General features: G+C 40.7%; 1 protein-coding gene across 1 annotated transcript; it reads right to left on the reverse strand.

Moving 5' to 3' along the window:
* Window positions 1-26,332: 26,332 nt before the first annotated feature.
* On the reverse strand, window positions 26,333-92,605 carry TRPC7 (transient receptor potential cation channel subfamily C member 7). Its single transcript, XM_005147245.4, has 11 exons — window positions 91,835-92,605; window positions 70,542-70,724; window positions 54,138-54,302; window positions 49,893-50,109; window positions 43,978-44,211; window positions 41,978-42,242; window positions 36,248-36,443; window positions 34,229-34,450; window positions 31,377-31,457; window positions 27,164-27,239; window positions 26,333-26,475 (listed from the first exon to the last, which is right to left on the reverse strand). Exons 1-11 carry the CDS (start codon window positions 92,585-92,587, stop codon window positions 26,333-26,335), a joined length of 2,535 nt encoding a protein of 844 aa, XP_005147302.1. The 5' UTR covers window positions 92,588-92,605.
* Between the last annotated feature and the right edge of the window lie 51,574 nt (window positions 92,606-144,179).

A 144,179-nucleotide genomic window follows, 5' to 3' on the forward strand; every position in this document is an offset into this window, starting at 1 on the left:
TGGAAAACCACACTCATTGAATGTTATTCGAGTGGACACAAGGTATAGCCTATGGAGAACTTTTGCCTGTCTTGCCCTACATTCCCTTCAGACCTGCAGTGATGAGATCCTAGGGTGAGCTGGGGCTCTGAGTTACTACTACCCTGCAAATAATCAATGTAGTGAGAAGACATAGTCAGAAGATAGACATAGAGCAGAGCTATTTTGGTTCTTTCTAATGATGCATGTGGAACATTTGGGTACCAATTAATTAATTATGCTCTTTATTTGGTCTAATGGAAACCATGGTATAAACAAAGAAGATGTGGCTGGGACTGAGCAGCCCTTGCTGGGAACCAAATACAGAACAGCAGATGCCAGAGGTTTTGTTGAGAGATTGGATTCTATTAACTATTCTGCATCAAGAGTGATATATATTTGGGAGCTGGGAGGACCAGATCGAGGAACAGAGGTGGCAGACGGGATGAGGGGGAAGATGATTAATAGAAATATAAACAAACAGCTTTGTATTAGCTCCTGCTGCATGATTTGAAGTGTGTGAAGTGAAGATGGAAGCAGCAGGAGGTGGTGTAGATGGGAAGGGGACTGAGAGTGGTGCTAGCTAAAACCTGAGATGACAACTAGGGATGTGAAAGCCCTCAGCTCCTTTGCTGTTGGGTTGGGTGCTAATGAGAGTTGAGCTGGTAATGAGGATAAACAGGAACATGATCCCCAACTCCCTGGAGCAAGCTGAGAAAGAGGGACAGAAAAAGAGGAGCTGTAGCAGAAAAGCATTAAGTAGACACCCAGACAGGCATAATGATAGACACAAGCTTTCAGATCAGCAAGAAACAGTGGGGAGAAGCCAGTTCAATAAAAAGCTGATGATAGGGCACCACAGGGACAGCATGCTCTAAATGACATCATTTACCACTCTGCTTCTTATCACTCATTATACTACATTATGCTGTTGAGCCTATTATATGCTGCTTAATGCAAATCTGGCCCCTGTTGTGTGAGGCTCAACACACCAAAAAAATCGTTCCTTGCCTCAAGGAGTTCTTGATGGAGAGGTAAGAGTGTTTCTATGAGGAGATGCATCCTCTGTGTTGGAGGCTATGGAAGGCAGTGCCAGGTGGACAGTGCATTTCTCAGAGTTCATGGTTTTATAACAAAAGCAAATTGTATATATAAAATAGAACTTACTGTTGGCTGAGTAGGTTACAAAGAGAACCTTGGGAAGTATGGCAGGTTCAGGCTGTTGAGGGGAAATGGTTTGTTCTGGTGGTATAGAGATGCTGGAGGTTTCATTTGATCGGAGATTTCAGTAGGCTACAAATCTTCACCCATTCCAGCTCAGAGACAAACACTGTGTGCTTTGGTGTTGGCTTTCACTTGAAAATCAACAAGCCTTGGCAGCTGCTTTTGCTTTGACATGGTGGCTTCTTCCAATGGAGAACCCCCAAATTCAGCAGGTGATAAATGCTGGGAAAGAGAAGGATTCAGGCAAAGTCTTGCGATCCAAAATGATCTCTTTGTAAACAGCTCCAGGAACTCTGAGACTAAAGGAGGAGTAGAAGTCAGCAGGAAGCAATGGCCCGGAGGAATGTGGGATCAGCCCAGCCCCAGGGTGTTCACTGTTGGCTTCTGTGGATTCTTCCAAAGAGGGAACTGAGAAGGACCCATTTAATGTGCCAGGATTAATGGCCTGGTCTAAGCAAAGAATAGAGAATGTGCAAGGAACCAGCTACAGATTGTAACTGAATTTAGGATAAATAAGAGACTTCTGTTTGCAGCCCTTGGTAGGAGGGAGCTTGAAGACATGTGGCTGTTTTTAAGCAAAAATTGGGTTTGCTGGCAGGGAGCATCGTTTGTTAGCTTTTAATAGGGATGTATTTGATGATAGCAGGAAAGTGAATTCTCTGCATGGCTTGTAGCTACAGCAGGATGCATCCCAAGCCTGAGGTGCCCTTAACTACCCCAAATAACTCTGTGAAGCATAAAATTAGACCCAAGAGAGAGGAAGTTTCTTCTAAATTCATTTCCTACGGTAATTGGGGTGTGGGTACTCTTTGCAAGAATGGCAGGGGAAGATATGAAGCTCAGTGAATTTCAGGGTATAAATTAAACTGCACAAAGCCTTGTCACACTTCTCCATACATCAATGTATGTTTAATTCATACATTTAATTGAGCAAATTCAGGAATGTGTAATAGTGCAGAACTATGCTGCCCTGGCTCCTGCAGGAACTCCCTGCTACAACCTCCTAGAGGAAAACCCAAGCCTTAGGCTCTGCCATTTGTATGCTGAAATATATGTTGAAGTCAGCCACTGAATGGGTGTGAAAACAGTGAAAGTCTTTCAGAGTAAAGGACTTTGACGGGAAATCCATGCCAGCCCCATAGGGCCTGGTCCAAAGAAAATACCCACTAAGGAGATAAAGACTGAGGCCAGAGTAAAACCCAGCACTTACTTTGGTCACAAGGAGATTGCTCTGACTCAGTTTCCTCAACTTAGTTGGGGTTAACTGGTTTTATTTTGAAGAATGGGCTTTGTTCTATAGAACTTGCCATATTCCATGTATTTCCATAAAGCCCCCATCAGCTGGAGACATTTCCTCTGTTTCATTGCGTTTCACAATGGCAGAGAGTTTTCCCCTCTCAACTGTCAGATTAACCATTATAGTTAGTGATAAATACTGTCCAGCAGGGTTAAAGTCATTCCACTTGGATGGCTTTGACTTTGCTTTGCCTGTTATTAATTTTCATGAATTTCAGAGTATGTTTTATGCTGACAAAGCTGCTTAAAACGTTTCCTCTAAAGCTGTATTAGAGAAAGTGGTGCCTACATAAGCCTTTTGGAACAGCTAATGTGCCATGGCTTTTGCTATAAATATTTGCCAGTCCATTACTTTCACTGAACCTCACAAGTGGGTTGGTATTGATTGTTTTACCAAGTCTTGGATACTTGTGTACATTCCGAATAAGCTCGCAAAGCAATCTGCTGCTGTCAGTCTGGGCAAGTGGGTGATCAGCTTCCTAGATTCCCTACCTTCTGCTTCCTCTTGAGTTTCCATATTTTAATGCTTTTATGTTTGGAAATCAGTTTGTTGCTCATAGAAGACACTTTACTATAAGGACTGACCAAGAAAACTCTCCCCTCCCCAAGTCCAGAAAAGATTTTCATACCAGAGAAGAACTTAACAATTGTGAGGTTTGGGATAGACCAGATTTAATGACTTCATCTGCATGATGGAGCATCTTCTCACACAATTTAGAATCATAGAAAGGTTTTGTTGGAAAAGACCTTATGATCATTCAGTTCTAACCCCCCTGCCATGGGTAAGGACACGACACATTAGATCACGTCACCCCAAGACTCCATCCAACCTGGCCTTGAACACTGCCAGGGATGGAACATTCACGACTTCTCTGGGCACCCTGTGCCAGTGCCTCACCACCCTCACAGTAAAGATCTTCCCCTTATATCTAACCTAAATTCCCCCTGTTTAAGTTTGAACCCATAATTTGCCCAAATGATCCTTGTTTATCATCAACTTCTCACTTAAAACGCCTGCAGCCTCTGGGTGACAAAAAGCTGGTCAAGCATCTTCATGAGCTGAGACTTGCTTGGGGGTGTTTGTCCACACAGTTACATACAGCTTAAATATTCTGACTGCTGATTGATTCCCTGCTACTGTCTCTAACAAGCCCAATAAAGCAACCGAAGAGCTGTCAGTGTTGTGGTTTGGGCACCTTGGAGCAAATGTAGCACACTCAGCTGCTAGTGAAAGCGCTGTCAGCTGAAGGACACGGCACACGCTGCACTGGTGACATGCCGTCACCTCTGGGGCACCTTAGTTTGCTGCTTTGCTTTTCCCTGTCATTTTCCACACAGACATTACTTCCAAGGTCTCATGTTCAGTTAGGAAAGTGCATAAAAATCATCTTTCTCTGACAGAAAAAGACTCAACACCACGCATGGGCTCCTCCGTGGTTCAGGAGGCTCACAGCCAGCCTGGATTAATCCTCACTCTTCAGAGTGGAATATTTCCCTTATTTCTGAGGAATCAGGAAGGAATTTGCTAATTAGGGAAAAAAAAAAACAAAACAGCCAACCAAGGTCTGTCACCCTGGGGAATGCTTTAAGAAATCAGAAAAGTGTCATTTTTCAATGACAAATGACACTTAGTAATGACAAAGCAATGTTTCCTAGCAGCAGAGGTTATTTGCTGCTGGTGTTGCAGATGCCTGGAACTCAGGAGGACAACAAAAGCTTTGTGTTTGCAGATCTGTGTAGAAAAAAAACTGTATCTGCAGCTTCCTAAGGGAAAAAGGAAAAAGTAAAACATGTGATTCATTACTTAAAATAAGACAGTGGGTAGGAAGTGAGGGAAGATGACTCTCCTCCCTTCAAATGGAATCATGTCCAAAGACCCATCTGGAGTGTCTGGAAGAGCAGGCAGAACTGATACTGCCGAGTTGCAGCTTTTTACACTACTTTCCACCCCACCTTCACTGCTCTATGAAATTAACTTTGAGCTCATTTTGGGAGCTGGTTTAGGCTAAACTGGGAGAAATTAGTTTGAGGGGAGGAGCAGGAGGACTTAATGCGAGTGCTTCTGATGCTGATAATTCACATCCTGGATGTCTTGCTCTGATTCCTCAGTGCAGACGAGCCCTGGGGATCTGACTTTGATTATCTGAACCCAGCAGTTCCAGATTACCTTAATGCTGTGCTGACTCTATCTGTGCTGCTCGTGCAGGAGGGGTGCATTAACCATGCAGCCGAGCGTAGCCAAAGGCAGCAGAGATCGCATCAGCTCCAGTTGCTTGGTGAAACCCTGGGAAATTGCTTAGTCTGGTATGAAACTGCACCAGGGGAGGCTGAAACAGCAACGTTTGCTTGTGATGGATGAGCCCTAATTTATTTCCACTGTTAGAGATTTTGGAGACAAGGTTACCCTATAAATAATGTTTTGACTGTAATTTTGTTAAATACCCTTCTCCTGAAGGAAAAAGAAATTGCTGCCTTCGTTCATTATTTCAGGTCCTCAGTAATGCATCCTCAGGCCCAAAGCTATTATTTATTTTATACAATATATCTGTATTTTTGTATAATGTATGTGTATATATGCACATATATGTGTTTATGGAATACATGTATGCTCTATGTTTACCAGGAGAAAGATAATTGATGGAGTGATGCTTGATCCAGCTAACAGGTCCACTAGAGACATGGACAGCCATCACAGCTGTACCCACTGCAGGGTGACATACGCACCATCCCTGTGGGACAGAGTGTAGCATCTTCAGGAACATGTTGTCAAGACTTTGTTTCTAAGAGGATTTCCTCTGGCTCATCAGAAGCGAAGAGATGCTTTTTTCCTGACAAGGGATGGACAAAGGTGACTGAAATCAGACGTTACAGACACCAGCATGGAGAGGGAAGGGAACAGCTCTGGGTGCATATCCCTGTGTCAGCATGGTCGATGCCAGGCTGAGAGCTCAAGTGTTCGATGTGGCACATAGAATCATAGAATAGTTAGGGTTGGAAAGGACCTTAAGATCATCCACTTCCAACCCCCCTGCCATGGGCAGGGACACCTCACACTAAAGCATGCTAAGCAAGGCTTCATCCAACATGAGAGGTGATTTTGTGCCTGAACCTTTTCCTATAAAGCCTCAGGTATGGTTGTGGTCCAATATGGAACAGAAGAAACATGGACAGGTGACTTCCCATCCTGACTCCCTGATTCATTCTGATTCTTTTCACTGGGGGAATGGGGCAAACTCAAAGCAGGGGCCGTTGCTGGCAGATAGTGTGGCATGTGCAGCGCAGGGACTGCTGTTTCCCAGAACTGCCTGTCATTTGTATTCTCTTTGTGCTGGTGATGTATATGTCTTCATTACGAAGTGCCTGACCTTTACTGAGCAGCTTGTCAGAAGCTGAGGTTTCAGCTTGACAGTTGCTGGCTCCGAAATGTTACTGGGCGATGCGCTGGGAGAAGGGTGAGCTGCAAACACAGCTGTTGGAGTCCTCCTCCTTGTTCTGGGGGCAGCTAGCAGAGGGGTCACAGACTTTTCTCTTTCAATGCTTGACAGTGGCAAATGCTGGCTGTTTCTTTTCCATGTGCCATCACTGATGCCCTAGCTGGTGTCAGGTTTCCCCTGCAAATGGATGGAGCAGTATTTGGGTTTGGCTTAAAGGTTTAACGTTTGATAGGAATTTGGTGTTGATGTTATCGTATTGATTTTGAGAACAGCTCATTGTGACAAACCTGCATGTATTTTGAAAGAGTTGTCCTCCCAAAGACCCTTTCTTGTAGCCTTATTCCTCAGGTGTAATTTCTGAACAACAGCCTAAACATTTCTGCTATTGTATGGCAGGAGGACTTTAGGAAGTGAGTCTGAGTCCATAGGGATGTGTCAGCCAGCAAATGGGTGACTGATGTCTCAGATTTGGGTTTCTTCTCTTAAGGAGAGATATTAACCTAAAATCAGGAATCTGCAATTCAAAAGAAACAAAGGAAAACCAGGTATTTGTTTAAGTCTATTTTCAATGAGTTAGTAGACTTGTTAGAGACTTCTCTACCTTTGAGCAGATTTGCTGGAGCATGGTGCAAGTCTTCCCAAAAGCAGCATCATCTGCTTTATGAATGGGCATATTGCAAACACTGTCTGGAAAAACTGTTCTGATGGGATCATTTGGAGGTGTTTTGGCCAGGAGGACTGCCCAGGGTAACGTGGTGCATGCTTAGTGATGAATCACAAAGCAATCCAACTTGTTTGCTGGGCTCATCCCAGAGGTAGCTGGAAGGAATAGATGAGCTCCCTGGGCTTCCCAGGGCAGGTTGGTCCTGTTACCAGCACTCACCCCAGCACCCCCAGGTCTGGGCTATGCCAAGCTTGAAGGTAAGTCCTCGGGGGTCATCTTCCCTGTGGGATTTTGGCATCTGCAGCACATGGAACCTTGCAGCAAAGCAAGTCTATCTGCTTTCCCAAGCTCAGGCCCGTCTCTTCCCTTGCATCAGGTTCAGTCAATGAATGCTGCTTCTCCCACCCCTCTGAGAGAGAGATATTGGAGAGCTAGATGGATATCTCCTTATGAACACCAGGAACTTGCATCAGTAATCGCTCAGCATGTCTCCTGGAAGCCTAGCCACTGCTTGGAGGACACAGAGATGCAGGTACCGTGACATGACAAAGGTCACTGATGGCTATAATACATGATGATGGTAAAACCAAAACACCCCAACTACTGGGAGATGATACTAGTGTGTTTGTCCAGGCAGTGGTGAAGTGCAGTGTGATGATATTTGCAGGTTTTAACTGGATTACTTCCATCTTTAGACCCCCAAAATCCCCCTCTAAACAATCTGAAAACCTTCATAGAGAAACCAAGGAATTACCCGTACTAAGAGAAGGTGTTTGGAAAGGTTAAAGCAGTGAGTTGTCCTGCTCTTAAGAGTCAGAGAAACTTCAGGTTGGGTCGTAGCTGCTTCTTGTCCATTGAGGAAGTCTGAGATGGACCGTGCCATAGTCATGACACCCGGAGTTCAAGGAAAGACATCCCTCAGTCACAGCAATGTATCTGCACACAGGGCTGGGGGTCAAGCTCCCTGATTCAGTGCAGTTATGTAATGGGAAAACTAACACAAGGGGTGGGAAGTTACCTTAGCTACCAATTCATCTGGCTAAAAAATGCATTCCTGCCTCTCTGGAGCACTGCTGCAGATGGGAGACACTCACTGAGGGGCAAAGTGCAGAGGTTTTGGTTCAGCAGTCCCATTATTGCCAGGTCAGAAGCCTGGAAAATCATAGGCTGCAGAAGCAGACTGGCTTAACCTCAACTACAGATGTGCTGCCGTGATGATGGGTGCTGTTTATGTGCAGAGCCAAGTCTGTTGTGGGACTCTCCTTTTCTTGTCTGGAATTAATGAAAGAACCCAGCAGCGCTGGTGACTGAGCAGGTCAGCAGTCAGTTAAGTGCATCCTGTCAGCAGAAGGTGATTTTAGTACTAGGCCGGTGGACTCTCACTAATTAAAATAAACATTTATTATTTGGTTTCGGGATTCTTTCCAGGAAGGAAAACACAGTTTGGAAAGGCTTTCAGAGCCAATTGTCTTCCACAGCCTGATCTGTGCATCTGAGGGGCATCTGAGAGGGGGAAAGGAATGGAAGGATGAGGAGGAACAAAAGGTGTTGAAAAGCTCAGATGAGTCTCAAAGTTGGAGGAGAAACAAATCAATGTCAGGATTAGAGAAAGAACAGGCAGGGAGAGAACAGAAAAGGGAACAGAATGAAAGTGAAGATGACAGACGAAGCATGATTGATTGGGAGGGAGGTGGCAAAAGACAGCTGAGTGACTGGTGGGGGTAATGGTGCAGATCTGAACCCCAGGAAGTGGGCCTGGACATACTGGCACTGGGGGTGCTAAGGGTAGGCTGGAAGCATTTGCCAGGATTGGTGTTGTGTGGTTGTTGCTCTTTCAGGTGGAGATGGGGGAGATGACTCATGGAGGTTTCCTCTAGCTCTGGTTGTGCTCAGGCATCCCATGGCCCCCATCATCTGCCTGCATCCCCCAGCAGCCTTTATCCCAGAGGGACCCCAGGTAGAGACTTTACAGTCTCTACTGCAAGACCTTATATATAAGACCTTATACTGGGTCTCTTGCCAGTACATACTGAGCACTTGTATCTTGCCAGCAAACTGGCCTGGGTCACGTACAGAGCCCAGGGCCAGCACCAGCTCATGCTGCTCTTGTTCCACTGTGGTTGCTTGGCAGCAGAGATCAGGTAAATACATCTTCCCTCTGGAAACTGGGAGGAACTCCATGGTACCTCCATGGTCAAGGAAGTGCTCTGACCCCAAACCCACATTCTTTAGGGGCTTCCCTTGCTCAGCAGATGAGGTTTCATGGTGGCTGCTTGCTCTGCAGGGACCTGTGTCTTCCCCCATGGCTGCAGAAGAGGCAAGCCAGAATTTGCCCATAGTTTCTGCTCTCTGTTTAGTTCCCAGCAGAATAAGGAGTGGCTGCTCTTTTGTGGGAGGTGTCAGGCAGATCTGAGGGCAGAGTGAGGAAAATGTAATAGCTCTTCACACCATTGCTGTAGAGAGAGAGAAAAAGCAACTCAGTGAAATCACAGTTTTTCTTATTGCTTGACATTATGGCTATAGAAATCAGGGGAGAATCCACCATTCAAACCAGATTAAATGCTGTTATAATCGTTCAGATTTTATACTGGCCAATAACCTGTCAAATGTCATCAAGACTAGATCGTATTCAAGCAGTGCAAAGTCTGTGATTAGAGGTGTGACATTGCTTGTGCTCTGCAAACCAGTGACTGTTCTATTAGAGCATCTGCTCAAATGTCCTGCTGATGAGGGAACGTTTCCTCCCTCCTGTAATTATTTCACATTATAGGGAAATCAGAATCTGCTTCTGAAACAACAGCTAGAGGCACTGCCTGTTTTTAATAGGGTGTTTATGGAAAGATGCCTCAGCACCTCCTACATGGTTCTCTGCTCCCACTGAGCAGCCAGCACCGTGCAGGATGAGGCCCTGTTGTTGTGTTGGCATCAGTTACTGAGGAAACTGCCTCTTTAGAAATGGAGCATCTGTTTCTATTAGCAACAGCAGCTTCTGCTTTTAAGTGTGTGTTAGTGCATTAAAGCTCCTCGTTGTTGAATCATGTTTGTGGGCTTTTGCAATCTGGGGCCTACATGGTGAGAAAGGGGTTGCCACAGGAGAGCAGGTTTCTATCAGTGGGACAGATGGTGGTGGAGGCAGGAGACGGGAGAGCACCATTTCCATGTTCACCTGTGTAAGAGCTGGGCATCCTCTCCAAACCCACACTCACCCCTCCTATAAAACACAGTGGTTTGAAAGCCGGAGATGAGCCTGGTGATCTGCAAGGAGCAGGGTGCTGAGCACTGTGTCCCACTGCTGCCACAAGAGTCCAGGGCCCTTCTGTGTGTTCAGAAAGCTTCTCCCAGCCAGCAAGGGCAGCCAGATGCTTTGGATAGCAAAGGAGTGAGGTAACATGGGAAAGCTCTTGTGGGGCAGTTCACTTTCAGTAACAACAGGATGCTGCCAGTATGTTCCTGTAGCTATTCCCGGTAGGTACACAGAGAAGGAAATGATTTCTGCCATGATGACTAAAGCAGCACATGAAGAGCCTGTGTCTTTACCTGCCACTGTCAGAGCTGCGCTCACAGCCTGCAGGAGAGTTGGAATGGGATTGAAGCCAAGCCGTTCATTCGCTCCGGTGTGTTGGGAATGGAGCACAGCGTCTGCTCTGCCTTCCCGAGTATCCACACGGCAGGGGAATCCTACAGGGAAGCTGGATGCGGGAAGGTGAAATGCTGCAGGGCAAGAGCGGTTCCAGTGAGAAGCTGCTCTGTGCTTTTGTTCACAATGCAAACAGACCAGAGAAAGGAAAGGCGCAGCTTTCACTGGGGAGCAGCCACATAGCAGTTGTGAAAGTTTTTTCCTGTTTAGCTGGAGGAATTCTATTGCCTGTCTCAAGGAGACTTTTCCTTTGGAAAACAGGCTGCAATCACCTGGAGTAATGGTGTGCGAAAAAGAATAGGGTGGAAATCGCCACTGAGATGAACGTCCAAAACGAGCCACAGACTACACGAGCTTGTGCGGTTAATTCTGCTGCCATAAAGCTTGTATCTATAAAGTACCAGTGTTTTCTCCTCAAAGAAAGCTAATCCAGGTGGCAAAAATGGTGCTTGATGTGAAAATTTATTGTGGTTCATCTCAGGGTCTGACTTCTCCTTGCATATGAGCATTACTCCTACAAAGAGCAACCATCATTTTCCTCAATAGAAGAACTAAGTTCTTCTGACTCAAAAAGTTGTGCTGGAATGACTAAATCTAATCAGGTAGCTTATAGCAAGTCTTAAAAGCTGAGCCAAGCTTGTAGCAATTAAACAAAGTCGATTAATATGTATGAATCTTTGAAGCTGTCAATCCTTTGCAGAGAATTTATTAGGCCCTTTTGGACACCACTGGTGAGTCCTTCCCAGCTAAGGTTGGTCCATCACCACCAGGCTCACCAGCCGTGCAAACTTCTCACCTGGTGGATCTGTATTCCAGTTCATTTCCCTGAGAAGGGGGAAAGGAACCACATTTGTGTATTGCCATGGTTGCAAAATATGGCATTCTGAAAGCGCATCAGCTCCCTTTGGGTCAGCTGTGATGAAATGAGGGGCAAAGAATGTGTCTGAGCCCGTCAGGTTTTGAATGTTCAATGAGAGAAACATGTAAATGGCACAGCCAGGAGGGTGCAGAAACCCTCTCCATGATGCTTGTAACTCCTCCACTGATGATAACTGCTGTCATAGCCAAGATACATTTAGTGACTGCTACCCCATGCGCTGAGCTAGCACATGATACTTGTTGGCTGTGCCTACATCTCCAGGTGACAGCAAAGAGCCCTAGGGCTGGTGTGGAAGGAGGGGATGCAAATAGCATCTTAAATCCCTCCAGGAAATTCTTCTGTGGGAAATTCTGACAAAACGTGGGTGTTTGAGCCATCCTTTAGAAGAGGTACAGCACTGCAGTGCCTGAAGAGAGTTTGTTTGGGGAGCAGACAGCAGCCGACTCCTGAGGATTCCTGATGCTGGTGTGTCTCTCAGGACTGCTCAGCAGGCAGCTTAGGGAATAGTTTCTGGTAGGATTGCTGGAAAATCTTATTTCTACATGATGTTACAAAGCAGTTGGGAAAAATAGCAAATGCCGCTGAGACTGCTCATTGCACGTCTTATATACTCTCATCTTGCTGTTCAAAACTGTGGTTTTGCTGGTTTTCTCTTCCAATACTCTTGTATTCTTCTAATCTATTCCAATATTATGCCCTAGTGCTGCCAGGTACATGATTTTTATCAACAGCCCCTCCAGTGGATGCCATTGGTGCTCTGCCCAGCACAGCAGATGGTAGCTTGGAAAACATAATCCTATGGGGCCCTGCTCCAGAAAAACACATCATAGAGCTGTACAAGTACCCCAGGGTCTGTAGTGGAGGGGCTGCCTTCTGTGCTGCAAAGGAGTTAGGCTGGGAGTACAGCTGGGCTCCATCTCTAATCACCATCACCTTTTGCGGGGAGAAAGAAGCTGTGTTGAAACCTACCTGCCTGGAAATGAGCTTTTCCTGAGCAGCCTAATGCTCTGCATCCTGGATGAATGATTATAAATGTGCTTATAATTATTTACCTAATTGCAATATAATTTTGCTAGCACTTCACGGGATTAAGCTAACAGCTATGGGAATGAAACTATAATGCAACACGATAGCGGGATTTGGTTGAGAGGGGAGGTGGAAGGTGCAGAGGTGACGTGAAGCAGGCAATGAGGCTTGGCTTCTGGCTGAGAGAACTCCTGTTTATAAATGCAGCATCCACTTCCCAGGAAAATATTTTTGATGTTGACTTCAGACATCCTCTCGCTGAGAATGGCCCAGCCTCCTGCTTGCCCAGGAGACAATAGGAGGAAAACAAGCACAATAGGTGCATGTGCTAAACACTTTAATGAGCACTTCCACACCATTCTCCTGTATTTCCCCACATCCCCATGAGTCAATAAGCACCTCATGCAGCTTTCTAGATAGTGCGTAATAAACTGATACAGCTGTGGACTAGCCCAAACATTAGCTCTCATTCACTGAGAAAGTGGTAGAAATGTGAACTTGTTCTGTTCTGTGTTCTCTCAGTGTAATATTCCTAGTGATTTCTTTGCCTGTGTGAGTTTTCTCCAATGAGATTATACTTGAAATAGTTTAGATACATTTATACAAGCATGTGCTGAAGGTACTGTGACAGATTCTGCATGTGAACAAATCCACAGTTGATGTATCAGCACCTGCAAACAGAAAAGTGTGCGTCTGTGGTCTCTGGTTCATTTTGAATAGCAAGTTGATGTCTGTAAGCAAATTGCCAATGATAATGCTTCAGATTCTGTTGTCAACATCATGTCCTTCTCCAGCTGTACTCTGTGTTGTTGCTCTGTGATGCATGGAGCATTCTTTATCAAATGCTGGAAGTTCTGTATCAGAAATGCAGCATTTATAGGAGTTACTTGGGACAATTTTTTTCTCCTGCTTTGAAATCATGACTAATACATTAGTGTCTTTCATCTCCAGCTCTCCCTTAGATACACGGTCCAGACAGACTTACACTATTCCAGAACCACCCAGTCTTCCAATTCCTGCAAGAGAAATTGTTATGATTTATGTAAATGGAAAATTATCAGGCTTCAGAAATGTTTATATTTTAATATTGTTTACACACAACCAGTAAGAAGATCTGGAGCGAGGGATGTGGATCACAAAGGCTTGCAAAGAGAACAGGGATGTGAATAAGGAGAGCTTAAGTTCCATTCTTTCAGACATTAATACGTAAGAAATGTGCTGTTTTGGGGTGAAATTCTGCCTCAATGTCTATTCATGCAAATCTGCTGAGGCCAGATATTTCAATAGAGCTTGTCGAGCTCTGAGCTCTGGTTGCACCAGCTCAGAAACTGTTTTGATCATTCCTGCCACTCCATTAATTCAGATCTCCCTTAGCTTTTTCCATCATGTTCAGGGATATACTAAATGCTCATTATTTTTGTATGCTTTAGAAGTGTGTTACTTACTTCAGGTATCATTTAGTGCAAGAACACAGAAATCAGGATTATTGGGAATTTTTCAGTGGAACAGTTTTATAAAAGAAGAACTTTCTCAGATTGGGAGTGCATCCCTAAAAGCATCATTTCTGCTGGGAAAGGTGACTGCTCAGAGTGTGGGAGACCAGGGTACATTTTTCATGCTGCATTTTCCTTCCTCCAGTGAACACCCTTAAAGCTGCTTCTGCTAATCTGGAGTTAGTTTCTCACTTGGCTGAACCTGTTGGAATAATTTCTTATTGAAACGGGGATTTGAGCCTGAATCTCTTGCTCTATATCCACATTAATAAAACCAGCAATGCTTCCCAGCTCGGAGCATCCCTACCTCAGCAATGTCCTTTCTCCTCCACTCTGTGGATTGGTTTTCTTGCAAATGCAAAGCAAGATGCTGAGGCAAGAGCTGTGACAGTGTTATTCTGATCTCAGTGAGTGCTCTGATTTACCTGGTGCACTTCCAAGCCATGTCCCACAGCCTGTTGGCCTGGCCCAGCTGCTCGTGACACAAAGACCTTCCTTTCATTTCTCTTTGGGATAATGGAAAAACACTTTTAGGAAGTTCTTCACTTCATCCCTCTGCCAAATCAGTGCTTTTGATGGCCAGAAGACTTAGAGTTCATCATACAAACAATGAGGAAAACTATGATTAGAGTTATAAAGGGCAATGAGGAACAGTCTCATTCTGCCAAACTGGCTTGCTTGGCCACTCACTATCGGTTTACATCAGTGCTGGTTTCTCCTATGTCATTAATATTGTATTTATGTTGTATAACATTTTATCAGTCTCCATGCCAACAGTTCATGCAGGAGCAATGTCTCATAGAATGCTCTAAATCCTCAGAGATATGAACACTTTCTTTTGGATAGTGTCATTAAGTCAGATTTGTTTTGTCCTTTGTTGTGCAGTGTCAGAGGCAAGGCTGGACATGTCCCTCTTCTGTCCCATTCCACGCAGCAAGAGCTGAAGCCAGCGTCAAGTGTCATCCGTGACTGACACCAAATCCATAGGGAAAGGCAGAGCCATTTTTTGCTAGACCAGACAATAATTCTAGGAAAACACAAGATTTTGAGTAGAAAGTCCTTTCTTCAGGACACATAAACTCTTGCTTGTGGAGTTGCACCATCCTGACTACACCACTGTTACTGCTCTCATTCCTGTGTAAATGCAATCCATATAATGATTTTATTGTTTCCCTGTTCATGTTGTTTATCTGAACTCTAGGGTCCTATCTGCTTCTGCTACTGTCAAGCAAGTCCTCTGATGCTGGACTGGAGAAGAAGCCACTGAAAGGGAAGACAGAGATAGGCTTAGCTCCTTTTTAACCACATACAGGGTGGTTAGAGTTCTGATTTATGCTGCAGAATTGCTGGGATGCATGCAAAGTGCCTTCTAGGAGATTCATCCAATGTCTGCTGCTAAATGTCCATTTGTTCTTGGAATTTGTTTTCCTTCCCTTTTATCCTTCAGTGGGAACACTTCTCAGCACATAAAATCCTGCAGAGTACAGGTAGCAAAATGTATTCTATGAAGGATATTCTAAACCTGTGCTTGTTGAAGCCCTGTGTTTTCCAGATGAAGGTGTGATGACTTGCTGCTGAGGAGCCCACAGCTGGGACAGAATGAGCTGATTGCTTCATCTCCCTTGGCTGAGAAGCATTCGTACTTGCTACTTCCTCTCTCAACATCTACCAGCCTTAGTGCTTCAGCTGCTTTTTTGAATTTGTGTGTTATCTATCAGCATAAATAAGGGTCCCATTTGTTATTTCAGCCTTTAGTATATGCCCAGTAAAGACCAAGAAACAGTAGTTGATCCCACAGGGCCTGCAAGAATGGAATGACCCCTCCTGGAACTGCACAACTTCCATCCTGTCCTCTCTGAGATGCTCACACCAGCAGCAGAGAAATGCAAAGAGCAGTAAAAAAACAAGTGAAAAGGTGAGTAGAAATAAGAAAGTAAGCTATTCAGGTGTAAGGAAGAGAATAATAAGCAGGAGGGCAAAGAGTAATGCAGTGTCAAGGGAAAGAGCAGCAAAAAAGCATGAATATGTTTCTCTGTGTTCAACAAAGAATGGAAACAAGGATTGTTATTTGAAATGCAAAATCTGGGTAAAATAATGTATCAGTGAGGGCAGTTTGATGCCAAATAGGAAAGACACAACCCTCAAAATACTTTAGACCCCTGGGGGCTAACAAATTCAAGCTTTCTCCTACCATATTCTTAAAACACTAAGTCTGCAAGACTCAGGGAATGGTATTAATCACAGGTGTAGCCAAAGGCAGAGATCCAGGAATCACAACTGCCTTCATAAGCCTCTGCACCAGAAAGGGATTAAAGAAAATGAGTATACAGGAGGAACTGTGGTGTTAGCAAATACCACCCCAAGAAGCAATTTGTCTGTACACAGCACCTCTGTGCAAGAGAAGGGGAAGGAAAAGGCAGACCTGGGCAAGAACCTCAGCTTATATGCACGGCTGCATTGATCTTCTGTGCCAGTTAATGCCAGCTAAGAATACATCCCCAGAGACCACACAGCAAGAGCTATAGGCAAAGTTGCCTCGCTTGAGGCTACCTTCTCAGCCTCATGATATCGACCTTCCTTGTTTGCTTCTGTTTCTTTCATTAAAGAGCCACAGTAGGAAAAACTCCAGTTCCTGACGCTTGCAATGTCATTGAAGGAATACCTATCTGTCTCAGCAAGCCACATCAATGCCCTCTTCTGCTATCTTTCTGTTTGGTTTTGTTCTTTGTGAAATAGAATGGGTGGCCTTACTTATTTTTGCCACTTGGCAATTCCTTTCTGGATCAGATCACAAGCAACCCAGTAACTTTCTGACATGGCAGGATTAGGAAAGACCTGCAGTAGCCATGCAGTCTCTGCTGTGAAACCTGACAATTGAAGAGGTTCCATCCTTTTCCTGACAGTGATGATTTTGTGATACCCTTTTAAACTGCACTTTTTTTCCTGGGCAGGTATTGGGGAAATAAATGAGATCTGCATTCTTTTGTGCTGATGGGAGGGCATTTGATGATTCACCGGCTTTGAGGGTGCTAACAGCCGTCCTTTACAGGTCTTGTGTTGGTTTAATGGGTAGTTTGCAGCTGTGGGATCATTGCTATATTTTGTAGTTTTGTTCTATTATTAGCCATTGATGGAATATGAGACTACCAGATAGCATCGTATTAAACTACCAGTTCCTGTATTTATGGGCACCACCTGCGGGTTAAAACAGATGCTGTCACTCTGCAGAGTTCCCTTCAAAGCAGGGGAGATATAATGAATATGTGATCAAGGCACCCTCAGTCCCATTGTGCAGTAATTACAGATGGAAGCATTTCTAAACAGGCAGCATTGGCTCAGGGAAAAGGAGCAGTGCAGAGGGTTTGCCCCACGTGGCAGGATGCGATGATTGGAAGCAAAACCAGTCCCAAAGCCTTCAGTAGTTCCAAGATGGGAAACCCTCAGCCGTCATTATGGCCTCTTGCAAGGAGAAAGCCACAGCAGGAAGGTTCAGCAGTACCCTCCAGGGCAAGTAAATACCCTGTGATTACCCTCTGGGCATGTAAATACGCTGTGGGCAGCAAAGCAGCTGCTTCTTACAGTGACCAGAACCATGTGTATAATAAAAGCTTTTTCAGTGACCTTTTGTGATCGTTTCAGCTCATTCTGCCATTTCTGCTGGGTATGTTCCTGCTCCTCCAGAGGCTGATTGGGACCTTTGCACCCAAGGAGCCCTCTGTATGTGAAGGAAAATATATTTACCTTGAAAACAGCAAGGTAATCTGTCCTCTTGGAGGAAAATTGGAAGCATTGGAGCTAGGATAATGTAGAAATCTGTGTCAGAGCCAGCAGTTTATATTCCTTTGCTTGTGTGGGCAAAAGGGGCAGAATAAATGATGCATCCAATACAGAGAAAATAATTTAGGTATCATGAAGCTTGGCTGAAATACATAAGAACCCTTCCTAAATTTCCACTGCTTTCCCCCTTTTGCCTTGCAGGAGATGGCAGCATCCTGAGCTGGGTACAGGCTCAGCCGCAGCAGTTGCTACACTGAAAGGCAACAGAAAAGGTCTGAGTGAGTCATTTGAGCATTAATTGTCATTGATGTTAACAGTAGTTCTGTTATCTGGCTGCAGCCCAGCGCAGGTTGACATGTGCTGGTGGTGTGTGAGTAGTGGGTTTATGATGAGTCAGCTCTGGGCTGGGTGGCCTTTATGTTGCTGCTGCTTAAAGTTTGATGATAAGAGTGTGCTGTGGTTGATGATAAATATTATCTTCCTCCTTCAAATGTTGTGGAATTGCTAAAGTAAACATGAAGCTGGAGACTAGTGAGAGAAAGGCAAGACAGGTCCAGAAGCTGCATCCCTGCATCCTCATATTCTTATAGAGCCCTCATAATAATCATGAATAAAGCACTGTTCTTCCAAATCCCTTTCTAAAATAAACCATCCAGATGGCTGTAAGCGAATACCTAGTCATCAAGCTGAGTAATGCTTATTTTGAGTACATCAACCAAGAAATGTGTACAATTGTGCTGAATTATGCACAGTGCAATCCAAACAGATGCACACGCAGAAGCAGGAATATCACAAGTGTCAGACAGCAGTGTTCACACTGTCATTCTGGTCTTGGTCTACAAGACTGACCTGATAGCTATTTAAGGGTGTGTAACATGTAACGGATAGAGAGGAAGAATGTCTTTTTTTTTTTCTACAGCTTTATAGGTACTGGAATTGCTCAGAAATAGGTACTCAGTGCTAAGCAAAGTTAAATGTTCTCTCTTTTCTTTTGGAGAGGATGTGGAGAGGACAGAAGGGTTTTCTTGCAGGCTGTGAGCACAAAGTTATTTGGCTTTTCAGGCAATACCAGGATTCTCTCCCCTCCTTTCCCCTGGAATGTCCAATTCAAACCTGGGAAAATGAAATCCGAAAGGAAATGAAAAGCAATGGAAAAGAAAGCACAGCCCAGGTGCTCTGCAAGGGCTGCCCATGCCCATAGTGTAAATAGAGTAAAACATACATTCACAGAGATGTTTTCCAGCCAGCTCTGCCCAAACTAATAAGCTTGTTTAGTACTTGATCTGAAATGCCTGGTAAGCAAAGAGATGTGTTTGGTTGCTTTTAATGGGCACACTCAGTGGGATGACTTTCAGCAGCATGAGTGGTGAAGCATCCTTACAAGATCTGTCCAGCTGAGGAACAGGAAAGGCCCATGTTGGCTGGCACCACTGCTACATGTTTCCTGACTTTACTCCTCAAAGCTCAAGTAAAACACTTTTTGAAGGGAACCCCCACTGTAGCATTATGGAGGCTGCTTCAATGTGCCCTCCTGGTGCCAGGACAGATGGTGGGCTTCAGAAGCTTAAGCTGAGAAACATAGCACCTGAAATTCAGTTTGTCCACTACACACCCCTTTACATACCTAAACTTTGTGCTAAAATGATAGCAATTGCTTTTTTTAATTATTTTTCTTTATTCTAGTATTCTTTTATTAATATTTATTTAATTATTATTTATTTTATTTATTGTTTTATTTATTCTTTTTCCTGAATGCAGTCTTTATTACTTGCGAAATCAAGCCTCTTCCTTAGCTGAAAATATGTGAGCAACTTACTTGTATAGGAGGATTTTAGTGGTATAGCAGAAAAACCAGCCTATTATGTAGCTCTTGGGGCATAAATTCAAATCGTCAATAATCTCTGTGGGCTGCATCCCAAATCTGAAGTTTTACAGGATGTGGGTGGTATTTCCAAAGTGAGTTGCTGGAATTGGTTGGCTTAGGGGGTTGACTTAGATGATAATAGTATGTTTCTGAGCCACAGCCCTCTGCTTGAGCAAGATACAGGCTGTGATTTATGCTGTGAACGTCCCTGATATGGGGTTGTGCCCATGACATGTGGCTGGCTTCAGGTCCCTGCAGTTCTAGCACTGGAGGGCAGAAAGTCTGTGGAAGCATGTGAAGGAGTGGGACCAACACACAGAGCTGTTGGTAGACTCATTATGAGTTTTCTGGTGTTCAGCTTTGTCACACTTTTTGTGTCTTGGCTTTATTCTCCTTTTCAAAAAACAGTTGAACTTCCTTAGCTGGGGCAACTCCGGGTTTTTACTGTGAAATCCCAGTTAAAACTGAGGAGTGTGGTTGATGTGCCATCCCAATATCTCTGTATCATTCCTGTCTTCCACGCAGCCCTCAGAGGAGTTCCTTACTACTGACAGTGCATCCTGCATCTTGGTATCACTGAAAATCTAAATGTCAAGTATAAGGTAATGCTGGCTTTGGCACAGGAGAGGTGCACTTCAGTGTCAGCTTTTCCCTGCCTCTTAATTGCATCTGGGAGCATCAGGTTCATTGGTTTAAGCTGTCATAACACAAAGATTCCTGACTCACTGCTGCAAGAAGTATAGCAAGAAAAAAACTTAGGGAATTTTAGGTTATGACTGAAGTGTTATCTTCAATCAAAGGCAGACTGTGTCTAGAAAGAGTAAAGTCTAAAGGTTAAATTCCACCTCCAAGAAGGATGCATGCCGGAGGGATTCCCTATTAGGATATGAAAACAGCTGTATCACAGGTGTCCTGGTACCTCACATCTAGGAATGTTCCACATTTTGTTAGAAATACTACTAAACTTGAAGGATGGATGAAGAAATCTCTGCTTATTATGAGAGATGATAACAGCAACATGAGTTAAAGTTTGAAGTAATTTTGTTTTGGCTTAGATGAGTACGGATTGGAGGAGAACCTAATCTTCACCTCTTTAAAACAAGTGTAAAGAACTGAATCTGCACTTTGAGAAGCAGCAGGTGGAGATTCGGCCACAGCAGGTCCTAAACCCAAAGTTCAGCTGAAGCTGATGGAGCTTTTTGCCTTTGCTTTGTGCAGGTGTGAATGAGTGTGAGAGCCTGAAAGATGTGATCCCCTACGGGCAAGGGAGACCTTTGCCAAAGTAAAAAGGAAGACAGTGAAAAGACTGAAACCCACCTGAGTGCATCAGTCAGCTGGAGAAATATCGCCTTTCCATCTAACAGGGAAGTTGCAGTTCAGCATTTCTTTGGCTTAATAATACGGTTTAATATGAGCCAGGTTCTTGTGGCTTGAAGCATTATTAAAGCCTGTAGGCAGGTTGCTATAACGAGCTGAAGAAAAACCCTGCAGAAAAGAGGTTTCTTCTCTCCCTTAGCTTTGGTGTTACTTTAGAGCATCAGAGGCAGAGCTGTGGATTACTGGTTCATGAGCACAGCCTGCCGGCTCCAGCCGCAACGTGCAGCGGCGGGCATCCCTTCATCCGCGAGTTTGTTGTGGAGTTCGGGAATGCCTTGGTTTATGTTTCCACTGGGAATAGACGTGCTCATTGAAATATCTATGAGACACTTACAGCCTTTGTTCGGAAGCATGGAGAATATATAGGAAAACACCTTGCGGGTCTCTGCAGAGACAAGAGGTTTGAACTTTTACAGTTAAAAGACAGAAAAAAAGCTCCTGAAACAATGGTAAATGAATAGTTTCAGTCCTCTCAGACTGCCAGGCTGCTTGGGGTACTTAGGGATTGTCGGGTTATTGCAGGCTGTGGCATCAGTTAACATTACCAGGCACAATGATTCCTATTACCTTATGATGCTCTCTTTGGGCTATACCCAGCATTTAGGTTTGGGGCTGGCTTTCAGCAGACTCTATAGGTACATCTGTGCCACCTTTAACCCCTTGTGTTAGGTCCAAGCTAGCCAGTGTTTCTGCACAGCTTGGGGGAAAGATTTGCATTATAGGCTTCAGGTTTGATTGCCCTGAGAGTGTGACATGGATTTTGGGGGGGAAAAAGAACAAAACAGAAGTGACTAAGCTGGGAGCTCACTTGACTGGCTGCAAATGCAGGACTGGGAAGATGAGTGCAGTCTGCTGAATAGCCTGTTGAAGCAGTCTGTCCAGGCTGGCTGCAGGCATGACTGATATCAATCAGTGCTGTTCCTAAGTTCATTTGCCCAACGACCTTCTTCACAGGATGAATTCACTTTTGATATTTGTGTTTGGGAATCATCGTGTGGATTTGGCCCTTTTGCACAGAATCAGCTTTTTAATTTGATGGAAACTTTCATCTTCAAATGAAAACCTCGGAGTAAGTTATCACAATCGGTCTCATGCTGCCTCGACACACAGGGATGCTGACACCTAAAGCTATGCCGACCACTGGGGTGGCTGCTGGAGGAGAGCCCAGAGATGGGGCCAGTGACTGCCTTATGGGAATTCAGCTCAGCACCAGACCCCCACTCTCCTGCTGTGTAAGCCCCAATTAAACCCTTGCAGCAGAATAATTAATCATTAGTAGGGGAATTAAATATTAGTCTCTATTATAGTAAACATTAGTTATATATTAACAAGCTTGCTAGCTATTCATTAACCTTTTAAGCCCTTTCAAATCCTCTTTATCACACTGTAGATTTGAGTTAAATACCTGTCTCAAATGACCTTAAGTGCGTGCCCTTTTATTTGCTATTAAAGGCGTTAAAATTCCAGAGCCAGTTTGGTTATTTTGCCCTTTTTGGTTGTTATCATCCGTTCTATTTGACTTTATTTAAATTCAGCTATAGCGAAGGCTTATCTCATTATTGATATGGAGCTATTATAACTTCCCAGAGACTGAGAGAATGACTTCCTAAAATGATGAATGATAACTGAAGCAATGATTCTTTTTTACCCCTTGCTCTTGTGCTACTTTGCATGGGGCATTGGCAGATCTTATGCCTCACACTAGAGTACGTGCTCTACATAGATGCAGAACAGAGACTAAGGGAGAGTGAAGTTAATGGGTATATATAAGCCCCAGATAAGATTCAGAGCCACAGTCCCATTTTTGACCTCTGACTTCCAGCTTGTTAAGGTAAATCCCTGGATTTCTCTTGCACCTCTATTCTCTCATTGGAAGCTAGGGTTATTACACCTCTGCTCTCTATTCCTTTTTACTAAAAATGTAAGTAAGTTGCTTAAGGCCATAGTTTGTGCAGCCTGGTGTCCAGTATCAGATCTCCCACCTCCAGGGTTTATAGCCCTGCCACTGGCAAGGTAACATAATGGACATGAACCAAGTGATTGAAGAAGGGAGCTGTGGGATGTGCTGACCATAGCATCTAACTCTGCAGTGGTGAGAGATTTGTAGCCAATGCAAGGGCAGAGCTGCTTTTAGGGGTCATGCTGGGTCTCAAGGAAAGTATTTATGATGTCTAGATAGAGGAAACATCCGTTCTTCCCATCTGAAAGCCATGTTGCAAGACAGTCTTGGCAGCTTTGGCTATGAAGTCATGCTTTCATTTCCTTACGTGTTTGTTAGTGAGGAAAGCAAATGCAAGCCAAAGGAGGATTGAAAAGTCCTGTTTGCCAGGTTCCTGCTTGGGGTGGGAAAGGCACCAGAGGTGTTGCCCTTGATGATGCTGCCTCCTCCCTCTGCATCTGCAACCCAGGGCTGCAACACAGACGCAGCCCTGGTGCAGGCTGAGACCTGCTGTCAGCTGGAGATATGCTTGAAATCCTGCCCACACTGCTCTGCTCTGCATTTGAGGTGATGCAGTGTGTCCTTGCTGAGCGATCCTTAATCTCTTGCATCTTTAATCAAGGTATTTTCCTTTGGACTGCTGGAAACACTTTTCTCATGTAGATTAATTAGAAATAACACCTAGAATTATTATTTGTTAATACTGTTATTTATTAGAAATAACAACTAAATCTGCTGTGAGCTCCAGTCAGGGTACAGGCAGTCCTCTAAATCATTCTCCAGTGATGGGAGATGGGACAAGGGATCTACACATCTCTGATCTAATCCAGTCTGGGACTCACCTACTTTGATTTTGATTCTTCAAGCCCTCTCTCAAGGATCTTTTAGTAAGGCTTATTCATTTTAACATCTTATAAACAGAGCCTTGACAACAAACCATGTATTTAACATCATTGCTGCTGATAGCACACTACTACATAGTGTGCAGCTTCCTTGAGTGTGTTCCTGGGAAGTGCGCTGATGGAATGGGATTTTGCTTGTCATGAATATTTATATCAGAAGTCCCTGTGCTTTGATAGTTCATGGAATGTAAATGCTAAAGGGGAGGAAGCAGATTTATTTTGTACAGCATTTTTTATACATCTTTTAGTCTCCTTTTGAAGTCCTAGAAAATATTATGCTCTTTCATTGTAAATTCCTGTGGCAGGGCTGCTCTGCTTCACTTACACAGATGCTACAAGGGCAGGAGGCAGTAGCTGATGGATCAGGGCTATACATCCTCCTGGGCCCATATAATTCACCAAAGCTATTCACAGTACAGTGTTATTTCTGCTGACCAGAACATGCAATATTCAGCAGGAGAACATTCTTGTTGGCATTGCTGGACTTTCAGCAATGACGGGAAGACAGGTCTTTCACTGAGCTGCATTTAAATGTACAAGTAGATTCATTGCATGTTTCCACTTAACTTTCTCCCACTAACTGGCATACAATATCATAAGAATGGAAATAGTGGTGGTTATTGTATGCTCTACTTGGAATATTTCTGCTTAAATTACTAGGTGATGCTAAAAAACTGAATGGGAAGGCTAAAGCAATGTTTTGCTCAGGGGCCAAGTGTAGAGCTATAATGAAATAGATGTTTAAGAGAGTTCTGTGGCACCGAGGTTGGTTTTCCAAATTGAGAAAGCATTTACACAGTGCCTGGAAAAGGGAAGGAAGAGGGGGAAAGAAGTATTGCTGTGAAAGATATTCCTTCTTGTGGGGAAAACAGAATACCTTAAATAAGCAGCATTTTCTGGCTTAAAGTAGGTTTCTGAACCTTCTGTTCTTAGAAAGCAATTTTACAAACACATTGATAAGGACAGAATAATTTCAATGTAAGCACCACAACTAAGGAGTCCTGTTTGCAGAATGTAGCTGGTCACAACCTTTAATTTCATAGTTTGACTCCTTTGAAATGTATTCTAGTTTAAGTCTTGTTCCTTTTGCTTCTTTGCTTCAGACCTCCTATGGCAAAATTGCTTCATACAACGATTTCATCATTCACACGTTGCAGAAAAGAAGCCCATGTGTTGGATTGTCAAAAGATCAGGCAAATATTTCACTCGGTGTGCAACAAAATATTATGAGGTAAATTTATTTTTTTCCCCATTTTTAGGTAAAAATATTACAGTATACAAGATAATCTTATTAAAGGTAAAAATACAGTATTTTGCTTTTCTCTAAACAGATCTACGTACAGTACACTTTTTATTTTGGGTTTTTTTTTGTGTGGTTTTTGTACAAATATAACTATTATTCTATTAGGTTATCTGTATTCTCATCTGGCACTTAAAAACTGATCACGGGGCACCTTCTGGCTCTGCTTGTTTTCCTTAGCTGATGCCTAAATGTAATGTTCATCTTCTAGGTGTCTCTTGTAAACAAACAGTACAGTCCAGTGGTTCCCAAGTAGTAAGGTGTGGTTTAAGTAGTTGAAATCATGTAGCTAAATGTAAAAACCCAAGCAAGCAGAGTTTTCAGTTGTGTTGCACAGGCTCATTGCTTTCCAGTTGTAACAGTGCCATCCAGTATTACTCCAGCCTTTAAAACAGCTTTAACCCCTTCCTTGGCCTCTGTAAAAGCCAAACACATAATAATTTCCACAATGATTTTTCCTTTATTTCTTCTTTTTTCTTCTTTTGGTCAGAATGTTCTCAGTGGAATTGAAGCCTTTTTGTGTTGATTTAAAGGTTTGAAACTACTGGGCAATGTTTGTGATGATGTATCTCACCCTATGGCTTGCTGTTTGACCTCTGGAACATGCAAGCTGAGCACAGTTGCATCACTGTCACTGAATAACTGCTGTTCCTTGAACTGAATACATTAGCACAATAAATGTGATTGCCGGGTATTCCTGGGAAGTGAGTTGCACATCATTATGAATATTTCAGTACACTGTTGGGGAAGCTGGGGTCATCTAAGGATAAAAGAGAAGCAAGGTGTGTACAGAGGGACCATATTCATTTGTGGACTAGCTAATATAGCTGGAAAAGGGGAACAGGAGTTTTGGTCTGGGAATCGCTGTATCAAGTTCTAGCAGGATGAAAGGATGCTTTACCCAACAAGCTCCATTCATTTTTTCCAATGCCATTATCCATCCACATCAAAAGTAGATGACCTCTACCTGCCATGTGTTGCCTTGGTCAATTCAGCAGTTGATTTCTCAGTTGCTTTTCATTAACCACAGTTCAAAGATATCTTCAGGAATGCCCATGTAAACATAAAAGGGGAGTACACACCCAAGGACAGGAATTTTCAAGGAGTATGCTTAGCACATTTTGTCAACTTCAGGCTTCACCCAATTCTGATCAGTACAGTCCCAGTTGGTATAAATGAGCACAGTTACGTTGTCTTCACTACAATCAGACAGGTGAAGATCTGTGTTTTTTGCCTTTAACTAGAGGTGCTTCCCCATGGTGCATCTATTTCTGATGTCAAAGGGAATACATTTTTACCAGTAAGTCACTTTTGTATCATAAAAGATTCAACTGGTAATAAACTCACCAAGCACAGCAGCAATGCAAAGTGCTCCTACCAACACTTGCTAGTTAAAGTTGAGTGTGCAGTACCCATCTTTTGTATGGTTTTTGCTCTTCTAAGATGCTGGTTGAGATTGAAAAGTGTTTAGAAAACCAGTTGCCTTTCTCTGTTTTCGCCATCAGATGTCCTTATTTAAGGTCTTCCCAAATTTGTCGCTCAGCTGCTGTATTAGTCGTGCCAGCTCATCTGTAGCTTGTGACTTTTCCTCCAAGAGCTCATAGCGGAGACTAGAAATATCTTGCTTAATCTCTTTAAGTTCTCCTGAAAGGAGGAAAATGTCTTTGTTAGCAACATTGACCCAAATAAGTAATCCCTATGGTTTTAAGAGCTGAGGGAGAATTAATTTTGGTGTGTTTGCTCATGAATGAGTATGGAGCTCCGGATTACATCCCTGCATTTAATATTTGTGCCTATAAGAAATAACCTGTATTTGCAGTAGTGGTACTGATAGCATTAGCAAATATGTATGATATGTGGAAAGTTAACTTTTTATTCTGAAGGCTATTATCTCTCCACATATTTATCTCTTGTCTATAGGGGGACTTACAAGAGAGTAACAGTTAAGAGGTGATAGGAGTTTCTCATCCATCTGCATACAAATCCTGTATGACATAATGACAACAAATCTTTGTGGCAGGTAGGGGCAGTACAGGCAGCAATTGCTTTGCTTTGACACCAAGATAAGGTTGGGTGTTTGCAATAACCTGGGTGCTGCAAAGCAAGGAGAGGTAGAGGGCAGAGCAGAACTCTGTAAAGATCCTGTGACATATGTATTCTGGCAAGGGAAATTAAGAACCCAGAATTTATGAGCATAAAGGGGACTCAGAGTCAGCACTGATGACACATGCATGAGCAGAGGATGTTATCTAAGCTGATGCCTCTTAGTGTTTGTATCAGTAGCAATAGCATTACGTGCTCTAATAGGTGTCAATTATAACAATCTACTTGCCTTCGTTAACTTCGTCATTCTCTCGGTCAACCTGAGCCTTCAGGACATACCGCTTAATCAGACGCTTCATTATTTTCTAAGAAGAGAACAGAAACACTTATCTTCATGTGAGCTTAGCCCTGCTGCCTTAATTCTAGACATTCTGAGCAAGTCAAACACCTCATTGCACTGTGCATAAAACCTGGCTTCAGAGAGTGCAAAGAGAGTTTATTTATTGACTTCCCATTTATTTGATACTTATGAACTTTGTACTACAACAGTTGATTGACAGCCGTTCCATAACGAGCCCACATACAAGGCACTTTCAGGTATTTCATGGAATGCTTATGAATGTAGAGCATGTCCCACAGACAGAAAGAAAACACAGATGATCCAATATCAAGTTAGGAAATGGGATCCAGAGCCTTTCCTTAGCATGTTGCTGTTTAATATAGCAATAAGAAATGCTTTACCAGAAGAAATAAGTGGTCAGTTAATGATGTTAGCAAACTCATGATGAGGGACTAAATATCTGACCCAAAGTTAACAGAAGGACTCTGTCTTGCAATTGGGGTTTTAAGAGAGAAAATAGATTTAGTGAAGGACAGAGAGAAAAGAGTTTGAACAGAAGGAGAGAATTTGGTTTAAGTGGGAAGAGTTTCTTAGGAAAACGGCAGATTTTAAGGGACATGCGCAGGATAAAAAACGGAGACACGTAGACTTATAAAATGGGGGATGATTGTTAATAAGGAACAGCAACTATGGAAATAGTAGAAGATGGCTATGGATAGGAGCTTGCAATGTGATATTGTTCCAAAAATGCGTGTTACATCTACCTAGAAGGGCAGTAACATTGGCAGTCTTGGGCTATGCACAGGGCTGCAGCTTAAGGCTGCATCAGTGCCAGTTCTTCACTATGGAAAAGACACTCATCAATGGAGAAAAAAAATCTCAGCTATAATAAACATAAAAAGGATTGCTCTATCAGAGACAGTGATTTGGGTGCATCCTCTGTAAGCAGAGGAGCTCAGTGAGCACCCAAGAATGCATACACAAATGCATTTCATTGACCAGGTGGTCACTGTTAGGGGAAAAGCCTTTTCCAGCATGGGCTCAGTTACTCACAGAACAATCACATGTCTCTGCTTTGAGCATCACTCAAAAACACTGCAAAGAGTGTGAAATACCAACTAAGAAATCAGAACACCTGCTCTTTTTTCTTAGTATCCAAATACGGATTATAACAGTGCAAAAGGCATGTGAACATCAAAGAAGGATCCAGTCATTTGTATAGGTCATGCAGTCATGGAATATGGGATGTCTAAAACTGTCCTTGTATCAAGGAGGCATCTGGCTAACCAGGTGAGTCATTAAGGCAACAGAGATGAGGCACAGCGCACGTACGGTGTGTTGAAGATGGCCAAGGTAGTAGAATCCAGAGGGAGGTAGGGTGGTCACCTGAGAAAACATAAATGAAGGAATGTTTGGGGAAAGCAGGGAAATCCTGGATCCAAAAGAAAATTATTTTCTTTTCAGAACAGACTACAGAGGAATCTTAGACTAAAACAAGGAATCAGCACACAGTGAATGCTCTTATTACCTGGAAAAATAGGATAACATCACATCTACCTACTCCAGTTCCCATACTACTTCTATTTCTGACGGATGCTACTCAAATGTACTATCATATATTAACCACTATGTGTGACTGAAGTCACAAGCTTAAGGCTGCTTAGTTTATCCAATATATGTTCTAGTCAGATTTATCTACAGAAACTAAAAAATGTGAGCACTTTGTACCAAGGATCTACTTAGTCATTTAGTAGATATTTCTGCCCAATACCTTTAGGAAAGTAATTAATTTTTGCCTTGATATTGACCTGGGGCTTTTATGCCTCGCTTCTCCCCAGTACTGCTTCTTTCAGTTAGAATATGTGAAATAGCCTCCAAGAATCCTGGTCACTCAGGGCAATGCTGACCCAAAGTTATAGACAACCTCTTGGGAATTAATGCCAGACTAGAAACAATTAAAATATGTCTGATTTCTATAAGGTTGCCCATTCTTCAGAAGTTAATGGAAATTCCTCAGATCTCAGAGAGCTTTTATGCTATGCAACATTCAACTATCCACTGTTGGGCTTAAAATAGTCTTCATAGGCTCTAGGAACAGGTCAGGCATTTTCAGATTATAACTGCACTGAATTAAATGTGGTTTTATGTATTAATTGGCACAACCTTCACCTTCAAGCTCTGCCTTTGCCATCAGGTATCTGGATACTTTAGCGCAGAGGGAAATAAGAAGAAAAGGACAGAGGAACCGCGGTTGGACTCATGAGATTTGGGGGCCAACTTCTGGTTCAGCCACAGGCTTTTTGGGTCTGATAAGTCTTGCTGAACCTCATTTCTTTGTCTTTAGTGTGAAGGCCATGATATCTTCCCACTTCATGTCCCTGGTCATAATCAGGTGCAAGTCAGCAGTGATCAGAGGGGACAACTACTCACTGGGGAATGAGCTCTTAAACCTGGTGAACTATTTTGTCTCTCCAAACGGCAAAGAAATCTACTTCTGACCCTTCAAAAGTACAAACTATTCCTTCTATTTTGTTTTCCAGACAAATCTTTTCCTTAGTTTCATAGGTGAAGGCATTGTTTACAATTTGGCAGACTGCAATGCTACAAATGGGAAAAACTCATTAGTTGAGCAGAGTATTTTAGCATTGCTTCATTTTACAGGCTCAGCTGAAGAGGGTTTGATAAAGGTATCATTTTGCCTGGACTAGCTCATTCCTAGACCATGGCTGCAGTGTGTGTTTTTGTTATCCTTCAGGAGCACTGCCTCTATGTAGTAAAAGTACACAGACTGCAGATACATCACTTGATAAATTCCACCAAAGACAACAGCTCAGCAAGAAGGTACTGCTTCAAAGGTTTTCCCAGTTGTAGAAGAAAGTTTGCTGGCCACATTACCAAACTGTTCTTCTTTATATTTAGCTAATCAAGACTATTACACTCTCCTTATATTATTTGGGCAATTTCTTCCTGCAGCAACTGAAACTAAGATCATTTGAAGACAAACCTAGTAGGAGCATTTTTAAAGCAAAATAATAGGTAGCTAATCCTTTTCTATCTAATTTTCACAGCGGCTTTTGGCTTGTTCAACCTTGGAAATAAGGGTCTAATTTACCACAAACATTAGGTGGTCCCACTTAGAAATAATAGCTACAGGAAGAGAATGAGCCCAGCAGAGGCTGACACATCTTCCCCTTACCTGTGGGTTTGAATAGAGGGGAAAACATCAGAAATGCTGAAATGCCATTTTGAGTGGGATGTAATCATCTCTTCCCTTTGCCTTTGATAATATTAAGCCAGCTAACTGTAGGTACCAAAGTGAATGTACCCCATTTCAAACTTAGATTCTTAGATACTCCTTTTATCCTAGCACAAACAACTTTTAAAACCAGTAGAAATCTGTTAGTGGTGTGCTGTACAGCCTTGGATCCCATTGTGCTGGCTGCTCTACCAACGCAAGACAAACCTCTCCTAGAACAGCCACTGCATGTTTTGTCCAATTTAGCTTTTACTTTCCTCAACTCTCCTTAATGTAATATAACTCTCTCCAGGCATATCACTTGATGTCTGGTTCCTTTTCACTTTATGTTCAAAAAATAAGGAACAAAAAATCCTGTGGAGCACATTTTGCTTCTTGTGTTACCCTATTATGTGTTTGCTCAAGCAATAATACATTTGCTGGCATGAACACTCCAGTTGAGACAGCCAGTTATGTTAGTCCCTGCGATGGTAGGGGTACCCTGTGCCACTGCTGCAGCCACAGGTATTTTTGAAGCATACCACATTGCAGGTTTAGCTTGGTAGGACAAGTCACTGCCAGAAGAAGCACATGCAAATGTTAGTGCAAAGGCTAGAGAGATGACTTTATGTCATGGCAAATGAAATGCTGTCAATGCAAGACTGAAGCTTAGATGATATTTCTTGTATTAAACACCATTGAGAGGAAATAATTAGCATGACAAATGCTAACACCATGTGTATTTCCATGGGTGACAGGCTGTATTTGTCTCTGAAGTGCCCCAACCCCAGCCCATGTCTGTGCTAAGGCACAACCTGGCACATCACAAGGTGGCATCAACGGGAAGAAGATGAACATGACCCTTGCAAGGAAGAGCTGTTCACTGACAGATTTATTCCCTTTCTCTTGCTTTCATGCTGTGATTACCTGATATCTTGTGGGCTTGTTATAAGCATTCTTTCCAGAAAAATAGTCTGTATTTTGAGAGCTGGAGTGAAAACGAACTTTCTGAAATTATAAAACATCATGATAGAATTAAATCAATGAGAGCTTCTCATACCCAGACAGTCCCAAACTAAACAGAGCTTTACAAGAACAGTAGGAAATGGTTCAATTAACAAGTAGAATAAAAGCTGGCACATTCAGGCCTAAAAAGGAAACTTCTGAAAGGCAGAAAATGGTCAAAACACAAAGTACTAGAAGGAAAAAAAGGATTCTGAATTATCTAGACAAAAATGGTATTCTCACATGAGTTTTAGACAAGAAGGTGTTGAGAGGCACAAAATACATTAACCTTAAATAGATTGATGCCATCAACTGGAATACTTATGTTTAGAGAGAACAAGCCAATGTGGTCCAGATACAAATCCTGAAGCAGAACTGATTTTCACTGGTCTTTTTAAAACCACAACACTATTTGCTACCTTTTTAGCTCAACAGGAAACAGACGCTTTCTTTTAAATAGACCAGGAGTGTTTTTACCAGAGGAGCTGGTAGTTTTGTGCTCTAGAAGCTTCTGGAGCTGCACACGACATTTGTCAGACAATTTAGTGACTGTTATCCACCTCAAAGCTTTTTTGGTCCAAATGATGACAAAACCTCTCACTTATTTAAAGGAATTAATTCCTATCATAGACCCAGAGGCACCAAGAAATATCATAGACTTCTGCACCTATATGCAAGTGTATGTACAAGGAAAGCCCTCATTAAGGGTTTTTCTTCCCTGACTGAACCAGAAATCCTGAGAAACAGGTGATTTTATAAAGATTATTATTTTTTGGACTAAAACTCTGCAGCAATTATGTATTTTATTATTATCACTTATTTCTTCCTCATCAGGTATGCTTGATCTTACAGAGACTGTTTTGAAGATGCTCTGTGAAGAAAATCAACAGGCAAGAAAGAAATTACTGATACTCTTCATTGTTTATGCTAAAGCCATGGAAACTATGAATTTTGCATTAATTCCATGCAAAAGGGCGAGCCAGACACTTCGGCTCATACGGCTGGGGGAAGGAGGGGCTTAGAGAAAAATGAATGACTTTGGTTAAAAAAATATTATCTATTAAAATCCTTATTTGAGATAATTAAAAGGCAAACATTGCTTTTATTTCAACCCACTGTTCCTAATGGGTCTTTCAGTAATAAATAGTAGTGTTATGAATTTATAGATTAAATTTCCCCCAAGTGCTTGCCTATCTGGCAGTGCTCGTCGTGTTGTGCAGCTCAATTGTTTGAGAACATGGAGCAGACCCCATGGACTTCTCCCTTCAGTTTAGGCTCTGGCAGAGACTGAATGAACATCAGACCTGAACAGTTCTTTTAAATTCATGGAGCATGATCTCCTCCAAGGCCATGGGCTTTGTCTGGAACTGGATGACTCACCATGAGCTCTGTTACTCCTTCAAAGAGCCAAGGGACCCAGACAAATCCCAAAAGCAGGCTGCACCTTGCAAAGGCAAACTCTGCAGAGCCTCCTCCAACCTTTCTTTCCTTCTCCTTGGTCTCTCTTATGGCAAGGTTAACACTAAGGGTAGGCTGCCAGATGGGTCCCAATGTGATCCATTTTTCCCTCCCCTGTGCAGGGCCACACAGCTGGGCTATTAAAGCCTGGAAAGATGGTCTGACAGCAGGGTGAGGGAATAGCGACATGTCCTAGAGCCTACCAAGGAGCCACATTGATCTCTCATGTACACTAAATATAAGAAATAAGAAGCAACACATTTTAAAGGGCTTTTCCCCCAGGAATGGGTTGCCAGCATTGTTCTCTTGTTTCAAACTCAGCTTGAGCTAACAAAATTAAATAAAGGCCAGAACATTTTTATGCAAAGCTGCGTCCTCACACCTTTGAATCCACTGAATTTAATGAGAGCAGCCCAGCAGCTGTGGCTGAGTTCCTGGGAATGCTTTGGGTATTTACATCCCCAGTGTAAAGCAAGTGGACTTGCCCTGTGCGTAGGATAATGTTTGTTGTAAATGTATGTGCTAGGAACACTTCATCCCAATGATGCTCTGCACAGTGTTGCAGATACTAATTTCCATGAGCAATATCATCTTCTCTAGTTTCTCTGGCATTTCCCCAAGGAAAAAGGGTCTGGATGCTAAGCATACTCCTGCGTATCTATCTTGCTTTGTCATGCTGGCCCTCACTTGGGCTGAGGAAAGCTTGCTGCCATGTAGCCAGGATTCCCAAAGAAAACTTCTATTTTAACGACCAAAAGGGAGGTGGCTGAGGCAGAATCTACCCATTAGTGGCTACACATCACTAGGCAGATGGAAGTAGAGAGGCTGTTAATTATAGCTTTAGACATTTAGAAGGTGTTATTAAGCCCTGCTTAGAAAAGCATTCCCAAACCTGGAATGGAGTAAATGTAATGACAGCAAAATTAATTTGGAACTCACTTTAAAGGAAGGTGGCACAAAGGCCTGCTGGGTAGATGGGGAGTCAGACAAGTTGCGAGCCTCTTTGTGCCTCTGCTTCTACCCTTCAGTTTTGACCTTGCTTATTTGGCTTTGGGAAACTTCCTTATAAAAGTGCCTGCTTTTATAGAAGTTGCTTTTTCCCTGGTGTTCAGGCAGTGCCCAGTATAACGAGGCCATAAATCTGGGAGAACTCTCCAGCTGCAGTATGATATATATACCATATATAAAACACAGTGATGAGGATGAGTAAGAGGCTGTGCTGTTCCTGATCACTGCTACTCCATGCAACCCGTTCCAGAAGGTCCCTGGTACGAATCCTTTATACACAGAAGCTGAAAAGTGAAGGTGTAACATACCCGTTGTTTGGAATTCAGCATTCCCATCTCCAGGTCATTTTCACAGTTTTTGGCCTTAGATTTGCAGAGTTTTATGAGGCACATTTTTATTCTCAGTATGAGATAATAAAATGATTTAGGGCTTGGCACTAGATTAAAAGGAGCAGGTAAAGTCCTTCCTTCATCAAAGTAGGATAGCCAGAGCTTGGCACGTGCAAACTTCCACTCCACATCTGCATCCTCCTTGGGAAGGGAAAAGGGAAGAAAATCCCAAACACCCAAATGCATAATTAGTAAACAGGGAGAGATTTAGGTATGACAACAACAAACATACAGGTAGGATTTAACTACAATCAGATTCTGTTTGACAGACCAAGACCCATGCACAAAATGTGTTTCTGCGGGCTTCTCTGTGGTAATCTCAAAACAAGGAAAATTTGAAAAAAGCAATGGCTAAACAAAAGCATAAATCCTCCCAATTAAATAGGCTGTTTCCTGTTACCTTGGGTAAGAAAAAATGGACTCAAGTTGCACCAGGAAAACCCCTTCACTAAAAGGTTTGGCAAGCATTGGAACAGGCTGTCCAGGGAAGCGGTAGATCCACCATGCCTGGAGGTATTTAAATGACATGTAGCTGGGGCACTTTGGGACACGGGTTAGTGGTGGGCTTGATAGTGCTGGGTTAATAATTGAACTTGATGATTTTAAAGGTCTTTTACAACCTGTGATTCTTTGACTCTATCTTTGATCTCCCTGCTGCTGAGGACTGGAATGAATTAGTATGAGATTTACCAGTTTTCCCCAGTCCTCAGGTAGGAAGACCTGGGCCAAATAGCTCACCCTTTAAGAAAGTTTAGAAAGTTTCCACACAATCAATAAGAATGATAAAGCATTTTTCCAGGAAAATGGTCATCCAGAGTTTAGACTGGCAAGATAATATAGGCCATCTATTCAGTATCTTTAGAGATTTTTCTTCAGAAACATACTACAATAAACTAGGAAAATGCAGTAAGAGGCTATGACCCCTTCAGATGTGAATCTTGTTTCGGTAGAAGAGGGCTCAGGAAGATGCTGTATCTTAAATGATTAGAAACCTTTGGGGAGATTACTTTGCTTTCTGCATGCAGGAAATGCTTCTGGGGCAGAGAACACATCTAAGGTCTCTCTGACATTTAGTCTTAGTTACAGCACACAGAAGATAGATAGAATTAATTTACACTACAGTACATGGGTGAATCAGTCAAAATATTTCCAGCTCTGGGCTTTTGTAGTGTCAAGTTCTAAGGGAGATTAGAACAAATCATTAAGACAAACCCTGCTGCAGAAGTGTGGCATTTAACAAAGCAGAAGAGGTGACTCAGCATTAACATTATTCAAATAATGTATTTTTTATGCCTTTCTTCACATTAGCAGAGAGTTGTTTAAGACCAAAGCATTTAGCAAATCCAGTCTGCTAATAGTTATACTACTGAGCAAGGCTGGGTAAACCCTGCAAACACCTTTCTGCAGAAACCTATTCCTGTTCCTTGAGGGCTGTGTTCATACCCTTTAAAAACTGCTTTTTTTGCGAATGTCCATGCAGTTATGCTGCATGCTTGATATTTGGAAAATTGGGACTTTTAAATATGCACATATGAGCTTTAGACCTATAAGGGCCTGAGTGTTTAAGCAGTGAACAGGGTGGAAAGACAGAAGTATCACTCTATCAGAAGCGAACAATGCAGCTAAGGTAACACGTGGATAAATTAGCATAACCAGCACAGGGAGTGAAAAATATCACAAAGCACTTTCATTAAATACATGTAACGGAAATTGGATTTACTCACAGAAGGTCATTAAAAAAAGGAAGTTGAAATTGTTCTAAAAATGATTTATTGTTACTTATTAATCCAGTTTTAATATGGGGACAGACACAGACTTAAATTTGCACACTGTAAGCACTCTAACCTTGGAATACGCTACAGCTTCCTTGCTTTTTAACAGTTCCATTATCAGTGGTAATTAAGTACATTGAGTCTGTAATCTGATTTCTTATCTTACCTCAATTTCCTGATAGGAGTTGTTGATCATGGCTATTAGCATGTTAAGCAGCACCACCACCATAGTCACGTTATATACTCCATAGAGTACATATCCAATATTCTCAATGAATTTGTGATCATACTTCAGCACCACAGATATCACTTCAGATAAGCCAAATATTGACCAGAATAAGGTTTTAAAACTTTCTTCTACCCTAAAAGTAAAGGAAATAATCACTTTAGAGAGTTGGCCCCAGGTAAGCCTGGCAAAATGCTAATAATAAAAGTAGCAATCAGCAATATAAATATGATGCCTTGGCACAGGCATGTAAGCCATTATCCATCACCCAGGGATATTCCAAATATTCCCTGATTTGATAAGGAAATAGGATTTCCGATTAATACTAGAAAACTACAGTGTCCCCATTTTGCTCCATCTGTTCTCTCAGGGGCATGATTTGCCACTTGGATTTTGTGACCTCATTAAGGATGATTTCTCCATGGGCAACTTAGAGTTAGAAACTTTTAGTGAAGCTTTTTACTTCCACTCACTCACCTTTTTCTCATTCAGAGAACACAGGCAGAGATTATCAGGGAAAGGAAAGCAGGAACCTAGTTTGATCTTCCACCTTATATGTGGTTTCCAGGGCAGAAGGGAAGCGTTACATTTTACACAGAAGAAATGAATTAAATGTTCTGATCTAATATGAAGAACACAGGGTGTAAATATGGCCAGACCATAGTCAATTTTCTTTCCACCCTGCTTTGAGACTTGTTTACTCAGATGCCCAAGCATCTGTAGCAAAACTCTGCAATTAAGGAGTGGTAGGAGATGTTGCAGAGAAGCATTTTGACTTCATTATTACGCTGGCTTGAAATTAGAAAGGAACAAGAGGAAAATAAGGTTGAAAGACAGGGAGGTAAAAAAGGGGAATAAGCCAAGGCCAAGGAGAATCGGGGCTGGAAAGGATGCAGCTGGACTGACAGGTCAAAAGAGCCTGATTCAGAGGAGCCAAAGCTGCAACAGGCAGAGAGGAGCAACCACAGCTGAAAAGGAAGAAAGGAGAAGTGATGCTGATACCTTTTTAATTTACAAGCCATTTTGCTTTCCCTGAACAATGCTGAGCATGTTAAGAGTTAATTCCCTGCCAGGTCTTAAACGCCCCTTAGAAAACAATGCCATTGACAAATTGTTCTGATGAACCATTTTGCATCAGAGTGGCAGCCTAATCCTGTTAAATCTGTTTATAAAAACAGATTATAGACACAAACTGTGGCATATCCTAAGGGAACAATAAGCTTTACATCATCTGCAGTATCAATTACACCATGTATAAAAGCAAGAGAAATTAATTTCAACCCTTTGAAAGGCTGATACACAGCACTGGGCAGTTCCTTTCTGCCCAGGCAAACTGGTGTCTCCTGCCATATGGTATTCTGTATTCTATTTATAAGTAGTAGTATGGCTGCAATAAAAATTAAGGTATCATTCTCAGGTAGTAGAACTGCATTAACTTGTGGGGAGTAACCTTGGGGGGTGTTTCAAATAGATGCTGCACAACTTCATTTAAAACGTGGCTTTGTCTTTAGGCAAAGATAACATCCTCTCCCCGCCATGCTGTTTTGCACCAGGCTGGGACACCATGCAAAGATAACACTTGTGGGATGAGCTATGGCTGTGCTGCAAACAAGTGCCATCACTTTTCCACTTTCTGGACATTTACTCTTCTGTAACACTCTGCTCATGTCTCCTGCCCTCATCTGCAGCAAAAAGTAGCTGGCATTAACGTGCCAGATACCCTTGTTTTATGGTAGCAGTCTGGCCAGTGCTTATTCTGTGCATTCCATTTAAGGAACACATATAACACCAGAAATTGGTGACTTATGAAAACCACCACCTAAGTCACTTACCAAAGCAATAAAAGCCATAACCGCCAGCCTTGATCCGAGCTGCACCCTGCTATTAACCTTCCCTTTTTAATTTGGAAAGGTTCCCTTTGCTTTCTTCCCTGCAGGCAGATTTTAATACAACTTGTCAACTCTGCTCCTTTTTGGCAGCTTAAGCATTAACCTTTGTACTGGAGTGATGCCAGGTTCTCCTTGAAAAGTTAATTAAGGACTGTGAGTGGCCCTGTCTGCCCTGAGCACTGCAGAAGAAGCAGGCAAGGGCCAGGGTGCCAGGTTCCATGCACATGTCCATAATCCCTGTTTCAGTGTCAGTAAGGGTAAAGGGCTGGTGCTGATGGGGATGGGACTGGGAAGGTGGTGTGAAAGACGGACCTGATCTGTAGCACCCTAAAAGGGTGCTTAGCAATGCCCCTGTGCAGATGCAGTCCTCCTCTTACAGAAGAAACATTTCTAAGGAGAACTACTAATACATCTCTACCTTCCAAAAAGGCTGGATGGTTCTTTCCTTCTCCCTTTTAGATTACTTGCATGAGATTTGGCACAGGTCACAGGGAACATCAGTTGGGGTTATTTTTTGAGAACATGTCACTAAAACACGAGACAAGGATGTCTGAAGCCAAGTTCCCAAAGACTCCCAAGATGCTGATGTGCCTCATCATTGCCAGCTAAGCAATATACCCCTTCCCTGCAAGGTCATTGGGTGTTTTAGCCTTCTCAAAGGCAGACAAATGAAGTGGCAAGGCTCCTTATAGAGATGGGTACACTGCAATCTCTGTGTGCTGTGCTAGAGCTAACTGTTGCAGTGGGAAGAGAGAAGAAAGTCTTTTTTGTTTCAATACACACAGTCCTGTAAAAGTTAAACAAGGATATTGCATCAAGGCAGAAACCAGACCATAAGCAACCGTCTTGTTGCAGATTTGCCTTGCTTTTCTAAACAGCAGCATGCTGTTCATCAAAACAGATCACAGCAAGGCTATGATTTCATGTCAATCTTGTGTCCCTGCTAAGAAAGCTTCAGGCATCCTTTCAGACTTACTTCCTTAAACTGATTGGTTGAGATTTAACACTGCCAGGAAAGCAATGCAGTCATTATAATCTACAAAAATATTGCATTTTGATAAAGGGAAATGAGAAGAAAAAAGCCTTCAAGCCTTGAAGTAACACTGGCACTGAGCAATGAGTCACATTTCCCTTTGGGGAAAGGGAGACAGAGAACCTCCTGTTGTAGCCTTCAGCCTGATTTGTGATGCAGAAAGCAAGACGAACACAATCAGCCTTGCCTTCATTCTGATTTTGTTTGCATAGCATGTTCTTAATTACAGGCTGTTTCAAGAGCTGTGTTCTGTACACAGCGTGCAATAAACAGATAAACATAGCTGGGGTTGGGTGCAACTGTCGTGGAAACTGGTTGGCTTTTCAGCATTGCTGAACTTCCAAACAGTTTGAAAGTATACCCTGGTTAGTAAAATAATCTCTGTATTTAACTGGGTGATGTTAAGTCCACTGCATCTTTAGTTCTTTTGCAGCCAGAACATTAAAATAGAAGAAATGACAAAACCTTTGCATAATAGCTGGGTTCAGAGGCCACTGGGGTGACACATGCTTGCTCTGTAGATGGCAACACAAGCAAAACAGAGCACATGATCTCAAAAGTGTAATAGCAAGGAAAGATGAAAGCTAAGTTCACCGAACTTTCACTCTCACTATTAGATCTCAGCAGGAAACTCCCTCTGAGTGTTATCTGGACAAAAATACAGTCTTTTCTGCCTGCATCCTGTCCTGGGAAGCTGTGGTTCTCTTAAATGTGTAATTTAAAGTTATTTCAGTGAGTAGCTGTTTGCCTAAGGTTTCTCCTTGAGGCTGCTCAGTGAGCTGTCAATTCAATGTCCTTTGAAATTGGCCACAGTCAATCAGCACATAGATTCAGTGTGTCTTTTTCGCTCATGACTAGCCAAGTGACCTAAGAGAACTGGGCCCAATAGGTGAACAGCCACATTTCTGAATATAAAACCTGCTTTTTGTCAGCTTTCACCTATCTTCATTAGAATTCACAAACATGCCACCAGGAAAGGCATTCAGCGACACCTCTGAAGTCACAGCAGGGTTATGAGGATACCAAAGTAAGCATGATCCTTTTGTCCCACTGAATTTTCAATGAACGAACATTTGAGTTCCCTATTCAGCTCTCATACTGAAATCTTTTCTTTCCATAAACAAGTTAATGACAGAAGGAGCCCAGCACCTTCAGCAAGGCCCATAGGCAGCTCATGAAAAATAGAGAAGGAAACATCGCTAGAGCTGGTAGCTGCCCATCTGCCACTATAACCTTGTAATTAGCTTATTAAAAGTGTTTGAGACTGTACCTCAGGGTTTCTAGGTTGTTGAATGAAGCATCTGAGAAGGATTTTTGGGATGAATGTTAATCTATTCTCTTTGTTTCGCATGATGAAAGGGTTCATTTTCACTGATCATCGTTTGACGCTCTCATATGTTTAAATAATCAGAAGAAAGTAAGTCTATCTGAAGCCTCTTCCAAATTCTTAAAAGGGAAATTTATGCTCATAACAACTTGAACTCCCTCCAGAATAAGAAGTCACCAGGTTGAAGTGAGGGAGAAAAAGCACTGCCTTTGACAAGACTCTCCCCGATCTAAATGTCGCTTGGCCATTTAAGCAATTTTTACTCCAGTGAACAATCATGCTTTTAGTCAATGTTTGCTCATTATTTCCATCAAAAATAGGACCTATTGGAAGATCCATTTAGGTAATGAGTGCTGATGAGAGAGCTATTGCACTGCATTGCATCAGAGACTGGAACTAGTCAGTGACTGTTCTCTAGTAATGTGCCTGGGGATACCATAACCGAGGGTTACTGTGCCACCAGGCAGTCAATGATGGTATCAGCTCAACTTATTAAGTCTTGTGCTTCAAGGGCATCTCCCTCTCCTCAAATAAGAAGCAAGTTACATCCCCCACATCCAATTTTCTTCTACATTACTACCGAGCACAGATAAATGTAATTGCATCTGGCCTCATAAATCCTTCCATTAAAATGTATCTTGAGGTTACAGGAGAGGTCTAGAGGGCATATTTGGCTCAATTGGAGAAAGTAGACACCATGTTACAGGATACATGCTGCACAGGAGGGTGGTGTGATAAAACTGGCTGCAGTGCATTTGGAAGGAAACAGCCACTTGCAGGGTAGAAACAATGCTGAAAAGGTCAATTCTCCTAGAGGGGCTATGAACTAAACCCCAGCTCACTGTATGGCATATTAGAGAAGGTGAAGGGAAAACATTATGCTGAAATTTCCTCTTCCCTCACAGATGGGTGTGTGGGAAGGCAAGTCCCCACTATGTCCCCAAGGCTTTCACATGGCTTTGGATGAAAAGTTCCTACTCAGGATTTAAAAAACACGTCCTAGACACCTTGATTCTGTTTGCTTTTTAGAGCATCATAACTAGCAGCTGGCTCTGCAGATGTGTACATAATAACTGCAGCTAATAACCTGCAGCTGCCCTCAGGTGGTATCCTAAAACCAACCTCAGACATGCAAATTTCTCCCTTATTTTACATAAACTTAAGTCTAACCTCTTCCTCATTTCTCTTGACTCATTAGATTGAACATCTCACACAACATTTTCCTAATCTGCTATTTTGATTTCTAGAAATAACCATTTCTGAACTACATATCTCCCTGTGGCATAAGGTTCCCAGGTGAAATCTGGATGTGATTTCCCCACGCAGCTGTATTAGCAACTGTCTGAGCAGACCCTGCAGCAGCAATGGACCAGAGTAGATCGAACCCTGCAAAACCCAGCTGCTTTTCCACACGTACTCACGTTGTAAATGCCGGGTTGTATTTTGCACCAAGGTAGTAGGAGTAGAGATTGAACATTCCAATCATAAAAGCCAGGAACACCATGATGAAGATGACCATGAACTTGAAGATATCCTTCACAGTCCTTCCCAAAGAGATCTGCAGGGGGCCGAAGCTTTCGTTGGCTGGAAGAATGTAAGCAATGCGGGAGAAGCTGAGTACCACAGCTATTGCATACAGTCCTTCTGAAATGATCTGAGGATCCGAGGGAAGCCACTTGTTCCTGGCTAAAACAATACATGTACACTACGTATTAGTAACACAAAGTGTTAGGTGGAAGCTGCTGTGATAAATGAGCCCTCTGTGAAGACTGAACCTTGCGTTTGGCCAGGAGTTAAAGGAAAAATAAAGAGTTTTGAAACAAGTCACTAAACTCAACAAATCATTGGTCACTAAAGTCCTCAACATGCTGTACAAATATAGGTGAGAAGAATTAGTTGTGGTTTTTACATGCAAAAATCAGAAATGAGCAAGTCACCGGGATTTACCAAAGTCACACAACAAATAAACAGCTTGGCTTAAACAGAGTTGATATTTCCTGTTTTCTGCTTGTACATCAGTGCCTTTTCCATCTGATGCTCTTGGGATGGAGAACCAAAACCACCACAGTGGAATTTAGCTATAGATTTGGATATATGGCACTGTGTCAATATTTGGAAAGGAAGCATTAGGGAGACTGAGATCTCTATCCCTACCACTAGAAAAGAAAGTTCATATTCTTTCAGATAGAGCAGGTATAACTATCAAGTGTATCATTTTCACGTTATATTTCAGTTAAAACCAATCTTTGCAGTCTAGTCACTCTAATATTTCTACATCAAAAAGCTTCTTGTTGATAGCAGATATGCATCATTTATTTTATCCACTGAAAATTGGAACATTTATATTAATATAGCTTGTAAGTTTCCTTGCATTAACTGAGCTTCTTGATGAAAAGATTGTAACTCAGAGCTAAAACATGCGACACAGCAGTAAATTTAGGCATTATTTGCGGTAATGTGAACCAAAGGAAAAGCAGCTCATGGAGGCATTCACAGGATCTGGTAGTGGCATTCTGTTCTGGACCCTTTGCACCTTCGTGTCATGAACTTACTTTAAATGGGTCAGCAGCAAACCACAGAGAGGAAAACCCCATCATCATCTCAGTGGCCTCCTGCTTGGCTTGGCTTGGCAGGGAGAGGGAAGCTTACCTTCAGAAGGGACACATCAGGCAGGAAGCTGAGCCCGTGGCTGTGCACACTGGTGGGAATCCCCATGGATTTTGCTCAGGATTACATCTGATGCTTGCAGAGCCATGCAATGAATCCAGTCCCCACACTGAGGTGCAAAGCTCTATCCATTTATGAATATCAAAGAGAGCCCATTTCAGCCATCAAGAATAATATTTAAAGGCTATGTTGCTGCTTGCATTTCCAAATGCTAGCAGATGATATAGAGTCTCCAAAAATAAAGTTTTTCTCTTGGAGGAGCAGCACTTTAGGGGTGTAATTGGAATTAGTATTCCCATTATACAGGTGTTGGATGTGACAGAGGTGCAGAGTGCGCCAACAGTTAGAAATGCAGCTCCAGATCCTACCTATATTCACACATCTCCCTCCTCTCACATTTGAAAATCCAGGCAGGTTCATTAATCTGTAATATAAATTATATTCAACTCACTCTCAGTTCCTGATTATTTGTTGCTCAAGCTATTATATCAGGATGTGATTGAACTGAATGTAGCCTTAACATAAGATCAGAGACTGAACGAGGCTCAGGTCTCAGTTCCTTTCTGAGTCTTTAGGAAGATGGCTGGAATGGGTAGATCTAAGCAGAAAAATTTGGTTTAATCAGAAAAAAAAGCCACATAAATATCACAAAAAAGAAAGCTGCTTTCAGCACTGCCACACATTAGCCTTAGAGAACACTTCCACACATTAGCCTTAGAGAACTGGAAGCATTAGATAGCGAAAAGCATCTTACCATAAGTAAAATAAGCAACTTCAGGGGGAAGGGTGACATTATTGAGGTCATCATCTTGAACGTACTGATCTACGTACTGTTGTGCTTCAGTTGCTTTGAGAAAAGCCATGAACCTGGCAGTGAATGATGCCACAAAGATGGAGAGCATCCCAAAGTCCAGCAGGTTCCAGAGATGCACCACGTATTCACGTGGACCCTCTTCCCAGATCTCCTTGCACTCTGACCATATCATACCTGCAGAAAGGACAGACCACATTTAATGGGCACACAGAAGGTGCTTTTTTGTATTCAGGCAGACCTGCCTAACAGTAGCTTCTAAGACAGAGCAAATGACTCTTCAATTGAACCAAATTTCTTGAGAATGGTCTGCAAAGACTTTTAAAAATCATCAAAACTTTAAGCTTATATTTCCTTTTGTGCATTATGAGGTAGAAACATCAAGATTTCACTATATGAGTCAATAGTAAAGTAGATTTCTGGCGATGTCAGAAAAAGCACAGCTCAGAAATCGTGAGGACAACAGAAAATCCTACTGCTAATCTACCCAGAAAAAACAGTAATGAATTTCCATACGTTCAAGACTGAACTACAACTTTGAAAACACTGGAATTAGGATCTTTCTGAGAAGAGGCCCACAGATAAACCTAAGCACCAAACCCAGATAATTCAAGCATTTGACATCCATATTCTACTGGGAGTGCTGGAGAGGACAAGTGAATTCAGCAGGCAAACTGGAGCCAAGAGCTCAGGTCAAATTCACCAACTTGCCCACCTTTCAGTCACAGCAGGGCTTCAGAGCCAGAATCTTGCTTCTGAATAGCTAAAATAGCAGAATATTTAACCCACTGATAAATATTTCCTGCACTCTATTAAATCCTGTTTCCATAGCAGCAGTAAAATTCACATTTAACCAAGCAGGAGCAGTGCCTGCCAATTTCCGTGTAGCCTCCTGCAACCCTGTCCTTTCTGTGAACTCTTCTTCATCCTCTTTGCTGGAAGCTCTCGTGGTGTGGCATGTAATTGCATTTGCTTGGCTACTTCAGAGACTCCTGGAAGCACATGATGTCCCAAGAGATGCAGTTGAAGACTGAGTTATAGGCAAGGAAACAAGTCAGAGTGAATATAGCCGGAGGATGGAGGAATGAAGAGCTCCTGCTGTCAGTCCTTGCATGGGGAAGGATTTGAGAGAAAAAGAAAGCTAAACTAACTACTATTAAAGCTAAGCTAACTACCATTAAAGCTAAGCTAACTACCATTGTCCAAGGAACAGCAGGTGCCCTCCATGGACTTGGAATCTCCAAGCAGGTCCCTGGACATGTACCTTGCTATAGGTTCTGCTCCATATAGATCTGTTTTGGGAGAGAGCCAGAGGTCTCCTGGGTGTTGAGCAGAGCCAGAGGGAGGGCAGGAGAGGAGCCTTCCAGCCTTCTCCTTGAGTCCTCAAGTGCCTGACAGACTGAAAGCAGGAACTTCATCCCAAGCTGTCATTCACCATGAGTAAGATTTAATAATAAATAGCTTAAGGGACAAGGTGGAAGAATTGGTTTCTCAGGAAGTGTCCTGGAGCCAGGATAAAATATTAAAGAAACATTTCTAGCTTAAAATATTAAAGAAACATTTATAGCTTAAAAAAGTATTCCAGAAGTGATACGTAGGAGCCATTCGTCCTATGCATTATGCAAGCGTGTTGTACAAAGGTACTAAAGCCCACATGGGTAGTAACATTGCCCACCAAAGCACTTGTTCACTGGTGCCCAAAATGTCTTTTCTGGTTTAAATATTAACTCTCCCTTCCAAATTTATTTCTAATCTTAGTCACTTAATATACCTGAGTCACAGATTAATGAAGAAATGTCTAAAACTGAGTAGACTGACTAAAATTAGAGTCACTCTGTGGAAGTATCATACTATTGGACTGTAATTTACATCACTCTTTTTGCCAACAGTGTGGCAATCATTTTTTATCCATACATATGGAAAAATGTCTACTCAAGGCAAGAAGAAAAGTTACAGTAATTACTTGGTCAGAACTCCTGGGTAATTGTATATACAATGTGAGAGAGTAACTCAAAGCTCCTCCTTACTTAAAGAGAAAAAGCAGCTGAAATTCAGGGAATGGGACTTAAGACGAGATGTAAGAAATAAGGGAAGGCAATGAGGCAAAGCAGATTTGCCAGGATGCAATTAGATTCCAGTATGGTGTTTCTGAGGTCTCAATGCTTCTGGGTGAGGTCGTTTTCCAGAGTTTGACACACAGAGAGCTGGGATATAAGCAGCTTAATGGTCTGAAGGGAGAGGACCTTTGAGCTGTCTTGGACCACAGGTGGCTGTGAACAGGTATCTCCAAGTGGGACACAGGGGGACTCTTTACTTGGGCCATTACTTCTGCTCACTGATACTCAACCTTTTGCCCATTGAGGAATGCTGACAAAACTGATGTATTTTCACTGCAACCAAGGGAAGTTTTTAACAGGACCCTTTATACATATATATAAATATTTATATGCATATCTATGTGTGTGCATGTGTATATATATGTGTATATACATATCTATATATCTATCTAGCTCACTGTCTTGGTTTAGGTATTTAATTGCAAATGTGTGTACATTAGCCTTCATAATCAAGTGTTTCATTCAAGTGTTAGAAATCTCGTGATTCACCTTAAAACTGCAAACTGCTGCTAAATGATGCTTGTAACCCTTTAAATGAATACTGTTGACCAAGTCTGACACTAAGACTAGATCCGGCTGCACTTACGCTCTGTCAGGAGTTTAGAAAGCAAAAGGGTCTGTTCCGAACCTCGAGATTTAACAGAAGGATCTCCCTTACTCCTTTACATCACACTGGTCCAATTCTGTATAGAACACTTAAGCCTGATTCTGTGTAAATCATTATCGGTTCTGACACCATTTCCTTTTGTATGTAGTAGAATGAACCTTGCATCAAATTCTGTTGAATCACACCTCTATAAATTTGTATTAAAATCACTTTGCTGCCATCTCTGATGGTGATTTTTTGAGTGGTCCCAAATACTCTTTTCACAATAGAGTCAAGCTACAGGCACAGCCCGTCTGGAAGAAAAATGGAAGTGTACAGGAAGTACTGTTCACCACCTGTGCACAGAAAGGAACAGTTTGGTTTTCATATGCACTGGCCTGGTACATAAATCATGAGTAGATGATGTTGCAGAGCTGATTTTGAGCCTTCCTGGATCCACCAAAGGCTGCTGGATTAAGAGAGAGACTTGTGCTCAGACTGTGTCTACCCAGAGCTTAACTGCTACTTTGGCTGCTTCTACAGTGGGATTTTGCCTTTCTAAATAAACCTCCCTGCTTCCAGTGCTCACTTTTGTCCCTGTTGTGCACAAGGAAAATCACAGCCTTCCTTACTTGAAGGAGAGAGAAAAGAAGAGGTAGCCAAGGCATACAATGAGCCACAGATGCTTTAGCTGGAATTGCTGTGCCCCATGTACAAAGGGGCAAGTTCTCCTCTCAGAGCATCACAGAATGCTTTTTCTCTGCACTAACAGATTTACAATCTGTAGCTCTTGGATGCTTTTTCATAACAAAGAGGAGTGAGACCAAAAAGGCATTTTCCCACCTAAAATGCTATCTGGCATCCATGGGGATGTTAAATGGGCTACCAGCATTACCTAGCTGATCCAACAATGCTCTATAGCCATTTCGGAGGTGCAGGCTAATGGAAAGTAAACCCTCCTATATGGATTTCTGGAGCAGGATGAAGTGCTTGCCTGGCTGAAAGTCACTGCCCCTGCTTGGTTTACTCCATTACCCACCTCCACTACAAGTAGCTGGGAGCAGGAAATGATAATGATATAATTTTGCATAATCCCAGTCTGAAATTCTCCTACTGGTAGTTTTCTATTAAGATACATACACATGGATCAATTTTCAATATCTCCAGCAAGACTAATTGCAGGGACTGCTATTGCAGGTTGTGCTTGCTTGTGGCCACACTATGCTATGCTAATGTAACACATTCTCCTCGAATAAGGCTGTTCTGAGCACGCATCCTAATTTCATGGTTGACAGCCAGATAATGCAGACAGCTGATTTTCTCCCCAAAAAAGAAGCAAGATCAGGGACCTGTGAGCTAATTTCTCAAAAACGGCCTGCTATTGTTGGAACCGGTAATGTGTCATCAGCATTCATCACTGCTGCCACAGTGGGAAGGGGGAAAGGGAAAGAAGAAAAACAGAAGGAAGGGATTTTATACTTTTTGATCGTACTATGAAACAAACTGTAGGTAGCACACACTGTTGAGTCTGGAGACAGCAACCACGGGTTTTGTCAGGTAGGCTTAAATACAACTATGTGTATTTAGTACACAAGAGTTAGATTTATTATATTCTAACATAAACTTTCTATTTCCATTTGTGTCTTTGGACAATAATTTCTTGGCAGCTTTACCTGTGATATTTCTTTATAAACTTTAATTATATTTCTACTTCTATATCCATATTTATAATACCTGTAAGATTTTTGCACCAAAAATGCTGGGCAGTCTTCCCCCTTTAGTGCTTTTACACTGCTTTTAAGATCAGGGTCACATATGGAGTTCAACAAATGGCAAAGCCCCTGTGACAGCTATCTGCAAGCCATGTGCATCAAACTTTCACCATAGCATTGCTGAATCATTATTTGAAGGCTTTATGTAGATAGACAGGTAAAATGGCCAGAGAATATTGCCAGTAGTGATGTAGGCAGTCATTAGAAAATCTCATTATATTCAGCAATCTGTACAACGAATCGCTTTTCCTCTCCCAGAAAAGTGAAAACCTTAGCTTTAAATTAAATGTTTTCTTTTTCATCTCTCAGGAACTTACCAGGCAGACAGATATCCAGTGCCTATAAGAAAAGAATACCTGGTCTGAAATCTAATCATCTTGGTCCAACTGTTTTAGTGTCATTTTTAAAATGCATCTTACAGACTTACTCTATCCAGTCTGGCATCTATTCAGTATTTTCTAACCTAATATCCTGTATGGGGTTCTGATTATTGTGGGGACAAGGAACAAAGAAATGGTGGCTAGGAAGCCATCAGATAGAGCAGCTGTATCCTATTTTTCAAGGGAGTTTAATGGCATCAGTATATATGGAACAATGGAATTTGCTCCAAGAGAATCAAGATCATGGTGGTGAGTAAAAATAGATACAGAAGAGGCAGACAAAGATTCTGCATAGTTGGCAGGCTCAATTTCCCAGTAAATCCTTCTGAGCTTGTTTAGATGAGTGGTTCAAGACAGCTGACCTGCCAGGAATAAATTATGTGCATGTGACATACTTTTGCACTTGAAGGTTTCATCCATATGAAACCCTACTTTGTAATTACTGGATAACTGAATTTCTTCTAAAAGATGTGAATGCTGTGCTTGTGAATTCTGTGCTGTTCCCTCATCAGTAACAATACATACAATTTAATACAACCCAACTCTTATAAACCTAACAGTTTTCATCACTAGGTCTCAGAGTTTATTACAAGGACATAAATAGCTTACAAGAAAATAAATACCCATTTTGCAGATGAAGAACTGGAGGTTATTCAGTTCAGTGAGGATCATTGAGGTTCATTCATCCTTCATATAAATGGTTGTCATGGCAGGGTAATAAAAGAGTTTGGTGGCCACCCACATCCCAGTGGAAGCATTTCTTTCTGCTCACTTCCGATAGAGCAACGTCTTACAGCAAAACTATGAGTTTCTATGACTATATTACCTTTTTTAAGATGCAATGATTAAACCAAGAGGCAAATAGACAACACCTATAGCATTCAACATGGAAAATCAGGAAAGTGAGAATTTGTTAAGCATCATTCAGTATTTTCAAAAGCAGTGACCAAGATCGAAGTCTTCTTCGATCTTGGAGGACTCATAGACACTTGGTTTTGCTTACCCAATACCCACTTCATGATCAGCAATTCTGTCCATGAAAACTGAGTTGTTTTGACTCTAAATATTTGTTTTGGATGATCCGTGATGGTCTCATTGGGGAGATTTTTCACTCCTTCAAACCGATCTGATGCATTCACTACTAACAGTCCAAGGAAGATTGTGAAAGAAACTGCATGTGCCACAAACTTCATGAAAGGACTTCGGAGGGTCCGACCCAGCTGCAATGAAACATACAAGATATAAGATCTATTTTCCCTTATTTACCTCCTGAAATGACATTCCCATGGAAGTTGGAACCATTTGACCATGGTGAAAAGGATTCAGAAATGATTTCCAGATTATGAACTAAATGGGGCTTTGATTTGTTCATGTTGTTCTTTACTTTTGGTAGACGTTATGCATTGGCAGTTTAAATTATGTCCCTTGGGTGATTTTCTATGCATGGCAGTATTTTACGTTACTCCTTTATAAACAAATATAATATCTAATTGTCCTGGCCATGTGGCAAGTGGAAAATGAACAGACAGGACATTTATATAGGAGACACGCTTGTGTGTATACAAGTTATATGAATGTACTCATGTGTGGCAATATAAATCCTAATGATGGGCCTTCTTCTCATCCTTACTTCATTGTTATATATTAGAACATTTTATTAATGTTGAATTCTTGGTTCATTAACAACGTGCAGAAAATAGTCTTCAGTTTAAATATTCTTTAATGTTTGTAATATGCTTTGATATGACAGTCTCTTCTTGTTATTACTACTTGTTATTACTACTCCCCAGAACACAAGGATTTATTTCAAGACATTAAGCTGAGAATCAGAGCAGCAGATCCCTTCACTATAGCTAATATTGATCCCATTCTTCTTGAAAAGCTTTCTTTCTTAATTAATTTAAATAACACTTTTTCATTTTACATTTTCTGTGACCTAAATAAACGTTACTCCAGAAAACTGTCAGAGTAGAAGCATTTTTAGGAGCACAAGGACTGACGCCTGCAGTGTTACGACACAATAGATTGGAAGTGGTGTCCTGTATGTGCCCTTTCCAAAACCACCTCAAAGCAAATGGGACTTTTTTGCACTATATTATTCATTGATTCATTTCCATTGATGACATAGCATCCTTCAAATTGTCTTAATATCCACTGACTTGATAATAAACCCCCTTATTAACATGCTGTCTTTTTTCTGAGGCCAGTAAGGAGGTTTTTAAGTACGTATATCTCACACTCAATCAAACCCCAAGTTTCTTTAATTTTCTCTAGGTATATTATGGCAGATGTAGAAATAAATGAAGTGTGTTAAGCCAGTCCCAACACTTGTGATGCTGGTTCCCTCCTCTGCCATAAAGCTTGGTGCAATGTGAGTCCTCAGCAGCTTCTTACAGCTGGTGTTGGGTAGATTTACTCTTTGTAGCAGAACTTACATTTCTAATACAGAGCAGATGGGGTGATGGGATGTGTTTGAACAATATCCTAATTGTTATGTCATAATCTCAAAGGTTTTTGTGTCTGAGAGAGTTCAAATTGCAAGAGTAAAGAGGAATAACTATAAGTATATGGGGCTTTACCAACAAAGGTTTAAGAAAGTGCATTAGCAATCTGTACAGGACTCATTTCTACCCTGAATTCACTAAAACAGAAGCAGCAGCACTGTCTATTGAACTATGAATTATCTCCAAATACTTATTTTTTTGCTGTCTACAGAAACTTTAAAAAGAGACCTGAGATTAAAGTAGTGTAGCTTTGGTTACCAGAGAAATAATCACATACATTACAGAACCAAATGAATTCTGTGGGTAATTTCACTCTGTTCTCTACTGATTTAGCAAAAGTCTGCCTTTAGTCAGTGTCACATCAGCATTTTATTCCCCGTATTACAGTGGAAAGCTTACAATTTTTTCTTGAGCTGATGCTTTTCAATATCTTCTCAGAAATTTGATTTTTAGCTAAGAGCTAGAGGATACGAATGTGTTGACTAGAATATTCTGTAACAAATTAATGGAGCATCAATTCCTCCTGTCAGCCTAATGCTTTATGACAACAAGATGCATTTTTCAAGCAACATGGTACAGTTAAATTCAAGGTAACTACTTGGATGTATCAATTTCTCTATTACATTTAAAAATCAAACCATCATCTTCCATCAAATTGGGATTGCAGGAAAGCGCCTGCCTGTCACTGTTAAGACAGGAACACACTGTGAATACACAGGTTCATTCCTAAAACTGCCCATTTCATGACTTAGCATCCTATCTATATTATAGGAATATAGTGCAATGTGCAGACATGTCAAGATGAAAATATATAAACTGTGATATTCAAACAAAGTTTTCCAAATGCAAATGAATCTCTATTCCAAGAGACAAGAACAAATAAGGACAGAAACATCATAAAGAAAAAAGACATTAATATTATCAGTATTGTGCTCACAGCAAAGCATAAAGAATATTTCAGTAATTTCGTGTAGCTTAACTGGGCAGAAAAATACTCAGAGTAGAAAGACAGAGATACAGCTTTAGGTGCAGTGAACTACTCAAGTTTGGTGCTTAAACAACGATGAATCTGTCACAGCAAGAGCTACAGTCCAGAAATCCCCAGCATGGCTACATGAACAACCCAGGCAATGAGAGCTGTGTGTTAGAACACCACTGCCGGTGTTCTAACATTTGAATGGGCCCTTCAACTGGCCAGAGAGACAAGAAACTCTGTAAGTTCTGCACAGTCCAGTCTCACTTGCTCTGCTATTATATTTTTGGGCAGCAGACGGTGCAATTTTTCCATTCTATCTCTTGTCTGTTTTGAAACACATTTTGGACACCAAAATCAAGCAACAGTTAATTTCATTGACGTGGTCTCCATGAGATGGGTGAGTCAGCAGAGATATTTCAGGATAGGATAGGCTGACACTCTGCAGCTCTTGTCAACAGTTTGTGTATCCAGAGGTGAATGAACCCCTGACACTAAAATTGGTTTTAATAAAGACAGCTCCGTGCAGAACAAGACTTACAAGCTCACTTGCAAACTCAATTTCTCTAATAGAATGTACTTTTCTTGAAGATATTCTGAGGGATACCAAGCATTAAACATGTTTTATCGTCTCAGATGTTCTGCAAGACTGTTTGCAGAAGGCTTTTCTGATTGCACTAACATAAATCTTTTTAAATTACAGCCTTTCCTTAATACCCATCTGTGGATCTATAATTTCTTGGACTTGACAAATTTAGAAAGGATTTCCCACTGGCTTTTAAAGGAAATGGAAGAAGATGTTTTGAAGCCTGAATACATTACCAGTGCCAGGGTCCATTTTGATCAAATATAAGTACCTCTGATAAGCCTCCGGCTGAAGACCTCTGCCTTGTAAGGGATGATGTTGCTGGTTATTGCTGAATGCAAAATGATCTACCCTGCCTCCCCATCCTTTCATAGCAAGAGCAATATCACTCAGATGCACATGTATTTATACTGAAGAACAGATTCTTTCAGGATGGAAACCTCACTATGGATTTCATACCACAGACCACTCAAGCTTTTAACTAAGCTAATAGTTGGCTCTGGCTCTTTGACCTCTAGGTCTTGGCAAAAGCCTTCTGCTCTGTCTGATGCTGTGAGCTGTAGTACAGCCCTATTTAGGTGCATGGCAGTATTCCAAGTCTCATCATCTTTTCCCTCAAAATCCTAAAGATTGTATGATTAGGTCTAGTATTCTCTGCAGAACTAAGCAGTCTCCTAGGGCTTGCCAGAGTTTCAGGCATATGTGCCATAATAATGCTCCACTAACTAAAAATACAAGATCAGAAAGAAGAAGGAAAAGGAAGAAAGAAGCTTTGAATAAGGCAGGAACCTTAAAAAAAAAGTACATAAAAAAGAATGAGAGCTTAAACATCAGAGTTAACTAAAAGGGCAACAAAAATCTTCTTTAGTTATCTCCCATTTTGGTGATTCTTCTATTCTTTTTTTCATCCCACTGCCATGTTGTTGTCTCCTATTTCTTGCTCCTATTCTTTCCTTGTCACCCATCATCTTACCCTCTTCTCCCCTCATGCCACCTATTTTACATGTAAATATGAACCTCAGACTGTGTCTAATAGCTCCATTTGTGTATATCAAGCACTCCTGCAAGCTTTCCTTCCTCTGGGGCAATCTTAGAGGATAGCATGAATCACTTCCCAACCATGTTACAGAAAAACATGTGATTTCATTCCCACCAGAAAAGCCATGCACCCTAATGAGTTTGTACCTTGCTGCAGGGAGCGATCCAGTAGGCTATGGCAAGGAAGGGCAAGCCAATGGAGACCCCAAAGACGGCCAAGAACTTCACAGCTATAGACTGCTGCCGTAAGCCTGAGAGGTTTTCATACCACATGGTGAGCAATTGCTGCTGGCAGTTGGGATGAGCAACAAACTGCAAGAGAAACAGAAACAGAAATATCAGGAGCATTGTCTGAAGAGGATGAGATTTCAGTGAATAACCTGCTCAGATTGCCAGTGGAACAAGACAGGGCATGTATTTGTTGTCCGACATAGCTTAGGGTTTCACAAGCAGAGAACTGCAAACCAGGCACCCAAAATCCCCAGGAACTTGGCAGAAGGTTTTTGACTCCTGCTTCTTGCCTTCTCCAGGTAATGGTTTTGGCAGACAGCAGATGGCCTGGACCAAAACGCAGCATCCATCAATGGCCAGCACTGACAAAGTGCCTCTGTGGGCACATCACCTCTTGAGGGAAGGCACTCTACGTGGAGATTCAGAAGAGGAACAGAGAGGCACTTTGATGTCAAGCTGATAGAAACCTCGGATAACTTGCTAAAGAGGCCATTGAAATAGTAGCTCAACACAGCACTAGGATGATATTGCTGTTTTCACTGCATATGGACCCAAAGTGAACTATTCCACCCAGTTCCCCTTCTCCTGTAAATATTAAGAGGTCTGGCTGGTATTCTCCTACTTTGAATGCTTTATCTCAGAGCTCCTCTCAAAAATGACAGCTCATTCTTTACTGATCAGGCAAAATGATAAATTCAAAAGCAGAAAGAAAAGCTCTGGTACAGAATGTACGTGTTTTGTATCCTGCAACTGAGAGTGTTCTTCAGTTTATTGTTCAGAGGAAAAAGAAAAGGGGAACAGCAGACAACTGAAAAGGGCAATTTCTTAATAGCAAAATTACAGAATCACTGGATCCCCTGGAAGAGTTTTATAATAAAACATTAAACTTCTTCATTTCATATTGTTCTTCAGGGTGATTGAATTTAGGATGTGACTGCCCTTAATCACAAAGGAAGATAATTAAAAGGCAAAAAAAAGCTGAAAGAAAAGACAAAATATAAATAAGTTGCTGATGCAGCTGATTGCATTAGTAGAACCCAGTGTTTCATTTATGAGTTGTGTGGCTGAATAAATGTTCTTGGGAGAAAAATGTAAAACCCTCGACTCTTCCAAAAAGCATTTCTGGAGGAGAGGGGGAGGATGAAGGGGGAACAGAAAGGAAGAGAGAATGAAAAGCAGAGGTTAGTAAGGGCCTTTGTGGCTGCTGTTGCCACTGCCTGGCAAGGTGGCCACAAACCACATCTGGCAGCTGCCCCATTGCCCAGCTTCAGCCCTTTAAGGTGCAACCAGGCAGGAGAATTTCAGCTGTAACCTGTAGTTTTATTTGAACTGAGAAGTAGAGAATATTCGAACTGTGCTTTCATCTTCACTATCTATGAACCGATGATCAAATAGCGAATTTAATGCCCCTTTTTCTAGATGTTTGCATAATAACAAAACCATTACTGCGAGTTTAAATGATCGGTTCATTGCTAGTGCAGAATGAAATACAGTTGCACAGTAATTAGGATTGCCGTGGAATAGCACATTTCCTTCTGTAACAGCACATTAGCAGCTATTTAAAATGTGCTTCTTCAGATGAATTACACTTTGGGGTCTGCATTTCTCAAAATGAACAGAATAGAAAAGGCTTTACCCCTTGCACTGAATAAATCTATCAGAGTGAAGATATTTGATAGGTGCTTTTAGCCTCTTTTGTCTTCAGTCTTTTCCTAGAAATGTTAACATTTTAATACACTTTCTTATGAGCTGCTTTCACAAAAAAGAAGAAAGCTTTCTAAAAAGATATTCTATAAATCATGAGTCCTAACCCTTCTGAGCATCTAAGTTTAAGGTTGAGGTGATGGCAGCAGTCTTGCAAGGAAGCATTTCCTAATGTCCAGTGTTCATGTTTGCACTGTCGTTGCTAGGGCTTAGCATCTTTCTGACAAATGGACAGAAAGATGAAGTGGAAGGAGGCAAAGCACAGAATTGATTCCCTTTGTAAAGTTTATCTTCAGATATGATGAATTCAATATGGAAAGGAAAATTACGCTGGTAGATACGCAGACTTCTGAGTTGAAGGGTCAAAGCAACAGCCAGTTTTCTGCCTGCTCTTGTAATTGTTCATTGCACCATGAGAATTGGTTCAGACAAAAAAATTCAGTTGGCCTTGGCCATCAGACAGTCATAGACTTTTTCTGGTTGGCATTTCAGAGAATTCATCAGACTTTTTAATATGTTCAGTTTTTCCCCTCTGTCTGTGAACAGGTACAATGAAAATACAAATATAGGAAAATCAAGCAGGAATTGCCATAAAACTAAGTTCAGTGGAACAACTTATCTTGTTCAAGGCAACAGAGATTAGCAGTATGCCATAGAGCCTTTATGCTGTTCATCTTACTCTAATTTTTACAAACAAATGAGAGAAAAATAAGAACAAGGTAAGAAAGAGCATGAACGAGTTTTGATTTGTTATTTGCTTACAGCAAGCAGTACAGTTTTTCATTATGTTTACTTCATCGAATATTCACAGAATCCCAGCCTGGTTTGGGTTGGAAGGGACCTTAAAGCTCATCCAGTCCCACCCCCCTGCCATGGGCAGGGACACCTTCCACTGGAGCAGCTTGCTCCAAGCCCCTGTGTCCAACCTGGCCTTGAACACTGCCAGGGATGGGGCAGCCACAGCTTCTCTGGGCACCCTGTGCCAGCGCCTCAGCACCCTCACAGGGAAGAGCTTCTGCCTGAGAGCTCATCTCAGTCTCCCCTCTGGCAGGTTCAAGCCATTCCCCTTGGCCTGTCCCTACAGGCCCTTGTCCAAAGCCTTTCTCCTGGTTTCCTGCAGCCCCTTTAGGCACTGGAGCTGCTCTAAGGTCTCCTCTTAAGGAGCCTTCTCTTCTCCAGGCTGCACAAGCCCAGCTCTCTCAGCCTGTCTTCACAGCAGAGATGCTCAAGCCCTCACAGCATCTTTGTGGCCGCCACGTCCACTTATGCTGGGTACTCCAGAACTGGATGCAGTACTCCATGTGGGGCTAATGAGAGTGAGCCCTTGGACAACACCAGCCTTCTCTCTATTAACATTTCAGAAACTGAGCTTAGATCACATCAAAGACATTACAGAGCCATTTAGCTTTCCCTCTTCTCTGGGAATGGGCACTGACACCAAGTTAAAGATTACGCTAATACTTTCTTAGTGTCATAGACACAGAAAAGAGTTTGGCACAAAAGCTTCAAGGCAGAATTCTTCAAGTTGTAATGAAAACTGGTGATGTGTTGCATTTCAGACACCTAAATGATGCTGTGCTTTTTCAAACTTCCCATTAAATGCTATTTTCCTTTCTGTAGTACTGGAAAATCAGGCTAGGAAGCTTTTAGGGGCAAACTGCGGCTCCTCCTGTGCTTCAGCCCAGAAGAAGAGAAAGGCAGAAAGCTTTGCAACGAGACCCCTGTGGCTGGGGCTGCGCAGAAGGGAGATATCACTGATTGAAATGGAAGCACTGGCAGTCAAGGGGATTGTGTGAGTCCAAAAAGAACCATTTAAAAGCATTAAGTGCTTTATCTCCTGGACAGAGCGAGTCCTCCCAAGCTAATAAAAGTAATGTATCAGGATCTGGGCAGCTCGAGCAAAGTGTTTTCCAGCGCTGCTGCATTCACAAACCACAGTGGGTGCTTTTCTGGTCCCATGGCACAGGGCCCCCAGTAGATGGCAGTGATTTTTTCCTTATACCATGCATACATCTCTGATTTAGGAAGAAAATTGTACTTCCTTTCAGCAAATTTCAATTTTTTTTTTTAAGTTAAAAAAGGCTAAAAAAAATAAATAAATAAACCCACCCATCAATCCGAACAGCCAGCTCAAATAATGAAGCTGTCAAAGGGGCATTTTTGAGAGTCACTGAAAGACACAGGAAAGTAATGACACCTCCAAAAGCCACAGTTCTGTGTTACAGGGGATTAAATGAGTCGAATATTTGTCTCGAATATGGAACAAAAACTCTCAAAGCCTTCAGTGGGAATTGAAAGGGCCCAAAAGAACTGTTTTACACATAGAAATACAGAGAGCACTGTGGATACAGCATTGAATGATAACTCTTCCACATCACTATCTAATTTGATGTATGACAGCTCTTTCTCGTAGCTTGTCATGGATATGCATTATGGAAAAGCTTTACAGCTCATGACAGAGCGAGGATTTTTTTTCTTTGCTCAAAAATGAGTTTCACTACAGAGACAATAAAGTACCTTTATATCTCTATAGCTGTAGAGAAATAGAAAGTTACTTCTGATAGAAATCACTGCAACAAAGAGACTTTCATTTTTTATTTTCTATTATATTGGACAGAGAAAGGGTCTGTGACAAGTACCCTGGTCACTGCTGCTGTTCTGTGTTAGCCATCTGCAAGTGCCTAAGCTGTCAGCGGTGAGGCACTATGCAAACCCCTACCTGAAACACCCCACAGCACCTATCTGAAGGGCACCTCTCTTATCCTGTGGCACCTACCAGATAACCTACAAAGATGACAAAACCCCAGGGGATTCCTGAGAGTCAGACAATGCTCCCACATCACACAGGAAAAAGAACAGAAAGAGATACCTATCTTGGACAGGAAAATGCTGTTAGCAGAAATAAGTGAACTTATGGATAGACAGGTAGAAGGCAGAGGTCAGCCTCAGATGATTGGAATTAATCATGCAGAAAAAAAACCTCACTATCTCGTTTATTACTGAAATAATTCCAATTCCCTTATGAGTACAGAAATCTACCACTGAAGCAAAGGAATTCATTGCTCAGACGGGATCATCCTGCTTTGCTAATGCACCCAACACTAAATAGCCAGGGGCTGAGGCAGGAAGGAAAGACTCATCAGTGACCCACTGCAAACACTTTAAAACCCTGCACACCTCAGAACCAAGATAAACTTGTGACTTTAATGTCCTGCTCTCACAGAAATACTCCTGTCCTGTCTTCCCCAGCTCGTCCCTTCTCTGTAAGCCTTATGGCAAACACTGGCAAAGTGCAGCAAACAAAAGCTGTCATTCAGGTGAGCAGCGGTGTGTTTAATCAGAGCCAGAGAAAAGGAGCTGCATAAATAGATTTTCAGGAGAACACTGGTAATGCCAAGGGACACTAGCAGGGACAGGGACAAGCCATTTTCTTTTGCCATCGTGTAAATGTGCTTATGCCCTTTGAACAGTCTTTCTGGGCTCATGATTACACATTTGTGTTTTGATGTAGCTCATCACTTCTGCAAGCTTCCATTGATTAACATGTTTTAGGCTGCAGCACCTCCTCACAGGAACCCCTGGCTGGGCGTGGAATGCTTCAAATAGCAGAGATCCTGGTGCAAATGCCAATGACTCACTTGAGTCAATCCTTACCCCTTGTGCTTCTGAAGTACAAGGGGAAATGAGGACATCACCAAGTGGATTGCATACATGGCTTTTCCCATGTTGCTAGGGATGTCACCAGGCAATACAGGAGCAGTGCTCCTGCAGGGAACCATGCGCTGCAAAAGCCGGGTGGGATCTGAACCACACACCTTGTGTGCTCAGAAAAGATGAAAGTATTGCCTGTCTCTGCTTTTGTGTGTTCAGCATCATCCTTCTCCCAGCAAAACCTTCTTCAGAGGGTGATATGAAATCATCCTTTTTCAGTGGCTTGCAGAAGATGCTGTGGGAGTATCAGCAAACATCGGCAGGGGTGGAAGAAACTCAGGGAAAGCTCGAAGCGGGATATTACTGCTCTTCCTCAAAGGGCAGAAAATACACTGCCATTTCACCAAAGAGGATCAGATGAATTAAAGGATAAACAAATGCCCACACGCACCTGATAGAAACACCCAGTACTAAAAATATTAAAACAAAACCTAATTTCATTGCTTTTAAACCACTCTTCACTTTTAGAGATTCCTTTGATATTTTTTAAGTGTTTTTAAGACTTGAAGCCTACGTAAAGACTCTGGATTTATACTGAATAAAATACTTTTTTTTAACTGAAACATGCTATTTTTTTGGGTGAGAAAAAGAAAAACCCAACCTTGAATAAAGAATAAAGGAAACTGTGCTGGAACAGGTTTTGATCTGGCAAAAGACCTCCCTACTTGCACAGTCATTTCACACAGTGCAGGGCAGGAAACTGAGCTCAATGGAAATCACTGAAGCTTCCTAGGAAATACAGAGTACAGGAAAAGGCCAACATATGCATCTGCTTTTTCCTATTTTCTCCTTTTCCTCTGCTCTGTGAACCTCCAAGTGAACAAAGAGCCTTTTCTTTTGCAGAAGCTATTCTGAGACACCTATGCAGAAGCAGATGGGATGTAATATATTTATTCCATGATCTGGAGTGCAGAAAAAACCCTGCCTTTTGGAAGAGCTTGTGCTATTAAACTATGACAAATGAGGTTGCCAGATGGTAAATACAGTTAGAAGTTGGCTCACCATTTTCTGTTGTGCCTCATAAGAGGAGCAAGTAAAACTGTAGAAAGAAATAGAAAACTACTTACCCTATTATTTATGAATTAAAAATAACAGGTAAAATTCCAGTCCAAATACTCATGCTGTGAGGCTGTGACCTTTTCACAACAGAGAAATTATATTGCTCTAATTATAGTTAAATTCTATCTGTGGCCACAGGCCCAGTTCTTAAAACGCTGCACCAGAGTAACCTTACAAGCGAGAGTAAATCAGCAGGTCCAAATCCATCATCAATACACAACAAGGAATTTCATGGAACCCTGTTCAACTTGGATAAAAGAAAATTCAACTGATCAAGACTTGTTTCAATGGGATCTGGCTGCTGCATAGGAACAAATGTGAGGAAAGGTCCTCTGAGATACTGCGGTTGCTGCAGACACACACAAAGGACATGAAGCAAGGAAACATCTCTGCCCTGAGGATATCTGCAGCTTTCCCTGTCCTTGGGGTTCATTTGACAGTCTAATGGCATCACACAAATATTCATGCTGTTCTTGCTCATCCTGTCGATGAGCTTTATGACAGTCTTGGTGAATATTCAGACCCGATATCTCGAGTCTAACATCAGCATTTATAAACTTGGCAGCAAAGGGAAAAGGGTTATAGTTGTAGGCAGAACCCAGGTGAGCTGGAATTACCAGGAAAAAAACCCCAACAAAAGAGCAAATTGTGCAACCTCATTCTCCGAGTTACTTCTAAGGCAACCCCCCCCCCCCAGAAATATTTGTTATAGTTTTAATAAAAAATTATGCCTTTCATAAGACCTTTCACCTGCACTTTTCTGAATGAAAACATCTTTCTTATTGGAGCCATTTGGCAGTGCTTGTATCAAATACCAAGATACTCTTGTATTTCCCAGCTTTATGGAAATCCAATACCTGGATCCACTTGCTGGTTGGCTTTAATAATCTAATCCCAAACTCTGATTTTGAGCATTTAAATCCTTAGCATTCGTTTACAACCGCATCTCTTCCCTGTGACTCAGCCTGCTCTATAAAAGCAAGCGTGTTCGGGATAGATCTTTTACTCCCAGCTAAATCTGTGAGTACATTAACAGGACTGAGATCTCACTTTGCAAGGGTGACAGGAAGACAGAACCAAAGCAGTGCGGGTCACCCCAGCATCACAATGCTTGTGTAATTGCCTCAGAACACCCATGTGGTGCAGCTCTGAGAAGGACATGGTGTGGTCCTGTGGTGTGGATGGAAACAAGATTCAGCCAGGCACCAGATTGTTAAATAGGAACAAAATAAAACCCAATAAAATCAAACTAATCTAATAGAAAGCAAAAATAATGAGGTAAATAAAACTGCCAGGACTACTTCAAATGCAATTTTCCCATTGAAAGAAACGCTCTCCAGTGATGAGGGAAAACACAAGATTAATAATCCTACTAGCAGTGGAAGGAATGGAGGGGGATGTTTTCATCATTCATGTAATACAAAATACATTTGTATTACATTTATATTTGAGTTGTACAACAAAAAATGTAGAGTTTAAGCAGATTCTTTAAATGGTTCAGTTTAATCCTTGTTCTGCCTAAAATTTCTTTAGAATTTAATTCCCCTGAGGCAAAGATAGAGTCTCTGTTTCATGTGAAGCATTCTGTTGTAGGGTTGTAAATATGCTGCCTGGCTCTTCAGTTTCATATTCTAGTGGGTGCATGTTTTCGGGAGAGATTAATTGCTAATACCTGTTTTCTCCTCTTTTTACATGAATGAATAAATCTTATCACTGAATTATTTACCTGAAAACCAACCAAATGAACCCATGAATTGGAAGTCGCAGCCCTTAACATTCCGGGATTTTCATCTCTGCAGAATCAAAACCACTTGAAAATCCTTATTATTTAATTATTCATCTGAAAACACGCCACAATAAAAAGCTACCAAATAAGCAGCTCCCTTCGGTGTCTCAAAAATATACAACCACAGTGGGCACAGAAGGAGATATTTAACATGCATTAACTTCTTCCTCCCCAAGAGAGTCAGTAAACTGTTTACCCTGGGCTATGTGGTGAGGAAACTGGGCTCAAACTCAGATGCCTCCAGTGTAGATGGCTTTGCTCCCAGCAGAGCTGCTGGAGAGAAAGACTCACTCACAGGATGAAACTCCTCTCAGCATGAGGTATGGAGTCCCAAAAACATACTCAAATGTAGACATCTACAGGTGTGTGACAAGAATCTCACATAGGAGAGCCATATCCTAGGCCAGTATCCATGCGGATTTGAGCATCACTTAGGAAGATTTCCTCAGTAACTTGAAATTCTGAATCTTACTATTTTTTTGAGGGGTTATACTCATCCCCATTTGACTTCCCATCCAAAATGCACCTTAGCAGGCCTACTGCCTATGGGAAGATAGATGAAGGCAAAACTGGGGGCAACTAAGGTCAGGTTTAGAGCAGACCATAGTAACCGCTCTTTTCTAAGATAAATTTATTATTAATAAAGGTAATTTTAACTCCTTTCATCTTTGATGGACATCCATGCAATGGATCTGTTGTGTTCCTGTGCTCTCTTGACAGTGTCTTGAGGGACATCTAAGACCTTGTGGCACTTTGCAAATGAAAATAGTTAAGACTGCATATTGCAGTAAATTGGGAATAAAGCAAACAGCACTCAGAGTGGAGAAATGATTCATTTAAGCCTTGAGAGGATGGATGCATGGGCAGGAAATAACAAAATGAGATTCATCTTGGGAAAGAAAAGAAATTAAAACATCTGGGCAAAAGGAAATAATCAGAACCACAGATTTTAGTGGGAGGAAGGAACCTTGCTAATGAAATACTCAGAGGCATAGAAACACTTTCTGTGAGGAAGTAACTCCTTCCTTTTCCAATATTGTATGTCTGTAATATGCTATTAAAATATAAGAAGAAAAATTACATGGATAAGCTTAAGAGTCCAAAATGACCACACTGTTTCCACTGCTCACATAGCTATTAGATTACACTAGTACACTGTTGTCTGGTTCTCCAATGATGGAAACAAAAGACACTTTTCATACCACCACAGTCCAAGCCATCAGTGACTCCGTAAGATCTCTGTTAAATATCCCTGAAGTTAAAGAGTGGAAAAAGATTAACCAGGAATTACAGAAACAAAAGAAAAAGCCAGCTTCTTGGAAGCCTTTCTCCCTGAGTTCTCCTCCTTGAAACTTCACATGCAGATGGGAAAACATAACCATGTCCTGCTTCAAGCCGTATCTGTGCATGTTACAGTCACTGGGGTACAGAAATATCAGTGTCTATCCCATGGGAAATTCCCAATTTTCCTCCAAAACACCCACAGGAGAGATTTTCTGTGACCTACAGAGCTCTGAAAGCTGTGGAGCTGAAACACTCCATTTGGGTTACTGAAATGTAGCCTGCCATTTGTGCTAAGGCCAATGCACAGGCTGTGGGCAAGGCAGTGGGAAGTGTGCCCTCTCTGCCTTCCCCTTCAGTGATCCCTCCCTAGGGCACACCACTGCAGGAATCCTGTAGGATAACTGCAAACTGAGAGGACATGGAGCTTGCAGAGGCATAGCCACCCACACCATAGCACAGATCCACTCCTTGCTCTCCCAAAGGGAAGTGTTTCAGAACTCCTGGTCATGCCTGGGCTTCTCCTGCTCTCTGTTCCCCAGCTTATTTTCCTGTGCTTCTCTTGCAAACACCAAGCTTTTCCAGTTTGCCTTCCTAAGGATGTACTGTCTGAGCTCTGCCCCAGCCTTTAGGGGCAGTGTCCCTGCACATTTTGAAGGGCAGAGCTGTCTCTTCAGCAGGAGCAGGGCTGATTCTTTTGCCCATTCAGGCATTAACTTTCCCTAGCTCCCATAAGGGGTGGAAATGCTGCAAATGGGGGTCACATCCAGTGGTGAGAAAGTCCCTGGAAGGCAAGATATCGTGCAGGGTAAAACCATATCCTCTGAGTAAACCAATGGGGACCACAGGTTGTTGCAGCAGTTGGCAAGAACTGGGATTTATTATGCCCTGAAGAATCTGAGTCGCATGACCAGTGCAGCGAAAAACTATAAGCTAATGCAGCCGTGACTATTCTGTTTGAAGCATCCTCCATATGTTAATTATTAATAATACAGTTATGAGAAAAGTTCCTGTTCCAGCTCTCTATTAAATAGGATTTACTCAGCCATCTGGTGTTCTGTTTAATTCTTATTAATTTTTCTTTTCTTTTCCAAACCAAATTTGTGTGTCTTAATAGTAAGTAAATTAAAACTCATGAAAGAGAAAGGTGCTCCAGCTTTGTGATGCCTTTGAAGTGAGGTGCTGAGAAAACAGTGGTGGGCATACAAGGTTTGCAATTAAAAGAACACAGCCCCAATAATGCTGACATTGGGAAAGAAGGAGAATGAATGTCACCTCCTACAGAGATGCAACAGCTTTAGACCTGTTGACATATAAGCCCCCTGCCAATGTTAAAGGGTAATACGAAAAGAGCATAGCAGTACAGACAAAAAATAAGCATAGAAAATACAAAGAGCTATGTAAAGCTGATATACATGAGTAAAATGATGTTTTTTTTTCAAAGGCAGAGCTGTCCCAGCCTCTGTACCTATGCCTCTCACAGGTACAAATCACATGCTGGCTTAATTAGAAATGAGCTTACACAAAGGAAAAGCCTGTATTACCCTTGTATTTCCACTGTCTGATTGAAAACAAATCTGTTTAACTCTTTCAAGAAAAGAAAAGACATTATTCTGCAGTTTTCACCCAAGAACATGAAGTAAGCTCTCACTTAGATGTTGTAAGCCTGCATCAAGAACAGATGAGAGTATTTGTAACTTAAGAAGCTCAAGATTAGTTTTATTTTCCTGGGACCAGAACTCCAATTTAGCAGCTCAAGATATTTTTGGCTATAATACACCAGTGTGCATATACATATATGTATATATATAACATAATTCCTGTTTCACCTTAATACTGCTTTTAATTTTGCCATTTCCATTATAGCTGCTGGACTCCTCCACAACATTTGCTCTCACACTGTGACAGTTCCCCAGCCCTCTCCTACAGCACCCAAAGAAACCACCTGAGCAGGCTTGCTGCAGCATCAGCAGTGGGCTCTGTAGCTCTTCATGCACCCAACCTCTCTCCTCCCTTTGCCCAAGGCTCTGCACAAGTGGAGGAGAAAGAAATCAGCTCTCGAATGGAGAATGGAAATGTGAAGCACAGCTAAATAATATCAGGGGAGACAAAGGTTAAATTGCATCAATCCCGGTGGCATGGGCTAAAAGTCAATTTCTTGGAAAGAATCCAGGGCTCAGTAAATGCTCAAATGTTTGCAAATTATTTCTTTTGCCCTTGGCAAACTGTTCCCACTGTAATGATTATCAAGGAATTTTGAATCAAGACAGCTAATTTGAAGGAAGAAATTGCTGTGGAAATCTTGAGCAGAGGACATTTGAGCATGGTTTTCCTGGAATCCTGGGGTACAGTGATTATTAAGTTTTTTCAGAAAGAATTAGAGTAACACAGCGTTTTTTTAAAGACCACTTTGTCAACTACTGCAATTGTAGCTTTCTCCATGCTGCGAAATATGTACAAACAGAGTCTCTTAACTATTCAATATCCTCCAAGGTAAAGCCCTTCAATTATGTTACAGCCTCAAATATGATTTCTTGACAGCATCTCATATGTGCTAGTAGCATGCTTTACAGGATAAAAAAAAGGAAGCAAAGAGACAGACAAGTGAAGTCTGGAACTTTTGATGCTTTCTTGAATGACTTTCCAAGAGTCCCCTCAAATGTTGGAAATGAGGAAAAAAAGACAGTGAGTGATAAACTCATCCTTTCAACAGAGAACTGCCTTTTGTAGAGCAGCAGAGGGCTGAGGTAACAGGGAACTCCAATGGGAAGCGCAAAGGATCGTTTAGGGCCTGGACAATAACCTGGTGTAGGTACTAGTTGCAGGTTTACAGGAGATAGGAAGGCTTCAGTCCCCTTTTTATCCCTGATGCGCATACAAGGTTTTCCTGCACTAGTAGAGCATGATCAGTGAACAAGTCTATTAACATTGTGAAGAAAATTACTTTTGATTTGTGTCAGTTATTTAGGGGTAAAAAGATTAATATGTGCTTATGCAAGATTGTAATAAGTCTTATGCTAACCGGAGATAGACAATGCCTGTGCAAGCTTAGCACTGCTGCAAAGATATGGTTCACTGCTTAAAGGTCACAGGATGAGGAAGAAGATTGAAGGCAGAATAAGACCCCTAGCAACAGGATGGCACAGACTCAAACCATACCATGAAAGGACACGTATACAGGATGTGGACTGGATATAAGAGTGTATAAAAGGATGGAAACCAGGAGAACATTCAGGCGTCGTTGGTGGAGCGGAGACTCCCCTGCGCACCCAGCGCTGCTTTGCTTATTGTCTCTCAAATTATTAATCACTTGTAAATAAAATTAATTTGGATAAAGCCCTGTTTATGGGAAATTTTTATAACATCCAGCTCAAGGGCAAGTTGCCCCTGGACTTGGATTTTCAAGCAGGGATTTGACCTTCAAAACCAGAAACACAAGCAGCAGCGTTTGGGGCTAAAAGCTGCCACAAGGTTGATGGCTGCTCCCTGCAGTGCAGGTATGACGTGCACTGAACATGCAAAGGGTTTGCAGCCTCCACCTCCAAGCAAGTGTGACTTACTGGGAAACACAGTTGCTGAATCCAAGGTCAAGAACATACTGTGTTGGAACCAAAGTTAGGATTTGAAATTTAAACTGCATACATAGCATCAAAACTGCATCCCTAAAATGTTCAGATGGGCACAAGGAAGAAGGCAGCAAAAAAGTCATAGCTGATTTAAATACATAAAAGGCGTATTTCCCAGACTCTGGAAATAAGTGTGATAAAATGCAGACTGCATCAGCAGCTCTAAAAGTAAAATCATGGATATTAAATAGCAATTTTCAATAGAAATTGTTCTCTGAAAATTTTCATCAAAGAAGACCTACTGTAGGCACTTTGAGTGCTAATATAAAAACATGAATTAAGAAGCTGGTGGTAGAAATAGACTTTTTTAAACTTCAAATATTTCTTACAGTTTCAGATGTGAATGCAAATATGCAGTCTGGGTACTAACTTAATGAAAAAAAACCCCATAACAATTAACACTTCTCATTTTCTCAGACCATTCTGAAATACCTAAAATTACCTTGTCTAGGATTCTTCTTGCTGTTCATGGGAAAGAACCAATACAAAATTCATCAGGAACTCTATACTGATCTAAGTAAACACCTTTATTTCTCTGGCTCATTGGAAGCTTGCTGAGCTAGAGAATACAAAAGTGACCATCTGAATGCTGATACTAATAGTGGAGGCAGGGAGCAGGGATAGCAAGCACAACTGTAGTCCCTTCATTACTCCTACCCTGCCAACTAAACTTCCAGGACAGTAAAAGTGGCAAACACTGTAATTTCTGTGTCATTCGAATCCCAGAGTGCAGTCAGAAACTTGGAAAGGTCTGAATATCCCTGGGACTGTTCCTGGGTGAGTTACAGCCATGCACATCTCAGCTCCAGGGCTTGGCCTGGGCAGGCAGCACTGTCAGGCCAAGGGATGGGGTTTAGGGGTTCAGGTGCTGGGGGTGGGAAGTCACTTGGTGCTCCTGCCTTTCACACTTGGAGGGTCACATGGGAACCCAGGCCTCTGAGTCATTGCATTAGCTTTGAAAGTGACTTGAAATTTACTGAATCTGTCCAAGAATTGTTTAATTAAATATGTATAGCAATTCACTCCATCTTACCACTCTATTATGGGGGTGATATCTATTATTAGATATTTATATTATAATGATCTATATTATATTTATTTCATTTCTCAAAATCAAAACAGATCTCAAAGTTTGGTTATATACGTAAGCCTAAATCTCTCTCAGCTGGATAAAAACTTGTACCTGAAATGTACTGCCTCTTAAGGAAACCATTACTATATTACCATAACGCAACCTCTGTTCAGCAAGTGTGATCAGTTTATTATCATGTCACATCCAATAACCAAAGCCATTTATCTGAGTGTGTCTCTGCCTCCCACAACTGGAGCAATCTTACTTTTGAATTAGCATTTAAATGTTCATCTTACATATAGATGTATAATGTCTGCTGAAAAGAATAGTCTGAAAAATGCTAATCTGAAAGTCAGCATGATGCTGACAAATGCTTCTGTTCTGTAATTAGTTTAGTAGCTATTATAGGTGAGCAACAAGTTGCGGTGATCCAGAAAGGATGCTCAGCTTTCCTGGGTATTGGAAGATATTTACATATAATAAGATCAACTGTATATGACCTGCCACAGATGCTTTAGGTCAGTGTTCACGCAATGTTAGAAATGGAGGAAATGTTCCTCTGAAACCAGCTGAGCTAGGATGACTGTGCTCAAAGCATCACAATATCCAACAGTAATTTAGCTCCAGCTTATAGCCTTTGTATCTAAAGAATGACTCAAACATTTAGAAGAATAAACAAACAAAATAGTGCAGGAGACTTCAAACATGGACAAGGCTTGAGGTTCTGACCAACTTAATGCTAATTCTTAGACCCTAGGTCACTGGGGACTATTCCTTGATACTGGGGGCTTGATTCTTTCCAGGTGCTATCAGACACTTTTAGTTGAGCTCATTTTCTGAAAGCACCAGAGAAAGCTTTTCAACAACTAAACTTCACCCAGCTTGTTGAAAGGCATCTAAGAGTGAACTGAGCTGTTACACCCAGTTTGGGTAATAGAAAGATGCAGAGACACAACATCCCAGGAGGAAATATTTGGTTCCATACTATGTGCTCCTGCATGAAAGCAATTCATTTCATATAAGAGTTTTAAGATTCTCTTTAATTAATGGCTTTCAGAACAGGAAAAGACCTTCTTTAGCCAGCACAGCAGCACAGTCAAGAGGCAAACTGAAGCAGGTGGTGGGTTTGGGAGAGGAAAGAGAGAGCAGATGTTAGCTTGAAAATTTGGAATGCTCTTCAAGTCCCATAGCAGAAGCCCAGTTTCCATCAATGCATATTGTGGGAGCAATTAGCTGGGATCACCCAGGCCTAGGACTTGCCAGAATCAAATTTCCCATTCATACAATATACTTTTGTAAAGCTGAGTGCTTGTTTAAAACACTTCTGAAAATCATCCAGTCTTCATATTTTTCCTTAAAATATACATCTTCCTTCTGCTTTGTAGGTTTGGGGAAACTGAACTCTTAGAACATGGTTCTGAAGCTTTAGGAGGGTGGAAATTGGGAATGTATCATGTTTCATCAATATTTATCTACTTCACTTTTCCAAGTTAAACAGAAATTGATTTTTGAGGTTTTGATCTAATTCTGACTGAAAGCCACAAAACTTCTTATTTTAAAATGCTGGTTTCACCCCTTCGTGTAAATCACAGTGAAGGAAGAGCCTCAGTCTGGTAAGGTAACAACTTTGGTCCCTGTTGAAGTCTTCAGAAGGTCAGGGTCATTACCAGCACAAGGATGCACTGTGCTCTATGGGCAGTTCCTTTGGGGCCATCTGTACATTCATAGTATCATAGAATAGTTTGGGTTGGAAAGGACCTTAAGATCATCAACTTCCAACCCCCCTGCCATGGGCAGGGACATCTCCCACTAAAGCATGTCACCCAAGGCTCTGTCCAACCTGGCCATGCCCATCACTTTAAAACAAATGCCTTACCTGATGTAATACAGGTTTTGCAACTAACCCTCTCCATATTGAAGTATGTGAGAAAATGCAAATCAAGCCATAAACTGCTAAAATTCTAGGGATTGCCCTGGTCCCATTGAAATCCATCTGTTATTTTTTATTTTTCAGGAGACATCAAGGAACCACAATTTAGATGTGAAGATGTATTCACCAAGAACCCAAAGCAGCAGCTTACCTTTTTGACCTCATATTTAATAGCAAGTTTAATCCTGCTCAGACTTGGTCGGTGGTGCTCGGGGTACAAATGTATGTTCACATCTCCATTCAGAATAGCCTCTACTTCTTCAGTGTCTCTGCACAGGTCCAGCACTCCCACAACAAAGTCCTTGCATTGCATAGATAGCTTCCTATAGTCATTCTAAGGGAAAATAGAGAAAAATAAGCTATTTAATTGTCAACTCAAACAGAAAAAGCAAGAGGGAGGAACCGTGATTTTTCTGTAAAAAATCCCTAGATGGGATAAAAAGAAAGCACTTCATTCCACCCAGGATGTAGCTAGGTTTTCACATACAGAAACTGCTTCAGACTCCATTAATAATGTTCCTACTAGCAGCATAGTTTACATTAAAATAGAGGATGCTTTACAGAACAAGTAAATCATTTATGGGCAAATACTGATATTAAGCAAATGCTCGATCTCTCCCCTCTGTGTGGTGTATCCTCTAGAAATGTGAAAACATGGCCAAAAGCTCTGATAAATTTTAGAACTTATATTCTTTGCTAGTAATTCTTTCTTTAGTAACCTTCTAGCAGTTTCAGACTTGTATAAGAAGCTGTATAAGATACAGATGTGTTCAAATGATTTATCTAACTGCAATAGAAATTTCAGTTTCAAATTTATTACCTAATAATTTGGTTAAAGAGTACTAAAAGAGCATCCAGAGGATCATTTCTGTCATAACACTTCTCCAGTAAATGGGGCTTCAGAAACTCAACATGATTTCGTACGAAATCATTTCACCTCACAAACCCAAATTACACTTATGGGAAAAGAAACAGTATGTGGCTGGCTTGATAGGGAGGTAGAAGAGCAATTTCAGTGTCTTAAATTAAATTGTGATTGATCTTCACATGGTGACACTTAAGAAATGAGGAAAATGCAACTGTCTGGGTAAAGGCAGCAAATTAGAAAACAATTAAGGCTATCATTAATATCCTAACAAAATGGTGATATTAAAGACTTGAGGTAACAAATAGAAATAATAAGCATAAGACAGGCTCTTACTGACTTGAGAGATCTTTTTAAATTAGGTTTGATAAGTTAATTAAATTCAGCAGCTTATCTAATTAAGGCAGCAGCCAAAAAAAAGAAAGTAGTTAAACCTGGCTTGGATGGAATGATGAAAGTAACCCAGTTTTTACACCTAGATGTTCTAAATTATTAATTCCAACAGTTACACCTAGCAATATATTAGTCTTCCTTGTTAGGCAAAGATCTCAAAGCAGTGTGCAAACATTTGATAGTTAGGTAGAACAACAGTGTCTAAGATACGATGTTATTACAGGTAAAGTCTTCGGACAGTTTTTCTCCTTCAGAACTGAGATGCTCTTGCTAATGAATATTTAAATAAGTTGGCTTAATGACTTTGTCATAGGTTTGAGGTGCCTTCTAATGTGTGTGTGTGTGTGTCCTTGCTTTGCTTGCTGTGCTATCCTATATGCTGAAGGCTACAAATAGCTGTTTCCTAATCACAGGGAACCAGAAACACCTTCAGGGCTCGGATTAAATCATTCTCCCAGGAACTGGAAGAGCTAGGGAATAGCCTGCATTTTAGTAGTGAGACTTTCTACATGGTGGAACTTGTGTGTTTACATCCTCTTGTCTATCAAAAAGATTGAAATCTGGGTTTCCCTTTTCCTCCTTGAGTGCTGTAATCAGACCACAGGTTTATACATGGGGATCAGCAAGAGCTTCACCTCTTTCTTAAAAGCAGACATCAGAATGAGCAGATGTTAACCTCTGGTAGAGGAGGCGTATGCCCCATTGCAGAAAGTGGGGCACCAAGCCTTCTATAAATGTGCCAATTTAATACACTAAGATTTAAGGTGTCCTCAAGGTTCACATAGATAATGACCGCACATTTGCATCGAAACCTAGATGGAGATAGGGTTTGCAGAGTGAATGTTATAAAATACAGGGTTAAGTCAGGTCTGAAATGTAAATGAAAGACAAATAGCACATTATGGATTCAAAGCACTCCTCTCTTACCGATTCCATGCTTTAATCTTCACCATACCAAGATGAATTTCAATAAATAGAAAGCTTATTCATTCACTGAGAGAATAGATGCCCAAACAAAAATATCAGCCTGGAAGTAACTACAGGCATTGTAAAGGACAGCAAATACAGATAAAACTGAAAATAGACGCAGGCTGGGAATGAAATGCCTACCTGCCACAGGTGATGGAGACACTTAATAAACCCAGCTAGTTTATAAATACAAGGGTGAGAACTCTGCTAAGTTTTAACACCATTCTCCATGCACTGTTCACAATGTTCACAAGCTTCTCTTTTAGCCAGCACGTTTTAAGTCATTTCCATCACCATTTTGACATCATCTGAGCAACTTGTATGCATTAGCTCAGATTATTTTTCCTCTTTCAATCCTTAAGGAAAATTTAGCTAGCAACTAGGAGAGCGCTTCTAAGGCAACTGTAAATGGCAGGCTCCCAGCTGGCAAACTCCATCAAGACCCAACTTTTTGCACATCTCCAAGCCTCATGTTTTCACAGGTTTTGTATATTTGCAGAGACTATGAATGATGCTTTTGTTCTAAATTGTTTCTTCAATGTTTAAACAGACAACAGCAGTAAGAAACTTGACCCAATATACAGACTCTCTAAACTGAACTAAACTAAAGCCTTCCAACCAATCTGCAGCTAGGCAGGACAGCAGCTTACTGCTCTCAGACGACTGCTCACATGTTAAGACAAGCCTCGATGATCAAGGAGCCTGCTGTGCCTTCTAACGATTCCTCTTACAAAGGCATTTGTCATCTTTGTTCTGGCTTCCTTAATGCTCGTAGTCAGCACAGAAAACCCTGTTCAGTCTGAGGGTGAGAACACAGCTGCTCTATGAGTCTCTTGATGTCGGTGTCTGTCCCTTTGCAAGCACCGGTTATTGGCTGTGCCTTTAAGAAGCAGGAGACTGACAGCCGAGCTGCTCCTGACCCCGGTGTGCATAGCGCAGCTTTGATGACCCGAGCAGAAATGACCCAACACTGAGTTGCAATTCGTGATACACTGTAAAAAACTCAAGGAAGCCAAGAGGATTTCCAAGCATGCAAAATGTATCAGTGTATGTGCCAGTGCTGCGTAAACTGCCCCTGTTTCACACATCTGGAAGCACCTGAGATGTTGCACTCCCTGCACAAAGGAGCGCTCTGAGAGTGGAGAGGCTCGCTTTTGTGGCTGCAGCCCCATGGCAAGGGGGAGGCATCAGGAGGAAGAGGTGAAGGAGAACCAGGACACGTTTCCCTACAGCAAGGTTCTGAAGATCAGAGTCCCGAGGACTCCTGGTGGCTGTCGAGAGACAGAGGGACAGGCACCCGCTGGGTCTTGGGGTGCAAAGGGACAGCCCCCACTTCACAGGGGTTCAACCCCTGAACCAGGCACTTCATGGCCTTCCTGGTCTAAATGTTTCTGAGGGGAGCCATCTTGGTTGGAAGCCTGAGCTTCCTCTCTCCCATCACTGCAAGAAACTCAAACTGGAGACCCAAACCCCAGCTCAGTCTTCTCTGCAGCATCACAAACCCAGACATAGGCAATGACAACAACCCAAACCTTCCCAAGTACTCTAATTAGCTACTGCATTGTAGAAGTCTCAGGCTTATGTTTCCTAGAACAGATGGATCTTTACAGTAATGAAAGCCACAAATCATGCATGAGGGATGCTGGGGCCTCATCCTGACAAGCTGAATGCTGCCAAGCCTGAGGGAGGAAGATGAAGGACACAACTAAGTACACAAGAGAGCCAGTCTGTTTCAAATGGAACACATGGAAGAGTATTTTACCTCCTATAGAGACAGTGAGCATACAAGGATCAGGATAATGCTCGAGAATGTTACAATATCGGTTTTTAAAAACTAGAACATAATAAAAGGATTCCAAATAAGCCATTTCCTGCTTCTTCTAGCACTGTTGTGCATGTGGAGTTAAAAATGTCTAATTTTGCTGTTTTGAAAAGGCTGATGGTACTTGTCATTCACTGCAATTTCTCTGAGTACCCTATTATTATCTGTTGATTATGTTCTAAATGAACTCTGTCATGTCTCCACATCTGTTCAGAACCACCCAGATTTCTTCAGAAAAGAGCTGTTTCAGGTCAGAGGGATGCAGTCGGAGTAAAAATGTTAAGTGAAATGAGAAAAAGTAAGAGCAGCAGCCTGTCTTGGCTAGTTCATTTAAAAAGCAATCACGGTCAAGGATTGAAAAGGAACTTCATCCATGGGAACCTACATCTCAAATGCCAGCATTGCAGGTGGCAGGTGGGTTTCGGATGGCACAAATCTGGCCTCGATGCTGCAACATACAGTAAGCAGGTCTGAGCTTTGCTGACCCCCTCAGTGCAGATGAGCTTTCACCAAAAACTGGAGTGAGGCCAATGGTTCAGACACTAAAAGGATCAAACAACCTTCTATGCAATTAAAAGCTATCTTCCTAGTCCCAAATACAGGAACACACTTGGGTTTGTGTTTAAGTCCTTCTGTTGCTTGCGAGCATTTTTCAGTGCACTGAAGCAATCTTTCAGGCTCCAGGAATCTCAAAGTGGGATGAGCTTGTCAATCAACCTGCAGGTTTTCTGGTTATAATCACTGTAGACCAATCACTGCACAGCTGCTACTGGAAATGGGGCCACAGACCAACAGGATAGCACATGACACACAAATACAGCATGACAAATACAAGTGCGCTGCTCGTGAAAATCACGCCATATGTCACCATTTAGGACATTTTGTCAAATTCACTCTAATAATTGCTTCCCAATAACATGTAAAGAGCAGGGAGGGAACCACAACCCATCAACAGATATTCCAGCTAGAGACAAAGCCAAGATTCACAGGTTTTACTGCTATCCTCTATGCAACTAGTTGTTCTATGTTCTAACATTACTGCTATCCTCTGTACTAGTTGTTCTATGTTCTAATATTACTGCTATCCTCTATACAACTGATAGTTCTATGTTCTAGTGTTACTGCTATCCTCTATACGACTAATTGTTCTATGTTCTAATATTATTGCTATCCTCTATGCAACTAACACATTATATCTGTAGCTTATACTAAAGCTTCAGGGTCAGACTTCTGACCAGTGAAAACAGTGTCATCAATAAGTTTCTCTTTGGATAAATAACCATGTACCCGGCTCAGGATGATTTAATCTGCAAACCCTTTGCTAGGGATAAAAACCCCAAAGCAATCCAAAAAACCTCATGCTGCTTAACAGCACACAGGAGGGTTTTTGTCAAATAAAAGGAGGAAAAGAGGAGTAGATACAAGATGATGGCTATACATTAAAGCTACTGTTTCTCAAGGGCTCTGCCCATGGTATATTGTCTCATAAATCTGCTTCACTGGAATTTGAAGGTTTAAACACACAAATCCAGGACATCTGGAACTAAGGCATGTGAATGTCCAGTATCTGTAACTGGGACTATCATGGCACCAGAAAGCCTCTGTGTCCTCTCAGTGCATTCACAGATTAACTGCATGGCACAGATCTGCTGGATCCAGCCTCCTGTCTATGAGTGATGCAGGAGCTGTGTTCTTGGCAGTAAAACTCGCATTTCTGGACTGCATTCAATTTGCTGTGCAAATGAAAGCCGTGGGCACTTTGCACAGAGCCTCCCTTCATGTTTTCTTGAAGTTGTTTGTTCTTTGTATTTAATCTACATCACACATGCACATCTATCATAGAGAGAAATACTGCATTGTGGGGTTAGCATTTTGGGAAGCAGCAGCAGGAAAAAAGAAAAGGAGAATGTCTTAAACATGAACAAAAAGCTCCCCCACATAAAAATGCTCCTAGGAAGAAGACAAAGGTGAGAGGAAGGAGGGGGCACAAAGCCGGTAATGTTACATGCTAAATTTGAAACTACATTTTTAAATAAACCATCAGACCAAATATTCCAAATGCTTATAAACATTTACTAATTGGATCGCTCATGAAATATGCACAAGACAGTTTAGAAGCTGTTGGGCAAATTTCCTCCTGGGTATTTACACTGTCTGTGACTGGCCATATGTTTAGGAATGAAAAAAAGCACAAGGCCTGTGGGAAGGAAAGCGCTGAGAGGAGATGCTAAAGAAGGGCCCTGCACTGATCCTGCTGATGTAACCACATTATCTTCAGAAGAGCACAGAGAAACCCTTCCAAAGAGCTCTGTTAACTGTGCACGTAACTGCTGACACATCTGAATGCAGCTGAGCTCGTTTCTATTGTTTCCAGACTCAATGCCTACATGCACTAACGATGCCAAGGGCTGTACAGTTAATTTTTCAGGAAGCACAACATCACGTTGGTTTGTGTTCTTTTGCTTCTTAAGTGGCAGCACATCAGTGATTTTTTGGAGCTTTGGGTGTACTGTGTCATACTCAATGGGCATGTGTCTGAAAAACTGAGGCCAAGTGCTCATTTAAAGCATTTCACTGCTCATATGCAGGTTGCTAAGTGTGTCTGGAGGTAGCGACAGATTCCACTGGTTCATTTCTCCAGTGATCCAGACCTTGACTTCTTCACCTCAATATAATAAGCAATCTGTTCAAATACAGGAGACTGACATTTGAAATGCACATTTTGTTGTTTTCCAAGCTATTTGGACCTTTCTAAATGGAGCCAAGATAAACGTGGCAACTGTTTGCTCCCTGAAGCCTGTCAGGCTGCAGCATAGTGGAGCAGAGGGGCAGTGCCTCCAGGCAAAGAGTGATTTTAAACCCTGTGACAGAGCATCAGGGGACACCAAGAGATGTGTCCAATAGAAGAACCCAAGGACAAAACAGACAGTGCCGTCTGTGTCGACGTTATTTTTGGCTGAAGAAGTCCAGGAAACAACAGTATGTTCTGCTGTGTGGACTGAGGAGTGAAAACTTTGTGGTTTCCAATGAGCCATGGAAATAACATCCCTTGCATCATTACAAGGATTTCAATGGCAATTGCACTGACTGATCTACCATAAGAGATGGTTTTGATGCCTCTTTCTTCTCCCCAGTAGGTTAGGCTTTTTAGCTGCAACTCATCTTTTCCTATGCACTGCAGTAACTGATTTCTGGGAGCATATCCCTTCGACAAGGGGATAGAGCAATAAGAAGTCAATTAAACCACTGACTTCAGATTCCACTTTATATCTATTGACTGGTAGATACATCAAATCCTTAAAGAAGTCAAAATGGTGTTAATAATTCCTGACGTGGTTAGCAAATCCCTTGAAATTCATTACTGTGCTTTTACATCATCCCTCACAGGTCCAGGCATACATGTAACCTTTAACCATAACATTCCAAGGAATGGCAATGGGCAAAAGCAGCAGAAAAGATATGTTTGTACCTCAATATTTTGTTGCTACTCTTTTGTGCTCTACCTGTTATGTATCTATCAACTCTACCAAACATCGCTTCTGGGAAATAGTCTGATTTTGTGATAAATACAGCTTTTGTGAGATCCAAACCAACTTACACATTTTGCAAGCATTTCCATCCATTAAAGCATTGGAAATTGCAAACTATTTGACTTTGATACCCCCTTGAAACAATTCTTTAAAATATCAATCTTTTGGGTTTTTTTTTCTTTTTTAATCTAAACTTAGTGAATGGATTATTTGGGGCAGTAAAGCCAGAAATCCACACACACAGTCCTAGCAGAGAGTCAAGGACTGAGACTGAACATAATTCTTCACTCTTCAAAATTTTAGGTTCCTTTGCATAAGAAGTTTCAGATTCAGCCACTCTCAACCTTTTTTATTACTGTTTCTATGAACTCTTCCTACACTGAAATTCTTTGATCATTTGACTTAGTCAAAGTTCTCACCCTGAATAAAGTACAATCCTTTTTAATAACTAACAAGTTGCCACAAGAACACTTCCATCTCCCCTGCCCCTTTCCCACAACATTACCTTCTTCCTGACAAGTACCATTACCAAGCATCTCGATAACACATGTGTGTGCTACTGAGGTGCAGAAACACCAGTGTAGAACTAACGCCCTGTTCCATGTCTCTGAAGATATGTAAATCTGGTCAGAAAAGAAAGTGTGTTGGTTGACAAGAATTTTTTCAGATCTCTGGTATTTAAAATCCCCAGGTTTCATAGTAGCTTTTCAGCATAAGATGGCATTTGATGCTGGATGTGTTTCTCTTTCAGATCATCTCAGCTGGCTTTCAAACCCATGTCACAAATAAGCCACATGCTTTTAATTCCTTAACTAATTAAAATGTAGGGGGTTTACCTTCTTGAAGATTTTCTCAAGCTCATTTAAATGTTTATACTGAAACACCTGCTTTCAGAAGATAAAATATTAGGTCCCTGGATGTCGCATAAACAGGACAGGCTGTACAAAGGTATTAGCTAAATGCTTTGGCATGTAAAATGCAGGGAATACACATGCTCAGGGAAGGAGAGGGTCTGTCTCCCTGTATCCTGTCAACAGCTTCTCTTTGTTAAATACAAACTACACGTTGTACTCTGCTAGTTCTCTTGGTGAAGAAGAGCTTAGGATCTGTTACTGTCAGCAGTGAAATTAAGCTCGCGATGATGCAGTGCAAGATTCCAGATCCCTCTCCATGATGTTCAAACCTTTGCTTGTTCCTTGTGTGGAAACATGACACTGAGAAACGGCTTTTCTTATTAGTAAGGATACAAATGCCCCTAGCATTAGAGGAATCTTTACCTCAACCTTACTTTTATTGTCAGGCAGAAAGAATTCCTCTTTTCCCCCTACAGCATTTCACAAGGACAGGAGTCCAATGCAGGTTTGGAGTTAACATCTTTCTCTTGCCTTTTATTCTGTTTTCAGCAGAGCAGTGACCCGCAGGATAATGGGCAGCAAATCTGCAGCTCTGATGTGATAGATGTATTAAAGCACAAAAGTTATAGCTTCTCATTTCACATACCATCCACACTTTTTCTCTCTGGCATTTTCCCATGTTTATTACATTCCTGTTCTGTCTGTTAAAAGCTTCACTGGGGAAGATCCACATTTCCTATACAATTTGAGACTGAACAGACAGTTTCCTTGAACTGGATGCATTAGCTGCTCTCCTTCAATTGAGTGGCTCTTGTCAGCTCAGCCACTTGAAACCCCTGTTTTCTGAAAACCAGATGGGAATATCAGGGAGAAAATAGTGGTTTTAAACTTAAAAAAATTATTTTCTTAACACAGCTATGATTATCCTCTAAGTTGAGCTGAATTTGGCACTTTCAGCTTTCTTAAGAAACATACTTAGGTACATACTTAGGTATGTACCTTAGGAAACATACTTAGGTATGTTTCTTAAGGTTCAAAGGTGCTGAGTCCCATCTCTCATGACAGTTTCGGCTACAAATTGCACCTGTGTATCAGGAGAAAAACTCCTACATCCAGCCTGCAAGTGAATGCTGCCTTAACTGAGAGCCATGGGACAACTCACCTCAATAACTAAAATAACCATATGTTTTCCAGATCTCAAACAGGCAACTACCACAGTTGTCAACATCCAGCAAAAACAGCTCCTTGGAAAATTAGTCACAAGCATCGGAGTGGATCAATTTCTGGTCCCTAAGGCACCTAAGCAGCAACTGAACAATGCAGACAAATGTGAACCCAGCTGTAGAGTCCTGGCATAGACCACTCTTGACCATATGGACATCATCCTTTCTCTAAGAAGAGCAGGCTTAGAAGTGATATTGCGGCACTTTCTTAAGCAGAAATATGAATATAAAGAGTACATGATTACATTTCTCTGTTCTGAAATGAGGCCAGATCCTGGGGCTTGAATAGTGACAAAGAGATGACACACTTGGCAGTAAGCAATTTCCATGATGCACTAGTGTAAAGTTTCCTACAACAAATTATATTACAGGAAATTGCCATTTTTGATCATGCAAATACCCCAAAAACATAGAGACTAAGGTACCTAGCACCATTCTGTGGCAATGCGAGCTTGTTTGTATACCATCCCTGTTTATCCACAATTCAGCGGGTAGTCTGCCTAGAAACAGTGAGGATGAGTTCACTGTAATTATCTGCAATAACAACATTTAGCAATGAGGGATAAACTGAATCACTTCCCATCTGCATTCTCTTTAATGTTAGACTTGAGATCCCCAGAATGTTACTTCATTTACATTCATTAATATTATATTAATTCCCTACGGTGCCTTGGATAAATGTACCTGACTCCATTCTCCCATCTGCTGATCTAGTAACATTATTCTATTCAGAGCAATAGTCTTAATTATGCTCATTTGTAGTTCCAGTAGATATCCTTGTTCAACATGAATAATGAGCAGCAGTCTTTGGAAACCAGTCATCCTGCTCATAATAAAACCACCTTGCTCCTAACTATTCCCTAAAAAACAATACTCAATGCTTGGGCATTTGGCATTACTAATTAAACACAAAGCTTACCTATTGTATTGGACTGATAGTATAGTACTGATAGCATCATTTTCCATCTGTTTACTTCACCAGTAGTTTGACTTTGTCTTTCTGAAAAGAGTCATCATCTTTAGTGCACTAGAGTATATCCCCTCTTGGTACCATTCATTGCTGAGCAGGGGAGAGAGGGTGATTGTATTACTATGTAATTTTACATCAGTAAGTGCTCTGGGAAAACCCTAAGATGTATGGTGAGTATGCTAGTAAGGGCAAGCTCAAAGTCATACAAGCTCTGAACTCATTGCAAACAATCCAGTGACTAGGATGGTAAAAGTATGAGAGAAGCAACCCTGGAATTAAACTAATCTTCCAGAGAGAACAGTTGGCATACTAGGAAGGAAAGTGCCAACATGTCTTTCCTTTCAAAGCAGCCAGCTGCAGGTGTCAGGAGCCCTCTCTTCACTACCATCGAGTAGGTGCACCAGCTTGAACACCAGGACTCATTCTGTCATGTGCTCTCAGTGAACGAGGAAGGAGAACACTGTCACTGGCACTGTTAACTAAACACAGGCAACAGGCCAAATCATTCCCCCTATTTATCACACTGCTACAAGCAGCTGGCAGCAAAGCTGGCAGAGAAACGTGAGTTGCTCCTCTCTGGTGGGCTGTGACTGAGCACAGTCCCAGTGGCTCGGCTCTCCTGAAGCATCCTCCATCTGCCTACATGAACAGAAAGCCCTGCAGCACCTAGGCTGGGCAGTCGGCAGAGCAGTGAGAGGTGGCACAGCAGAGTTTGTCTCCCCTTTCTTCCTTAGAGATTGGAGAAACAAAGGCAAACTTCTGTGGGATAACCGAGAAAGGTTGCGATAGAGCATAAATCCTACCCACTGATACAACTGCTGATTGGTTAGGTGGCTGTGAGGGAGCTCTTAATCCAATATGCAATCCATTATGTTTAGTGTGAGGTGTCCCTGCCCTTGGCAGGGGGTATGGAATTAGATGATCCTAAGGTCCTTTCCAACCCTAACTATTCTATGATTCTGTTCTATGATTCTGATTCCCCATTTCTATAGAGAAGAATCCATGCGCAGTGGTCAGCCTTGGAGCAGACCCACTGGTTAGTCCACCAGCTTCACTGACTATGTACCTATCAAAGGGTAAGGATGAAATCATGGCTTCAACAAATCCAAAGATGATATCATGGTCAAATAAGCAGTGATTTTGCCACCTATTGGGGTTTTCTCCCATGTTGAAGCTGTTACAAAATGTGAAAGGAATAACATTGTGGTAGGATGATGATTTTATGTTGAATTAAATTTTGAAAGTAGTTCAAAGCTGTTTGTTGCCTGAGGTGGGTTTGTGACAGTCATTGTATCTGTTAGATTCATCCTTCTGAGCATCTGTACTCAAAAAGCTGTGGTAGAGTTGTGCTTGCACACAAAAGACTAACACAAGGCAAGCAAATCATTTTCATTCCTAAAACTAGGCATTTCTAAACCCAAACAATTTTCTTAACTCCTTCTCTCTGATGAGCTGAAAGAGGGTAACATTTCACTTTCCCTAAAATTGCTCCCAAAAGCCAGTTAAATGCCACTTAAATCTTCACACCAGTTACCTGCTGCTTTTTACTCAGCTCTATGTGGTGTATATGACTTCACAACGCACATGGGCACCATATTAATTTAATTTAACCTTTTTTTAGTTGCTTTTGCATGACAGCAACTCTAAGTCAAAATAACCCTGAATTTAACCCACAAATCTCCTCCACACACAACAGATTATCTCAAAATGACAGTTATATTTTTCCTTGTACTTAGTCAAGACTTTTTACATTTCTGATTAACACATCACAAGCTTTATTATGCTTTACCCTGTCCACAAAATACCCACAGACTACCTGTATCTGTGGTAAATTACTCCCCTTGTATTCAATATCAAAGGTTCAGGTTGAAAAGGAATGAAAAGATCTCTCAGCTCTAAACCTCTACCTTCTAAATATATTCAATATGCTCCAAGGGGCTGTATGTAAGATATCACACACAAATATATTTCCTGAAAATAATGGCTCACTAAACGTAGCTGCCAGGAGGCCTTGGGAATTCAGAATGCTTTATAAAATTCACCTTTATATAACAGAGAGATAATGTATAAATTCCTCATCCTACCCAGGGTTTAATAACTACATGGAAAATCTGGGCTTAATATAATCACTAAACCAGGCTACAAAAGGAAGCAAGATAAAATTCACCAGCCATTTATGCAGGGAGAAAGCACTAAAAGGCACAGTGCAGCCCATTTACTGCAGCATTGAACCTTCTGATTCCAAAATTTAGTGCCAGTTGTTTCTGGCAAGGGAGAAACAGACACATTAATATTGCTGGATTTCCCCTCTTTTGCTACAGATTCCTCCCAGGATTATTTATGTGTAAGGGAGTTCACTCTGCTCTTACCAATTCCTGCCCTTCAGGTCCCTTAAATATATGTCCATTAATAGGGATTTTTCAACTTGACAGAAACACAAACTTGATGGAGGATAGGCTGCTTATTTCTAAGGAAACATTGAAATCCCAGGAGCAAAATGACCTTAAAGCAACTGAAATACATTCATTTCCAACTGGTTCCAGATTTTGCGCTTATCTTTCTAACAGCCTAAAATGTCTCATTGTTTGTCTTAAAACTTATTTACCTGAAAATGCTTCTGAAATGCTTGACAGGGGTGAGGCAGCTGCTGTGTTGCTTCTGTATGTGAACCATTCCCATTGCTCTCTCCCTCCCATTCAACTTGTGAATCCCCCTGTTGTCTTCCTCTAATTATTATAAGGGGATTCCATGTTAATTTACGTTTTCATTGTCGTGTCTGTTGCTCACTTAAACTAGAACCCTTCTGGAGTATTAGGGATGCCAAGTGCAATTCAACTGGAAAGAATAAGCTATAAGGGCTGCAGTTGCAATGCTGTTCATCCTCAACTAAGGACTAGAAATTACTCCCCAAGGTAATAAACGTCGCACTCCTAGCATGCAAACTGGCATTGCTAGAAGTCTCACTGGCTGTAGCATCATGGGGTTAAAAAAGGAAAGTATGCCAGCAGTTCTCTCTGAAAGATTCAAGTGTTTCCAGGTTTGCTTCTGTTTTACATCTTCAAACGCCAAAAGTTTCCTCTAAACAATTTTTTGAGGGGAGAAAACCCTTAAGGCATTGATTAAAATATTACATTTTCTTACACTGATGCATTATCTCTGATTTGATCAAAGGCAATGCGTTGTGTCAGAGAGTGTTGGAAGAATCTTTTTTCCCCTCCACTCCAAAACAGAAGATACAGGTTGGTTCCTATGGGAAAGCAAAGAGAACACTTTCCTGCAGAGAGTATTTTGTCAGCTTTTAAAGAGGTTTTCCTTGTCTGTTTTGACCAAGGTTAGCTGGAAGATTTCAACAATGTCACTCAATCATCCATAAAGTAGGTTAAATGACCTTGGAGGCAATGGCCAACTTTATGTGCCTGCTCGGTGGCTAGTGCTGGTACCAGAGTTACAACTTTCCTGCATGGTAAGTCTTATTTTTGCCTGGTAGATGGCAGAGTTATACCTTCACTATGAATCACAGCATCTACTACTCTGCTTTACTGTGAACAGACACAGACAGATGCTAACATACCTTCACAGCTACTAATACATTTTTTCAAGACAGCTCCAGGCATCGCAGCTTTGGCATCGGTTCTAAACCACTCTGAAAAGCTTTGGAGATTTTCTTCTCCTGCAACATTTGAAACCCATTTTGCTTGGGCAATGTGCCAGGCAGAAAATGATTTAATCACAGAACATAGAAAGAGCACTTACAATAACAGCCCTCAAAATACAGAAGATATTTCTTAACTTATAAATATTTAAGGAGAACAATACAAGAGTCACAAATTTGGTGGGGTTTTTTTAAGGTCGGAAGGGTTCTCCACATCCATTTTCACACTCTCTTCTACACATCCATGCAAAACATAGCTGCAATTAATTAATTTAGCTCTTGAGACAAAATCAATGTAGCATCTATTAACAGTGAATTCATCTCTGAAAAAGAACAGCACAGAGAACGAGATCTTCATGCCCAGAGCGAGTCCCATTCAGTGAGCCAAACACAGATGTCACTACAAGGCTTAAATACATTCTCCTTCTCCCAGGCTACTTCCATGATAATTTTTAATTTCCTCTCTTATTTTCATACCTAATTTGTTTCAACAATAAGTTCAAATTTTAATAACGGGAAATTGTTTTCCTGCTTTAGAGGTACTTGATTCTTTCCTGTATTATGAGGTGGGTAATTGGTTGTACCAGCTTATGCATTTGCTTTGCACAAGTGAAAATTGAAAACAAGAATCATAGCTTCTAAATGCACGTGTTGGCAAAGCAGAAAATTGGATTTTAGGTGAGAGGAGGTTAAAAAAACAAAAAGGAATAAAATGTTCTTTTTTAAGGCTAAAACCCACCAAATCACATCCCTAACTCCATGTCTAAAAAAACCATTAAAGACTGACTTGGAAAAGTTCATATCCAAAAACTTGATAGACTTTAGATTACCAGCATCTCTTTTGAAATAGCAGGTTTCATCACTTCTACAGAAGTTACAGCAGTGTAAATGCATTTAGCAATGTGTACATTTTGTCCTTCTTCAGGTATCATGTATATTCAAGTAAAAGAAAAATAAACCAAATGTGAGTCACCCTTTTGACTTTGCCTATGAAGATGGCTTCAAAGGCAGCAGGGATCTATCTCCCTTAGAGAAGCCGAGGGTACTGAAGGAGCATGGAACCAACAGCAGATGCAGAGAACAAGCTAATTAGAACATCAGCTTTAATACAGAAAGGGTTTGAAAGGGATGTTCTGGCCCAGCCACATCAAAGTCCAGTGCCCTCAGGTATTAATTTGAGATAAAGCCAAATAACCCAGTGGCCTGCTCTCTCAATTCCAGATTTAGCAGTGAGAGTCAGAAGAGGTAGCAGAGGAGAAGGATGCAATTGGAAGAGATGGTTTTAATCCCTAAGGAGCTGCTTTTTGGAGTGATTGTCAGAAAACCCACACAAGGAGGAACAGCAGCTGTGCACAGGACCTGGTGTGAGAGACAATCACCTGGAAGTAGTGAACATTCATAGATTCAAAAGTATTTACAATAGTGATGCTTAATTTTCAGAACAGGAACTGTGTAAGATTGATGATACTTGTGCAGGAGAAAATAAAAACAGTAGTAAAAGGGGGTGAATGTATTCTGCCCACTGGCTGGCTTCTCTTCCTAAAACCCAGCAAGGTGAAACAGCAATAGAAAAATGGAAGATGTACAAGTAAAAAGACATCTCTTAAAAAAAACGCATGTCTCCTGTGGAAACAAAAAAGACAAAAAGAAAAAAGAAACAACCCAGAAATTTTGGAAAATTAGATGAAAACCTAAAAAAAAAAAAGCCAGATAAAAACATGAAAGATTCAAAGAGCATCTTGATGAAATAATAAATAGGAATCATAAAAGGTGTTCCCACACATATCAGAAGCAAGACTTCTGTCAGAGTATGTTGAGAGAGAGATTAGGAAGGGATGAAAACAACACTCAAGGAGGAAAGGGTCAGAGAGGAAAAATTAAGTGATAGATTTCTAAGAGTGCTCATGTGGCTAATTAGGGAGGTTCCCACAAAAATCTCTTTTCTTTAATGAGAGGTGAGTTTCAGGGGCTGTTTCCAATCAGTCAGTTCTGAGAGCAAACAAGTCTCAGAGCATGTTGGGTTTGGGTGGGAAGTAGAGCTCCTAAGTGTAACCTCACTGCGTTACAGTCTGATGGTGTTCAAGACTTTTATCTTTCTAAGTCCACTGCTAGTGTCTATGTTCACAAAATACTTCCCCTTCTATTTTGTTTCCCAATATTTCCTGCCTTTTTCTATTTTTATCACTCATTTCAAAATACAATAATCTAATAATGGCTTTTTGTAACTCCATGCAACATATATTCTTCATGGTAAAATTACTCCAAGTCAGGACCACAGAGTTCAACTTTTACAGTTAGCTCTTTACAAGGTTCCTTAAGCCTTCACATTAATGTCATATCTGATTTTCTCTAGATTTATTGCCATTACCTCTTATTTTCTTACAAATTTAAAAAGAAACTCCCCTAATTATTTTGTATTTAAAGAGTCAGTCTTTCAGTAAGTCAAATTTCACCAAGTTTAGCAATAAATACGGGGAAAGGAAGCAGTTTACAATCTCTGATGTGTTTGCCCTCAGCAATGTCCACAACATGAGGAAAGCCTGACAAAGAAAGAGGTTAGGAGGTTTTCTACAATGCTGCAAAACCACAAACCCTAAAAAGCTGCAGCTTCTTAGCAAGATGCAACCAGCTATTTCAGTGATTATTACCTTGCAACAGCAGAGCAGTGTCAACCACAAAGAAAGTGGTCCCAGTTTCTCATTTGCAGAAATAAAGCCAGAAACACTGAGAAAATCTACAAGGTTGTTTCTTTTTAGAAGTTCAGGCACATCCTGTGAAGTTCACCCTTTGCATTTAGGTAACAAAAAGGAGCTAACTTACTGGAGCAAGAGCTGTGCTGCAGGATGCCAGATCCTCCCTAACAGATACAAGTCATTGAGTCTCCAGGACTCTTTTACCACTCTAACCATCATAAGAATTTAAGGATTTGAACCTCAGCTGTTTGACATTACCCCAGTGAAACAACAACCAGTTCCTAGCAGGCACATCTCTGTAATTATCTACACGCTTGACTTGCAGCCATGCAGCCATTGCTTCCCCACTAATAGCAAAGCAGCCAGTTGTGGTCCATCAGCCAGCTGAACCTGAACATGATGCTCACCTGCACACCAGAGCAGGCTCACAGCTAGGGTCTGCTTTTGGATCCCAACATTTTTCAGAGAAAGGACAACAGTTAAAAGAAAAGTGACGGCAAGAGGCATATAATTTAGAAATGTGTTATGCTGTAGTTACCTCTGAAGGGTTTCCTACCCACCCCGTTTTTAGGCTAATTGCCAGGATATTTAATGCACTTGAGTCGTTAGCATTTTCAGTAGTACCAACCAGTTCAATACCTTTTATCTTATTAAGGTTATTTATTTCTAGACTCATGGGCTACATCTTTAAAAGTGATTCGTTTTCTCTCATTAATAACCTTTTTGCATCATTTTGACACTAGAAAATTTAAAAGGAAAAATGAAATTACTTCTATGTGAATGTAACATTATTCCATTTTCCCCCCCCCCTCTTCAATAAGCATTGCAAAAGCTGACATTTGCTTGAAATAATGACACAGCAACATTGATCCAAACTATCAATTTGTTCTAAATACTGGGATAGATCTATGTCTTCTATGACCTCCTCTAAGCTTCAGTGAAAGAGCACTGATTTACCCCAATAAAGTATCTGCCTCAGTAAAACCATTGGCATTGATCAGCTCTGACAGCTTCCCTCTTCCAGCTGCAAGAATCCACTGTTATCCTTTTCAGCATGTGAGAAGCCACTGACTGTGCAGTCAGCAGCAGCTGACTGTCTTGACCTTGTTTTTGAGCCAAAATCAACAGATTAGAAAAAGAGTTCAATAGGGCATTATATCCACTCTGGACTGAGAGCCAGAACATCTACTCTTGCTCTTAAAGACCTATTGATCAGTCAAGGAAAGTCTGCTGAGGGCCAGTGTGATCTGTGTATGTGCATATTTCTATTTTCACCTTAGTAACACTTCCATACTACTTTGGGGTGTACAGTGCTTATGCAAAGACATTGCTAAGAACTGCAATGTAAGACTTAGCAATTTGGGACAAGAAAAATCTATTCAGCTTTTGTCACTTTAAAAAAGAAAAGATAAAATGATTTCCACCTAGTAACCTTCACTGGAGTCTCTCTTAAACTATGACCCACCACAGCTAATGCAACTTTTCTCCTTTAAACTCATTCACATGGCTGTTTTGTTCATCTTTCAAGTCTACAAAGAGGCAACTCACCTAAAAAATGTCATGCTCTCTAAAAACATGGTGCATGTATTAGCTCCCCACACTGTGGTGCTGAATGGTGCTATTGCATAAGAGATTTAGGACAGCAAGCAGCAGGTGAGAGGCACTGCATTTATATTTTAATTAGCTCATGCTAGGATTTTCTTTAGAGGTTACTTAATTACTATTTGTCCACCTACAGTATTAAAATCTTACTCATGTCCTTCGTTTCAAGGACTTTTTGTACCTCCTGAAAACTGTATTGCCTAAGACTGCATAGAAATAACCATTCTGACATAATTCCAAGTGGTAATTTTATGAATCTGTTGAGCGCCAATTGGAATGACAGAACTTTGGTGCTAAAGATTAAAAATTCTAGGAAATTATTATTTTAGGCACAAAAAGAGTCCTCTGGAGCTTGTCTGCTTCCATAAATCTTCATAATGTGTGGGCTTCTTAAATACATTTTCAGCATTTTCTGGAAACGAATTCTCAGATTTTCATGTTGCAAAAACCCTTCTCTTTTATTAATACCCTATTTCACATCACATTTATGTTAATAAGAATAAATATTTTTGCATAAATACATGATATTTTTTCCTACAGTGAGAATACATTATAACCTTGAGAAGCTTCTTATTTCTGGAAGCATTAATATACTAAAGGAATGTGACAACTTTGAAGTAAACAATTGGTATGGGTACTTCTGAGGTGTTTCACTTCCATACATAGAAGTGTGTTGCTCAGAACCTTCCAAAGGCGCAATGAAACTGGAAAACCTTCCTGGAAATACAGTAATTTAGCAAAGTATTTCTAATTTGTTTTCCAGTATTGGTTTACTCACGCCCACTTCCCAATGCTGGGGAGATACAACCACCATGGGACTATTTAACATCTGATTGCTTGTTTGCTCCTCGAGGATTCATGTACCTGCCAGTGCCAGTCTAGACCATTTTGGCAGGTCTATGAAAAAAAGGCAGGACTCTGATAGAAATTAATTTACTTTTGTGCAGCAAGACACTTATCAGAACTGACAAGCGTGCAGTACAAGACTGCTCATGTTCCACACTATATATATTTTCCTACTAAAAAGTGGCTGGAACATTAATGAGATATTAAAGTTGTTAACTAAGGGTGTGAGCCCACAGTGCTTGCTTTCACACAGGAGTAGCCCTCACTCCAGCAGCCAGATTTGATTAACCAAGTAAGGTTGCTTCACTAGGACTGAATGCCTTGCAAGTAAAAACTCCCTTTAAATTATTGTGTCCTTCAGATTGTGATTCACATGGGTAAAAGGAGTTTGTAAGATTTTGCCTTAATTTTTTTGCCAAAAAATGCTCAGTGGTTGAGATATTTTTGCTGTTAGAGACTTACTACAGAGTTTCAAAGGGAACAGCCTAAGGATGTGCTTTCTTCTCACTTTAAAATTGGAGAGCAGAGGATCATAGAAAAGACCTTTAAGATCAAGTCCAACTGTGAACCCAGCACTGCCAAGTCCACCATGTTCCTAAGTGCCACATCTGCATGTCTTTTAAATATCACCAAGGATGGTGACTCCACTACTTCCCTGGCCAGCCTGTTCCAACGCCTGACCACCCTCCTGTTGAAGACATTTTTCCCAGTAACCAATCTAAATATTCCAACTTGAGGCAATTTGATCTTGTCCTATAGCTTGTTACTTGGGAGAACCAACTGACATCCACCTTGCCACAATCTCCTTTTAGGTAGAGAGCGATAAGGTTCCCCCTGAGCCTTCTCTTTTCCAGGTATACACTTTCAGCTCTGCATCACACTTGTATTCCAGGCCCTTCACCAGCTCCACTGCCCTTTTCTGGACCCACTCCAGCACCTCAATGTTTCTCTTGTAGTGAGGGGCCCAGAACTGAACACAGGATTCGAGGTGCAGCCTCACCAGTGCCAAGTACAGGAGGATGATCACTGCCCTAATCCTTTATAGCATGTAGCTACAAATCCTAAAATGGATGCTTTAACACTCGAATAGTTTTCTAAATTAAAAATAATGAATTCCTGCCTGGCATCCTACACTAGCTTACTCACAACATAGATTTTATTACCTCAGTGTCACTGATAGTGATTGTAGCTGCACAGTAGTCATAAGTTAGAAAACAACCTTACATTGATGACTGAGCCACTGAAAATGAGCTTTTTCATGACTAATTTATTTTAGAAAGGGACTCAATGCTATTTATGTCATGCAAATGACTTAAAGAAAGAATGAAAATGACATAGGACATTTACAAACTCATTATGGTAATGGAAATCTTAAATAACTTGGAAGACAGTTCTGCAAGTTCCACTGTTTGGCAAGGTAATAAACTTCATAACAATCTCTTAATCATTTCTCTCCTCCTTTTTCATGAAATTCCTCATACACAGATGCAGTACTAAACCATTAAGATGCAGTGCAATTTATATTATTTTACAGAGAAGCAAATTTGCTTAATTTATACCTTTTATCTCTGTAACAGAACTAGAAATGTATGCATCTTATCACTGCAAGAGAACTAGATGTACTGGATTCTTAAGCCATTAAAACAACTTTAGAGCTCTTCCTGTAAAATAGATTGGTCATCAAGAAGACTTACCTTTCTTACAAAAAAATGAGTCTCCATTTTTGTAATAATCTGATTTTTATTCCTGCCACAAACTAGAAATTCTAATCAATCACAGCCTGCAACATAGAAACTCTGAGAAATGATGTCTCTGCTAGCATATGCAATATTCAGTTCCAAACATTTGTTAGCTGGAGAATGCAGAGTGATCTGAATGTGTGTAGTTAACACATCTGGCAATTTCTATAGCTTCTGGTTCCTCCCCCATCCCCTCAATCGGCAAACCAGGACATGATCAAACATATAAAACATACAGTACCCTGAACACATTCAGCCCAAGGAAAAAGACACAGCAGTAAATTACCTTAAATTCAGTTTCAATGTTGGCTAGTCTGGCCAGTTCATTGCTTAGCTCTAAAGCAGTAAGGACAGGATCTTCACTGGAAAGAGACAAATAAGCAGCACTGGCTAATCCTTTGTAGGCATTCATTCTTGATCGAGAGTGACTAAAGGAGTCTTTCCTCTGTTTCTCAATACATTCATTGCACTTGCAAAAATAGTCATGTGGCCTTTCAATCCTTGCGCCTTTGAGAAGTAAGATATGAACTATTTCATACTCCTGGCAGTGGGCAGCAAGTATGATAGGGGTAATGTCATGAGAGAACCGAGTTCCATCTTCATCGTAAGCATAAAAATCATCATCTCTCAGTTCCTGCTCAAGAGGGCTGAGTGTGAGGCGCTGTCCTTGGGCAAAAGCTGGATGGTTCAATATTGCTTCTACAATGCGCACGTATCCTTTACTGATGGCTAGCAAAAGAGCATCTCCAACCCGAGCAAGATTCTCCTTTTTGAGAAGGAGCTCTGTCACTTCCAGATGCTCATTGCCTACAGCTAACTGAAGGGCGTTTTGTCCCATATAATCAACGCAATTGAAGTTCAAGGTTTTGGATTCCTCCAGCATTTTTCGCACAACAGGAATGTTGCCATATTCTGCAGAATCGAGAAAGCGTTCCTCTTCTGCAGTCAGGCTGGTGCCTTTCTCATTGAACATGTAGGCTGGGCCCCGGATGGCCTGCCTCCGGCCCTTCTCCCGAAGGGTTGTGTGCCTGCGATGCATGTTTTTATAATTGCTGTTTCTCAACCTGCAGAAAACCAGAAAGGAAGGCTGGTTATATTCCCGGAGAGTCATAATCTCACCTAATCTGAAATAAGGTTAGAAATGGCTCTTTATGATCAGCTCTTGCTGGCTTTTTATGATCTGGGCCAGTTGTTCAGAATCATATAGGAGTCATATATCCTATGTATCCATACATATAGGAATAAAGATTAGTTTTCTGAACAATAGACAATTTCTGACTTGTACACCCTTCCAGATTTCAATAAGGATACACAATACATTCTTAACTTCAGAAATAGCCCTCCCCAAAAGTATGAACACATTGTTTTCCATTTTTATTGTTTAGAACTTTATTATACAGTAATTAGGAATGATATCCACAACATGATATTTCTTCCATTTACTCTTCTTGAATTCCATCCTTGAGGGCATGAGCCTTAAAGAAAATTAGCAGGACTCCCTGTGTCAACAGACCTTGAATCAGGCCAATAAATGATGTTCCATAAACTTAAAAAGTGTGCTTCTAATTTTAAACACACAGCAACAAGGATAAATATATCACATATTCTGCTGAGATTCAGCTGGTGCAAGCAAACCACCTATTCATTCACCACTTTTTTCATGCTGCATAAAGCCATTTTTTGTTTCCTGATCTAGAGCAGTTTAATGAATGACTAATTTTCTCACTGAAATACAGTTGGCAGTTACTCTAAATACAGCGGCCAGCCTTGTAAAGCACAGGAATAACTCCTGATGTAGTGTCACATCATTCCCCAGTAAGCATCTTCCAGAGAGCAACTGCAGAGAGACAGGAACACAGGTTTATGGTCTCAGAGGGCAGTTTTCCCACTGATGAAGTGACTAAAATGCCTTCAGTTGGAGTTGGTGACAAACTAATCTTATTCTGCCTTCTCTGGAATCTCTAGATTAGATCCCTAGATTGGAACTATGCTATATACAACCAGGCTTGAGGAGGAGTTTATGAAATTAACCAAAATCCTAAATCTATCTGTGTTTTCAAAACATTCACACTTTGCATTCATTGCCATCTTGATGCTACTCTTTTAAAAATCTTATTGCAGTAACCTCAACAAAATCCTAGTCCTTCTTTTAGAGTCTAAGCACATGGAGTTAATCACCACCCTAAACCCACAGAACAGGCAGTCTGTGTAAAGAGGTAAAAACAACACCTTTTTCATGAAACCCATTTGCACTCAGTTCAACAGCAAGTCCTAAATCACTTGGGTAAGGTTCTCAGGAGCCTCTAAGCTGCTATGGGCAGATGTAACAAGCAGGTGTTAATGCTCAGTGGGGTGGCAAAGGTTCATCTTTCCATGCCCCATCTGTTCTCCAAGTCAGTTTTGACTTCAGTCAATGAAAAATTCATGTTGCTCTGAAAAATACTACTAGAGTTTGAAAGCACTGTTGTGAATGGTGAGAGGGAAAGGTGCCAGTGGGGTAGATACATTGCCTTCAATAGTATATAAGAAAACAGTAACGGAATCAAGCAAAACCGCAGGAAAACAAATGGTAACAGAAACACAGAATACCTAAGAAGTGCCAGGACACACAAAATCTCAAGGTAGCTGTTCTGACGGAACTTACACATATTCACGCCTCTATTATTTTAATTCATCACTTTTTTTTACAGATCTAGAGCAGAAAGCAAGTACTGAGGAGTTTCAAACAAATGTTACAGCATTTTTTAGCAGCTACATGAAAATGAAAAAAAAATCCTAAGAGGGAAATTCTGTGATCATACAAGGTTGAAAGAAAGGTTCATTATTATGAACCTCTCCCCCAAAGATTTGATGCATCATTATAACAACTTAATAAAAGCTGGAAGAAATTGAACATGTCATTCCATGCTCCACTGAGAGATACGGGTCTTAAAACCAATCCCTTCAGGTGTGGTTGGAAGTTGAGGAAATTCAGAGAATAATGAAGGAAAAATGGTTAAATCAATTAATTCCCAAGACTGCATGAAGTGTTCTATAAGATAAAACAAGAACAGCTGAAAAATCATAGCATTAATGTATCTAACACTGACCAGGAGACAGCAGGAAAGCAGCAAAATTTCAGGGATAAAGTTGGGACCTCTTAGAAGTCAATAGCACAAGTTTCGTTGATTTCAGTAGAGTCCAGATTTTGCAAGCATGTATTCACATATATGCACCTACACATCCCCTTACATGTCCCCAGCAATTAGTTTTCATCTTAGAAGCAGTCTCAGTGGAGCCAAGAGGACTAAGATGTGCTCAAAATGAAGTATTTAACCATATGAAAAAGTGCTTATCTATCATTTAAGTTTTTAACTTCTTCTGAAGTCTGAGTTCAAGTAAGGACTCTACATACAAAGAAACACTTCTAAACTGTGACATTGTTAAATGGGGACTAATAGCACCAAAAAGCACTTCACACATTTGCAGTCTTGGGATTTCCTTGATGCTAAATTAAGCCTCTTAAAATGCTCAGCAACTCCAAAGAAGGAGCTGGTGATGGCTTAAATAACTGTTGTTACAAGTGGAAACCAATTCAGCTTCTGTAGCTGCTCATGATGACCCGCAGATCTAAATACCTTAGGGCAGTTAATTACAATAGCTGTGTCAAGCTGGAGGACTTCCACTGGGCTTTGCTGATGTTCAGAAGCCATGAATAGTAAGATATTTGGCAACCTTATATTTGTTGTTATATTTAATGGTCATTACTGGAAGCACCTCAGAAAGATGGATAATTTCCAGCAGTGAGGATCCTATTAGATATTTTGCCTGATGTCCAAGTATAATCATTGATACTTTGTTATTTTAGAAAAACTTTTCTCTCTTTTACCTCTAAAAGAGGACCCAAGTAGGTGGGACAAATAACCTTATAGTCACACCCAGAGTAAACATAAACCTACATAAAATATTACCATTATCCCAGATATAAGGTTTTTGCTTGAGAAAGGAGGCTGCATTTTGCCCTAGAGCTAATTCACACCTGCTTGTTGTATATGTAATAACATGCCTAAAAATAAAGACCTTTGTTTCACTTTCTTCAGTTCAGAGAGAACACTGCTTTCACACACAGCTTCTAACAACAGAAACTGCATTGGAAAAAGAGGTAACAGTAAAGCACACCTGCCCTCACAAAGGATATTATTATACAACATTTATCTTGCAATAAATGTTCCACAGGGATGTCCCTACAGCACAGAGTTTTTCTCCACTGCCTGTAGGTAAGGACATAAGCTCCATAACTCAGAGGGTTTCACCTCAGATGAATTATGACCCCGAATCTTGCTCATGGGCAGAGAAGATCAATATCTCAGCTATCACACTTCATTATCTTTATAGAGAACAAGAAATGAATAAAAAATTATACTTTTAACTTTGAATAATTTCACAAGAAATGATCAGCTATCAGCTCCTGTGCTAAAAGAAAGTTGTAATTATGTTTGACCTGAGCACTGAATCACGGTAACAGAAGTGGTAGTGCAAAGAGTAATATACACAGCAGCTGGCTTGGAAACTGAACCCTACTGTAATGCCATGACCGTACTCAGCACCTTTTTCTATTCTGCACTTCAGTTATGTGCAGGCAGGTTTAGAATTAATCATATTTGCTGAGCATGTGTAATGTGTCCTCTTAAAATGAGGTAATTGTAACTTGACTGTATATTTCCTACCATTTTTGTTTAAAAATGCTCTGCATTGAAATGACTCTGAATTTGCATATTTCCTTGAGACAGCTACCAATCAAACTCATCAAGCACTGCAATTAAATATTGTGTTTTTCTAGGAAATGATGCCAATGTATGCAGTGTTGTTGCAGACAAAATGGTCTGGGAAAAGAAAGCCAAGAACATCAGGGCCTAAGTACTACTTTCAGCAATGTGCATCCCGCTTTACACCACTGAGGGAGCCATAAGATGTCTGGAGCATTTTGCTGTGGGGAGCGGAGAAGAATAGCAGCTTCTGAAAGGCAGTTTAGCTCTTAACAAATCTTCCTCTGGGAGCATCTCAGTTTCTAATTAAAGTGGTTAAGAGTAGGTCCTTGCAACCTGTGCTGACAGTACTAAGCGCCAAGACACTCACCATCTGAAAAGAGAACATGGCATCACATGAGATTTGTTCCTAATGTGGAAGCTGAAGCTCTCCTGTCTTGCAACCACACTCACTTAACTGTTCTGAGTGTCAGATGTGTAGGGCAAGGCTGGGCTGCTTCATATGGAAGTTACCTTAGCAAATGCTCATTCTCTTTGATCCTCCTTTCCACAGGGCTCCATATTATGCCACACAGGACCTTCTGCTGCCTCTCTAGTCCTACACAAGAACCTATGCAAGAGTAGGGTTAAGACCTAGAGCTAAGGCTTGAAGAAATTGTTCAAAGGCCTAAGTGTTTTAAGAGGCTAAATAGGAGTTTTTACTCATGGCTTTGAACCAGAACTTTAAAAGCATGTAGGACAGGCTGAATAGGATCAGCTTGAGTGTTTTAACATGTGAAGTCTGAATTAGTGTTGAAATCAATGGGTATTAGGTACTGCAGCAACCTTTACTTGTCTTAAAGGTGAAAATTTGAGCACGGCATTTACAAAGGCAGATTTGGGAACTTATGGTCTCTGACTACACTCTGGGTCTGCTTTCAGTAAGTGGAGAGAGGTTGGCAAGAGTTTCCCTGTGCCCTTTCAATGGCCCCTTTGTCCTGAAACTACAGAAGAAACTTTGGATATGTAACCGTTACTATGCCCCTCGCTGGGTGAAGCAACCATCAAAGTAGGCTTTGATGAGACATTGACTCTGGCCTGTTGAAAAGGAAACTTAAGTTTCTGAACGCCGTTTTGAAAGCACTACCCTTGGTTCCTGCAGCACCTCAGAAGCTGCCAGATTGACACTTCACTTATTATTTTTCTTTCTACTTACATCAATATTTCTAAAAAAGAATCAGGGCACAGAAAGGCTGCAGACTCCCTGAGGCCTCTTTGGAATTGACATAGCTCTTATATATCAAATGGACCATTTTCCTCTATTCACCCTGGCTACCCTATATTCAATAGGTGTTCCAAATGCTGAATAGACATGTATTACCAGAGGTCTCTGAGATGCCTTTTCTTAACTCTAACATCTTAAATAACCTAAATGTTACCTGAAATTAAGATGCTATTCTTAAAACCAAGTTTTAAGTACTCTCTTTCACATATTGCTTACTGTGTATGTATATAGATGCAGTATCTCTTGCTGATAAACAGCAGCTTTTATTTTTTAATGCATTTAAATACTTAAGTGCCATTTTATTTAATCTTGGGATGTCTAAATTCATTAATTCAGTGCTGTTAGCAGCATGGGCATTCTCCTACATGAAAACTGTATACATATCTAGGGACAGTTAATACATTTCCTTTAGTTCTGTTCAGGCAGATGCTCATACACTTGCATTGTAGTCCTACAAAGCAGTTCCAGGAAATAATATCCCCTCCCCACCATTCCCAGTGCTCACATAGGTAAAGGAAAATGATATTTCAAGGTCAGGCTTTGAAAAGAGGCTTCCCTCTTTGTGGAAGTACAGGTGCAGGCAGCAAAAGCACAACTTTCCAAAGCCCTTTAAGAAATGGCAGCACAAAGTACATTCAGGAAGACAAGCCAGGCCTCTCATGTGATTAAAGGATGCTGACAAATGACACACACTACCACTCCCATCGTCTTCTTGTCATGAAGCATAAGTTCTGAAGCCAATAACCTAGAAACACTGAGGACAGACCACCAAATCTTTACTAGTATCTACATTTTCACGGCCACCCTGATCTCTGTGAGAAAGCAGGCAGCTCTGCCTCGTGGTTTGAAAAAAAGAAAATGGAATTTGGCTTTCTACCAGCTCTTCTTTTCAGACAAACCCATCCACAGCTTCCCAGTGGTCTCGCCCTCCCCCTTCCTATAAACTAAGCATCATCATTTTATTTCCCATTTCAAAGCAATGTCATACATCAATACAAGACTTTTACAGCAGGAGAGACTGAAAAATAATCATCTTGGTTGCTGTATTCAATTTCTTCTTATAAGTAATGGGGGTTTTAATTCCTTCCTTCCTGCCTTGCTTCCCCTTGCTATACCATTGTGGAGGTGACTGATTATTACACCAGTATAATAAAACACATGTGAGACAGATATACCAAAGACTATTTTTACATTCTCTCCCATTGTCCATTCATTAACATGTCTAGCCACCAAATGAATTGCCACAACAGGAACGAGATCTACGTCTTTTGGTTTTAATCCGGTTTTGGGAACTAGGAATAATTCACCTTCACTGTTGAAGCATTCCAAACCTCAGGCTCAGATTATACCGAGAACACAACAGAGGAATACCTGTTCATTCATAAAATTTTACTACAGATGAAAGCAATGAAAAATATTTCTAATTGTGCAAGCAGGGGGCACTGTAACTCTGATTTTCAACAAACAGTTCTATTGAAAAAAGAATAAAAAGCTCTGAAAGGAACTGGTAATCTCGGTTCGGGCTAGATTTCATTTCTCTCTGCACCCTTTTCATCGCTCACTTCATAGTTATTTCAAGACAAGAAAAAACGTGGAGAGAAGGACTCCTGATGACTGTTAGACCCAGCAAGCTGCAACAGGCATGATACAATGTCCTGTATTTAAACCTCTCGTTTTAGCTCATTTCACCTTTCACCTGTGTTCAGGAACAAAAAAAAACCCTTAAACCTTTAAGCATTTACCCAGATACAAGAGAAGACAACAACGTGACTCCAAACCATGTGGCTGCTAACAAACAAACCCTTCAAGGTACACTGAGACCAAGCATGCTTGCACAAATTCCAAGGGTACAAACCCAAACCAGTTTCACACGCAGACACCCACTTCACTCCCTCCAGCCCATGCTGAAGCTTGTAGGAGACCGAGTCACACCGAGACACCTCTAACCCCAACGAAACTTCCCAGTGTATAACTAGGGAGTGGCATTAGAGCCAGGCACTTCTCGGAGGACCTGACAGAAGAGCCGGCTCTGGAAGAGGAAGAGCCCCGCGGCTGCCCGGCGGTCTTACATGTGCGCATCGGGGATCCGCTTCACTCCAAGGGCGCCGACGCTCCGCGAGCGCGGACCCCTATGGCGCTGTCGCTGTCCCCGGTGCTGAACCGGCGCTCAGCGCGGCCGAGGCGGTGTTTCATCTTTATCCCCTCGGCGCCGCTGGGGCAGAGCTCGACGGGAGCACCCAGGATTCGCTTCCTGGATTAAGAGCCTGATGCGGGGTTGACATGTGAGTTGCGTTGTCCTCCCGTCTTCCCTTCCCCTCTTCCTACTCTGCTGTCCTCCTGTAGGCGTGGAATCGATGGGGCTCTTTACGGCGCGCCCCCTTCTCGGCCGGAGGTGGGCGAGTGCCTCTGCGCCCTCCCAAGGGCTGCCCCAGAGCAGGGGCGGCCACAGAGAGCCTTCCTGGAGAGGGCAGGGCTGCCCGCAGGCTGCCCAGTGGGGAGGGGGGCTGCGTCGGGGGCTCTCCCCCTCACACGCCTCACGCTTGCCTCATCCGGCTGTGCCGCCCCTCCGCTGGGAGTGGTTATTGCCGCTTCTCCCCCTCTGCCGTGCCCAAGTTGAGATCTGCCTTCCCTAGGAGAGCTTGTCCCCTCGGGGGTGGCCGAAAAGGGATCTGTACGCGTGTGTGAGACGAGTGGAGGGAGGGGGAATGAAACCAACAGGCGAAGCGATCAGTCCTTGGCAATCAGTCCCACTCCCTTGCTCGGCAGAGGAAAGCAGCCGGAACAACTTCAAACTGCACCCGGGAGCGCAGGTGCACCCTCCTGCACCCTATCCCATGCGGTAAGAGTAGGTATTCTTCCCAGGACCTCTCCCCGGCGCCCCCGAGATGCTCCCACCGCCTCCCACACAGCTCCAGCCACACAGGGCTTCCCAAGCCCATGACCTTCCCTGTCCTTCCCTATCCGTGCTCCCGCATCCCATCCGCTTCTCTTTACCTGGAAGAGGGGATCCCGACCTCACCCCACTGCAATTACAGACCCGCCGGCCCGCCTCACCTGGCGTGTCTTCGGGAGTTTAAGCCTGGAGGAAAGCTTGCGCTTGGAGAGGTGACGGTGGGAGGCAGTGCTGAGCCCTATGAGCTGCACACGCGAGAGGATGGCAGGATGTCGATTTGCCCCCAAGTTCTCCCTCTCCCATTCCGTCACAGCACTGGGTGAAGCGAGGGCACGGTTCAAGAGGTGATTTTCATCAACTTATAGTCGCGAATCTGTAATCAGCTCAGCTGAAGATGTTACTTGAAGGAAACACCTAAGGGAAATGATAGGCACAGGCAATGATCGTTTTAGCAGGGACCATTAAGAGTTTGGTAGGGTTTCTGTAGCAGCACTACAAGAGCATCCCAGACCACACCTTTTGGAAATACCTAAAGACAGCTGGTGTAGGGCTTTTTCCCCCCACCACATCTCCAGGCAGATAAATTGTCTTCACAAGCCTGAACTGCACTCACAGTTGTGAGCTCTTGCATTAGAACTATTTATTTACATTTCCTTTCTGAGGCTTGGGAATACTTTTTAATTGGGTGGTTGCAAAGTGGAGATCCAACAAAACCAGTATTTTTTCATTTATTTCATTCATAGTATTGCCAGGTTATCTGAAAAATATTCCTTTTGGGGTTGAACATGTGATTGATTTGACTAAACATAGGCAGTCTTTCACCCTCACGTACCCTGAAAAATACTAAGATATAGAATCCATGCACTGTGTTATTACTCCATGTGTCTGTACAGCTGCAGTGACAACACCTGATCCTTCTTAGTTCCAACTCCACTGGAAAATATCCAGCACTTATATTTCCATGCACATCTTTCATTCTAAAGGAAAATACCGGAACCCCAGCAATGTTTGGCACTCAAAGCCATCAGAACCTGCTTAATAATCTTAATAATCAACAGCCTACTCGCTCCATAAATCTGCAGCTAATAAAATACTGACAGCACTCATAACTGCAATTGAGCATGTCAGATTAACACATGTGAAGAGCAAAAGGGAGGGGGAAATGGGACTGAAGAAGTCCACAGTCAGTTATTATCAAAACACATAAAAAATGTTCAACCTGCTGTTGTAGGTTTCTGGTAAGGCACATCTCAGAATTAGTGGAAACAGCTACAGAACCAAGAAGTCTTACACCTGGCTCACTTAAAAGGCATTTATCACAAGGTTCTGAACTTCCACAAGTTGCCTTTCATCTTGATTAGCTTTGCATTTTGCTATTGCAAGAGTTTCACATGAAAAGACTCTGCTGAGGAATCTATTTCTAATATTATACAACCCCCTTCTGACTGAAGTCTTATTGACTAAAAGATTACAGAAAACTTAGTGGTTTTATTTTCTGTGCATCATCAACTATCTGCATTATTGCACCTTGTACCAAAAATGTTCTTATGGAACTGGGGCAAGAACAACTCTGGTATGAAAGAATCAAGTTATTTACTTCATCTCACTTGTATATTTAAAACCAGACAAAACACATAGTAAATGTTGACCAAAACCAAGCAAGCACACATTTCTCTGCAGGAACAATTTCTCTGCATAGAAACAATTGGGCAGTTTTAGAAGTCATGGAATTGTAGAGTCATGTCATGACACTGAACGAATGAAACCATGGACACTTCAAATTCCAGTCAAGGTTCTAAGTTTTGAAAGCTTCTGAGTTCTTATGAGTTCAATATTCTTTATCCTCAAATATTATTGTATCCACAGAGATATAGCAGAAAGAGAATTGGATGAAAAGACCTTAAAATGAATGTAAAGCTCTACTTTTGTTAGCTCAGGCCTGATGTTTCAGAGAGTTATCCATATGCCACTAAAAATATCGAAGATAGATGTTAGCACATAGGCCTGTCTTGCATAATCTTTAAAAATTCAAGAAGATAATTAAAACACATACAGCACATATTTCTAATTCTTTCTGGAATGGTCCCCACCTGAACCAACTTAGACCCAGGGATCAAAGGCAAAATATTGCTTTTCATCTTTATGTTACTTTGACCATCTCATGAATTCCCCATTCTCCAGAGCTATTGGTTGCAATGGCTGGTAGCTTACAGGAGTATCTATGAATAGCAACCCCATTTACTGTACAATCTCATCTAATATCCTTCCATAGGAAAAAAAAGGTAAAATAATTACTAAACTGTCCTCCTATTAGAAAACATACCAAGCAGAATACATTTTTGATCGCTCACTCTCTGTTTCACTGTGAACCATTAACTTTAAGATGGTTTTATTCACTTGAGTGACGTTTTTTTGCTCTTTTAACTACTTCTTTTACTGACCTAACTACTTCAGGATAACTTTACTGAGATTGTCAGCAGTCTACCCCAAACAAAAATAGATTTTATCATAAATAAGTGATATCCCTCAGGTAAGAGAAGCAGCAGAGGTACAGAAGTGATGGGTTGATTTAAGGCACCATCAGCAATAGGACTGGTCTGACAAGTGCCTATTTCTTTTAACCCATTTTATTTCAAGAACAATTTATATGATAATCAGATCTGGTGCAATTTTTTCCCATTAAAAGTAAATGATCCTTACATGTCAAAAAAGAAATCTATTAATAAATTGGACAGTTAACATTTGAATCAGAAGAAACTCTGGAATACAAATAAATGTGTTTAATTTCTTACAGACCTTCATTCCCATTATAAAGCTATAAATATGGAAAAATATATTTTACAAGTTAGGGAAATCTTAACTGGAAAGGTAGAAATTCTGTTTCTTTCATTTAAAAAACATAACCTGTGCTCTACCTTATATTACAGACTCATTTCCTTCTAAAAAGCTGTAACTAGGCCATGTCAAGGTCATACCACAGTGGTGTTCCTATACATATCGTGGTAGATATGGCTGCAGAGAACACTGTACTTACATTTTTTTGATGTTCTTTTTAACAGCAGTGAGTGTCCTTTATTCTCTGTTAACCACTACCAGGTGACTGTTCTTTGCTGCTTATAGAAGTGCATGTTCATGTGTCTGAGGTATAGCTGCTGTTTCCCACCCAACAGTAGATGCTGAACCTCTGCAGACCTCAGACATCACAATACCTTTTCCTTCATTTTTTTTTCATACAACAGCAGCTGGAGAGATGGACTTGCACCTTTGGTAAAGATTTCTGAACAGAAGTCTGTGCAAGGCTACATGCTTGTCCATGCCTTAGCAACCCTTACCTTTTCTCTTCTCCTCCAGTTTTATTGCTTCTTCCCAAACTTTACCAAAGCTATCTAGAGCCTTCCCAATTTTCTTTATCCTATTTCTATTTCTTTAAGTGTTTGATATTTTTCCTTATCTTTTCTGCATGTACACCACTGCTTCCTTTCCCCTGAGCGTGCAGGTTAGGGAGGAGTTTCCATATGGCCACTCTTACACTTGGGCATATAATAATTTAGCTTTGAATGCTTCTCATTTCCCTTCTGAATGCCTTCCCTCTGCTGTCTTTTCTAATCAGATTTTATGCAACACTTCCTGCATGCTTCCCAAATACATTTGCTTACAAACCCCACGGCCATTTTTCCCCATGATACTTCCTCTCTCTGGATCCCACTCTAATTGCATTTAAAGTCAGAGCAGATATCTTAATCTCACAACACTGTTCAAGCTTAACAGTTCTACTGATGTGTCCTGAATTACTATATCTCAAATAACACTCTCTTCAGGAGCATCATATAACAGGACAAATCTGGAAGGATTTAGTCAAGTGAAGTTTTTCCTGAGGAAGGAGCAGCTATAGAGTAATATCTGTCTCCAATATAAAAAAGAGGTTTAATTTTGTGTCCAGATACAGTTAATTCCGTATTTCATTAGTTTATTTACCTCTCTGATCTTGTTATTTTTTTTTAATAGTGTTCAGTTCATTTTGTTGTTCCTCCGTTCACACTAGTGCAAACTGGCAAAATTTCAAGGAAAAAGGATTTTATTCTAATTTCTAAGATCTTTTATATCTGTTAAAGCCAAATCTTCCTTTATGCTGTGAAATGAAGTAACCACCTATGGGAAGAGAAATTCACAAGGTACAAAACCACATACAATTGTGTGATTACCGCAGAGAGAACTCACAGTAATCACATGATTTTCCCGTAGTTTAATTTCCTTGCAAGTATTCCCATGGACAAGATTATTGATAAGACTCTTCTTTAAAGCATTGTACATACAGGAAAATCAACAAAGACTTATTACTACATGATTTTCATGAGAATCAATGCACTTCATGAACAGCTGAAAGCAAAGCACTGAAAAAGGGGTTTTTTGTTGTTTGGTGTAAAAAACATCTATATTTTGAATATTTAAGAGGGAGAAAATGTCATAAAATAAAACTAGGTATTCCACGTAAGAATCAGAACATAATGGAAAGTTCTATTTTCTGAGTTTGTTTTCCTGCAAAATGAGAATAAAGAATTACAAACTGATTTTTTCATGCCATTGCTAATAGGTCAAGAGATATTTTTGCTCCAATGATAGTAAGATACTTTATACCTACTTTCACTATCTGCCTCTCGAGTGTAATCTGTAAATATGACACCATTTAAAAGTGGAAAAATGCAAAATATCAATGTTATAATGTTTTTAAAATAAATATTAAAGAAATGGCCACTCACTGGAAAATGTTATATCGACACTGTTTTCAGTTCTGATTCATATTATGTGCGCAAAAACATCCTTTGACTTTTTTTTTTTCCCCAAGAAATATGCATTGACCCTAGACCTTTCAAACACAGTGGTTTTGATGCCTCTTAGGGGATGAATACAGTCCAGTCCCTCTGAGTAGCTCTGAACTCCCACAGGGATCATCCGTGAGGCCAAAAGGCAAGAGGACACAAGTCCTCCTATGGTCAGTATGGTCCTTTGTGCTTTTCTGCAGAGACAAGATCCCAAGAGTCCAGCTGCAGCTATACTTCCCAATTTTTCTCTTTCACAGGGGAAATTAGGTAACACTTTTGGATAACTTTTAAATTTCTTCAAGTATTTCAAGAAGGCAAGAAACAGAAGAAAGATTAACTGTGTTTGTCTAAAAGAAGACATACCGCCTAAAGGTTTGTGCACGGAAACCATACACAGTGTGGGACAGATGATGATCATAGAATAGTTAGGGTTGGAAAGGACCTTAAGATCATCCAGTTCCAACCCCCCTGCCATGGGCAGGGACACCTCACACTAAACCATATCACCCAAGGCTTCATCCAACCTGGCCTTGAACACTGCCAGGGATGGAGCCTTCACAACCTCCCTGGGCAGCCCATTCCAGTGCCTCAGCACCCTAACAGTAAAGAATTTCTTCCTTATATCCAATCTAAACCTCTGCTGTTTAAGTTTCAACCCATTACCCCTTGTCCTATCACTACAATGATATGCTTCAATTCAATCTTACCATAATGCTGAAGAACAATAAATAGTATCCCAGGGTACAAAATGAAAAAGCTTTGCTCTTGAAATCAGGGTTTCCATTCAGTTTTCCCTTCAGTACTTTAAAACACAGAGGGTTCAGACTGTGCTGGCGACAGGTAAGCTGGTACACTTTAGCACTTATGTTGTGAACTTTTGTAGTTAGCAGCCTGTCTGTCCTAAAGTATCCTGCTATGTGTCCTGGGCATGAAAGACATCTGGAAATATCCCTTTAAATCTGACTTGGCTTTGCCCTTTCTTCCTCTCTGGAGAATTCTTGTAAACAGTGTTATCACTGGACCAAGCTTGTCTAAAGAACATTCTCTTATGGATGCTGATGTGATGCCAGTGCTCTTTGAGTTATCAGCTAAAGCAAGCTAGATGAAGGTGAACTTTCCACCAGTACTTAAATTTTCAATCTCACAAAACCTCCCATAAAATAAATCAGAAATAGCCATTTAAGGTATTTCAGAAACAAGAAAGTTGTTAGAAACTTAACAGTTAAAAGCAGTTTATCTTGTAAACGCCACAGTGTGATCAGTAGTATTTGAGAACAAGGGCCAAAAAAAGCCAAAAAAATAGCCTTTTTTGGCTTTGAGAGTGACAATGATGAAGAATCAGCCCATGCACACTTAAGTCTCTCTACCTGAAGGATACAAGTCCCAAAATAACTAACAATTTCATACAGGAGTCTACAGTCCCCCTCAGCAGCCTCTGGAGTGAACAGAAGGAGGTTAAAAGATTCAGGTCCTGGGTAGGCAGACTCACCACTGAAAGCAGATGACAGAAAGATTTATTAAGTGCACCAAATTTAGCCTGGAGAAATCCCATGCATTTTCCAAAGTGTTTGACATAAAATGTATCTACTCACTGATAGAACAAAAGGGAAAATGAGCAAAGATGCTAGCTCAGTTCACAAAACCACTAGTAAATTCCTTGTTCACAGTATGTTGAAGGAAGTCAACAGGCTTCAGGCACTGTGTTTATTTGATTTTTTCCTTCTCTCTTTGATCTTCCATCCCAACACTTTCATCTTTAATTTTCTTTCCTTAAAATAAAACCTACAAAAGAAGGGATATTCTGTATAACAGTGAGTCACTGGAACAGGTTGCCCAGAGAAACAGTTAATGCTCCATCCTTGCACTACTCAAGGCCAGGCTGGACAGAGCCTTAGGTGACATGGTTTAGTGTGAGGCATCCCTGCCAATGGCAAGGGGTTTGGAACTAAATGATCTAGAGGTCCTTTCCAACCCTAACTGTTCTATGATTCTATGTTCAGCGTGCAGCTTGGACCTGTGGATCTCTCATCTTAATCTCCGTTTTCAGCAAAGAAAAGATTTAGGAAGAAAATATAAAACAACACAGCCCTTCTGGTGAGACTCTGCCAATGTCCTTCCACACTGGCATTGTCAAGTTCACATGTGAATGCTGTGAGAACAGGAAGCAAGAAAAGCATCACTTTGCCCCTATTAGCATCATCAGCTTCCTCCAGAAGTTATAACAGTTTCTCATGGCATCCTTCTCAGCTTTTTCAGCTCAAAAGCAAAAAAACCCAACTTTTCATGCATGTCTTAGCTCCTTTTAACAAAATCTGTGCTAATGTCATCATTGTTGTGCTAGGAAATGTGACTGCTGTACTAGAATCTCAAAAAGCCCTGGTCTCAACAGTATTTTAAAGTGTTCCCCAATCTGATACTTGCAAAAAAGGAACATAATAATAGTAAATTTATATGCCAAAGTGAAATCTGCCGGTGCTTGAATCCCAGCAGAACCTGGGAATTTCCTGTTCCTGGGAAATACAAACAGGATATTTCTGAGAGAGCTCTGAATATCCTCACTAAAAAGAGATCAGTTCACTTCGTCCCCAGTGCTATCAACTTACCCACACATTAGTGCTTTTAGCAGGAATTAATATTCTATACAAATCCCAGGACAAATTGAGCAAATATCCTCCAAAATTTGAGAAAATTAAGATTAATCCATGTTATTATGGAGTGAACAGAAAGTGTTTCCTTCTGGAAACCTTCATCATGAGTGTGTCAAACTGGTGATGAGAGGGGGGCCGAGGATCTCACTCTTTGGTTGAAAAAATGGTTTCAAAACATCTGAAATACTTAAGTAAAATGTAACAGTGTGAGGAAAGGATGAGATATATTGAAACATAATTGGGATGACTCAAAGGCTGAGGATTTCTTTCATACAGTGATTGCCCTCTAAAGGGTAAGCATCTGTGCATCTTCTTTTGTCTATGGTCAGTAATTGTCTGCAGAAGGCAGACAAATGCTAAGCTTTCTGACATACTTTATTATACCCATGCCATGACAGCTAGAGCGTGAGCTTCAGATATACCCAACAAATTCCTTACTTTCAGTGATAAAAAAACACCCTGAGAGATACTTTACAGTGATAAATATCTTTCTGGGTGTATTCCCTTATTCAGCTAGGTCTATTTTTCTTCCAAGGATAAGTTTATTTGTCCAGCAAGACAACCTCGTATCTGTCTGAAAAAACACCCACAGTATGAAGGTATTACATAAACATTAATCTGGAGACTAATTTAAATAGTTATCAGTGTTTGATACAAGATATCTGGCTTCCAACATTAGATTCTATTATATGCTATAAATGAAATACTACAGATAATAAATTCTCATCAGATCTCTTTTTGAAGGCTAACAGTCAATTACTTGCCTTTCTCAAGCACCTATTTCTAATTTGGCTACTGCCTTTGTTTCCTCAGCCTAGGATAAGAGAAATGCAAGAAAAGAATAGAGCTCTTCTCCTTCCTTTTGTACTGTACATGATACTTAAATTACATAAGGTCTCTTTTATCACCCTCAGTGCAGTCCCTGCTAAATGAAGTGAGCTCAGAGATAGGAGTTATAAGCTCATAATGAGTAGGATATTCGGATTAAGAAGTCGCAACCTTAATCAGAGCATCTTTCCCCTACTTGTTGCAAACCCGGACTGCACCGAGCAATGTCATGCCCTGAAGTATTGATATTACCATCTCTATTTCTTTCTCATCATTCATGGTTTCATGATGGATTTAGTACAGGCAATGTGCAGAATGAACCTGAAGCATATATTCCAGTGTGCCACAGGGTACTGTCAGAGATGTGAAGTGTCAGATTCAGCACAGGGAGCTCTTTAACGTTACCATAACAGTTCAGAAACTGCTTTGCACATCTCTACTCAGGAATATTAGGTGGCAAATTTTGCAGCTCTAAAAAGTCATGAGAACCTACACACTGATATTATCACTGGGGTTCTTGCTTGGTACCCAAGCAAATCAAATCAAAACAGCCTCAGCACCTATTTAGCAAGCTGGGGACTAAGGGGTTAAATACTGTGCAAATTCCTTCAGCACCAGTTCTACAGGGGACCAATGTAATCCAAGTAATATTGCTAGGCCAGGGCATGCATTGCAGTAAATCAGTGTGTATGACAATTGACTTCAAATAAGTTTCTATTCAAATGCATTAAACTACCCATGATGTACTGTGTTTTCTTCATGTGCCTAGAGCACATATTGCTTGCTGGTTACTATTCTGGAAAATGAGCTTTTTGAATTACTCCCTCAGAGCATTTGAAATGCACTTTATTTTAAAGGCAGCAGCATTTGAGCATCCTTGAAACTGCATGCTTTGTTTCAAGAGAAAAACAAAATGTCAATACTGTCACCTTTGAGAGTCAGGGAAAATAGGTCTTTCATTCTGCCATGTCAAGTACAGATGTAATTCATTTCAAGTTATACTTGGCGTGCTCCTATTTTGCAAGGAAGGATACAAAAATTCAGGTTTATGAACAACAGAGACAGACCATTTATGCCACATTATCACAGGGAAATGGTAAAAACATTGCATACCTTTCAAAAAGTGCTGAAAATCTTGGCCTTTCACATTCTGGATTTTGCATCATATCTTTTGTGAATCTAACTGGTATGATAAACACTTCATGCTTCTAACTCTGATTTTTAATCTGTGTAATAATCAGAAGTGACATTTAATCCTGCATGAGGTAACTGAGCTGTAACTTTGTCTCCATTGGTGTTAGGTAAGAATTAAGTAAACATTTTGAGCAAAAGAGGATTGACTACAACACTAAAAGAATTTTCAAGCATCATTACTACAGTGTATTGCATGCTGATTATAAGGCAATATAAAATGTTAGACACTCATCCCCAAATGGCAATTCTTTCCAGAACACATCGGTGGTTTTTTAATCTCTCTACTATATGTAGCTTTCCTTGCACTTTAGAAAACAATGGTACCAGCTAAAGGACATAGATAAGAGAACATTTTCTTCTTTTTTAGCCAGATACTTATTTGGGGAAAAAGATGTGATCATTGAAACAGTGGTAAAAAACAAGTTCTCTGTGTCCCTACTTTTCCTTTCTTACACTGTTTGGCTTGGACTCAGAGATGAGGTAACTATTTCTTCAAATAGTGCCAGGATAAAACAAGTAAGTTAGTGGAGGGATGCAGATGTGGTAGGAACATCAAAAAATGGAAGAAGATTCCTTTGACTCAACCATAGGTCAGGCAGATGACAGCCTGGCTCTGTGCATTGGTTTTCCTGTGCAAACTTTTGGAATGGAAATACTTAAAATTTCAGTCGGTGCTTTTAGCCTATTTTGGCCCTTTTGTTTGTGCTCACAAACAAACGCACTTCTGAGCATCCTATTCCGCTTCCTTGCAAAGAACAACCACGGTAGAAATCCCCCATTCCTTTCTAGTCTGATGTCACTGCTGATGGTACCACTGCAAAGTTCACACTCATTATGTGAATAGACCACTTACCTGTTAGAGTCTGTATTATTTTACCTCCCTCCTCCACTTACTTTTCAAGACGAACAAGCCAGGCAAGCTATGAATGATGAGGTTTAATTAAGCTGCAACTCCATTAAATCAGATCCTCCAGGAATTACCCGCAACAGGTCATCCTTCTGCCTTTTCCACCTACTGAAAGGAGCTTCCATTGACCCCTCACAATTCAGCTTGAGCTTTGCCTTTCCACCATTTCTTTCTGCATGAGAAGCTGTCTGCCAGAGAGTAAATCTCTACTTTCTTGCCATTCTTCCTAGGGGTGAGATTCATCTTACCTAACTCCAGGGGTTAACAGAGCAGAGATGTAATGACAATCATAGCTGGAAATACAGTCTATCTTTGCTGTCAAAGGAAAGAAATAAGCATTCCTGGGGTGAGATATGTTTTGTTTAGATGACTCAAATCTGTTCTCAACATACCCAGTCTCCTCCTGGCAAGAAATTAATACAGACAGTTATATTTCAGGTACAGTTACAGACATCTGAGTCTGAAAGGACAAATCCCACTTTCAGAGATATAAACTACTATTCATAAGTTGTCTAAACCCCTAATAGGTGATACCCAGCCCGAAGATGTGCCACAAGATGATTGTTCTGTATGCATCCATGCAGCAAAATGTTCCTGCATTTGGAGAGTTAACAATTGCCTACTATTAAAAACAAATTTATTCACTAGATGTAGACATACCTGTAATCTTCTGTAACTCCAGAACACAATATTTAGGGGGTTTGGCACAAGGTAAATCACTCTACTCTCCTATTGTCCACTTGACCCAAATCAAGCCTGACAGCTCCTTTGTACCTTTTTTGTTCCAAAACTTTAGACAAGTTTAGAAGCTTTTCCCTGAAATATAATAATCTTACCCTAAAACTTCCTCTGTCCTGACACTGAAGTTTAAATCTCAAACTGCTTTCAATCCTTCTTGTTAAAGCCAATGGGCAATGACTCATCACTCATTCAAGCTGTGCCAGAGAAAATGCTGACTCAGACCTAGAAAAGTGAGAACCAACTAAAATTGTATGAGCAGGAAACCTTGTTATTCGACTCTTCTTTTATCCCAACCAGCAACAAATAAGTACTTTGCTTAACGAGTAACATCAATAAGGTTGGTAATGATTTACTTATTGTTACAGTTCCATGGTGGTGACTGGAATAAGGATTATTAAATGTAAATCTTCTTTCCAATGATCACTTAAACAAACAGGCAGGTCAGATTTTCCCAGTCTTTACAAGGCTTGTTTGCTCTTTGTCTGGAATCATTGCAAGTTTTGTGACAAACTCCCTGAGAATCAGTAAAGTTCCAAATGAAGCCAGGTTAATTTATATTGGTATCTTCTAATAAACAAGAGAACAATTGAACGCTTTGGGAGTGGCACAGATTAAGCTGATGTTATAACACAGCTTTCAGCATAGCACATCTTAACATGGCCGGTGTGCAACCAGGAGCCAATGCTTCTCTTGCTCTTGAAGTCATCCTCCCAGACCGGGATGGAACCATCATTTAGAAAACAATGTCAACCACGTCAGCAACATCACTGTAAAAAGGCTCATTTCATCAGTGGTGTAATTTGAATGAGGCAACTGGCACTCATCCCAGTATTTAGGAGAAGCTTCATGGTATTAAGACCAAGTCTGTGTCTGAGATTCACTCTATAGCGTTAATTAAGTCAGCTTTCTATGATTAGGGTTTTGGTTTTTTGTTTGTATATGTGCATCTTAAAGCAGTAGAAGAATATTCTGCAAAGTTTTGCTATATACATTCAGTCTGCAACCAGTTTTGAAAGCTGGACAAAAAGACCTTATCTCCCCAAAACACAAATAGACAATCCTGTCAATAAGAGATGATTCATGAAAGCCATTTGTCTCATACTGCTCTTCTGAGAAACTTGGAAGGGCAAGAAGGTGCTTCTGAAAGTGATTTATCAAGGTAATAATGAGAGAAGAGATAAATCTTTCTTTTCCATAGACCTGATGGAAATCTATCATTACTTCTTCCACCAGTTCAGGATTTCAAGCTAATTCTCATGGGATAGATAATGTGTGGGTTTGTCCATCTGTTGTAGTACATAGGAAGCCAGGGGGACTATTTAGCAGTATCTCTGGCTCAGTGGCACCAGGATATCACCAAAGGTCTAAAATAAACCTAAACCAAATAGGTAGAAAGACAACTGAGTTTACAGGGCTTCCCTTGAGGTTGATTATCCACAGCACCTAAAGACAGTGTGAATGATGCTCCTCCTGAGGCTTTCCTGTCCATCTCCTAAATAAAGATACTGAGTTGATAACTAGAGACAAATTCCTGTTTTTTGATTCATTTTTCTGCATATTCTGTAAATGTTATTTCCATGCTTATGCTTATTGGTTATGCTTATAGCCAAAGGGCCTAGTGCTTCCTTTGCTAACAGGCTGCTGTGGGAAAGCTTTAGAAGGTAGAGCTGAGGGTCAAGCTCAGGCTCCCACTGAGGAAATGCACCAGCTTTTCAAAACCATGGGGTTTTCTTCAAGAAGAAGGAGTGGATTTATCTAAACCAAATCTGAGTAATTTGTACAGACAGAGGCCACTGTGGCTACTTCAGACTTTCACATTTCTTTCAGTATTCAGGAAGTATGTGATCTGCTTCTCCAGTCTGCTGCTTTAACTATGAGAAGGGTGAAAATGGTTTATCCCCATTCACTTTGAATAATGAATTAAACAAGAAAGGTTTTGTGGTTTTCTTCAAAGTATGTCTTTTGTATCATTCTGTTTAGGCTACAGAACTAAACAACAAAAGAGAATTTTTTCCTTATAAAAATGCAGAGATTGAGATTTTTTCAGTATGCCAAAGCCAAAAATAAACAGGATTCAAACAGAAATGTTTTTGCAGCACTGGCAAAATCCTTGCTGCATCATATTTGGGTCTGTTAGGGTAAAAGTAGCTGCAAAGCCAGCTCCTGTCTTTAAACAGAAATCCTTAGTAAACATGCAGCCTCCCTAGCAGCATGTCTGCGTACTTCATCTTCTTACTCAGCACGGGGAATCCCAAACACCACTACTACAACCTCATTACCTTCCTGAGACCAAAATCAATGTACTTCAGTACCTGCTGGGTTAGGTATAGAACCAGCTCTTCAACTACAGTAAGCAGAATGGACAGTCTATGGCAACAGAGAAACCATCCCTGTGTAGGTGGATAAACATAGGGAGGCAGTTTCCAGATATGGTAACGTGGTGAATTTTTGCTTTAAATCATTCTGCTAAAATGACCAAATAGCAAATCCAGCACTGGAAGATTTTTGGGAGATTGAAGGGAAAGCTACAGCTGCAGCCCCTTGTAAGCTTAATAGGAAAACAAATTTGCTATGAAACGAGGAGTGGATAATTATGTGTTGCCTAAGAAAAAGAAAACTGTTCCCTTCTAGAGCTTATTTTGTTTAGAACTTAAGTGCTGCTGGTGAATTTATGTCAATGCAAAATGGTTGGAACAGAGGAAAGAGGGCAGGAGAAGCTATACGAGACCCTCTACAGAAGCAAGCAAATGCTTCAAAAATCCAAATAGGATTTTTCCTATTGGCACATGGATATTTTGGAGAAGATTAAGTAGTTATCTAATAGAAGGAAAAGCAGCATGCCTACTAAAAAAGGGCAGATATAAAGATACAGAGTGTTACATGTGAGCCAATGGATTTCTAAGGGAAAATAATTAAGTGTTTTAAAGGAAAAAATACAAGTGCTTTAAAGGGGGAAAAAAAAGCCTGCAGTTTCCTAATTGTGTTTCAAAAGGTAAATAAATTGATCATAGGACACAATGGTTCCTATAAAGCAACAGCAGTAGTTACACAGGCAAAACTACAGGAGGCTTCTTAATGGTGCTTCAAACGAGGAGAAAAAAAACCCAGCAAAACAAAATGTCCCTTTTAAAATATCCCCTTGAAAACATGCAGAGATTACCAAGAACATGAAATTCAGATTCCTCTCAAACTGTGATTACAGTGACAAATGACAAGAGGATTTTTTCTAGGATGTACTATCCCACAGCCTGTGCTGGAGGCAGTCAGGAGTGTCCAAGTCAGGCAGCGAGGACAGAAACAAGCTCCAGAGGTAGCTCAGGGCTAAAGACTCATATTAATAGTTCAGCAACAGCCTCGATTGAAAGCAAAGAAAAAGAGACCCAAACCCAAGGTAGACAAGTCACAGCTATGCAGTTAATGAAAGATGTTTTCATAAAGATGGCTATGTTCATTTTCAGTCATACATTTTTGGAACTCACAGAATAAAAGGTTGGTTGAGATTGGATGGGACCTCTGCAGATTAATCCTGCTGCTCAAGCAGGGACACCTAGAGCTGGTTTCCCAGGCCCATGTCCAGATTCCATGTTCAATATCTCCAAGGATGGAGACACCACAACCTCTCTGGGTCAGTGCTCAGTCACCCTCACAGTCAGTATGTATTTCCTCATGTATTTACAGCCACTTGTGGATGAAGGTTTGTCATTGGACATGTCTTTAAGTTCTAATTAACAATTTCTCCTCATTTGAATGGTGAAAGGCAACAGCCACATCACTGTGATGCAGCACTAATGGCAGTCATCAACCCTGGTGATGTCGCGGCTGTATCACACCAGACAGAACACTGGCAGTGGTTGTGTCATGGTGGGGCTGGTAACATAGGTGGTCCAGGATAGATATAGAAAGGGCTGCCAGGTCTGTTAATGTCACAAAAGCAGATGGACCACTCTGCTCCAGCAAAACGAGCTTTCTTACAAGACAGACAAATGCAACACAGTGTGAAGCTGTGTGTGAAGACTTGTGCCTTTATGGATAAGAGGATCTTATCCATAACACAGTCTGCTGACCTACATTTAGGGCTGGAAAAGTACAGCTGACCCACAGGGAGTTGCATCTACCAGCACAGAAGGAGTGCCAGTCAAATGGACTGTGCCTTTTAAAATTATAATCTAAACAGGAGCAGCTGCATGGGGACAGGGTTTTTCCTGCTTCTATACATAAGAAGAAAACGAGATCAATACTTAATTACCAAGGATTACCTATAATTGACAATACCCATGATGTAAGATGAACTTAGACAAGTCCATGACAGTTTCCAATGCAATACATGCTCCTCAGTGACTAATAATGTTTGTTCTTTCCCATCTTGTTTAAGCAGTACCTGTCCCTCTGCTCTCCTGGTTCCCAGCAAAGGTATCAGATGCTCCAAAATACAATTACTGCTCAGGGCTAAAAGAGTTTTGCTCTATTTACAATTTTAGGGCAAGTTTGTTTTCAGCAATACTAGACTTGTCTGTTTAGAGGTTTGACATTTTATTGACAGCCAGACAAGTGAGGTTATGCAGCTGGAAGAGATGCTGCTGTTTTTAGGAATAATCAGCATTTCATTTCCTTTCAATTTCCCCATCATGTTGAACACCACCAGGGCAACGGGAATGTTTAAATAATGCTCCACTGCAGTTTTATGTTTCATATTTAACAAAAAAAATAAGAGACAGACCTTTTAGTTTCTAAAACTAATCATGGGGGCTTTTTTGGTACAGTGATATTTTACTGAGTTAATACCAGGTAGCATCTCTAAAACTATAAGGCGACTTGAAATCTGTATCTTTCTTATTGTTATTTAATTTCTTATTAAAAAGTTACCTTATTAAAACTTCTCCTGCAGAAGGGAAGTTTTTAGTGAATAATGTGATAGGAGACAGGAATCTCCCTGGCTTTCACACAAATGACTAGGGATGCCTTCTTGTCATCCCCAGCTCCTTGTTTCACACATACAGCAGCCCCAAACACAATCCTGATAAGCATCTGGGGAGAACATATGGGGAGATGAATCTCCTGTTAGACCCATGCTAAGCTGCACTGGTATTTGGGTGGGCTGCTGAGGAAAGGGAAAAGGGCCAGCATCCCAGCAGGACACAGATCCAACCCCAGCTGTCTGAATCTCTCACACCTGAAGTGGGCAATATTTAGCTTTAAAAACATTCCAACATCTCCTTGCTTTAAAAAACATTCCAAGGGAAGTCATGTCAGAATTGATGCATCTCCATAAGAAGTTTAGGGGTTAATAAGAAGGTTTTCTCACAGTTTCACCATTGATCCCTTTCCTGTGAGCTAAGACTCCCCCAGGCTCTGGTTGGGTAACAGACAGAAGATGACACCTTCACGTCATAAGGCTGCAAGATCATTATGGTGCACTCTTGATTACCAGGGTGCTCTCTGAGTCGATTAAAAATCAAACAGCCCAATTCCTGCTGAACCCTAGCCCCAAAATTTATGCCCCATGTGACTTCTCTGCATGGCAAGAGAGACCAACATCTGACATAGTAATTTACAAAGCTTCTCCCTGACAGGATTTAACTACAGTTTGCCACCAACATCAGCCTCTGCTTTAATAAACCTGATTTGTCATTTATGCTATTCCTGCCTCCCACACACTTTGTACAAACCATGAGGAATATTCATTTTACTGTTCAGTGACAGCAGGAGAATGCCCCAACCAAAGTGTCTGGCGTGTCTCAGTCTAGTAATGGAGATAAATATACCAAGAAAAGCAACCTGTAGATGTAGAGCCTGAAATAGTGTCATTTAATGCTTGCCAGAGGCACATTGCCATGCAGTGGAGCTACACCAGCTAACCAGTTGCATCCCAGGCACTAAACAAAGTTTTACAAAGTCTTATTATAACCTTGGCTATCCTTTACAGAGCAACTACACAATGAAAAGAGCACATGCCTATGGCCTCCAAGCTTAGTAGTTCTTCCTTTCAAGTGCATTAACCACTTTGCAGCTTAGATTTTTCTGGCCAAGGTTCCATTAGAATAGCTCTGAGTGACAGCCATCCCCGTGCAATTGGAAATATCCATATCTGATACAACAGGACACTTTTTAATACCCTAAATGCAGTGGGTGAGATTCTGCAAGATGTGTTCTGTAATTACGGTCACTTAGTAGGGAAGCACTTGCTCCCTACTTCAATTATATTATACAGTGAGCATTTGCTGTTATTTATGTGTGCCTTAACATGGCCATCAGAGAAAGAAGTTTTAAAGGGATGATTTAATAATACTTAAGGAGCAAGAGTTCAGACACTCCAAGTGTATTATTTTAAGTTGAAAAATGAGCTGTGAAAGCTTCTAGTAGCAGGGTTTTAACTTTCATAGTAATTGGACGTACACAATAGGGTTTGACTTTTGTAAGAAATCGGCAGTAGGACTGTGGTTTCTGTGCTAGGTACATGTCTGATACTCACGTAGTCACCTTAAGCAAAAGAGTGAAAAAGCAAAGGGCAAAGGGCTTTCATCTTACTTGCCACCTTGAATGAAATTCAACCAACTTCAAAGGGAGCCTGACTGAGCCCAGGGAAGGCAGCAATAAAATGAGAAGTATTGGGCAACCATTCATATTTATTAAAAGTGTAAAAATACATTAATTTTCTGTATAATCAAATCCACACAGAAGCACCCATTTCTACTGTTGCAGTTTAATAAAAGCAAATTAAATGGTGTCAGAATTGGTGGCTTTTCTTTGTGAGACAGATAACAGCCACAAATGGGACTATGGAAATTAATTGAACTAACTATGACTGCCGGTCACATCGTTGACAGAGAGCAGGGAAAATCAGCAACCACATAGTAACTATGCGATGGTAATCAAAAGAGCAGTAAACTTTGCTTCGTTCCTCCTGTACTAAAAAAAAGCTTTAATTTTCTTCTTTTGTGGTTATTTTTTTGATTCCTAAAAGATTAGGATTGATAACGTAAGACAGTGGCAGCCAAAGAAAAGAGGAAAAAAAATCTCTCATGATGGGATAGTTTCAAACATCAGCAGTTCTTTCAGCTCCATACACAAAAGCATTTTTAATGCAGGCTGTTCCTTTGTGCTGCACTGCCAGATGAGTCAGTGATAGATGGAGGAGTGGGTAGTGTAGCAGACATGAAAACTGTTCCTTATTATAAACCAATATAGGAAATTGCATACAGAGAAACTATGAGGACAAACACACAAAAGAGTTTAATGAAGCTGTTCCTGTAATCTTACTTCAGCATCCCCAGGCGCAGACGTGTCCCCGCTCCTCCCAGCATCATGCATCAGGCAGACTGACAGAGCCAGCAACAGAAACACCCTTTTGGGGCTCCACTTCCAGTCACTGAACCCTCAGAGAAGAATTTGCTTTTATTTTTTATCTATTTCTGCCTTAATTACTATTCAACCTGTGCATTAAAGGAGGCATTGACCTTGTTCAAAGGTCCCTGTCCAATTCCAGGCTGGATTATAGGGCTTGCATGGAATATGGCACTGCCTTAAGGCATTTACTAGTGCCTAAAGCATTTACTAAATATGTTGCTTGACTTTGCAACCCAGGGCTCCCAAACTAGAAGTCAACCCTTCCAATACCTCTAATGCAGAAGAAATTCTGACAAGACTGTTCTAGTTGCCATACAACAGCATTAGCAAAAGCTGAAGCTAAAGTAAGGAGCTAAGTGAAAACATAATATATTTACATATGTATTATATATATATATCATTATATCATTATATATTTATTTATAATTTCAGCAATGCCAAAATACGTGTTCCTCTTTAAATTGTTAATTCTCTCCCTTGCCATATTGGAAGCTGACTCTGGATCCAATAAAGCAAAACAACTCACAGTAAATTACTTGCAAGTGAAAGAATCGGATCCAAAGTTGTTTTTCTTTTCTCCTCATCACAAGTTAGAGACACTTAGCTACACTAAGTAATAGAGAGAAAATATTTCTAATGTATGCAATGTTACAAAAGCTATATCCATCAAGTTACTCCGGAGAAATGGACTGTAGTAAGAGACTCCTTTTAAATATAGCCAAGAAGGAAATTAAAACTGGCTTAAAATAGAAACACTCACTGCAAAAATATACTGCCGGATGACAGTGTCCAGATCCAAAGAAATCCAAGTCTCTGTGAGGTAAATGTAAGACTGACTCATACAAATTATTTCATAAAAGTATATGTTAGAAGAAGAGCTCTACATAACAAATATGAGAATGCCACAGCATTATATAGCCCCCATCTTTGAATGTGTTTCTGAACATTGAAGATGTCACACACATCTCTCTTGTCTTGAAGGAATAATTATTGTGTTAGTACAACATAATACTTGAAGTATTTTTGATGCTTGACTATGGCAAAACCCAGCTCTGACAAAGGTAGAAATAAAAGTTAAACTTGACACATAACTTTCACATTAGCATGGTTTTCTGTAGCTGGCTGAGGTGAGTCCTTCTCGAGGACACCAAAGCTTTCATCTACTGACCATTTAGAAATGCATGCCATGTCCTCAGCATGAACTGCCTTTTTAGATCTCACTGCATGCTAAGGCAGACACAAAAACTCTTCCTAAACTGGAGCCAAAGATTTTGTTATGCAAGAGACCCTTCCTGCAAAGCTTGGCAAGGGTATTTTTTGGATGGACATACAGACACATTGGCTTGCGTTAAGAGAAATATTGTTGGTATGGCTCCTAGGCCATAGAGTTGTATGTCCTAGGTAGCTGGAATAGTTTTGCAAAATCATCTGCACAAGTAAAAATGGGTAAAGAGGAAACCATGGAATAAAGGTTCCAAATTAGAAATAGATAGAAATAAAGATTTCCCTAGCTTTCCTAAGGCTAAAAGTTCTTTTTCAAGTTTTCATCTCTGTTACAAAAGAGATGGAATATATATTAAAGTTATATTTTTGTCCATTCTGAATTGTGCACACAGATCTTTTTCCTTGCATGGCCTGCTGACTGTGACATCTATATTTTCACATGTTATACTGCCTTCCTCACTCAAGCTCTACTCGCATGAACTGATTACTGAGCACGGGCCAACTCACCTGTCCAACACCTAGCAGTTAACACAGCTACAAACCATCCACAAGCCTGCCTGCCTTCCTTCCGTCATCCGTGTGCCAGATTTTAAAAGGTACATCATCATCTTTCTCATCACTCTTCTTCCTTACTTAAAGCCCCCCAAATTTGCTAGACCATCTCATTGTTTATTCTCAAAACCCCCCTTTTTTATCCTCTTAAAGCTTTTAAGAAGTCTTGATCAGAGTCTGGCTATTGGGATGTGAAGATCAACCCCTATCATGCTGACAAATATCTCCCAATTACCTTGTTCATTCGCATCTATCTGTCTACATCCATCATATCCAGCATTCATGTGCTTAGACTATAACATTTTCCAGCAGGTATTATCTTTTTCTGTTCAAGAGACCAGTATGGCTGTGAATTTTAGTTTTTACCTTGCCAAGGGAATCAGGCAAGTTCATGTTAAGCCAAGTAAATTGACTTTAGTAGTTCTCATTAGGAAAGGGACCAAACAGCTTTAATACAGGATTTTCTTAGCTGACAACTAGAAAAAGGGTAAGAAAAATGCAAGAGAAATTGCAAATACATAAATAGAGCTGGATTTTATCAACAGAAAACTAAATGCATTTGCTTGGGTTAAAAACAGATGAGATGGAAGGGTGGGAGAATGTGGTCTAGTTTAGAGCTCTCATCTGAAACCTGCGAGCTGCTTTGTCAGCCCAGTGCCACACACAGCTGGGAAATGCAGGTCATGCATCATATGCCAAGCCATGCTTTCATGCACATACAGTTCCCCTTGATCTTTTACCTATGGTACACAATTAACATTTCAAATCAGGCAAAGTATTATCTTTTTGATAAAAGACTAGATAAAATGGATAAAACATTTTTATTGTAGAGTTTATGGTTTTATTCATGACTTATTTTTATTTATGTCTGATTACTGTATCAATACAATGTCACACATCAATCCCTAGTTTCCCACCTGGAAATCTGAGGGTGTATCCTTAAAGATGAAGAAATTAAATCTGCATTTGCTGGACTGTGCTATGTTTGAGATTCTCAGGGAGGAAGAACAGTCAAACCAGAACCCTGACTGGAAAAACACAGGCAAATATAATTGATGATAATAATAATAGTAATAATAACAACAACAAGAAGCTAAACTACCTTTAGAAACAATATCCTATGAGTCCTGCATAGGACTCATAAGATGCTCCTGTCACCATTGGGTACAGGCTGCAGAGCTAGGCACATGCATTGTGGCACATAAAGGTGCCAATTCTTTCCAAATCCAGTACCTCAGCACAGGCAGCAGTGAGAGTGAGAAGCCCAGCACCTTAAAGTTTAGAGTGCTCTTCATATGCAGGTCCAGCAGAGAATGGCTCTTTCAGAACTGAACTACTGAGAGCGCTGGAAAGATGACTTTTGCAGCAAATAAGAATTGAGTACACCAATCCAGGCAACCTCTAATGCCTATATTTAATCTGTTGGATTCAGGTGGTACGATTATAAATTTCTCATTAGAATCCAACATAAGCCCTTATAGTTACAGCCCAAAGTACACACAAAGTACTAACCATGGAAATCACTTTAATTTTCCAAATAGTTATAATTTCCATACTTTTCTGTGAGCTGTTTTAAGTGATGAATAAGATTTTTGCTTCACTTCCCCAGGCCTAGTTAGTAGATCTGCATCTCTTTACAAGGGGAATAATTTATTTCATAAGAAGCAACATTGCAAATAATAGAACTACCAGGGAGAAAAAAGGCACATTATAATTACTGTCAACAATATAGATGTTCCTCAAACACCGAAGTCCTCTCAACTTCTCTACAGAGAGAGTGATTTTTCAGACTTTGCTTTTGAGAAAATACTGGAATGATTGCATAAATGTTCAGGTTTTGCATATGTTTGTTTGGCTTTTGAAGATGGAGAGAAAAGCAGCCACGCTGGGGAAAGAAAACACAGTTTGAAGCCTGAATTTTCTAATATGTCATCAAAAGTAATGACAAGTGAGGGGAAAGAGGAGAGTGACTAACAGCAAATGCTTTCCACAATCCTGACTTGCTCAAAACTTGCCTGGAATCCTAAGATGTTGGCTAATGCAGCCTTTTCACATGACTTCTCCAACCAACTTACTACTAGATAGTTTCACTGAGTATTAAAGATTATCTGTGTACTTATCAGTTGAATCACTTTGGAACATCACATTTGATTACTCCTATCAGTGGTGTTCTGCCTTCCACTTCGACATCACATCGTCCACACAGACATCCCCAAAATAAGCTATTAAGTGTAACCAAAAGGATCACAAGATGCCTCTGTATTCGTGTATGATTTTGATTACACACAGCAGGACTTTTATAATCACCATAGATGTTATATTGAATGCAGACAGAACTTCTCACTCAAAACCAGGCAGGTCCTGAGCACTGTTATAAAACTCAGACCCTGCAATGTGTGTGTGGAGGAAAAAGCATTCAAACCTGTTTTCCTGGCAACTGCTCTCTCACACATCTTTGCCTGCACCCTCTGGAGAAGACAGATCCACTGCAGGACTGCCTTGACAGCTAGCAGTATGCTCCTGCCAGAGGAGTAAAAATTGCTAAAGGCACCAGTTCATATTCAAGCAGCTTCTACAGATTGCATCTGGAATTACACCATCCAGGCCAAACAACTGGATTGTTCATTAAAATCATCTGATTGCCATGCACTTACCTTTGTGCTCGCAACAAAAGAGAGAAGAAGAAAGAAGAGTTGCTTCTTTCAGTCCTTTGTACTGTCATCTCTTTCTATTAGACCCTGCCTGTTGAACAGAGATTTTACCATGATTGGTTTCTTTGACATACATTTCTATTGCTCTTCATCTGAAAGAAGGTGGCTAAAAATTAAGTGAATTGTTCATTAAATAGCCACCCTGAAGAGGTTATTCTTTCTCTGGATTCTTTGATGCTGTGTTAATGATGCCTTTCCTTCCAGAGGCTTTATGCATGAAAGACAAGCTTTTGGGGAAAAAGAGTTGGAAAATAAACTCTCCCCCCCCTCCATCATTTCCATGATGATAATTTAAAAGATAATTGTGTTGAAGACAGATTTCTGATAACTAAAACCCCACTGTTTAAAATGGGAGTCTGCTGCTGTTAGCAGATGACTGACATGAAAAACAGTCCAGCAGAAGGCGTGTCCACACTGGTTGATGGGGACTTGAAACAATGGCAAGTAGAACAACAATCATGAGACAAAGTGACCCCAACTAAACTACTTCTGGGCTAGAACTATATTTTCACTGTATTTTTGTTTATACTGTTGGTGAATTTAGACACAAGAATGTGGGTCTTCACACATTAAACTCGCATCCTAACAAGAAAAAACGCAAACTCACAGATGCTTGCTTCACCCATCTTCAGTCTGTCTGCGGTGCTGGCATTCTGAATTAGAGGACTGTGAGCTTTGTGGATTGTGTAGTGCTTTTTTCTTCTCTTATCTTTCTTCTATTGCTTCTATTGCAAGTAAACAAATCAAGTTTACTGTTGTTATGAAAAAGGAGAAGTTAGAGGAACAACCAGAAAAGGACAGTAAAATGAAGATATGCTTGGGATTATCATTTATTATTTCTTGCATGCTGTCTTATTCATTCAGGAATACGTATACGGGAATTGTTCATCTAAGACAAAGAACAATTTCTAGGTGTATGAGAAACTGTCTGCTCCTCACCTCTAACACAGAGGTCAGAACATGCATAAACACCAGTTAAGTTCTCAAAATGAGGTGTGGGTGAAATTAATCAATGTATCAGCTACATACTGTTTTTTTTTTTTTTTGCCAAGGGATACCTTCATACTCAGCTAATTACTGAAGTTTACATGAAGCATAATATCCAAGAGCTCAAAAGTTTCAGCACCTACGATCTCATGGCAGATGTAGAAAAATGATGCACGATTAAGTTCTTTGCCTTGAGAAAAAGAACATATGCTACTAGCTCTTTTAATTATTCTGCATCATTGTTCATCAACTATGAGTATATTGTCCAAAAAAGGAGCAATGTTACCCCAAAATCTCGAAAACTTACCAAGTGCATTAAACCTGCAGCCAGCAACACTCAGCTCCACAACTGAGCAACTTAGGTTCTACAGCTACACAACACACACTCCTAAAACCTATTAGGGATGACCTTTCAATCCTTACTCCCATCAACAGTCATATCAATCACAACAATAATAGAGATATTAAGAAGTACAGCCAGAGAAAGCTCTGAATTATGCAAAGGTAAGGCATTTGTAAGAAAACAACAGAGAACTCCAGAAGTTATCATTCTGGTTCCTCTACTCAACTGCTCTCATTCTCAAAACATTCATATCCTATGTGCAAAAGCCATTACCATATCCTACTAGACTAGGGTAGATGGAGAAATACTGAATAAAGGAAACCGAATATAGGTGAAAAAACATAACAAAGAAATGAGACTTGGCCAGGAGACATTAATACTAACAGGCTGGACAAACAAAAAGGACTGAAGAATTATGTTGTGCTCAAACCACTATCATGTCATCCTATAACTAGCTGTCAGACTTGAGACCTCCAATACTTGCATTAACATAGCCTAGTGATGACCAGTGTTTTGGATATGTTTAGGCTTCTATGGACACTGTGAGGAAAAGTCTCTCTTTTTCAGAATGTTCCAGTCTGTTTCAATGACAGCAGAAGAGCAATGAGTTGAAGCCAACACCAAGGCAAGCTCTTGGAACAACATCCTCTTCCTCTGGACCTGGGTGTAGCTGGCTGCCACTCTGCATATACTTCCATTTAAATCCCAGGGACATCTGGAGAGCACATCTGTTGCAGAAGACATGGACAGCTGTGTGTCCGCAGCACATTGATGAAAGGAGACCCCCAGAGGTCTCAAATATATGTTGAAAAGCAAATCAGAATGTTCAGTACTCATGATGGTCCATATGCTAGGGCCACAAGGGACAGGAGCAGCAGATGTTTCTCATTCTCCTCTGGGGTCTCCCAGTCCTTCTTTCTCTCCCTCCTTCCTTCCAAAATACTGACACTGCTGGAGTGACAGAGGATCTACAGCTGTGTTGTCCTGAGGTTTTGCGGATCATGGACAGTCAGCAGTACCTTTTTCCTTCAAAGTCAGTTGGTCATCTTGTTCTGATCATCCTTTCTAATCATGCTTTCTTCCAGCTTCTTGCTGCCAAGGGTGCTACCAGAGCTGGTGCTGTGAGAATTGACTAGGAGATAGTAGTCACTCCTGAGCCAGCTGGTAACCTTCAAAGCTTTCAGAGGATCAGAACACGCTTGCAATGGCTGTCCTGAGCTGCCAGCCCAGGCACCACATACATACTTCCGTCTGAATAATGATGAATTCTAGAAAGGCCTGAAAAACTACAGCTTCAAAGTGAACTGAAATAGCTTCAAAGTAAACCTGAGGTATAATTCTGAGAGGAGTTTGCAGAAATTATCAAAGATAAGATTTTTTTTAATTGATTACAACTTTTTACTTCCAAAAATAAAATCATGGGAGCAAAATCCAGTAGAAGAAAGAGAGAAATAAATCAGTCCAGCAGGTGGAACAGTCACAGGGAAATTGTAATCACATCTGCTACTCTTTGTGCTGAAAAATGATTTTACAAACCAGAGAGAAGCTTAAATGTAGAAACTCAAATTTCAGTTACACTGAAATTTGTTCTCTATTCCAGAAGTTATTTAAAATACTTCTGCTAGAGTTTTTATTTTGTAACTGAAGGCTTTAGAATCCATCCTCACTTCATGGCTATCTCCCCATTCTGGTATCACTGGCCTTACTCCTTACTGATTCACAGTGTATGATAGAGACTGAAAAGTTCAGCTTTCTCCCAGCTTCATTACTGTTCAACCTCAGTGCACAGCGTGATGAGCTTAGCTGCAGATGTCACTGTACAGCTGTATCCCCTGGGAGAGACATGGGGGAAAAGATGAGCTATTGCAGCTCACAGGCCAGGTTATTTATGGTGAGAGAGTCTAGAGGCAGCCTTGATCATGAAGAGCTGCATCCAATTGAGTGCATTTTCCTGCAATTACACTCAATTAAAAAGAGAGGGTTCTTGTCTCTTAATAAAAAGCTTTCCTTATGCTGTCGTAGTCTGAGCAGTACAACTAAAATAAGGATATTAATAAAATATACATAAAAAGAAAGTAAGAGTGAAAATAAGAGGAGCTGAATTCTTGCAAAAATAAGCAAACTGAGTTATACTGGGTTGAGATCATGGTCTTTGAAGAGTTTCAGCACATGAACTCCAGGAACAGAGAAGAACAGGAAAAGATACCCATCTTGTGAAATATTTGAAGTAACTGAGAAGGTAGGAATTTGGCTCATGTCATACATATGCCAGCGGAGAAAAAGAATAACACTATATTCACGTGTAAACTGAAATGTTCCTTGGAAGATACAAGAAGTCACCATTCCATTTTACCCAGTTTTATCTAGGTTCTAAGGTTAAGTCAGCTGAGGCTCTGTTGGTTTCAACTTATTATTTCACATCTCTCAATTCTTTAAAATGAAAATGAAAATAGTAGATGACTGTAGATGTGGAAAACATGACCTACAGGGAGCATTTGAAGTAACTGGAATCAACTTGCCTGCAATAGAACAGACTTGAAGGGAAACAATAACTCTCAGCTAAAGAAAGGAAATTATACATCAGTAGATGCTCAACAACCACAGTATATTTGCTGTTTTGACAAACATTTTCTTTGTATGATTAGAGTGCTTTTTGTTAAATTAAAGAAAATAAGATTTAGGAGGGAAGGGAAGAGGACTTGGTTTGCTGTACCTAATTTTTCTCCCACTTTTCTGGATTTAAGGATGAGAAACTGAATACAGCACAATGATAATTGATTTGTTCAGAAATGATTTTGTAATGGCTCATCTCACCTTAGGTGGGTAAGGAATAGATTTTGTCACTTAATTGTAGGCATGAAACATGGCTCCCAAGGGCTGCAAAGATGCAATGGAAGCAAGAATATGTCAAGAAATGAAGGGAGAAAACTGCAGATGCACAGAACTGATTACAAACTCTGTTCTGCCAGCAGCACCCAAGAGGGACCTCTTTGAAGTCAGTAAAGCCTCAGCAGCTTAAGTAGGGTGTTGCATGGGAGTCAGCCCTATCATTCCATGTGTCACATTTTGTCTTATTACCTACTAAATTATCTCAATTTTTAGACTCCTTATGATTTGGATCAGGAAGGCAAAAAGGAAACTAAGATTCAATATATTCACTGTTAATATGTATCTCACATCTCAGGCATTTATTTTCATTTCCATATTAAGGTCCATTTTAGTATAGTTTTTACCATTCTAAAGAATCATAGAAAAATACATGATCATTAATCAGCTGAAGATACAGTTTCTATCTGAGACAGCAAACCTCCTTTGAGCCAATCAATCATATTTTATAAGAGTGAAATACTTCATTATTCCTAAAGACTTTTAAAACTATGTATTTCTTTTCATAGTACTTTTACCAAGTGTATTTTACCAAGAATAAATCTGACACAAAACTTAAAGACAGCTTACTGCCTTTACAAGGAAGCTTGTGGGTTTGGTTTTGTACAAGTCTTCACAAAATCTGAAGCAGGTTTGGAAACCAAGAGAAATCACTTTATCATCATCACTACAACTACTTAAATAGTAGCTTTACACTTTAACATGTAATAAACTGAAGCAACGAAGGAATTCCAAGTGAACCAGTCTTTTTAACCTCAAAAAATGGAAAAGTTAGGAAGTTACCTTGAACAAAACTGCATCCTTGTACATGTCAGCCAAGCTTTTAAACTTCAGAAGATGAAAAACTGTGATATTTTAAGAACACTTCCAAAGAAAAGTAAAGATACTATTTCATTGCTATGAAATCAGCAGTATTTCAGTCATTAGCAGGGGCAAAGACAACTGCTGAGCAGAACATGAGAAATAGCTGGGATTTGCCCACCCACTTTTGTTACCCAAAATAAGATTCAGCTGCACTAGGCGAGGGTTAATTTCCCTTGAGGCAGTAACTTGTGGGAGGAGTAATCAGGTTCTTCCTTGACTGCTATCGATTCTGGCGATACAGGAAAGCATGCGTGTTTTGGGAAGGTGCAGTTTTCTCTGAAGGTGCAAGGAAATAAGCAACACGTAAACTTTCCAGCCCTAAAGACCTCACACCAAAAAAACACCCAAAATAAACAAAACTTCCAAAGCTGAGCATCCCTAAATAGAACAAGGTGGTGGCAGCCACTGTATTACAGGCAGGAACTAACGCTTAAGGGTCTGAACACTAGCTGACATTTATGTGATTTCCCTGATGCTTGTCTTGTCTGCAGCTGCAGAATGATGCCTACATGAGGTTTCTGTCCTCAGCTGTCAGTGTGTGACAGACAAAGACAGCTCACAGAACACTTTCTGATATCTTGTGTCTAATAAGGAACAAAGAATACATGGAAAGACCAATCATTTCCTATTTTCAGTAATCCTACAGCCTTTGCCAAAGGGCATTGCTTCAGTCAGTTGCACATGAGCACAAATCCATTCAAATGCTCCCCAAAACACACCAGCCCTTCACCTCTGTGGCTTGCTCTGGGTGACTGATTCAGCACAATCTTCATTGTGTCACACAAGTGAAGGGAAAGCACAGGAATATGGGGGATATTCCCAAGGTAGATCTTGTTTTTATAACTGATTAGTATTGCGGTGCCATTGCATTTCTCATTAAAATCCCTTTCTTGAAGCTAAGCACAATTTGCACCATGTTTTCCACTTGTTTAGGCTTCAAGCTGTCTCTCATAAAATTAATTTTAGCTGGGTTCATCTTTCCATCACAATCTTTTTGTCACAGCAGCTGATTAATTCCATGTCATTGTTTGCTCTTTTACAAGATTAATTGCAGGATGAGAGAATATATGACATTTTGGTGAGGGAATATATCAAGTTATTGTGATTCCTCAATACTGGAAAGCAACTTTCCCCCCCCCCGCCCCCCCATCTAAATTCAGGAAACACACAAATAATGTAGAGAAAATTTTGTCTGTTACTGGATAAGTAGCATTGAACAAAAAGGAAGACTTTGATTGCTTGGCTAAAGTTTGCCATCTTAGCACTCATTCCCTTCAGTTCCATTCCAGTCATAGAATCATAGAATAGTTAGGGTTGGAAAGGACCTTAAGATCAAGCCCTTAAAGTCTGAAATGTGTCTCCTGGGTTCTGGAAGGAAACAAACCATTTTCACAGCCTACATAGACTGAACAACAACAGACAGCTGTGCCACATAGGTTCAGAAAAGACTACAGAATGCTCAGTGCAATGCACAGATCCCAGACTCTTTACTCAAGCCTTGTATATCCCATGTCTCCATCCCTTTGATCTGCTTTTTAGGGTTTTACTCAAAGATGTACATTTCCAGGTAGGAAACACTGACAGAAGTTTTCCCCAAGTGATATTTGTCCAGTTCCAGTCCAGGTGAGCTGACAACTCTGGTTCTAATGCACTTAAGACACAATCCCTACCAAGAAGGAAGGACATAGAGGGGGATCTGGGACTCTCTTTAGTCTGTAATGCCATAAGATAATCGGTACTTTGTATTCCGCCAACCTTTTACTGGCATACTTGGGTATACATTTATTTTCCAACACAGCTTCTTTGCAAAGCTTATCTTTGATACTGTTTCTTCTTTTCTATGCAGACTTTACCAATTCAGCTTTTATTCCACTTATTCTGCTTACTCACTGGAAGAAATGTTATCCACTACTTACACAACTGAATTGATATTTCTCTACTAGTTTTTCATTTAAGCTTGAACATTGTCTTTCTATTCTTCATTTACCAAAGCACATAGAAAAATAAGAGGTTTTATGGAAATGTCTATGATCCCCAGATGCATAACAGTGCAAAGGCTTGTTCCCTTCTGTATTGAAGCAAGGAGAATATTCTCTCCCATTTCTATGGGAGCAGGTTTTAGGCACTGTTGTATAAATTGCTTTCATTAAAAAAGCAGAAGGAATTGCTTTGTATCATAATGCATTAAGGCATCCAACCCCAAAAGCTATAGCAGTACAGAAATGCAATAATATTGCCCATAATCTGTGAGAGTTTTACTATTTGAATGAAATCAGTAGATATAGATAGTGAGTTTTCATAGCATGTAGCAAAACCATGTAAAAAGAAAAATATATTTTACCTTTTAATTGTTCTTACCCATTCAGCTCTACTTTTTGTATGAACAAAGTTGGGGGTTTAATATTATGGTGTTTAATTGTCAGTGTTTATTTGACATCAAAACTCTGGATTTTGGATGTTTCCCATTCTGTTTTACATGTTTTCTACTTGCACTTCCCTTCCTATAGAATTATTTCATTCATGGAAATTCCTCTTCAAATTTTACTTCTGCTTTAGTTGTAATAGTGTCAATAAACAAAGATTAACACAATACAAATTAACCTGATTTGAGTGTTGCCTGTGTATGTGTCAGAGATATATCAAAGTCCTGTTGACCTTTGTAGAGATGGGGCTGGATATATAATACCAGGAATACTTGATCATTTATCCCATGATGCTTAAAAGCAATCCCAGTGAGGCCAATGGGGACTGTTCATGTAAGGAAAGATAATAAACCACATAACTTAGCATGTTTTAAACTCTAACAGAAGTAACAAACAACCTGGAAACAGCATCTATTCCAAACCATCTTGATCTGCCTGAACATCATAATAAAACTGGAATGTTAATTGGAATTTTGCAGCTGCCACTGAAATAGGTCACAGGCACTGAAAATACCTTCACCTCTATGAGGATTATAAATACAGGTTTAATTATATTAATTCTACTTTTATTTACTATTCTATTATAATTATGTCTGACTATAAATAATAAACTTATAGGATAAAATTCTATAAAGAGACATTGTTACCATGTTGTCATCTTAGCAGCATGCAATTGCTTCTTGCTTTGTGCACACATATTGCTTTAGGAATAGGGGATGCATGCCTAACAGCAAAGCCCAGCAGACAGTCCCGTTTGCTCTATTTACTGCTTTCATTATGCAAGCTTTTCCAATGCACCATGTCATATCTTGTGAAGGAAATCTGCCTTCTAGAATTTTGTCCATAGAGAAAAGCAGATCCAATTTGCCTTCTTTAGGTAAGAAAAATATATGCTGTATGGGGTGCTGATGAACTAAAACTGAGCTAAATCATTACTTATTTTAGAGCATCAAGCCTGTGATTTGGAAAGTCATTGACTCAGGGGACTTACTTTGTAATTTAAGAGGAACTACATGACTAAATTCCTTCAGGAAAATCCCATGAGTAACTTGGAAAATTTCAGTATAAAAATTGAAATTCAATGAGTTAGAGGGGAAAAAGCCCTCTCTGTTCCTTATAACCAGGTAGCAATGCTGAAAACATACCCTGTGTGGAAGGGATAGAAGAAATAGGTGAGATGCTGTAAGTTATGAAGCAGCAGCCTATTCTAAACCTGTTTCCCCACAGAAATTTTCACTATATCCCTTCATCATGATCACTCAAATGCTGCACTGCAATATCCAAGGTGGTTGAGTTATTGCTGTTCAGCCTCGGCTCTTTCAGCCTTTCTGTACCACCGAGTAACACATTTGGGGGGAGAATTTGCAATTTCTTTTCACAAAGCAGCATCTGATAATCAAAATGTCATCTGTATCGTGGTCTGCAATACAGATAGGAATTAATGAGACACAACATATACACCAAAAAGAATGCATACTTAATCTTAAATTCACATATTCCTCTCTCCTTTTTCTGATTTGCCAAGGCATCAGAATTACTCATGCTTGAAGCTTGCTATTTGTTTAAATACCTCATAGTGTTAGGAAGCCAAAGTTAGTACCCAAATTGCTCTCATGTTCACAATGTACAATTTTTTCTGCTCTTGGGGATCTTGGATATTATATTGAATAATGTTAGAGAGTATTAATAATTAGGTAGACTTACATCAGAAAGCATATATATAAAGCACAGTGTAGGATTTTGCATGCTTCCCCCAAAGCCATAATGCTCATTTAGCATAAATGTACAAAACTGAAATATACATCAGTAAATCTGATGTGCAAATTAGAGAAGTCACAAAACTATTTACATTTCTTATACACCTCTGAGGAAGTAGGACACTTTCATTAGCTCCTGTCAGGTAGCACATAAATAGGAGCAGATCCAGTGCCTGAGTTTCTGGAACTTGTCAAAGAGCTTAATGGAAAGATTTATGAGAATTTCAAGCTTTAGATTTCAAATCCTTAGCATCTGCCAAGCTATGGTCTTAATACTGAACTTCTCATCCCCAAACTGTCTGTAAATTTAAAGTGAAGCTGTAAAGAGTTGTTAAAGTCTTTCATTTTGCATCTTAAATTCTATACTTGTGTTTTGTTCAATGTGGTTTTTGTCATGGGTTGAGCATGTTTTGAGGGTGTTTTTGTTCAAGGTTTTTTCCAGCCAGGTGGAGGAGGGGAGGCCGAGAGGAAGGAGAGACAGGACACCTGACCCAGGCTAGTCAATGAGGTATTCCATACCATAGCACGTGATGCCCAGGATGCATACTGGGAAAGAGAGAGCTGGAGGGGGGAGCTCTGGAGGAAAATGGAAGAGGGAGCACATGGTGCTGGGCCGGGCAGGGTGGAGTGAGTTATGGGTCGGTGGCTGGTGGGGTGTTGTATTCTCTTCACTTGGTGTTTGCTGTATCATTATTATTTGTAGTAGTAAATGGCAGTAGGGGTTTTGTGTTATGCCTTAGCAATTAAACTGTTCTTATCTCAATCTGTGGGGGCTACATTCCTTGGATTCTCCTTCCTAACTCTCCGGGAGTTGGGGGACTTGGTTTAAACCACGACAGGTTTATTACTAGGAAGTCCTTTGTGCTTTGAAGTAACCTGACAGCTCATATCAGACCAACTTGCCTTATTTTACCCAAATCTGTTTTAAATGATTTTTCTTTTCCCAGGAGAAAGATGCTGACATTTCATTGTATTATTTAATGTCAGTAATTGGGAGGAGTAGATTATTTTCCTTCTGAAAAGGGCTGTTAGGAGATTTGGATTCCTGTTTCAGTTCACTTAACAGGGAAGGCATCACCCGCTTTGGACTGCGGTCCCATGCCAGCAGACTGGGGTCATCTGGAAACATTGATAGGAGACAACAAATTCCTGTCCTTGCAACTAGCACTGGAATTACATAAACAACAGGGATATATTAGTCTCCTTTGAAGAAGCCTGTATGTGCATATATATACACACACACATATGCATATTTACGCATATGTATACCATATACACCTGCTCTTACAATGAGCATCTTGCTTACATGTAACTGAATTTAGGAACAGGCAAATGTCTAAATAAGCTAGTGCAGACCTGAAGTGAGTGAACTTTTGTTCTGCATGACCACAAGTTTCAAAACACGTATAGCATGCATATTCAGACATCCCATAATTCAGGATACTGCTCTTTGACTTACAGGTTTTCAACTGGAAAAAAGTACCATTATTTACTCACTAAAAACGAAAAGATGCCTTAGCTGAGTTACTCCTCAGCTTCTTACTTTCTGAGGAAGTCCAGGAGGGAAAAACCTAAGTGGAAACCAAAAAGGGTTTAAAGCTTTTCTGGACAGATGTTTGGATTTTCAGGTTTTGGTTGATTTGCTCTGTGCACAAGTTGCATTCTTTCTTCATTCTGCCATCAAACCCAACATAATGCTACACAACATCTGTGTTAATAAATTATGCTAACAATAATTTAATACTATTTTTCATCCTTTGAAGTTGCTATCAATTTTATTTATGGATAATTAAATTTACAAATACAGTAAATACTGCTGACTGAGCTGCTTCAGAAGGTGCATCTTAATAAGGAAACTATCTTTAATTCATAAAGTTTTATTTTAAGGAAAGTTATTAGAACAAAAGATTCCAAGTTTTCATGGAAATACATCAAAACCTCAGCATTCAACATTGAAGAACAAAGCAAGAGCTAATGTTTCTGACCAACTGCTAGCAACCACTTTAAGTTCTTTAATTTGGTAAATTATGGAATCTCTGGAAACATTTCAAGCCCTTTTAAAGAGCTTTTCTCTTAAAAGGAAAGTATTTTATTATAAAACTACATAAAATGGCATTTGTTAGAAATTTATGGAATGTTGGAGGAACTGCATACAAAAGAATAAACACAAGGAAATCAGGAAATTGGCTATTGCTTCTCTGGTCAAATCCTCCCAGAAGACTGCAGAGCTTCCTCTGGTGAACCAAGTGTGGGTATGGGAGCACACACCAACTATGCCTTCATAGCTCACCAAACCAGCGCTGGCAATGCTACTTCTGGTTTCCTCCTTTGGAGGAAATTTTACACCATAAATTGTGGAAGAAACAAGAACACTTGACTTCTCTGTCCTGCCCTTGTCATCCAGGAGTCATTCTTCTTCTACAAACACCTGTGGAGAGCACTAATTACTAGTCCTGCTTTGGTTTTCTTGGAAACATAACAATCCAAACAGCTCTTAATGAAGCCTTTTAAGAACAGGGTAGGTTCCCACCACACTAACCTTTTGCTTTTGTTCCTACGTGCATGTAATTATCCACATCCTCATATCAATTCATTACCCTATGCATAAACTCATCCTCATTCTTCTTTCCCTTAGGACCTTTACATTAAGATGACAACTCAGACCACTCAAATCACCCTATTACAAAAGCACTTTGATCAAACGATGACTCAAGGAAACCCAAAGATTGCTTCTGCAGGGAAAGATAAGGCAAATTGATCAGTGCTGTCACTGGTGAGGAACAACTCCTGAAGGAACAGTTCTAAAACATGTTATCTCTAATGTAATCAAAGGAACATTTAATTTGATTTGAAAATGCCTTACAATATTTGTTAGCACTATCATTTCAGGGGGTTACAGGGACAAGAGTTAATCACACTGGCTAGACAAATACTAAATTGTTCAGTTACTGCTATTCTGCTTTCTTTGTGTAATATTTTTCTAGCTTGATGCACTATTATGTATATGATGTATTTAAACCAGTAAGAACATAAGCTTAAATAATATTTCAGGGTGGAGGTGCTGAGATCAAATCTGTAAGAGGTGGTGGTCTAGAAACTAAAGAGAGAGGTATTTTTCTTACCACCTCAAGACACGTTTTAGATTGAAATGAGAAGAGACTAGAGATACCCATGGCATGGTTTTTCCAGAAGGCATGAGGCAGATCATAATCCACATTCAGATTACCCAGGCAGCATGAGTGAAAATTTGGTATAGTGCCTAGACACTGCTCCCAGAAGCAGGGATTAGGAGGAATTTGCAGCCTTCTGCTTCCTGTTTTGGCTTTGCACTTCTATAGGAAGGGGATGTAGCTGCAGCAATGGAGTGGGAGAGGGTCTCCAGAGGCTACTCATCAAGTAGCAAGAAGTACTGCTAAACAAAGGGAGATGGAAGTCCTTAAATCCGGGCAATCTACATCTGGACCTCACCCAGGCAGGATGGCAGATGTATGTGACAGAACTGATGCACTGCACACACTGGAGACTGTTACTCACTAGCAAACCATTAGCTAGACCCAGGATTTAGGTGACTGATATAAATATTTTCTAGCGTTCATATCTTTGCTTTCCTACAATAATATTGTGTTCGCAAGTTTTCTGTGCAGTTACATGGCAAATAAATAGTTATTTTTCCAAGATGTCAACCCTGGTTCCACCACTGCTTACCTTCACATCAGTCATCTTCTCACTCAGGCAGAAAAGTGAAAATGGAAGTAGCACTTCAAGTCAAGAAAACAGAAACAAGCCCTGAACATGGCAATTTGAATAAAGGCATTTCTGTGCATTCTCAGCCTTTGTTGCAGAAACAAGAAACTGGGCACATTTGATCTGCTATTCATTTGCAGATAAAGTTGTGGGGGGCTACTGCAAGCACCAAAGCACTTGTACAGGACGAAGAGCAGAAAAAGTACCATTTTAAGATAAATTACAAAATAAAACTGAAAGAGACTAAAATTCACATAAAAATATGTCAGGTGAAAACACAGTTTCCAAAGGCAAGCAAATAACACTTCCTCTTTGCTAATATTGTCCACTCAAAAAAATCATATGATATGGCATATTTTCATGTCATATTTTCAAGGTAGGTCAAGGTTATGGAGCCTCCTTGTTGTTACAACAGCACTTCATTTGTGAAAACACCATTTAATGTGATGTAACTCTATTGCTGAAAATACAGATTTAAGACTCTGGCATATTTGCAGTAATAGTGCCCCAGCTACCGCTGCTATTAAGACTTAGTCTACTCCCAAAATCTGTTGGGGAGAAACATTTAAGTGTAGCTCTAAGATTTTCTTGGGAAGCTGAACTTTAATGGATCTCTTCTGTCAAACAGCACCAACCTGAACTGATTCTTGGGGTCACTGAGGTGGAAAACTCATAGAACTGCTTTAATATTCTAGAACTGGATTATAGGTTCGTAACTATCACACCACTTACCTTGCAATACAATTCCCTTTCATCACATAGGTAATGAAAAAGGGATTAAATTCTCTTATTTCTAATAGCTGTGCAGTGCTACGAGAAAAATCTGGTTTGCAGAAGAAGTAAACAAATAAGGTCATGATTACACTGATTTCCCTTCAAGATTTCACTATATTCAACAGCAGCAGCTGCATTTGCAAACAAATTGACACTTCCTCACCCACACCAGTTACAAGTGTATAGTCATGATCATTTGAAGTGGAAACTGATTTTAAGGATCCTCTTCCTGAGCTGGAAGGGAAAAAAGAAGAAGAATATAAAACCAACCTTTTTTACTCTTTTAAATGCATCAAAGCATCTTAACTCTTGCCAAGATCTTTTTTTAATATCATGTTGCTGATGTTACAGAAAAAAGTGACAAGAATTTCATACACTCTATACTTGATGCAGCCAGGAGCAAGCAATAAACAGACAGGTTCCAGGTTTTATTTGAACTAATCCTTGTTTCATGCCACTAAATACTGAAAAAAAAAGGAGCAAAAAGCTATCTGAAGTATATATTTCATGTATTTCCTTCTCAAAACAAGCACATTGCTCTTTGCTCAAAGCAGCTCCTGATACATAGGCTGAAAAGAGAACCAGAGAAGATCATTTCCGGAGGGTGGTGATTTACAGGTGAGCAGCAGCCAGCTGGTTATAGGAATGGAAATGAGTGGAACACTTTGAGACAGAGCAAGTAAGGGAGAGGGAAGCAAAATGTGTCCTTATAGGGAAGAGGCAGAATTTCAGCAGAAGTGTTCTCATATGTGCTACTAAGAAAAGATCTTGCCAGAGCAAAGCAGCAAGACCACAGGGCATATATATTTCTGGCCACAACCTGACCACTAACTCCCTCACAGCCTGGAGCAAGTCACTCCAGATGAGCCCAAGTTCAAATGATGCTTTGGCAATGGACCTATAAAACCAGGTACAGGCTCCAACTGGTTTATTTCTCCTGCTTCTTAGAGTAAGTTTGTAGTCCATACCACAGCTAGATTTAATGCTGAAGTTAGCTGGTTAAGGGTTGTTGCATCTATCACTCCCTGCCACTAAGTCACCCAGGGCTGTCAGTGCCATTAGGGACTCTTGAAAAACAGGTTGGATGACAGCAGTGCAAGAACATGCAAGTGAGCTCTGAGTTGGGAATAAAAGCAGAGCTAATTTAAGTGTTTCTTGCACTGTGCTGCAAAGGCTCAGGAGAGAAGATGCAATCTTCTTTGACTCAGATGTTAGGATGAGCTAGACCTATAGAACAACCTAAATGAGACTCTTCCCAAATAAAAGTGTAGAAGATAACAGGACAAAGGGAACAGTGGAGAAAGTCCCAGGCAAGTAAATTATTTCTTCGATACGGAAACATACACCATTTAGTTTATACTATAGTATGTTTGACTGTTACTAAGTACCCTGCCTATACTAAGCAGAAGATGCTCTGAAAGTTCAGGAAGTTGACTTCTGTTTGTATGCAACATACAGAATTGAAGTAAAATACAAAACAAACCCTGTGGAAGCCTTCCTTCATATAGGCAAGTACTTCCCCTTAATGTAACTGATAATCTTCCAAATAGCACCCATGGAAAAACACCTCTATCAGATACAAATCATCAAAACTAGGGGCTGTTTCTGCAGCACAGCCCGGTCCCCTGTGCATGTCATCACTTACAGTTTAGGGTTAAAAGTAAAACAGACATTGGGGGTTGTTCCACTTGTTTTACACACATTTCCTACCACAACAGCATCAATTTAGGATGTTTAAAGTTCATTCCAGCCCTAATTTTCTTCACACATTCTTCATCTAGGTAACAAATTACAGGAGCAGATGTGTCCCTGGGAAGGTTTCCAGACTGATTCTGAAGAAAGTGGGACACCCAATACTCCCTGAGCTGGGCGAGGGATTCTGATCAATAATACCACACAAAGGATTGAAGAAGAGCTTGGACTGAGTAACTGCTGTGTAGAGTTGTACAAAATGATTTAGGATGCAGATGGTTTCTGTACTTCTCTATGAACTCCTGGTGAAGAGACAAACTGCTTATCTCCATCCTTTACTATCACATAGGTCATCTATGTTGCTTTATCCCTTGATGCAGCTGCCTTCTTCCATGTGTAACTTATGCTTATATTGTCAAAGATTAACGAAAGCCTTCTAAACAACAAATATCCATGTAAATGTTCTATGACTAATATTGTTAAACTAGCATGTTATCACCCCAAGTATTTTCTACAAAGACCTGTTTTTTATCTCTGTTTTATGGCATCCAAACAGTGAATCCTGATACTTCATCTCTGCTTCCCTGAGCACTGCAACAAAGGAAAATATTAGCTCTTGTGTTCTCAGCACAGGTCCAAATTAACTGTTACAGAGCATTTCAAACATGATGTTGTTAATCTATTGAGTTTATTGTATGTTAACTCCCACTAATCCTCATGGGGTAATAAGCAGGGGAAAAATGCATCTGAGGGAATTCAATTACAAAATTAAGCCGACCATGGTACATCTGACTATGTAAAGTAAATTTAATCCTTCATATGTAGGCAAAAAAGAGTTTCAGGCAGGGATGTGCCTTCCTCTCAGAGGGAGTACGAAAGCTGATGGAGATGGCACAGTTTTTCCAATGTCTCTCTGCATAATCAGTTTTTTGAACAAAGCTTAACATTAGATACATCAGGTAGAACACTTTAAATGTACTGACTATTTAACTAATAAACACATATAAGCTTCACGGAAGAAGCCAAACTAACTGTAATTTCTAACACATACAGTAATATCTTACTGATGTAGCCAGTTGCCCTTTTCACAAAGTGAATCCTTGCCATTTATTGGAAAAAAATACTATATTTCTTGAGAAAATTGTTTTGATTTTAAACATGTGGGTAAAGACTGTGAGGAAATTGCAATATAAGTTGTAATTCACTCATTTTCTTTCAGCTCTGTAATTTATTCTGGCTGAGAGACTGGCCAAAACAGCTTTCATTTCATGCTTATACCTTTATATTTCCCTTCGAATGGAGTAAAGCAACATTTTTTTGTTGCTCTTGTTGAAGTTATTACTGTGTTAAGACCAAAATTGCAAATACAAAGAGAATGGTTGCGTTTATAATAAAAGAAATATAAAAGACCCATTTTTCTCTGAATTATTATGTTTGAAATGTATGTTCATTCCCATAAAAGTACAGTTCATTATGCAGTATAAAGCAATGCTACCAAACTACTACTACTAGCTAGAGCATCCCACAGAGCCCTAAAGGCCAGAGCTGGCAGCTCCACCGCATAGCTGCTGAATTAAAAGAACACAGGTGGGAAGGGAAGGAAATGCTGCAGTTCCATTAGGAAAAAGGAGAAGGGATTTGTGTGCTAAGCTTGTACCCAGAAAGCCCAAGTTCATACCCAATGAAACACTTTCAACAATGTATTTTGGAAACAGCTATCAACTAAGGAAATCAATGTGCACAAGAAGTGAGAGCTCCCACACCTGCTTCCTCCTAGCGGTGTTTTCACAAAGGTTTCCCATTTTGTTTGGATTTGTTGAGCTTTCAGCTTCCAGATTCCAAGTGTTCTCCCACATAAGCTCTCATCCACCAGAAACCAGCCTGCAGGAAGTACCTATGATTCATACAAAGCAGGGTCATCCCACAAAGGTTTCCCCTGCCCTGAGGTCCAGAAAACCTCCTGCACTGTCACCCACAAATCAACATCATGCTCTTGTTAGGTAGGGGAAAGCAAAACTGTTTCTGGAAAGCAGTCTGTCTGCTTTGGAAACCATGGCTGGATGCTCACAGGGTATTTTAACCCTTCAACAGACTAGCAGCACTTCCAAGAATAGTCCAGTAGCATCCTGTAATGAACTAAGTCAAAGTCAAGCATCAGCAGGCCAATTTGCTGTTTGTATTCTGAGCAACAATAGAATGACTCAGAAAACAGAGATTCTCTTCTCTGATAATCTCTGTGGCTCTCTTTGCAGATGCTCTCTTCTGCAGAGGTTATTTTCATTCAGAGTGGCAATCTCACAGGAAAAAGCTGCATTTTCCTTATAATTCTCTTGTACACATTCATTTGCCAAAGCCTAAATAAGATCTAATTATTCTTCATGCAGAGTCATAACTAGACAGAGGGTCAGAGTAAGGGCGAACTAAGTGCTTTCTAAGCAGCTACCTGAAGACAGCATGAAAAAGCCTTGCAGAGGTACTGCCACTGAAAGCATTTGGTGATGTCTTTTGAATCATAATGTGTATTCAGAGCTGCAGTTAGAGGTCAAAGCTCACCACCTGCAGCTGCAGTGTCCAAATTTCCCCTTCACCTGTTGCATTTGTAGTGTAGACATAGCAAGCTTTGAGCTGTGTTTTTTCCTAGTTGTTTAGTAGCACAAATGTAGACAATGAGAAAAAGTTAAACCTTCAAAAAGGTGATAATTTTGCTTAATTGGGGGTTTACTATTATGATTTTGATTATTGTGTACTACAGATTATTGTGCACTACAGATCTTAAGATTCAAAATGGTAGAAAAATAAAAGCTGCTTTTTCAGGGCAGCTGAGAGTAACTTCAAGTTAAAATGAGGGAGATTCAGTTCTCCTTTCTGTATCAAAGACATAACTTTATAAAAGGAATAGGGGGCTTTTGTCTCCAGTGGGTTGAAAAGACTGCATTTCACAAGCCTCAAACTGAAATCACTTTAGAATTTGAACAAGAAGAAGAAAAGAAAAAGGTCAGAAGACTTCAATCCACAAAAGCAAGAACAGAACAAATGATTTCGCTTGTCTCCAAATCAAACTTTTGGGAGATCAGGAAGAAGCGTTTTAGCTAAATGCAAAGAAAACAGCAACAAAAAAAAGAATCACAAATAGTTATTTTTGGCTATCAAAATGAAGGAGTTTTCCAATTTTTACTTTCCTCTTGGACCCACTTTTTTCATTTGGCATCTGAAGTGACAACATCTGTTTAGCCCTGAAGGGAAGGGAGTATCAAGTGAGGATGGATAAGAAGCAGAAGGACACAGCATAGCCAAGAAGCCCATCACTTACTGCAGGAACACAAACTGATGCCAACGGATACAAAATCTATCTGCCAATAAACCCTGCCTATCTTGCCACCTCTAAAGCACTTCCTAAAATGTTGTCAGCACATTAAACTGCAGGACTCAGGATAGTCAAGGGAATGCAAGTGTTAAATTAGAGCAAAATTACGGTATCCTCACGTAGCTCATTTTATGCAGTATTTGGAAGAAAACTTAATGAAGAGCTTTCCCTCCACACAAGACCAGGAGCTGCTTTCAGAAGGGCACTTCAGATCTGAGATTGTGCACTGAGCCCCAGCTAAAATTTCATCTCAGTTCCACTGATTTTTTCCTCTTCTCTTTTTCCAGGATCAGAGATTTTACAAGATTAGCACTAAGCACCTATGCATATCTTCATGTTAATACCATTACTGGTGTCCTTCCAAGGCAATTCAAACTATTTGTCAGGGATTAGTGAACCCTCCTCTCCCCAAAGAGGGGCTGGCTCTGAGGATGGTGCCACATGCTGCCCTCTCCCTGCCACTTTTCCCAGCCCTAATCCAACTCTCTCCCAGTGCTAGGCAGTAGTGGAAAATTCCTTGTTGTTCGTTAGGTGAACTGCATGCTAAACTTAGATGACAGGATCAGGAAACATCTTCGAACAACTTAGCAAGGCAACAAAGGAGAGCAAACAAGTTACCAATCACATTGGTCATTCTAAACATCCCTCTGGCCTTGACTTTTGCTCTTTGCTTTCAATCTTACAAAAAAAAAATAACCACACTATTAGTTTCCTAATACCTTTTCTGCTGCTTTTAGGAAAAGTGGGTTTTAAGCAGTGGTATCTCCAACTAGAGTTGATGGTATGACCCATTCAAAATTCCAGTAAGACTCATAGCATTGAAACTATTTGCAGACATAAATCCAGGTACAGTTACCAGCCCTGTGTAGCAGTTAGACCAGAAAAAACACTAACCCTAACCCTTTGCAAACCCAGAAACACAAAGCACAGGAGCAGACTGATCATCTGTAACTCTTTCAAACATGGTTTTTTTTTTTCTCTTTGCACCAATGCCTCCCCCTTTCTTGCCTTCTTCTATACTTTTTTCCCTAGCTAGCTGCACACACACATCCTTTGCGTTACTTGCAACTACAGAAAAAAGCACCACAGAGTCAATGATGTATCTTATACAATATGATGACACGAAGACAAGAACTTTATTTACAATCACTGCTCAACACCAGATCATGCACCCAAGAGGCGGAGAACACAACACCCAATAAAATATTTTATGAAAAGTGATTTTTTAAAGTATAAACTTTGTCACACAAATTGGAAGCTGATAATTTGATCTTTTACTGACACCTGAAGACAAGATATGAGATGAAGTTCTGAGATTCTTCTATCCTGGGACTGCAGGAGGACTTATGTGATCTGTTCCTCCCCAACTCAAGCGTTACTGCAACAAGTACAGTGTTGAAAAGATTAAAAGAGACTTCCTGTCACTTGAGCTTAACTTGTACTTTGTCAGCAACTATATAAAGGTATCAAGGACAATTTGTTCTGAAAAGAGTAATCCCAAGCCGCAACTGTCAGTGTATTCAAAATTATTTACTGGTTTTCAGCCTAAAAGTCCTGTTTTCAGCTAAACTTCCAAAAGATTTGACTCTCCCTGATTTTCTCCCAGCCATAAAGTCTGAAAATTTATCAACTCAAAGCTCTTAGAAATCTGAAGAACACAAAAGTGGTGCTACATGGGGGATACACTTCATTCGCACTCATGGGTTTCCATTTGCTGTGCAAGCAGAAACAAAAAATGAAACTATTTTTCTCCACCTCTAATCTGCAGGAAGATGTGGTTCAATACAGCATAGATCTGCCATTTCAGTGTTAAATCTCACACGAGATTAAAGAAATTGATTCTCAATGGCCCCCACAGGCGCATGCACCATTCAAACATCTTAAGGGATTACATCCTAGCACCTCTGAAACAACAGGATGGATTTC

Source organism: Melopsittacus undulatus, chromosome 10, assembly GCF_012275295.1.
Source record: "Melopsittacus undulatus isolate bMelUnd1 chromosome 10, bMelUnd1.mat.Z, whole genome shotgun sequence".
Taxonomy (NCBI): Eukaryota; Metazoa; Chordata; class Aves; order Psittaciformes; family Psittaculidae; genus Melopsittacus; species Melopsittacus undulatus.

Excerpts from the sequence above, each read along its gene's own strand:
- TRPC7 (XM_005147245.4), bottom strand. The coding sequence starts at position 92,587 with ATGCATCGCAGGCACACAACCCTTCGGGAGAAGGGCCGGAGGCAGGCC. Across the intron at positions 42,243-43,977 it reads AGTTGCTTATTTTACTTATG|CCAGGAACAAGTGGCTTCCC; the intron begins GTAAGATGCTTT and ends GTATTGTTTTAG. Across the intron at positions 31,458-34,228 it reads TGCTGAATTCCAAACAACGG|AAAGTTCGTTTTCACTCCAG; the intron begins GTATGTTACACC and ends TTATAATTTCAG.